This window comes from Rhinolophus ferrumequinum, chromosome 12 (assembly GCF_004115265.2).
Source record: "Rhinolophus ferrumequinum isolate MPI-CBG mRhiFer1 chromosome 12, mRhiFer1_v1.p, whole genome shotgun sequence".
NCBI classification, from domain to species: domain Eukaryota; kingdom Metazoa; phylum Chordata; class Mammalia; order Chiroptera; family Rhinolophidae; genus Rhinolophus; species Rhinolophus ferrumequinum.
In genome coordinates this window covers 38,299,164-38,443,342 of record NC_046295.1, presented here as the reverse complement: position 1 = coordinate 38,443,342, position 144,179 = coordinate 38,299,164, and the positions used below count along the sequence as shown (strand labels likewise).

The 144,179-nt window shown below is 39.3% G+C and overlaps 2 protein-coding genes and 1 pseudogene across 3 annotated transcripts in view; 1 reads left to right on the top strand and 2 right to left on the bottom strand.

The window, feature by feature from the left end:
• Positions 1-8,533, top strand: part of ZFAND5 (zinc finger AN1-type containing 5) — an 11,135-nt gene extending 2,602 nt beyond the window's left edge. The window contains exons 2-6 of one of the 2 annotated variants that reach the window (XM_033123060.1): positions 2,140-2,296; positions 2,718-2,829; positions 3,463-3,566; positions 6,023-6,148; positions 6,872-8,533. In XM_033123060.1, the coding sequence (XP_032978951.1) occupies positions 2,146-2,296; positions 2,718-2,829; positions 3,463-3,566; positions 6,023-6,148; positions 6,872-7,020 (642 nt within the window). In that variant the 5' untranslated portion in view covers positions 2,140-2,145 and the 3' untranslated portion in view covers positions 7,021-8,533. Of the gene's footprint in view, positions 1-2,136; positions 2,297-2,717; positions 2,830-3,462; positions 3,567-6,022; positions 6,149-6,871 lie in introns of both variants that reach the window. The other variant, XM_033123059.1, reaches the window with a different exon arrangement.
• A 65,212-nt stretch (positions 8,534-73,745) lies between these two features.
• GDA (guanine deaminase) lies at positions 73,746-142,168 on the bottom strand. Its single transcript, XM_033122880.1, has 14 exons — positions 141,867-142,168; positions 113,194-113,282; positions 107,938-108,109; positions 101,609-101,696; positions 99,158-99,263; positions 97,708-97,735; positions 96,453-96,560; positions 93,714-93,821; positions 91,999-92,096; positions 89,612-89,679; positions 83,052-83,198; positions 79,773-79,903; positions 78,581-78,608; positions 73,746-77,738 (listed from the first exon to the last, which is right to left on the bottom strand). Exons 1-14 carry the CDS (start codon positions 141,987-141,989, stop codon positions 77,668-77,670), a joined length of 1,365 nt encoding a protein of 454 aa, XP_032978771.1. The 5' UTR covers positions 141,990-142,168; the 3' UTR covers positions 73,746-77,667.
• Positions 129,209-132,883, bottom strand: LOC117032021 (THO complex subunit 5 homolog; annotated as a pseudogene).
• Positions 142,169-144,179: the final 2,011 nt, after the last annotated feature.

The window sequence follows — 144,179 nt, the reverse complement described above, 5'->3', positions numbered from 1 at the left end:
GCTGGCTTTCTAGGGTGGAAGGCACTCTGCAAGATGAGAAGCGATGTAAAAGAATAAAGTCCCGGGGTCTCAGTTGAAGGCTGTTGATAGTGATTTGAAGGTAGATGTGTTTTCTGAAGAAGGAAAGATGGAGTACTCTGCATGTCGAAGTGGGTGAAATCATTGGAAGAGAAAGAACTCGCCCATTTAATTTATATAAAACAAGATTTTAAGAATTAGATTAATGTTAATAATGTTTGTTGGCTCATTTGCTTTTAAAGTTACTGTCAGTTGACACCGGAAGTTGGTATAGAAAGTGTGAGCTAGCATAATTCTTAAGCTGGGTTCAATCAGGGAATGGCCCAACTTTTTGTTCAGGATAAAGATTTACACACTTTGCGTTGTGGGTATGCAAATAAATACATAATGTATTATTTGAAGCCCTTTTTGCACGTATGCTCAAATTTTTAAAAACCCAGCTGAAAGTATTTATTAATAAACTTCACAAGTGATTTTGAAATGTTTACACTACTCTGCTCTAAAATGAGTCAGCTAAATTCCACTTACTATTTAAAGAGACAGTGTCAGCTAAATGAGTACTGTTTGAGGTTGTGGATCTTGGTCACTCCATACAAGCTTGATAGGCTTGAAATATTTTCAAGCTTGAAAATGGTGCCTTTTTTGCTAACAAAAGTAAAGATTACTGTCATTTAACTGGGGAATAATTGTCAGGATGCTGGCCAGGTCAAAATTGATTAGTCTTCTTCCATCCTTTTTATAATTTTATTAATAAAAATTGCTAATACTTGCTACAACAGTGTTTTTAATAACTCACTAAAGAGTGTATTCTATGTGTGGTAGCTGGAAAAGGCTATATAAAATTCCAGAAGATGACAAGCTCTAGCTTGAAGTACTTTTCCTGCACTTACTTGAAATGTTAACTTAATAAATCGTAACTGACCTCCATTATCAAAATTAAGGTACATTTAAATGACAGTGACCACAAGTTAGAGCAAATGATATTTTGATAAAATACTCTCAAATATACTTCTGTACATTCATACATATTTTAAGATGACATGGAAACCCTCACATTTTTCTTAAATGTGTATTTTCTCTTAACTCAGAGGAAAATTTAGCAAACTATTACTATGTTTGTGCTACTTTTAACAAGGCTCTGGAAAAGGAAGAGTATTCTTGCTGTATGAAGTTCTTTCTGGTAGCCTAGCATTAAATATTAACCATTACTAAAGGTTGTGTATTTATATTGCTTTGCTTTCTTTTATTGAAATAGAGCTTAAAATGGTTTCATTTTCTGGTATGAGGAAGAGAAGCGCTTGTTAAAAGTTTAATAGATAGAGCCTTTGGCTGATAATTTGTGCTTTACAGGTTTCTAGACACTGACTTTAAAGTTGCCAGACCCAGATTTCACACCTCAAATGTAGAACATAAAAGCTTAAGCAGCTGACCCCTGAATTCTTAAAGAGCTTCACTTGTTGGTGCCAAGGTAACAGGAAAGGCTAGATGATCTATACCAGCCCTCTCTTCAGTGGGCTATAAAGGTGTTGCAACGTTTTAAAAGCACAGATGCTCTGCCCCATAGCAGAATTGTTGAATTACTAGTGGGGCCCAAGTATGTTCGGGTATTAGTTTTAAGAAAGTTTTAGGGCTGCATCAAATATACATCCAGTTAAAAGAACCACTAATAGAGCTCCAGAGTCAGTAATTATGATTATTGTAGGGTTTTTTTCCATTTGCAAGTTCCGTTTAATATATTTTTAACTAATGTGCAGGAGAGCAGAAAGTGACTTTAAAGATATCAATTGCCCAAATTTATTTAAACATAATTCTGATATCAGGCAGAGTGACCTGTTCAGAAATTAAAACAATAGTGACAGGTACAATAATACATTTTAGTGTTTAACGGTAGAACTTTTTGTCCTAAAGAATGTTTTGTCAAGCTAAAACACAATTCCTTTCATCGCCTTTGTTTTATAAAGGCAACGAAATATTCATAATGGGCCTTTGTTTAGAAACAGACTTGGTGTTTAAAATAACAAAGGTATGCTGGTGACCAATATACTAACTTAGTGATTTTATTTTGGTTGCATGTTAGTTTCTAAAATTTTGTTTCTGTTTTTTTTTTTTTCTTTCTAGCAGAAAAATATGGCTCAGGAGACTAACCAGACCCCAGGGCCCATGCTGTGTAGTACAGGATGTGGCTTTTATGGAAATCCTAGAACAAATGGAATGTGTTCTGTTTGCTATAAAGAACATCTTCAGAGGCAGCAGAATAGTGGCAGAATGAGCCCAATGGGTAAGTTGTTTCCAAGGAAAAACCGGTTTGAAGAACTGGTGAACAGAAAACATAGAGCCAAGAATTGGGGCCTAAGACTGAGAATCAATGCTGAAAGCCCAAGGAGAGAAGACCTGAGAAAAGCTTGAAATTAAAGCAACGGCCCAAGTACTTGGCATAACTACATCAGAAATGAATGACTATCTACAAACATCTTTTAGCTTTTTCATTTACTTTTTGAGGTTTTGTTTCATACTTGTATTCACTGGATATGACTTTTTAATGCATATTTTTGTTTGGATACTCGCTTAAGTATAGGATTCAGGAGCACAGCGAAAGTGCTTAGATCACTAACCTAGTTAAATGCAAGTATTTGTTACTTACTGGTCTTGATACTCAGTGTAGTATTGCTTTGTTTCTTACAAATCCTTTTTTTAAATAGGGACAACTAGTGGTTCCAACAGTCCTACCTCAGATTCTGCATCTGTACAAAGAGCAGACGCTAGTTTAAACAACTGTGAAGGTGCTGCTGGCAGCACATCTGAAAAATCAAGGTAAGATTGAGCATTTCAGGGTTTTTATGATAACACAAGAAGGAAATAAAAATATCTGTGCTATCTATACAATTATAATTATGAATGTTACTATATAATAAGGATGTTAATATATCAGATGCCCTTGGTTTTGTATGAGTTGCACAGTCAGGGATTTCAGTATCTTCATATATGATCTTGTAGGTCATTGAGTAAAGATACATAGTGTAATGTGCTCCATAACACCCCCAAAGATGCTGTGTTGAGAATGCTGTGCTTTTATTTACTTATAATTGAGGTTTAGGGACTGTAGAGAGAGCGGCTTCACAGACTGTACTGTAATGCCACACAGGCCTTTTGGCAAAACTGACCCCTTTTGCCCTTAAACAAATTACAGGCACAGCTCAAAAATCCTAGTTGGCTATTAAAAAAAGTGACTTATACAGATACGCAGCCTTGAATTGATGAGCCATTTATTAAGTTGCTTTCTTCATTCTCAACCATTTGTGCTGGGCATCCAATATCTTTTTAAAATTTTAGATTATTTAGCTCCATTTCATCATGTTGGAAATAATACATAAAGTTGAACTGACAACTTATCTCGCAAAGAAGTACCCTTAACATCTTTAAAAATGTTTGCTTGAACTCAAATAGAAATGTGCCTGTGGCTGCCTTGCCTGTAACTCAGCAAATGACAGAAATGAGCATTTCAAGAGAGGACAAAATAACTACCCCGAAAACAGAGGTGTCAGAGCCAGGTATGCTTTTTGTTTCATACTAGTTCAGTTCTGGACTTGGTAGTATGAGAAAGGGTTGGTGGGGGGATTCTTTCCTTCCCATTGAAGGACCAGAGAGAGAGAGAGAGCTATAAAATGCAGGCCAAGAAAGAACCACTATCTTTAAAGAGTGTAAAATAGTCACTCTTTACTCTCTCCTTTCTTCTCTCTCCCTCCCAGCCCCCCAATACGCCACACCTACAAATCAACAAAGTTTATAAGCTGGAGGCTGGAAGTGTTAAGAATTCAATGAACTTAAAAGGTTTGCCATCATATTTTAAAGGTGTCTAAATCATTAGAGAAGCTATCGTTCACAAACCTAGAAATTCTATAGATGAAATTTCAAAGCTATGAAGAACCATTTTATAATCAAAAGCAGTAACTATTCAGTTTTGATGTCAATATTGCAGAATATATTCAAGCAACAGAACATATTGAACATTAAAGTAAACTTTCAAGTTGAACTGTAGGAACCCATATTTTGTGGGAGCTTAAAACTCAATATGGGAAGATATTTTTGGTTTTCATTAGGTAGTGACTTTGAGTCTTTGCTTAACTTACGCAGTGCAACCAGAGGTGCTCTAATGTGCCAGAAAACTGACTTGTTTGAATGACCTGTGCTAGGCCTACAACAAGGAGCCATGTACTCTGTGGTGCATATTGTTTATTTTTGATCAATTCATTATTTCCTGAATGGAACACAATATGAAACTTTATTGTGAGGAAATAAGTGTCAGTGGATATATAATCTGCTTTGGAGGCTTGATTTTGCTAACATCATATAGCTAAGCATAGGTGAACTAGATCAATCTTGTGAAGTTTAGGTGAAAATTTTTAAGTTGGGCAGGTGAATCCATTTTTGGTATTTTGAAATGAGTTCATCCTTCTGAAAAACTGACCAAATTAGTATGTATGTATGTGAGGCTTTTGTTCTGTTCTTTGTTTTTTTACACAAAATTACTCTGACCTTGGAACAGTACCTTTTGGGTTAGATCTGTAGCCAGTCCTCACATTTATTATTTTTTGGTAGGCATTCTGTAGTTCACTGCTGCTTTGCCTTTTCTGTATCATTTTTCTTTTCTTAACCCCTTAAGAACCACTGTTGGGTTTTCAGGTGTGGCCAAGGAAATGGCTGTCACCCCTCCCCGCTCCTCAGCTATTCCCAAAGATTACTGTTTACCCTCATACCATCAGGAAAAAATTATACTGAGGTTGTCATAGTAGATTTTTACCATAAGTAATAGGTAGAATATTCTGTTAGTCTGGATATATTACTAATGCAAATGAGTTACAAATTTGGGGAGAATTTTAAGAGTAAGTTGGCTTGCTTTTTAAAGTTTGGGTTTATACGAATATTGCCGGCCTATTTAGGCAGTAATTTTAGCATTGCATACATTAGTTTTACATACATTGCTGTTCTTGGGGTGTGGATTAATATTAAAACTCAGTTTATAGTGCTTCTGGTATAGCTGAATTTTATAAAAATAGAATTAAATTTGGTGTTTTGTTTTTAAGTAACTAGTAGTAACATGGGCTTTAATCCAGTAGTCTGTAATTTTACTCTCATAGTGATACATTTTGATGTCATGTGTGAACTAAAACTTGAAGCCCTAAGGAGGTGAAACAGACTTCTTAATGTACATCATATCTCTGAATTCCAGACCCATTTCAGATCAGTATCACAAAGTAAATGAAGGCTGTGCTTCAAAAATTCTTGTTTTGCCTTTAGAATCCTTAGTGGTTTACAATCAAAACTTCCCAAGTACTTACATTGTCCTAAAGATATTTGCTAATCTTTCAAAAGAAACTGTTTAAAAAAATCTTTTAGATTTTCTACGTAAGACAATATAAAGTACTCTTTAAAATGGCAAAATAATTATTGTGAATTTTTTAGGATCTGAAACTAGTGATTAATGATCTGGGTTTTGCTTGTCAAAATCTGCCGGTTTTATCTAAACAGTCTTTTCTGTCAGTGTAAAACGAAAATGACTTCTTTTTTTATAGTCAAGTACCTTATAAGTTGGCAACTTTATTTGCTGAGTAGTAATGAATTTGAACAGCCCTCCTAATTAAGACGTTAACATTTAGGCACTTGCAATATGGAAAAACTGAGCATTTGAACATCTCTTTAAAAACTTAGAATTAGGATTTTGTTTCTCAGTACAATCTGTTAAGAATGAGTTCAAAGGAATTTGAGTACAGTGATCATTTTACAAAATTTAGAGGAGCTAATGGTATTAATTGTCAATAAATTCTCAGACGTTAAAGTGCTGATATTAAAGTATAAGGTTCCATTTAAAGTACATGTTTTTAAGAAAGGCTTCTTAAACATTTTCACTAAGAATCTTACTGTTTCTTCTAAAAAAATTTTTTTTACTTAGATAATTGTCAGCCAGTGAACTCTTGACAAATTTCTAATTTTTACCCTTGTTTTTCAGTTGTCACTCAGCCCAGTCCCTCAGTTTCTCAGCCCAGTACTTCTCAAAGTGAAGAAAAAGCTCCTGAGTTACCTAAACCAAAGAAGAACAGATGTTTCATGTGCAGAAAGAAAGTTGGCCTTACAGGTATTACAGAACACATTATACATGTATGTTTTATGGCTAGGGTTCAACAAGGATCTCCTTAGAGTTACTCCCTAAGGGGCTGGTGGGTCTTAAACATAAAACATGCCCGACTTTCAGGAAAAAAAAGTTTCTAGTGTGGACTAGAAAGGGGGATAGTGGGAAGAAGCTGAATTTGATATCCATTTGTCTCCCTAATTACATGAAACCCTTTATGAACTTCAGACCTTGTGAATTCCTTTCCTTTATTGGACTGATAAAAATTCATCCCTTTTGATTCTTTCCTTTGTTCTCCTGGGGAAAAGGTAGCTGAACCTGAACAGTAAGCACCTACTTTGAGCCAGGCACAAAATAATCTAGATACCTTTTGTTTCCTTTAAATCTCAAAACTTTATGGTTGTGTTTCCCTGGGTTTCACTTGAGGAAACATTACCCAGTTAACATGGTAGGAGTAGGATTTGAATCTAGATCAGTCTGATTCCAGAGCCTGGAATTTCTGCCCTGTATTATATCTGCAGCAGTTTATGGAAGGACAGTTATTTCAATTTCTCACATGTCAAAGGATGTTTAAAAGCTCTTTCACAATTTAAAGTGATAGACTCTTGTCTCTCATGTTGCAAAGAGCCATGAAAATCTGGTTCCTTTTCTATAGTGACTAAAGCTTTTTTTTTTCCGTTTTAACTACTGCAAGTTCCCAAGTGACTCTGCTTCCTCTCATGTGTGCAGGGTTTGACTGCCGATGTGGAAATTTGTTTTGTGGACTTCACCGTTACTCTGACAAGCACAACTGTCCATATGATTACAAAGCAGAAGCTGCAGCAAAAATCAGAAAAGAGAATCCAGTTGTTGTGGCTGAAAAAATCCAGAGAATATAAATTACTACTTGTGAAGAGACTGAAACTTTGTTTTTATTTTAATATATCGTAGGAAAACATTAAAGAGCAGATGCATGGCCATTTTCCTTTGATGTTCTCCAGAGTTTTACTTTATACTTGTCTGTCTTATAATTGATATTTTAGGATGTTTGGGTGTTTGTTACAGGCAGAATTGGATAGATACAGCCCTACAAATGTATATGCCCTCCCTTGAATAAAATTGGATGAAAATCTGCACAGGAAATTGAGTTATACAGATAAATGGGACAAAATTTAGTTCCCACGTGCCAAACAAAATACAAGAAATCTCTGCATGTTTGCAGCATATCTGCCTTTTGGGAATGTAATCAAGGTATAATCTTTGGCTAGTGTTATGTGCCTGTATTTTTTTAAAAAATGGTACACCAGAAAAGGACTGGCAGTCTACTTCTACCATAGTTAAACTTCACCCTGTTAATTTCCACAACATGTTCTTTGGAAGCAGGAAGAAGGCTATAAAGAGGATCAGACCTTTCCGTGAAACCAGTATTTGGTGCCATATGTAAGCCTGGCTCATTGCTCTTCTAAAAGCTGTCAAATAAGACATTCTATGAAAGGTAAACATCGCAACTGGTTATCATAAGAGTAAAACCATCAAGCAACAGGGTCTTGAGCTACCATTGAAGCTTATTGTGCTGGCCTGCACCAGAAGACGTCTGCATCACTCTCATTGCTAAAAATGTTGTGTAGCACAGAACTGCACTAGGATTAATTTGTTTACAAGAAGAAATTAAAACTCTACGTTTGGTTTTCACATACAGCGGCTCTATTGAATAACATGCATCTGAATTTTAAGTTGCAAAGGTATCTATCTGAACAGTTAATTTTTCATGTGCATCTTTTGTTGAATGTTTTGGTTCAAGAAAGAATGTTTAAAGCTTTTTTTTAAAAGACTTCAGTTCTTAATGTAACTACCCTTCTGCATGGAAAAATCATAATCAACATGGCTGCAGTAGACTTCTTAGTGGTATCCAGCACCACTTGCAGAGGGCTGCTTTATCATATTAATTGTACTTGGATGTAGGACTCTAGTGTTCTTGGGTGTATTGCATGGGCTGCATTATCTACAGCATTGTACAATAACAACTAGAAGAGGCAGTATACTTCACTGACGCTTGTCTGGTAATATCACTTCTGTGTTATAATGGAAGGTTTTCTGTGATGTATGAAACTTGTGTTTTTTATATATAAATGAGTATAGTTAGATTAGTGTTGTGGTAATGCCTGTTTTCATCTGTAAATAAGTATGTACACGAGGCACTACTTCTGATTTATTGCAGTGTTCAGTCCTAGTTTTTACTTTTATTCTTAAAGCATTCACAGTTTTGCTTTTCAATTTTATGTACCTTAGTTCGGAGTTAGATCTGCGGATGTGTACAGATAGTTCATATTTATGTATTGCACATAATCATGCTATCCAGCATTGATGCTATATTGTATTATGTAAATAATAAAAGCCATGTACAGAGGGAAACTTCCACTTGTTCATTGGGTTTTTAAGTCATAGTTAGAAATCCTGTAGGGGGATAATTAGAAAATGGATACAAAGAAAACTTTCTAGTTGCATATGTAGACTTTGCATGGCTATTTTGTAATATTTTTTTTCCATTGCCATCCCTGAAGTGTGTTCAAGTGAGAACCATGAGGTGAGTTTTGTGAAACATCTTCAAGTGCGGTACATACTAGGTAATTTGTTTTTGAATAAATGAATAGGCACTTTTAGGATCGAGACAATCTTAGCACTTAAGAGAAAGAAATGAAATTTGAACAATTATGGCTTATCTGCCTTTTTTTTGCTTTGCTTTCTAGATGATACTTTAGGCTTGATGATTTGTGTACAAAAACAGGCATACTTTTGTTTTTTTGTGTGTTGTGTAGAGATGGGTACACGTGCTTGGTCTTTGCAGGTGCCATGTGGAATAAATAGCAAGGAATAGCAGTGACGTTCTGACTTTGCCCATTGGGTAGCTGAAACCAAGAACACAACTATGGCTTCTCAGTGATAGAGTTTGAAATGGAAGTACTTACACTAGTTCACTGTCATATGTCCCAGGTCTTTGGATATTGCTGCCTTTGCTTCAAATGGGGAAAATATGTATGTGTAAAAGTCCATATGATGAGATACAGACAGTATCTCCTGAAATACGAAGGAAATTAAAGAATATCTTCACAATTGATAATTATAGTATTGAAAAAGTAAACAATTTTTACTCAAGGTTTAAGAATAAGACTTATTTCCCCGCTCAGGGTGCTGCTTCTGTCAAAACATTTGCTTGATAAATTTTAAATCTTAAGGTTTTGAAATCAGTGGTTTTGAAATCAAGTTAAGGTTTTGAAATTAAGGTTTTGAAATCAGTAAATGAAGTGTGGGGGATAAAGAAGACAGATGAGAAGATGATGGACCCTTGGACATCAATGGTCTGTAAATGTCTTTGAGAACATTGGCTTGTAATATCTCTGTAATCACTTATTATAAACATTGAGAACAGATTTGGAAACTTTAATTTGTCAGGAGCATCAATTGGGGAGAAAGGAAGCAGGAAGATTCAATTCTACCTAGACTTGCATTCAAACCTGAATGTGTCTGTGGCAAGACAAAATGGGTTTTAACTTTGGAATGTGGATTGAGATACACTGTGGAATGTGGAAGAATATACCATGTTTATCCTTATAGATATCTTTGCACACCCTCCAAAAATGTTTTGCCAGGACACAGTGATATGAATTCACTGTATGAATTTGGGCTACTCCTTTTATCTATTCTGCAATGGGCTTTAATCTGTAAAATGAGCCTCAGGTTTTAGCATGAGGTGGGCTTCCCACAGTGGAATTAACTTGTAAAGGAAAGAACTGTTGAGCAGTGTGTGGCATAGCGGTTAAGAGGATAATGGACCCTGGAACCGGGCTTCTGTAAAAGGATGTAACTGACTGGCTCATAGTAAGTATTCCCTATTAAATTTGTTACACTAGAACAGTTTTAGATCCACAGCAAAAATGAGAGGAAAGGACAGAGATTGCTCATGTGCCCTCTCTCCCCACAGAGATAGAGCCTCCCTTGCTAGCAACATCCCTCACGAGGGGGTACTTTTGTTAAAAACGATGAACCTACGTTGACTCATAATCATCTGCCAAAGTTCACTTTTTAGATTTCAGTGTTGGTGTTATACATTCTATAGGTTTGGACAAACGTATGACGGACCCATCATTAAGGTTCCATACAGTATTTTCACTGCCTTAAAAATCTGCTCTGTCTAAGCGTACACCACAACTTCACCCTGACTCCTGGCAACCACAGCTCTTTATTGTCACATAGTTGGAATCATACAATATGTAACCTTTTCAGGTTGGAGTCTTAGTACTTAATCACAGGTTTCTTGCATGTCTTTATGGTTTGTTAGCTCATTTCTCTTTTAGTGCTCAATGGTCCATTGGATGTGCCAGAGTTTCACTGTCCACCTACTGAAGGACATCTTGGTTGCTTCCAAGATTCGGCAGTTGTGAATAAAATTGCTATAAATATTAGTGTGTAGGTTTTGTGTGGACATAAATGTGCAGCTCTTTGGGTAAATAAATACCAAGGGTAATTGCTTGATTGGTAAGAATATGTTTAGTTTTTTAACACACTGCCAAACTTCCAAATGGCTGTACCATTTTGCACTAATAATTCTTATCAGCTATGTATGAGAGTTCCTGTTTCTCCTCATCTTCACCAGCATTTGTTGTCTGTGCTGGATTTGGGACATTCTAACGTGTGCAATGGTATCTTGTGTTAATTTATGTTCCCCTGATGACATAATGTAGAACATCTTTTCATACCCTATTTGCCATCTGTATATCTTTGGTGAAGTGTCTGGAAAGGTCTTTGGCCCATTTTTTAATTGGGTTTGTTATTTGAATTTTAAGAGTGCTTTCTATATCTTTGGACAATAATCTTTTATCAGATGTTTGTTTTGCAGATATTTTCTCCCAGTCTATGATGTCTCCTCATTCTATTGAGCTATTAATTTTAATGTCCTAGAGTAACGATTTCCAAAACTTGGAAAGAATTATTTGAGAATGAACAAGATTGGTTACATTAAGTTGTACAGTGAAAAGGTAAAAATCTATAACTCAAGATTTTTCAGTTTAAATTGATTAGAATCATTATTTTCAGTAAGACTTTCTTTGTACATGTCTGTTAAATGATCTTCTTAGCAAGTAATTGAAAATGAGCAAATGTCTAAGTAATGTAAAAGCAATATGTTAAGCATATCACTGTTGTAAATTTCTGAGTTGGTAATATATTCACAGGGCTCAAAAAATTGATATACATTGAGAAGCAAAGCCTCTCCCATCCTATCCCATAACCTCTGCTCCAAAAACATAAATTTTAGGTAAGCACCATAACTTGGAAAGGTTATTTTATCTCTCCACATCATGTAAATGTTTGAAATTTGACTCTAGTTGATGTAATTGTTTTACTACAAAGTTAATAGTGATTTTTGTCCATAAAAGCTCACAGTTTTGGAGAGAATGATGCGTGTGGTTGCTGGTTGATTAGCAATGAGGTTATGTCACCTTAAACTACATAGAAGGGTTTCCGTGGGTGAAGCAGCAGGTAGTTTATGAAAAGTAATTTGAAATTTGACAAAGTTTCTTGTACAATCTGCTTTAAAAACAGACAACTAATACAAAAGTGCCATTTAATACTTTAGCTATCTGCACACAGACACTGGTTTTTAATTTATATAGAAGCAAAGGGCGCTGTTTTTGTGTTTTCTCCTAGAGTGTGTTTCTGTTCTAGTCGTAGAAGTAAAAGGAGTACCATTTTGTGGCATAAATAAGACTTCCATTTTGTCTGTAACTAAGTACTACTTTCCTTTTTAGTATATAGGTACTGATGTTGCTAAGTCATATTTTACACGTGATACCTAAGTCAACAGCAAGTCGACAGATGTTACAGGTTTTTTTAGTTGATTAATACATTTTTGTATTTTGTTGGGTTTGAATTTTGATTGAAACTATCACCACAGAACCTTAGATTATATCTATCTGAAATGATTGATAACATAACCAAGGTTGTTCAGGAATTAGAATATTCTATTGCTCTATTCAGAAGTTAACAAAATCTTTTGACACATTCTTAAATTTTTGCTGAGTGCAGGAATTGTTCAGAAAATAGCCTTTACTTAAACACCTACCTTTAGAGCTCAAGAATTAGGCAGGAAAAAAATACATATAAACTATCCTATAGGAGCTCAACTTAAATACTAGTGTCAGTAAATTTTTCTGATCCTGTGTGTATAATCCATTGCAAATTAAAAGATGGTATCTGATCCTTGCTACGTAATGTGCTTATGCCCTCCCTTCCCCATCACTAAAAATGTATTCACAAGCATGCAAATTAGAATACCAAGCAGACAAATATTCGATTTTCTGTTGTGTGCCACTATATCTGCTCATTTATAGAACCTTAAGAATTGATACACTTTTTAAAAATCATCTCTTCAAAGAAAACTTAACATTTCTGGTGTTGATGTTATGTCCACCCTATGAGAAAAGTAGTACCTTACTAGGGTAATGCTTCTTTAGGAAACTTTCCCCTAGACATACCCCATGTGCTTAGAAATATCACCCACGTACTAAGAATATTTGGCTTCTAATGTCTTGCACTAATTGCTATTGTAAAAGTAATTCTGTATAAATTATAATACTTTAATATGAATGGTTAACCTGCAACCCCACCCACTAGCTTTTACCATCTCTGTTAAAAATGCCTGCTAAAATTACCTATGTTTAAACAAGTTGCATTTTTACCTATTCTGTTGCTTATTTGGGTGGTATGAAAATTAGATCGTTTTGCATATCTGGGACAGAATAACCAGTTTTTTCAGTGGCTACATTACATCAGATGGCAAATACAATGAGACTTTAAAGATTTAATAAAGTAATACCTGTTGGAAGAAAGTGCAATCTGTAGATACCAAAATAGCATGCATTCATCTTCAGACATGATCCTTTAACATTCAAGTAATAAGCATGCTTATTTGGATCTTCAATTAAAAGAAACACTCTTTTAAAGTGAATTAAGGGTAGCAGTTTTTACTTGGTAAATTGGGACCAAGAATTTTCTAGACTCTTAAGCATCTTTAAGGGCCCTAGACAATTATCCCAGCTAACTAGTGACAAATCTGCCCAATGATGTACAGCCCTTACAGAGAAGACCCAACTTGGACTGAATGTAATAGTACTGAATTACAGCATTTCGAACGTTCAGTGGCATGCATTAGTAAAACAGGATCAATCGTTGATTTTTAAAAGGAGCTAGGTGTATGATATGTAGTAGAAAACATGAAATGGACCTTTTAAAGTTACAGTTGGATTCTCATGGTTTGCATCTGAGAGGCTGTCATCCTCCACTGAGAACAGAGAGAAGCAAACACCCTTGCATGTGACACAGCTGCCTGGGGCCTAGGCATGCTGTGAGCAGGATAAGTAAGGCATACGTGGTTTCAGTTTGCAAGATCATGAGCTAGTACAATGCGTAAGAATGAATTAGTCAATTAGCCATGTTGATTCTAGAACAGAAATTTGAGTTGTATAAGGTTGGGTGGTCAGAATTAATGTGAGTATTATCAGATATGTATCATTACTTGAAGCCAGCCTCATCTCCCAAAAACAATACACCTTACACAATTTGTCACATGTAAGCAGTAAGGAAAATTTTCATTCCAGAGTGGGAAAGCAATGGAGTAGATGGCGGTTAGACACTAGCTTCAAAGTCAATTTGGGCTCCTGACTCAAAAACTCTGTGGAAAAGTTACTTAAAATCTTGAGTACCTGAGTGCCTTCACCTATGCAGACTTCAAAGATTAAAATGATGTTGCATGTAGCACAGTAGTGGCAAGCACATTGTGAGTGCTTGATACAGTTTAGGTGTTTAAACGTTACTAACATGGCTAATAACCCCTGGAAAAGGCTACCTTCCAAGATGTTTAAGAGGCCAGATTCTGATCTGTATAGTGTAAGAATTGGTCATTTTGCAGTCAACTAAAATTCATTTGCTGGAATGGAAATGAAATCCCATCACTAGTTTCTCTCTGCAAGCCTGATAGTTCTTAAAGCTGGGATCTATGAGTCCCCGAAATTGCATGCAACATTTGGTGTCTGTTTCTTGGTAGCATTTTCAAATTAATCCATGACTCAAGAGGCAAGATCTAAATGGCCTTCCTGGGGAGATACTTGAATATTTTAAGAGGGAGCTAGCTGTTGTATAAGCCAGGAATATGAATCTGCGTTATTCAGCTGCTGCCTCTGAGGCAATATTAGAAGAAAAGTAGTACCTTTCTCTTGTTAGAGGCGGCAGCAGTGGCTCCATGGACTGAAGGAGGAAATGAATCGATAGGTCACAAACGTAGTCCTGTCCTTTTAACAGTAATCTTGCCTTGCTATTTCAGTTTGCTTTTCCCTAGTACCTTCTCCTCCTCTCAAACCCAGATGAGAGTCCCAAGACATGGGTGCTTTGCGTGGTACATGTGCTTGCAAGCCAAGAAATGTGTTTCAAGAGTTTATTTATATAGTAGTTGTCTCAAACCTTGTTAAGTCCAGATGTCCTCTCATAGCCCTGCCAGAATTGTCAGGGTACTGTTCTGTGTGATAGAAACTAAACCACCTCTATACTGTAATTTCCAAGGCTAAATGGTAGAGAAGTTGACATGCACTCTGAGTCAATTCAGGACAACAGCTTAAATTACTGAGTGATCCCTCTTTGGTGTATACATTTTTTTTTTTCTGTATCCCAGCCTGCTATTGCTGGAGGGATGTCTTAGAATCAATCTTTGCAACTCTTCAAATGCTTATAATCCCTCCTGATCCAGACACTGAAAATGGATGAGATTTGCCTAAATCATTCCTAAGAGGAGCAAGGTAGCCTAAATCTTTCAGTAGGGTCAATCCCAAACCCGTGAATCACCAAAATCAACTGGAGAATTAAGACAAAACAGAAAACATACTTGGATCTTAATTCATTTCTACTGACTCAATATCAGAGAATCTGTATTTTTGACAGCTCTCCCTTAAGTGATTCTATTAACCAGATTTGGAAAACAATGTTTATAATATGTCTCCTTTCCCACAAACTACATACAGTATAAAGAAGCGATCATGCACAGTCCAATGCCTCTTTCTGTATCTATTCTTTCTGTGTAGCTTTCTGTGTCTATTATCCCCATTTAGAAGAGCTGGTATATGTGGTCTCTTGTTAGACCTCTTGTATTTATTTTCTATCCATGGTTTCTAATATTACATAAGAGTATTTTGCAAAATGCTGACATAGGAGAAAATCCATTTTAGTTATAATCCCATGGTTCCTCAGTCTGTAGCTCAGACATTTCACCTAGAAAGTATTCCCAAAAAGTAATCCCTTAATCACCTTGTTCTTTGGATTTCAGTGAAACTCAACAATAAATATTGTTACTTTAAACTTTGGAGCCTATCTACCAATCTCACGTTCACATTCTTTGATGGCATTTGCTACTCACTTTTCTGCAACTTCTCTACCTGGGTACCCCACCCATTTTACTTTGATACCCTTTTATTTATCAGCCTGGAAAGTAAGCTATTTAAAGCTGTAGTCTTACTTGCCCAGCTCTAGAGAAGGGTTAAGGAAAGGCAATACAAATAAAGGATCATTTTCCCTCTTTGTGTGAGTTGCCTAGAAAAGGTGAGCAAGAATCCAGGATGATGAAATCAAACAGCTCACAGTGTACCCACTGTCAGGGCTCCCTGGCACAACTTCAGGATCTTGTGCAAAAGTGTTTTCAGAACAGGAGGCACCCCTTTATTTAAATGTAAGTACAAAATCAGAAGGTAGGTATGAATATGTGGTTAACACCATAGTCATGCCCTCATTTCTCTAAATGCAATCCAGGGCCACATGAGTGTACTTTAAGGAATACATAATTATTGGGATGGCTTTTTGGTTCCAAGAGAGATGGGACAGAGTCATTCAGAGAAATGAGCTTCATGATCTTCCCAGGAACAGAGGAAGGGCTCCAAGGGCCAGAGTGAGGCAGAAGTGACCTTAGGTGAAGAGCTGGGCATCCTTGAGAAACTGTGTCTCAAAGAGAAATATAGTAGAAAAGATCAGAGACCTTGAAATTGGATAGACCTGGGCTCTAGTCTTTGCTTCAGTTCTTAGTAGAAATGTTTGGAGCAAGATGTTTAACCCCTCTGTTCCCTGAACTGGAAAGTGGGCCTAACAAGACAACTTTACAGGATTCTTGTTCCAGTTAAGTGAAAGAACCTCCAAAGAGGAGAGAGCCCAGTGTTTGGCACAGAGTTGATGCTGGTGCTTAAAACTATTTGCACACGTTTTTTGCCATTTCACCTTCTCTCTGCCCCCCATCTGTGACTGAAGCCATCTTGGTAGAGTTAAGAAAGACTTGAGCTGGAAAGGAGTGGAGGAGACATTAATGCCAAGCTCTCACTGATTATTGCATAAAGCAGGATGGTTCATCTCCCTGCTGTGGAAAGGAAAGGGCTGTAACCATTGAGATGAACTCTAGTAGTGAAGCCTCTCAGATTAATACTTATCTAAGCCGGATTACCTGTGTTGCAAGAACAGGTCATCAACTATAGCCCAAGATGGGTGGAGTTAGGGGGTCTAGGGAAAATGCAGATCTCAGCAAAGTATTTAGAAGGATCCATGAGGACCCTCCTGCAGAGAGCAGCCGACTTCGGGTAATAGTCCACATAGTGGCAAGTGCAGAGTAGGGTGAATGACCATATATGATAGGGCATCAGAGTTCTCTTTGAGATGAGAAGTGGAATGACATTAGGGACCTTCTGAGGGAAGGAAGGGATGCTCTATTGGGAAGCTGATGTGGCTGCCAGCAGAGAGTAACCTATTGGCTCAATGCAGTTTTGTCCTTTTGGTACCTTTTGACATGAGTATCGACTTTGGGCTGGGCCATCTTATAATTTGGGTTTACAGCACCTCCATGGTGACCTGAGTTACATGGACTACAAATGAACTTCAGTATAACCTCTTGTTATAAATTATCTGTAACTGTCTTACCACACTCCCACGATTCCATGAATGGAATTGACCTTATGTGCCAAACCAGGGCCAACTTGTTAAAAAATGTACCTTTTCTCTCTTAGGGAAATGCACCACAGTATATAAATATTTGAAGATGAAAAATGTGTGGCATTTTCTACCTGTACTACCAAAATTGAGCCAATGAGATGCATTAAGTTCATTTTATTTAGTCCATTATGAGAATCCTAAGATTTTAAACCAGCAGTAAATTATTTCTTTAGTAAAGTTGGGTTGATAATAAAACCTTACAAATCCATGGGTTATACAGTCATGGAGTCAGGACCCAATTATAATATAATTGTTCTTCTGTAATGAACTGACACTAATGTGGTCTCACATTTAGCAGATGGAACAAAAAGGATTATTCCAAAAGCAGTGAGATGATTATAAGTACTATTATTTTTTTTTTTTTATGACTATTTCCCGGAATATACACAGCACTTTGCTGACACTCGTGTTCCTCGTGAAATGGCTTCTAATTGCTAGTATTCCAAGTTAGACATTTCCTGTCAAACACAAAACAACTTTTTTTTTTTTTTTTTTTTTGCCGTGAAAAACCAACATCCATCATGAAGAATTGCTTTTTAACTGCCCTTATTTTCCTGATATGAAATGATTTCCATTTCTGGTCAAGATGGCAGAGTAGGTAAATGCTGTGCTTGCCTCTTCTCATGACCACATCACAATTTAGTTACAACTAAACTACAGAACAACCATCATTGAGAATCATCTGAAGTCTAGCTGAACCAAAGTCCTACAACTAAGGACATACAGAAGAAGCCACCTTGAGCCTGGGAGGAGGGGCAGAGACATGGAACAGGCTGGTCCTACACTCGTGTGTGACCATTAAAAATTGAAAGGGATATCTCAACTGTGGAGGTTCCTCCTTCCCAGAGGAGCAAGATGTCCGATGTCCCAGCCTCACACCATGCTCCCAGCCCAGGGTTCTAGTGCCTGGGAGATAAGTCCCCATAACTTCTGGCTGTGAAAACTAGTGGAGATTGTGACTGAGTGAGATGAGAGCAACTGCAGTTCCAGGCACTACTCTTAAAGGGCCCACACAGGACTTCTTCGCTGATAAACTCACTCATTCTGAGCTCCAGCACTGGAGCGGCAGCTAAAAAGGCACCAGGGACATACGGGGAGGAGCTAAGTTGTGTGGCTCCAGGGCAAGGGCTGGAGGGGAAGCTTTCTCCTAGACGGTCTGGCAGAATCCATTATTTCTTTGTTGAGATCTCTGGCTCCTGGCATGCAAACGCAAGTGGCCACCATATCTGAGTCTCCATAAACCTGGCTAACACTGGTCATCTGCCCAACCTTGATGACTCCCTAAGACCCCCACCCCAACCAACTTTTGGGCACACCCAAGCCTCATCCAGTGGCTTTTCCATACAAACGGTCTGTCTTGGCTAATGTTTCAGACTTTCCTAAAATCACTCAAAGGTTCACAAAACCCAAACAAGCAGCATCTTGCTTTGGCATGTCCTGTACCTATGGCTAAGCAGCCCTAATCTCAGCAAAAGTTGTTGCCAGCCTTTGTTTGCGGCTTGGCCTCTCAAGTCACCTGCAAGCCCAGTGTGGTGGTGGCCATCTGCAGATTGCTTTGCAGTTCATGCAAGGTGGCCCTGGGCAGGGCACAGACTGTGACTCAACTTGGCCTGTGGCAGGGACCCTCCCCTGAGGCCCCAGGGCTGGCACGCCCAGTGGCCAGCTTCAGAGGGAGCATTCCCCAGCCACCTCCAAGGAAGACACACCCAAAGGGCAAACAACAGGCATCAGAGCCCTGTTAAAGTGAATCCTGCTCCATAGGGTCAGCCCCTGCACACTCATCCACTGTAGTAATGCCCAGTCCTCACAACCAATCAGCCCACAGGTAAATCCCTCCTATTGATGTGCAAACAGCAACCAAGACTTAACTACAACAGGAGGGCACACAACCCACACAAGGAGCAGCCAGCTCAGGTGATTAGGGAGACTGTACCACTGGGCTCCACAGGACACCTACTATATAAGGCCACTACTCTACTAAGACTGGGAGGCATAACAGCCCTACCTAAAAAATAGAAACAAAGACAGGGAGGCAGTCAAAATGGGGAGACAAACATGTCCCAAGTGAACAGAACAAAGCTCCAGAAAAGGAATTAAACAAAATGGAGACAAGCAATCTATATAAGATGCAGAGTTTCAAACACTGGCTACAAGGATGCTCAGTGATCTCAGGTAGAACATCAACAAAAATAGAGGATACATAAAAATGGAGATATAAAGCATAAAACAACTAGTCAGAAATAAAGAATATAATAACTGAAATGAAGAATACATTAGAAAGAATTAAGAGTAGGTTAGATGAAGCAGAGAATAGAGTCAGCAATTTAGAAGATAAGGTATCAGAAAACACCCAAACTGAACAGGCAAAAAAAGAATCCAAACACAAATGAAAATAATTTAAGGGGTCTCTGGAACAACATCAAGCATACCAACATTGGCATCACAGGGGTATCAGAAGGAGAAGAGAGAGACCAATGACTTGAAGACCTATTTGAAGAAATAATATTGGAAAATTTCCCTAACCTGGTAAAGGAAATGGACATACAAGCCCAGGAAGTGCAGAGAGTCCCAAACAGGATGAACCCAAAGAGGCTCACACCAAGACACATCATAATTAAAATGCCAAAGGTTAAAGACAAAGAAAGAATCTTAAAAGCAGCAAGAGAAAAGCAGTTAGCTACCCACGAGGGAGGTTCCATAAAACTGTCAGCTGATTTCTCAATAGAAACTTGGCAGGCAAGAAGGGATTGGCAGGAAATATTCAAAGTGATGAAAAGCAAGGACCTACAACCAAGATCCCTCTACCCAGCAAAGCTGTCATTTAAAATTGAAAGAGAGATAAAGAGCTTCCCAGACAAGGAAACGCTAAAGGAGTTCATTACCACCAAAGCAGTGTTACAAGGAATATTAGAGGGACTTCTTTAGGAAGAAGAAAAAGAAAAATATCAAAATTATGAATAATAAAATGGCAATAACTACATATCTATCAACAATCGCTTTAAGTGTAAATGGATTAAAAGCTCCAATCAACACACAGGGTGGCTGAATGGATGAGAAAACAAGACCCTTTTATATGCTACCTACAAGAGACTCACTTCAAACCAAAAGACACACACAGATTGAAAATAAAGGGATGGAAAAATATATTGCATGGAAATGGAAACAAAAAATAAAAAAAGCTGGCATAGCAATACATATACCAGATAAAACAGACTTTAAAACAGAGGCTGTAGTGAGACAAAGAAGGACCCAATAATCCCACTCCTGGGTATTTATCTGAAGAAACCCAAAATGCTACTTTGAAGGGACATGTGCATCCGTATGCTCATTGCAGCATTGTTTACAAAGACCAAGATATGGAGGCAGCCTGAGTGTCCATCAACAGATAAATGGATAAAGAATAGGTGGTACTCTGGGGAACGTAATTTGGTGGTTACCAGAGCGTAAGGGGGTTGGGGGGTGGGGGATGAGGGTGAGGGGGATCAAATGTATGGTGATGGAAGGGGAGCTGACTCTGGGTGGTGAACACACAGTGTGATTTATGGATGATGTGATACAGAATTGCACACCTGAAATCTATGTAATTTTACTAACAATTGTCACCCCAATAAATTAAAAATAAATTAATAATAAAAAAAAAAAGAATAGGTGGTACATATATACAATGGAATATTGCTCAGCCATGGAAGGGAATGAGTTCTTGCATGTGCAGTGGCATGGATGGATCTGGAGGGTGTTGTGCTGAATAAAGTATGTCAGACATAGAAAGACAGAAGCAGTGTGATTTCATTTATATGTGGAATCTAAAGAACAAAATAAAACAGAAACAAACTCCTCGATACAGAGAACATTTTGATGGTTGCCAGATGCGAGGGGATGTGGGGGGAGGTAGGTGAAAAAGGGTAAGGAATTAAGAAGTACACATTGGTTGTTACAAAGTAGTCATAGGGATGTAGGGTACAGCATAAGGAATGTAGTCAATAATATTGTAATAACTATGCATGGAGTCAGGTGGTACTGGATTTATCAGGGTGATAGATGGGAGGGGGTTGGGGGGCAGGGTGAAAAAGGTGAAGGGATTAAGAAGTACAAATTGGTAGTTACAAAATAATCATGGGGATGTAAAGTAAAGCACAGGGAATATAGTCAATAGTATGGCAATAACTATGTATAGGGCCAGGTGGGTACTAGACTAGACAGGGGGAATCACTTCTTAAATTATCTAAATGTCTAACCACTATGCTGTACACCTGAAATTAATATAAAATAATATTGAATGTCAACTGTAATTGAAAAATTTAAAAAGTGGAGGTGAGGAGGTGAAGGGAATAAGAGGTTCAAATTTTCAAGTATAAAACAAATATGTCATGGGATGTAATATACAGCATAGGGAATACAGTCAATGATATTGTGATAGCATAGTACGGTGTCAGATGGTTGCTGGACTTATCATGGTGATCACTTCTTTAGGTATATAAATATCGAATAACTATGGTGTACACATGAAACTAATACAATATTGTATGTTAGCTACATTTTAATAAAAATATTTTTTAAATGATTTCCAAGAATTATGGACTGTTGTACACTTTTTTGCATATAGCAACATTATAAAATATAAAGGTCTTAACAAACACTAAAACATCAATGATCTTTTCTTTAAGACTTCAGGAAAAAAACAAATGGAACATTTCCTGTACTATAGCATTGTATAATATCAGTAATGTACTTAATGTCTTGAAAGACCACTATTAAGCCTCGGTACTTGTTGAAATGAACTGGATATTTTGACTAGTAGAGGAAGAATAAGAAGTCACAATGTAAAACATAATTTTTGACATGCATATGTTTGTTCTGTTTTTGAGTTTGAGATTCTAAAGGACAAAAATGTTTTCCCACAGTTGAATTCAAATATATCTATTTACATGACAGTCACCTCCACTAATTTGCAAGCTTCTTGTACCTTTGTATCACTAACAACGAATAATGCCTTGTACATAATAGGAGACTAAAGATGGTACCTCTCAAAGACCAGATTTCTTTTGTAAATCAAGTGTACAAATTTCCTAGGGCTTCCATAACAAATTAACCTCCAAGTCAGGGCCTTAAAACAACAGAAATGTATTCTCTTGTAGTTCTTAAGGCTAGATGTCTAAAATCAAACTGTCAGCAGGATTGGTTCCTTCTGGAAGCACTGAGGGGAACAGTCCATTCTAGGCCTCTCTCTTAGTTTCTGGTAATTACCAGAAATCCATGACTTCTCTTGGTTTGTAGCTGTATCAGTCTAATCTCTGCCTCTGACTTCACGTGCCCTTCATCCTGTGTGTCTGTGTGTTTCTGTATCCAAATTTCTCTCTCCTTTCTTTCATAAAGACAATAGTCATTAGATTTAGAGCCCATCCTAATCCAGTATGACTTAATCTTGACTTGACTGCATCTGCAAAGACCCTGTTTCCAAATAAGATCACATTCACAGGTACCAGGCATTAGGACTTGAATGTATCTTGGGGAGACACAATTCAACCCACCAAGTAAAAGATATAATGAAGACTGGAATATGTACCAGTCTTGCTTTAACTATTATAATATGATTCAGAGAGAACAAATATGTTGACTATGATCTAGACGTTTTTACATTAATATTAGTTAACAAGACTTTACTTACCATCTTGTCACAGATAAAAATTATATTGATGGCATACCATTTCCTTGACATGACAGATTCAATAAAGAAATCAATAGCTCTCTTTCAGAAATACTATGATGATTCTAAAAACATTTATTTCCTTGTGGTTGTGAGAAATATTGGCGTGTATTTTCAATGTTGATATGTATTTTGAAAGATTCAGAGGGAAATGATCTCTGGCTAAAATGATCTCTGGTGGCAAAAAAACCAAAACAAAACAAAAAAACCCCGCTACATGCTCACTACCCACTTCCTCTTTCCTGGCACACAAGAGGTCAGTTATTCCCCATGTTCCTTGCACTTAGCCGTGTGTCAGAGTCTGACCAATGAACTGTGGGTAGAACCACTTCTAAGTTTGGCCCTTAAAAACATTCTGCTTGAGCCTCCTTCCTCCCCTTTCCCTGCTCGGGTGACTTTGGGAACACACTTTCCAGTGGCATAGTTATCAGATGGAGGCGGGCTACCTGGCCATACCACAGTGTGAAGAGAATAATAAATGAAGTTGTACTGTGCTACTGCCTCATGCCCCAGCTCGCAAATGCAAGCTATGGATCATGCAAGTTTATAATGCCATCTCAATACACAGAGTTATGTGTAGTGAAAGCCCCTGGAATACAGTCTGACTGTGTCGTATTCATCTTTATATTTCCAGCATTTTTCACAGTGCCTGGTTTATCATATTTGCTTTTCTTTAGATTAGGAATCGATCTCCTTCAAAAATCAGTATACGTATTTTTTTTCTGCCGTCATACTACTTGTAATGAAAACTCATTATTTGACATGTAAGGTTTTTTTAACTACTTAAAAGAAAGAGAAAAATAAGCAACAACAACAACAAAAGCAAAAAACATGATTGCCTCCCGTGTGTCACACTCTGTTGTTAAATAGTAGAACACATTTATGTTAGAGGAAAGATAGCGACAATGCATTCTAGGCTTCGGAAATTAGTGAATAAAGTTAGCAAAGCATCCTGCACTGTCCACCAGTTGAGATATTTTATTCATGAAAGACTCACCAATATACAGAAAAAATCATCTAGAAGAAACCTCATCAATTCATAAAATATTCTTAAAAGAAGGGAAAGGCTTCAGCTGTCCCACTCTCACCTGACGGAGAGCCACAGCCATTTTATACTAGCCAGATCAGAATGCAGTAGGAGAATTTACAACTGGACATCTTAGCAAATCGAGTTGGGACAGGTGCGACAACTGGGGAAGGAGGTTTGGTGAGCTGTGCAGACAGAGGAATTTTAACCAAAATGGCTAAAGGAGTAAGAAGAACAATTATAACAGACAGATCTGAACAGCCTGCTGAGATAAGCTAAAAATGAGTCAGACCTTCAGTTTGATGACAACTTTGACAAGAATTTTTGAAAGTGACAACGAATTGAAAGCTTTCTGCATCTAGAGCAGCACAACTGTTAATTAGAGCCCCCAAGGGGTTGATGCATTTAGCAAATGATTGGTTTATGTATACTTTAACTTTCAAATGCTTCAATAAATTGCTGATAAAAATAAAACCTCATTTTCCTATTCTGGCCACAAAGTACTTCTTTAGAGTTCAGTAAATCATCCCAGTCTAAGTCCGGAGTTGGGGCAGGTGAGGATGGTTTGTGATTGCTAAGCATGACAACGTGGCAAAGTTTTCAAAGACTGCTCCATCTGCAATCAAATTTTTCAAATTTCTTTGGAAAAATACAAAATCACACCTACGCTACGTAAAGTTCCTCCTTCCCAGCCCCCTCATCGTCCTGGTTTTTTTAACCTAGTAAACTCATTTGTTACTATAAAGTCAACTTAATTTTTCAAAATATTTTATAATTCAGGTTTGTCTTTTTACTATTTAAATAAATTGATGAGTTTTTAATAATTTTGGTTTTAATTTTTTGCTAAATGTGTACAGAAATATAAAAAATTAATTTGCATGTCCCTCGCATTCGAAAGTAATGTTACCAGAGAATGGGGAATCTCAGAGGGCAACTGGGGGTGGCGGAGAGAATAATGTGGATCATGGGAGTGGGGGCAGGGTGGGCCCTCTGAAGGTTTATGTACCACGTCTGGCCCTCCTCTACAAATAAGAGAAGATTTTATTTAAAAGAAACCCGTCAGTCAATGAGATATATTTTTGTTAGAAATCTAAAATTCTTCATTTTTACTTAAGGATTTTAGTTCTCTTCCTCCTCTCTCCCTCCCCCCGCCCCGTAACTGTATGAACAGAGTGAAGAATCTTTATTTTCCCTCCATGATGATTAGAAAATAAATGCCTCTCCAGACAAGTATTAAAGATAAAATTATTCATGACACTTATTAAAGAATGTTAAGGGAGACTTTATTCAAAACCATCACGTTAGATATAGGGACCATTGCCATGGGCTTAACTTGAAATACAAGGAAAAGTGGGAATTTATAGCCAAGAAGCAGGGTGGGGTCAGTGGATAGAAAATGACTAAGAGGAAACATTAGAGGTAAGGGAGGATTCTGGCTACACCAACTTAACAAGATTCCTGCTGAAGTTAGGCCAGGGTGATCAGACTTCATCTGGAGGACGGTGGAGGGTGAGGAATTGATCAGGTATGGAGAGCGATCAGATACCAATAGTACAGGTTTCTGGCTAAACTGACTTAGCAGGATTTCTTGCTGAAATTGGGAAATGCAGAGGCGAACATGGAAACCCTAGAAAATAAATGCCTCTCCAGACAAGTGTTAAAGATAAAATTATTCATGACACTTATTAAAGAATGTTAAGGGAGACTTTATTCAAAACCATCACATTAGATATAGGGACCATTGCCATGGGCTTAACTTGAAATACAAGGAAAAGTGGGAATTTATAGCCAAGAAGCAGGGTGGGGTCAGTGGATAGAAAATGACTAAGAGGAAACATTAGAGGTAAGGGAGGATTCTGGCTACACCAACTTAACAAGATTCCTGCTGAAGTTAGGCCAGGGTGATCAGACTTCATCTGGAGGACGGTGGAGGGTGAGGAATTGATCAGGTATGGAGAGCGATCAGATACCAAGAGTACAGGTTTCTGGCTAAACTGACTTAGCAGGATTTCTTGCTGAAATTGGGAAATGCAGAGGCGAACATGGAAACCCTAAAGTCAAGGCATAGTTGAGAAAAGAGTTTAGAGGAGCCTGAGTACAGTTTGGTCAAGGAGAGAATCTTTGTTCCCAGTCAGAAGTGAACTGGGCCTCAGGAAAATCACAGGCTGCTTCTGGGTCTGTTGTGAAGCAGCTCTTTGACCACAGAAAAGTCACTTTATTTCTGGGATCCTCAGTTTTTCCTCACCTGTAAAATGTATGGTCTGCTTTAGATGGTATTCAGGTCCTTTCCTTCTGTAACATCTGGGGATTCCAGAAGAGGAGAAAGAAAGACTCTTTTTCAGAGACTCATTTCCTCTTAAATAGGAGCACAGAGTTAGAATTCAGAGGAAGATAGATAGAGACTCATGTCTCACTGACAGCGGATGGAAGATTAGTGATCATGGGTTGGAGATACAGTAGTACCTCGGTTTTCCAACATCTCCATTGATGAACATTTCGGTTTACAAATGCCGTAAATTTCATGGATCTAGGGTATCATTAGACAGTAAAATTCATGCTCAATTTGCAGTTTTAGGGGTTGATTTTAAAGGTCTGGATTGGATTAATCCATTTTGCATCACTTTCTATGGGGAAACCATGCCTCAGTTTTCGAACATTTCACAACTCGAACGGTCTTCCAGAACGGATTACGTTAGAAAGCCGAGGTACCACGGTACTTGGGAAAAGGAATGTGTTCTGCTGTGGGGACTGATGGGAAAATGAGGAGGAGAAGAACTCTATCTAGCGCCTGAAATGGAGACTCCGTAAACTAAAAGCCCAACAAGCCGCTGTGGGGGAAGAATAATGGAGTCCACCTCCTTGCGGAGGAGAAAGTCCAGCCAACCTCTCCTCCTGTTGTGTGAGCATTTACTGGTCTTGCGTCACCACAAGGCCTTTATCTTGGCCACAGACTGTTTAGACTTCCCTGCGCTGGCCACCAGCAAGGGGTCTTTCATTTTGCTTCATGCTTAACTATGAGCCAGTTCCAGTTCAACTATGCGATCTGACAGTGTCTGCACCTCTGTTTCTGTAATGAATCAGTCAACTTTGAATGAGGAGTGTGCGGAGGGGAGGGCGTGGTAAATGCATGTGAGCGGAATCGATAGCTTTATCGACCTTGTAAGTAAATAGTCCATGAACTGAAACAGCAGAAGTCTTCCTAGTCCCCATTTCTCCACTGAAATTCTGTAGGAGCGCCTGGATTCATCGAGTCTAGAAAAAACATACCCGCCAAGTGACCTGGGAAACAGAAACAGAGGAATCACTGTTTTGAATATGCTGTGTCTTCATAAGGGCTGTGACTTCCTCACACTGTTTCACTGACAAATGTTCTCTCTCCTCAGATAGCGCTGAGCCCCTACCACGTGAGAATCCTCTCACAAGTGACTGACTTGCTCAAGAACACTACTCGCCTACTACACATTTCTCTGAACAGAACCGCCTGTCTTTCCCTGGATGGATGCAGGATGCTCCCTCCACAAAGAGGTGGAATCCATTGTTCTCCCTCCACAGCAGCTTCTTGGGCTTTTAGCTTAATCAATCTCCATTTCAGGACCTAGAGTTCTCTCTCCTCCTCATTTTCCCATCAGTCCCCACAGCAGAACGTATTCCTTTTCCAAATCCTTGAAGGTTTCCAATCTCCAACCCTTGATCACGAATCTTCCATCAGCTGTCAGCGAGAGATCTATTAAATGTTCCGATCTTGATAGCCTTCTGATGAAGACAAATGAGAAATATACTTGTTGTGAAACAGCTCTTGGTACATTTATGTCTCTCAATTTCCTTTGTGTTCTCTCTGCTCTGAGGCTTGGATACAGAATAGAGACTGGGTTTCAGTGACAGATGGCAGAGGATAATCTTTTATTTTGTCATGAAGTTAATCCTCAGGGAGACTTGAAAGAGACTTTTCTCCTGTAAAATCGGTAGCTTCGTATTTCCTCGCATTCAACCAAGTAGAAAAAGCTTCTCCTTTCTGATCTTCAAGATGGAAAACATGCCTTTCCTTTAAAGCTAACCCACCTTGGAAAATACTAAGTTGAGGATGCCCTCTTCATTTTGTTTTATTTATGCTTCTGTGAGTGCCTTGCTGCTTGTATTTCATGATGACTTGACTTAGGGTGTTTGAGCCCTAGCAATAAATAAGAGAACGGGACTATTAAGGCTTATCCAGTAAACAAATCCAAAAAAGCTGTCCTTCAGGGCAATTTGTTGATATTTTTAGAGAAGAAAAAGACTAAATAAAATACAACACTGAAATTAATTTTTTAACATTGATAAACAGGAACTATACAAGTGACTAAAAAACTTTTTAAATCTTACACTGGCTAAGAAATCACAGGTTTATATCCAGATGAAGCATCTGTTTCATTCTTTGAACAAGTTCAGCCAAAGAGGGTTGTGATTTAATGAGTGAGAGTACTTGTACTAGGTGTTGGAGCAAAGCAGAGAGTAATAGCTTCCAGCCTTAATCAATAAATGACAAAGAAGCCAAAAGATAAATTATCCATGGGGCAAAACGCTGTTTTGTTTTTGTTTTTTCGTTTGTTGTTTATCATCATTTAAGGAGAATGAGAGTTAAGAGGTTTCCAAGTATGAACAGAGGCAGATTGTTAGTTCAGAGTGGTTAGTTCAGAGTGAAAGGAATGTTGAACGCAGAAAAACACTTAACCTGGGTTGATGTCTAGACTAAATCACAATGCACTAAGGTAAAAGCCCTCATATTTGAGTTTGGGGGCTGGGATGAGGTGGGGGAAGAGTTGTAAAAGACCAAATAAAGGAGAATGAGATTTTATGTGGCTTTGAATAATAGTGACACCGGTTCTCCTTCATGTGGCTTTGCATAATGGTAATGATGGAAAATATATACCAGGGGTGCCAAAAAATGTATACAAGTGGACACTTTGGTCAACGTTGCTCAAGCAGTAGTTTGCCATAATCAGAAGTGTCTGGACGCTGATGGTAACCACTTTGAGCACCTCCTATAATTGCAGAAGTCAAACATGACTTGTATTCATCTTTTGTTATCGGTATATATTGAGTATTACCATTTTAATAGAGGTTTTTCCTTTCTTAAAAGTGTATCCTTTTTAAAAAAATTTTATTGGGAATTTTGGGGAACAGTGTGTTTCTCCAGGGCACATCAGCTCCAAGTTGTTGTCCTTCAATCTAGTTGTGAAGGGTGCAGCTCAGCTCCAAGTCCAGTCGCCATTTCCAATCTTAGTTGCAGGGGGCAGAGCCCACCATCCCATGCGGGAATTGAACCGGCAACTTTGTTGAGAGCTCGTGCTCTAACCAACTGAGCCATCCAGCCGCCCCTGTATACACTTTTTTGGCACCCTCTGTATATTCCAATGGAATCCAGATTCCCTACATTGATATATATAGGGATTCCATTAGAATTCTGACCAGGGATAAGCCATTTCTGAGCATGTTAACAATCTCTCCCCAACTGCTCCCCTACATTGAAAGTCTGACTCTAGAGACATTGAAAAGCAAGAATAATCTCTTTGCAAGGAATGAAAGGGTAGAGAAGCCGGAAGGAGAGGAGACCAATGTCAAAACCTGGTCCTCTCATATCACCCCCCATTTCTATGACGGCATAATTACTTCTTCTGCTCTAAAGGAACAGACACTTTATCCGAGGCCTGGGGTACATTGGAATCATTGTTAAAGAGGACGACTGAGGTAGCAAAGAATAATAAGAAAGAATTGAGTGGGGGGAGTAGAAGGGGTTCTAACACCTCCAGCATGGGATTTTCTCCCATGGACTGAGCACATCCCTGAGGGCATTCGTATCCTCTCCTTTTCTGGGTAGTGCAGTGACCCAAGACTGGGGCTACTCAAATCTCCCACCTAAGCTTTCATTACCTGGTTCTCCATTAAGAAAAGAGCTTGTCCTTGGAACATGAGAAGAGGGGGGCTTTTTTTGTTTTGTTTTTTTGTGTTTTTGTCTCTAAGCAGAAATTCAATGAAGAAAGGACATCTTAACATGTAAGAATAAACTCTACATACTCATCCATACATTCCTCAAATCTTTGTAAATGAGTTTTCACAGGGAAGCTGTTTTAAGTGTGGCTGGGCTCTACAGTATTATGGATCGATTTTGTTATGAGTGAAATTATCTTTTGTGTGCAATTATAAGGACCTGGCTACCATTTCCCATATCCATTACCCACCCCCACCCCCCAAAAAAAATCTCCAAATAACTGATTTACAAATTTTGGGACCCACCAAACTGGGATCTAGCTGTTCTCAGATTTCACTACCTTTAGGTGCTGGTGAGAAAGGTGAAGCAGGCAGTAGCACAGACCAGCTCAAGAGCAGAACATGACACATCCCCATTACCTCAAAAAATAAATTAGAGAAAGGTGATGATTCTTGACACATAGAAAGGCTGAGCCTTGAGTTACTCATGTCAAGTGTTTAATATGATGTCTGTCCCACAGTAAGGGCTCAGTCAATCTTCAGTAACAAAAGAGTCAGAGGAAGCATGGTCACAGGGAATGTCAGGAGAGCCGAGGATGGCCAAATATTGGGAGAAAAGAGTTTTGAGCAGGTGGCCATGCTCAGTTGTCTCAGATGATACAGAATCAGTAAAGATGAGGACTGAGAAGGGGCCTCTAGATCTGACAAGGAGTTCATCAGTGACCTTGAAGATAATAACAGTCAGTAGAGTGGTGGAGGCTAGAATAAAATTCCAGTGGTCGAAGGGAAAGAATGAAGTCATGAAGGAAATTTTGGCAGGAAGGAGAAATCAGGGTAGACCTTTAGATAGATCTTTAGGATGGGGCATAATTAAGCAAACTACGGAAACAGAGTTACTATGGTAACTATGTAAAAACTAAACTATATGCATTAAAAACTCAAAACTCAAAACTAAACTATTACGCATCTCAAGAATGCGTAAACTTGCGACTTCTGAGAAATCAAATCTAGATTCTGGATTTATTGTTTGCAATGAATTCACTGTGCCAGCCTAGGCAATTAATTAACTCTCCTGGGTCTGAATCCTTTAACAAATAATACCAAATATAAAGAGTACATAACACTACATTCCATAACCACTACCATAAGAAATATATGTATATAGTAATTCATACATATATAATGTATATCAAGTAGATAGAAAATGCTTTCAAAGTAACAGTAAGAGAAGACAGTGGTAAGGAAGGGCTACGCATTATTGGCAGAATGACTGTTGCAATGATTGCTACTAAGTGCTACTTTCCACTGATGATATTACACATTCTGGTTTTTCAAATTTCAAATGTTGGGGCTCTGGGACCTGGTTAATAGAGGAGTAGGGAAAAATTAGTATTCTTACCAGTGTGTCATCTTTGAAGCAAAGGAGTGATTTCAGGAATGAAGAGGTCACAGTAGAAGTGGCAGAAAAATAATGCCTCAATCATCAGTGAAATTATCTTGAGATAATGAATGCTATTAGGAGGCAGCAGGGCTGGGGGATGAGAGGAATTAAGTGATGAAAATGGCCCTATCTAGATTTTCTTGTAATAGATTTATGAAATAATCTGAATTAGTTTAGAATACAAGGTAAAGATCTTAATTCAAGTTGTATAAAATCTCTCTTCTCTGAAAGCATCTTTTATTTTGTAATTATTTTTTAAAGGAGAGTTTGTGTGAGCTTTGGGCATTCTCTATTTTTGTTCTTTCCAACTCATTTTTGGCTTTCAGATAACTACTCAAAAGTTAATGAAGTGGCAAAGTCATACCTAGTAACAAAGAAATGGTTGAGAGAGAATGAGTGGTCGGGGCTGGTGAAAGGAAAGGCACTGAGTTAAGATATCCCTCGCTTGTTTCAAGGCTTTAATATAAACAATGTAAATGCTAACACTTTGATAATACTGAGTGCTTATATGTGCTACCATTTTACATGATTATTAGCTATGAAGTAGATGCTGTTATCATCCCCACTTTGCAAATAAAAAATAAATTAAGACTCAAGGAGGTTAATTTGCCCAGGTCACATAGCTAGTCAGTGCCAACAGCAGGATATGTAGTCAAGCCTAGACCCGACTGTACTCATGCTCTTGAACACTGTGCTAGCTGGCTCCCCTCGTGCACCCTAACTGTGGGTCCCTTTGCATTGCCAGCATTTGGCCCACAGAGCCTTTCCTGTGGAAGGGTCCCAAGAGCCGCTCGGCCCTGTACTCTCCATGACTCACCCAGCAACATGCTGACATTTGCATTGCTGACGTCTTCCCACTGCTGCCTGGAGCTGTGTTTCCTCTTATTTATTTTCTGTAGTGGAAATTAGAAGCTCAGATTGTTAAATGCATTTCCAGGGTGAGAGATTACTTTGGGAGGGAGATAGTAGTTGAACCAGGTGATGGGTAAAATATGGAAGTACATGATAGGGAAGGGAATAACAGTCCCAGTAGAAGAAATAGCAGGAGCAAGTGTGGAGAAGTGAGATAGCATGAGATATACATTGAAAATAGCAAGTGGTTTTTGATTTAGAACAAGGGTCAGAAAATTATGATCCATCCATCTTGCCATCTGATTTTGTATGGCCCCCAAACTAAAAATGTTTTTCATATGTTTAAATAGTTGGAAAAAACTTCAAAGGATGAAGAAAAATTTGTGATATGTTATATGACATTCAAATTTTAGAGTTTATAAATAAAGTTTTATTGAAACACCGCTACCCTTGTTCATTTACATACTGTCTATGGCTGCTTTTGTACTAAAATGGCAGTATGACAGAGACCAAATAACTGAAGAGCCTAAACTATTTACTCTCTGACCCTTCACAGAAAAAGCTTGCCGACTCCTGCTTTAGAGGAAACGTAAGAGGCATAAAAGCAAATAGCGGAAGACATGCTGGTCTGGTATACCCACTCAGCCCTTTGTAATAGCCCATGCTTTCGACTTTGCCTAGTCTTTTACTACCCATCTAAATACACTGCTCTGAATCTCACTCTGTCAAGGCCTTATTTGGTTATTTGCTAAATTACTTGATAGGTAATTTTGCAACCCTTTTTAAGCTGTGGTTGAATCATAATATGTTAATGTATAACTTACTACTTTTTTTAGATTACATATTTGGAATTTTAGGAGCATCCAAACCACAGACTTGCCCCCCTAGTAGACTGTAATGGCAGAGATATTTCCAGAAATAAGCCTTTCTTTGGCCTTCACGATGCACCATATAGGCAGCCAATACTTCTACGAACCCAAACCAAATTTAGTTGGTTGTTAGTTTTGCTATTTTGTTTTCAATTAGTTAATTGGAAAAAAGTTAATAGTGAGCCATTTGATACTAAATTGCCCCTTGGGGGAAGGAAAAATGGCAGGAATTACCTTGCTGCAATTGCCAACCATTGAGAGTTGAGTCTCTGCCCCCTTTAGTTAATAAGGCAGCCCTGGGCAGCGATTGTTAAATTGGTGATTTTTTTTTTTTCCATGAAGGAAAAAATAACTCCCTGATGAACTGGAGCTGAGATTAGAAATGCTGGCAGCAGTGTTCTCAAACTTTAGCATGGGGAAGAATTGCCAGGGAAGCCTGTTAAAAATGTAGATTCTCCCATCTCTCCCCCAGAGAATCTGTGGGTCTTCAAGTGGAACTCAAGACTCTGCAGTAAAGAGTTAAAGAGGAGGGAAAAAATAAAGGATCCAAACTGCGTCCCACAGACAAATCTGTATATTTTGTTCGTTACTTGCTCCCCGACTGGAGTAAATACGAATCAGTCCCTAGTCTAAGTATTTATAAGAAATAACCTGATTTGAGAGAGGAGCTGAGTCTTTGAAGGCAGTTATACATACAATGGAATATTATTCAGCCTTGAAGAAGAGGGGACTCTTGCCATATATGATAGGAGGGATGTAACTTGAGAACATTAGGCTAAGTGAAATAAATCAGTCACAGAAGGACAAAGTCTGCATCATTCCACCTACATGAGGTCCCTAAAGTACTCAAATTCAGAGAAGCAGAAAGTAGAATGAATAGTTGCTGTTCAATGAGTATAAAGTGTAAGTTATGTAAGATAAAAGAGTTCTAGAGCTCTGCTGTATACATTGTACTTATTTAACAATAATGTACCGTACACTTAAATTTTTGTTAAGAGGGTAGATCTTATGTTATATGTGTGTATTTAACCACAATTTTAAAAATATGAAGGCAGTACAGAATGCAAATTACGAAGATAACTGTGGAGAGAGTTTGCTTGGTGAAATAGTTTCATGCTCTTATACCCACAGTATTCTACTTTAGATTCAGATTCCACAGGCAGGGTCTGCCAGTTCTAACTTGGTCACGTGTTCTCCCCTAATGTAATCACCATGGCCAAGGTGGGGGTGGGGGAGTTGTATTCTCACTGTACTTGGAGAGAAACACTGAAGATTTACAAAATAGTGTTCATGTCTATTTCATCCTAGAATTCTCCACAGCAGTTGCCCTAGTTGCCTTGCATATAGCATACATGAAAATACTGGCTGAACAAATGACAGAATGAAACACCTACTCTTCGGATGTACCCTGACCTTTATCTGATCCCGAATTTTGTAAGTATTGTCACTTGTCACTTCTGTGGCAAATTTAACCTAAGCATTAGGTAGCAAAAACTTTCTTAAAAGGTAAAGTTCAGGTTCAGAAATAGGCAATCATTTTATTTCCAGACCTTTCCTTTTTATAGTAAAAATGGACAGAAATTGTTTAAAGGGAAACAGAGCATGAATTATCCTTATAAATACATAATTTATTAAAGAAATCAGTACAATTCATTGTTGACCAATCTTGGATCACTACACATTTTTCTGTTCACCCTAGTAAATGTATTTAACTTTTTTTGAATTATGGCAAACTACAGCCTGCAGATTATAAATAAAATTTTATTGAAACACAATCATGCTCTTAAAAATGTTTTGTCTGAGGCTGCTTTGGGGCTACAATGGCAGAATTGAGGAGTCACAACAGTGATCCTATGGCCCACAATGCTAAAATGTTTACTTTTTACAGAAATGTTTGCTGACTCCTGATTTAGACTCCACAAAGCTCTTTATTAGTGATGTACTCCAACCTCAAGAAAAAGCTCAAGATCCCAGCCTCACTCTCTTTTCCCACTCCAACAGAAAATTGTGATCTGAATCAAGGAAAGATGAAGGGCACATAGAGGTTATAGAGGAGCTTTTGTTGGGAGGGGGAAGGAAGCCAAACTCTTTTCTTAGTCATGATTTATTCTCTCCTTCTCATGCTGTGTGTGGAGACAGATTGGAGAAACAATGTGGGACCAGGGTGGGTACTGGAAAAGAGTGATGCAGTTGTTTAGAGCAGATTTAGATTTGAGTTTCCAAAGGAAAAGGTCGGCGGGGGGGTGGGGTGGGGTCTATGCAGTGTACATGTGGCCCAGCCCAGCTGACCAGGATGGGGATTGGGGCAGGGTTGGGAATAAAGAGTGAACCTATAACCGGAATAACCTTTGTGTTCATTCTCTAGCTCTGTTCCATTATGGGAAATGTTAAAATATTACAGTTTCCTTCTCACAGTGAACAGAAATTCTCTTCGTTGGTATTGATTCATTTCTCTAGAGTTTTGTTTTTCATGTGTTCTGGGCTGAATTCTCTCCTGCCAAAATCCATATGTTGAAGTTGTAATCTCCAGTATTGCAGCATGTGATATCTTCCTTGAAGATAGGGTCTTTAAAGAGGTAATTGAATTAAAATGAAGTCATTAGGGTGGGCCCTAATCCAATCTGTCTAATGTCCTTATAAAAGGGGAAATTAGGATACAGACATACACAGAGGAAAGGCCATGTGAAAACATGGGAAGAAGACTGTCTACAAGTCAAGGAGTGAGTGGTTGTCAGGAAGAACCAACACTGCTACCATCTTGATCTTGGACGTCCAACCTCTAGAGTTGTGAGAAAATAAATTTCTGTTGTTTAAGACACCCAACCTATGGTACTTTGTCATAGCAGCCCTAGAAAACTAATATACCATATACCAGCCTTCACATATGAATAGACAATTATCATGGTTTATGTTTACCAGGTTAAATATCCCCTTTCTCCTCATACATTTTATTTTGGCTTACTCACTGTGTATCATCTCTGTTATTTTTTAATATATATATCTTCCAAACGTTTCTATCCATTGGTTCAGCAATTCTATCGCCAGGAATTTTCTACACTAAGGAAATCATCCTACAGAAACACAAAGCTTTGTGTACAAAGATTTCCATCCCATGGTGTACATCATTTTCTCCAATTTTAAAAATAGTATATTATATGCACTTTATTTATTTTGAAAAACATTTTAACCCAAAATACATGTCTGGTGAAATTTTCAAATAATACAAAAATTTATAAGTAAAAAGTGAAAATCTCCCTTTACATTTACTCACAAACGCACTCCCCTGAGATAACTGTGGAAGTGTATCATCTGCACATATGATAATAAATATATACTCATATATTTTTAAACAGAAATGGCAAAACTATTATACATAATATTAGATTTTTTTCCTCATGATATCTTGGGTATCTTTCTATGTTAATTCAACTCCTCATTCTTCCTTTCTTCACGGTCTTCATGACTCCTGCCCAGCTTTAAAGAGTCAAGTGGTCATCTTCCTGATACTGCCTCTCCTTCCCTAATGCTCTGCTAAGTATGCTTTCTCTGGGCTCTCACAGCACCCTGGGCATAGTTCATTACCTCACCCCACATATATGATGGTATTTAAGAATGATGGTTCTAGAGTCAAACTTCCTGAGTTTAAATCCTGTTGTATTAGTTTCCTATGGCTGATGTAACACAGCACCCATAATCACAAACCCATTATCACAAACTTAATGGCTTAAAACAACTTATACAGCTCTGGAGGTCAAAAGTCCTGAAATCAAAATATCAGTATGCCTATGTTCCTTCTGGAGGTTCCAGAGGAGAATCTGTTTCCTTGCTTTTTCCAGCTTCTAGCGGCCATCTTATATTCCTTGGTTCATGGCCCTTTCCTCAATCTTCAAGACCAGCAGTGTAGCATATTCAAGTCTCTCTCTCTCTCTCTCTCTCTCTCTCTCTCTCTCTCTCTCTCTCTCTCACGCACACACACTGCTCTGATTTCATTGTCATCTCCTCTGACCTTGACATTGCTGTTTCCCTCTTATATAGACCTTTTTGATGACATTGGACCCACCAGATAATCCAGAATAATCTTCCCGTCTCAAAATCCTTAACTTAATCACATTAGCAAAATCCCTTTTCCATGTAAGGCAATATTCCAATTTACCATTTTACCTTATAGGTAATTTCCATGTAGAATAATATTCACAAATTCTGGGGATTCGGAGGTAGACATCTTTGGGGAGCTATTATTCTACCTACCACATCTGGAAACATCATCTTGTTAGCAAGATGTGCCTCAGCCTTGACCTCTATTAAAAGACTACAGAGATCATCTCTACTCATAAGGTTGCTGTGAGAACTCATTGATTCATTTATGTGAATGGTGCCTGGAACATAGTATATGTTCAGTAGTGTTGGCTATTATTGTAACTATATAGTTATCCATTTATCTTCTTTGCCCCACACGAGGCTGCTAGTTTCTTGAAGAAAAGAACTATTCCTGGGGTCTGGCATAAGATTTGGGACATATTTTTCACTTAATAAATGTTTGTTCGTTAAACTGAATTGCTCCACCTAAGAGATTTTCAGCCAGTAAAAATGATAGAGAATGTGAAATGTTAGGAAAAACATCATCATATTTTGTTATCCCTACAACCAAGATTACTCTACCAAGCAAAACTATCATTTAGAATCAAAGGACAGATAAAGAAGTTCTCAGACAAGAAAAAGTTAAAGGAGTTCATCACCACCAAACCAGTATTACAAGGAATGGTAGAGGCACTTCTTTAAGTTGAAAAAAAAAAAGATCAAAATTATGAATAATAAAGTGGCAATAGCTACATATGTATCAACAATTACTTTCAATGGAAATGGATTAAATGCTCCACTCAAAAGACATAGGAGGGTGAATGGATAAGAAAACAAAACCCTTACCTATGCTGCCCCAAGAGAGTCACTTCAGACTGAAAGACACACATAGACAGAAAGTAAAGGGACAGGGAAAAGATATTTCATGAAAATGGAACCAAACAAAAAGCTGGGGTAGCTATACTTACACCAGACAAAATATTTGATTTTAAAACAAAGGCTACAACAAGAGACAAAGAAGGATCCAGTAATCCCACTTCTGGGTATTTATCTGAAGAAACCAAAATGCTACTTCGAGGGAATGTGTGCATCCATATGTTCACTGCAGTATTGTTCACAATGGCCAAGATGTGTAGGGAGCCTGGGTGGTCTGTCAATGGATGAATGGATAAAGAGGAGGTGGTACATACACGTGTATACAGTAGATTATTGCTCAGCCATGAAAGGTAATGGGTTCTTGCCATCTGCAGTGGCCTGGATGGACCTGGAGGGTATTGTGCTGAGTGAAACATGTCAGACAGAGAAAGGTAGATGCACTGTGATTTCGCTTAGATGTGAAAATAAAAACAAAACAGAAACAAACTCATTGATACAGAGAACACATTGATGGGAGGGGGTTTGGAGGTGAGTGAAAAAGGGGAAGGGATTAAGAAGTACAAATTGGTTGTTACTCAGTAATCATGGGGACGATGTAGGATATAGCATAAGGAATATAGCAAATAATACTGTAATAACTGTATGGTGTCAGATGGGTACTGGATTTGTTGGGGTGATAGATGGAAGGGAATTGGGGAGCAGGGTGAAAAAGGTGAAAGGATTAAGAAGAACAAATTGGTAGTTACAAAACAGACATGGGCATGTAAAGTATGGCAAATATAGTCAATAATATGGTAATAACTCTGTATGGTGCCAGGTGAGTACTAGACTAGTCAAGGGGATCATTTCTTAAATTATACAAAGGTCTAACCACTACACTGTACACCTGAAATTAATATAAAATAATATTGAATATCAACTGTAATTGAAAAATTTTAAACAAGTCATAGGGATGTAATGTACAGCATAGGGACTATAGTCAGTAATATTGTGATAGCGTGGTATGGTGTCAGATGGTTGCTGGACGTATCATGGTGATCATTTCTTAGGTATATAAATGCTGAATAACTATGGTATACCCCTGAAACTAATAAAATGATGTATTTTAGCTATATTTTTAATAAAAATCTTTAAAAAATAAAATAAATTGAAAAAAAAAACCCTAAAAATTATGCCTAAAAATAGACTGGGAGGAAACATGCCCAAACATTAACTGTTGGTGGTCTTAAAATGGTGGAATGATGGGTGATTTTTTTTTTCTTCCTATTTTTACTTTCAGACTTTCTCTATTGAATATATTTATTTTTAAGATGCAAAAATAGTTTACGTTGACTTACACACACACACACACACACACACACACACACACACACACCTCTTGCTCATTAAACAGTAGAGGAGACATTATACTCTGAGTCATAACTCAGGCTCTGAGTCACTAGCTGGATTACAGTTCTGTTCCATCATTTTCAAGCACTGGGTGCACTGAGGTAAGCTACTGTTGTGGGTGTTGTTGTTGTTGGTTGTAGTTGTTGTGTTTCTGCTTCACTGTCTTCACCTGAGAGCTAAGGAAAATGGTCGTCCACCCAAAGGGCTGCAGTGGGTCCAGTGAGATAATGCACTTGAACACCCAGCATGTCACGTGACGCACATCAGGCCCTGAATAAATGTTAACTAGTCTTCTCATGGTTATTATTACAGAGAGGATGATACTGACTCAAACACACATATAAAGAGTTATAAGGAGGCATTTGTTCAGAGAAGGGGAGCAGAGAAAACTGAGAATAAAACCAGCTTGCTGGATCTCAGGAGCCATAAGATTTATTTCATTTAAGCCCCTCTCAGGTAAGGATGTGCCAAATCTGATTAAAAGAGTTCTGTTTTTAGCAACAGAACTCTCCTCCCCATCCCCCCAAAAATCTTATGTGGAACCCCCAGATGTAAACCAGATCAAAACAGCTGCTTTGGTACAACGGGGGTTAGGCCGTGGGTTCTGAGCTACACATCATCCCATGGATCTGAAGCTTCTCAGAGAATAATTTGGGAAAAACTCTTCCAACACAAACCTCACTGGTTCACAAATTGTAACTCTGCAAACTTCTTCTGTTCTAGGGAGCCTGGTGTCACAGGCACTCCACTGTGGTTTGAGAGGGCAGCAGTGGGCAAAGGGTGCATTGAGAACAGCTGTACCCAGGCTCCTGAACTACTTGGCACAGCATCTGTGCATGTCTCAAGGCTGTTTCTTAGGAGCTGTGCTCCTATTTGAGCCAGAACTACACAAAGGCGTTGTCCTCAAACACTAGTCCTTCTCTCCTGACTGGCCCTTGTTTACCCCTTCAGCAGCAGGTGGCAGCTGAAGGTTCCCTTTTGATTTTGTGGCTCAGGAGCAGCAGGCTAAGACCTGAGCTGAAAAACACCATATCATTTGGCACTGGCAGGATTCCTGGTAGCCCGGGTCAGGCGAGGTTTAAGGAGGATTAGGTTTAGATTAGAAAAGGGGTTGAGTTATTTTTTTCCCCTGTGGTCTCTCTTGAGTGCCTTAGGGTTTTGTAAGAGGAAAGTGGGCTGACAGCCTGGGTTCAGTTGCTCCAGAAATAAAAGTGGTGAGCTGGGTGTTCTTTTCTGGAAGATCAGAGTATGTGCTTCTCCTGAATGTGGTTTCTCCAGTAAAGGTTTTGGGCTCTTGGGAATTTGCTGAAAGACCTTTCCTCTAGAAAACTCTTATGTGTGTGTGTGTGTGTGTGTGTGTGTGTGTGTGTGTGTGTGTGTGTTTGTGTACACACACGTGCATGCATTCACACACAATTACTTATTTCTAGGGGTTGCTGGAATATGCAGGCTGGAGGATTTTAAAGCCTTACACACTCAGGAATGAGGGTGCACTCTTCCCCTAGGGTTCCCTCACCTGGCCATCCTCCCCAGAGTCGCTTCTCAGTGATCACTAGCCATGCTGAATGGACCTGCTGTCACCACACCAGGTTTCCTTGGCAGTCTGGCTGGGGCTCTGGCAGTTGCTCTTGTTTGTTACACAAGTCTTGCTCCATTCCTGGCAACAGCTTGCAAACCAAAACTATTTCATTTCCCAGTGACAAAGGTTAGCAGGCGGGGCGGAGGGGGAACAAGGCTTACACCTTTTGAAAGCACAACTTCTCCTTAGATTCCCTGAAAGACTCTTTTCACCCTAGGGCCCGCCTACTTTTGGCTTTGCTTCTGGGGCAATTATGGTTGTTTCTGCCCTCCAAGGAAAGAAATTGCTGGCTGAATTTTTTTCTCCTTTTCTCCTTCTGTGGGTTTATTTCCACCTCCCCACCACCATTTAAAAGAAAGAGTGAGGTTAACATGTTTTTATCTCAAATAAATGGATGTTCCCATTTATGGTTAGACATGGAAGTGCCTAGTCTACTGCTTTCTCATTCATTGTGTGACAGTGAGAAAAGACTAAAACAGTACCTGCTGCATAGGGTGGTCATGAGAAATCAATGTGGGGTGAGTTGTTGACAATTCTCTCACTCCCAGTGAACATTTGATACAGTTTACCATGAATATTATAAGCAGATTCTTATCCCCCAGTAGAACAACACAATTTTCCCTCTAGGAAGCCCTCCTGAGACCTTAAACACAAACACGGGCTCTCTTCAATTCTGTGCAAGGAAGTTCCACTTGCAACCAATAGGATGAGCAACTATTTAGGTGGCATCATTTTAGGGCCTGGTTGAAGGTTCTAATCCCAAATAAAACTCGAAGCATGAAGTTAAGGGAATTTGGGGTGTCCAGCATAAGCTACAGTTTAATAAGTACATTTCAAAACATTCAGACTCTGCTCTTCATTTTAGAACCACTGTCATATAAGTGGAGAAGACCATCCAGGTTTCTATAAAAGTTGAGCATTTCCCATGTGCTAGTAGATGTCCTATAAGCAATTTACCTAGTTTAGTCTTTTCAGTAACCCTCCGAAAAGGTACTGATTATCACTGCCATTTTATAAATAAAAACAGAGGGCTCAGAGAGGTAAAACAAATGGCCCAAGGGCACAGAGTTTGTATATCAGAGCTGCCTCCTGTATTATGCTGCTTTGATCTCTCCAAATATTTATTACACTCCTGAAAACAATAATTTTCTGTTGAGACGTTTATCCTTGCTTATTTTGATAGGTCTGACAGTCTCCCCGTAGCAAATATCTCAGACGGCTTAACGCTGTCCAGAGCAAACTCAGCTTCACATTTATTTAAAGCAGTCTTCACATTGTTTGTGAAGCTGCTAATAATTTATTTTTTAACCTCCATGCAGAAGAAAATTATGTAAGTACACACATTTTTACATGCTCATCAGTAAGGGAGGAAGAAGTAATAGTGTTTATTTACATTACCCAGAATATTTGTTACTAAACATAAGACATAGTTCTTAAAGCCATACAGACTCCTACGGTGGTGCTTATAGAACTTACACCACCATCTCTCGTCTGTCCTTGCATTTCTATTGGCCCTGAGTCAGTTTTGGATCTGAACTGGACTTCTTTATGTGATTTCTTTTTCTGATTATGAAAGCAATATATGTCCATTGTAGGAAATTCAGAAAATACAGGAGAGTATAAAGAAGCCAACAAAATTTGGGTCAAATTTCTTAGTGTTTGATCTGGGCCAAGATTCAAAGCTCATTTGGGTTTGAATAATACCCGTGCAGATTGTGATTGTGTGTGTATGTGTGTGTGTGTGTGTGTGTGTGTGTTTGTGTAAAAAACTACAGAGAAAACCCCTTTGATTCTAGGGCAATTTTAAGGCATTTTACCATAAGTCATTTTGAAACAGTCAAGTGAGAAAAAAGAATATTTTCCCTGCTCCTAATTGTTACAGATGAATCTCTAGGGAATTGTTGACTGGTGTGTGTGTGGGGGAGGGACAGGGGAAGGAGGCGAAAGCTTATGATATTCCCAAATGCTTTGTGTGTTGTATGGCAAATGATTCTTGCCTTAATCTTTAAACTTCCAAAATGACCTGGAATCTTGAGTTTCCAAAGCTGTGGTTTAAAAATAGTTACCTAGAAATATGATTTCCTGCTCCCCGTTTCTACCTATTTTTCTTCCTATTTATTGAACTATTAAAACTCTAAAAAAAATCCAGAAATTAAGTTTTCCATAATCACATTTGGATAGTTGCAGTACATAATAATTACATCTTGTCTGCATGTGAGCTTAAGAATGAGTTATGCCCATATATATTTCTTTCTCGCTATACTGGTCACTAAAAATTTTAAATTCATTTAAAACTCATTTTCACGCACTCACTGCATATGAACATGTAATAGAAAAGATCATACCTTTTATTAGTCCATGTCCTCAAGGCAAGCATAGTGAACTGACACTGAGTGTTCAGAATGTATCCAATGGCATGTAAAAAAATATAAGTAGAGTAGAACCTTAGATTCTTCTTTCTGTTTCATTTGGCCTCAAAGTCAGATCGGAGAATTGATTTCATTCTAAACAGCATCCCTTCCCATGTTGTCTGTAATCTAGGTCCTTTACAGCAATTGGTTTTTTTCAAGTTTACAATCCACAATTTGAGAGACATTAATTGCTTGTATAATTACTTATTTATGTAATATTTATTTACTTGCTTATCACTTCACTTCATCTGAGACCCTCAATGTGATTCATAAATATTAATGTATTGTAATTATGTTTCATCACAAGAAAAATATGAACAGTCATTAGTAGTTTTACACCATTATTAGCTTTGTAGTTGACCAAGAAAGCTGACTTAGATTTGTGGTTGTGGCTAATCTCTAACTTAGAGTAAATCATTCTTCTTTTTGTCAGTGATTTGCTATCATATATTGAAAGAAGTCTAGAGGATATTTTGGCATTGCCAAATGATACCAAAAGAACACAATGTAAGTGTACTCTTGCTTACTTAAATATTTTCAGAATTTTGCCTCTAATATATTAAGAGCATCTTTAATTGAACACATGAGATTTTATTCTTAGTGTCCTCTAAACAACTGATATCATACTTCCTAGACTGACCTTCAGGAACAAACCAAAACAAAAAAAAAAGGCTAGTAATTATAATTATAGCACTTACTGGGATGAAAAACAAAAAGCAAACAAACATTACTATGATACCTAGTCAGTCTGTCTAGGCTGTGACCTTTGACCTTTGCCTTTTCCTCTGAACCCTCTGATTATTTTGGCCTTTTTCTTCTAAACCTCCGATTCCTGACCTATGTGATTTGTTGTCGTCGTCTTCACTGTTGTTGCTTTTCAGTTAATTTTTTTTTAGGATGCTGGAGCCCCATGCTCTGAGTTATGATTTATAATCTCTAGTCTTGTGTTTATGACATTCTGCTTCTTTCCAACATGATTTATTGCTGACCCTGTTTTTAACATTTGGACATAATGCTTTTATATTTCAAAGCTGACCTCTGATCTTTGTGTGTTGTATATCATTAAACTTGAGTAATGGATCTGGGGAGTCACAGGTGAAAGAGCCTAAAAAAGGTCTCAGAAATTTAGTGGTAGCTGCTATGATTCAACAGCAGAGACATGAAAGCTGATGCTCACAGCCGCTCAGAATAGGAACTTGTTTGGATTGTAAATCTAAGTTACTCCCTGACCTACTAATGCTCCACTGGGGCCTCCACGTCTAGGAAAAGGATCGTCTCTGACTTCATAATGAATAACAATATCTGCTTTTCCAAAAGAATGAAGAAAGAGGGAAGGCCCTCTTACCTACTCTTAATTATACATTTTTCCTCGCAATATACTGATTTAATAAATAAGTACCCCTGTATATCTGAACTTGTCAAAAATGTTAGTCACGTTCATGTTAGCAAGTTTAAATGTCGGTAATTGTGTCATGCTAGCCTTTGGGTTTGCAAACTTGTAAAACAGTTGTGCCCCCATGAGCACATAGTTAGGTGGTCTTCTCAAAGTTTTTAATTTGACTGCATTTAAATTAATATTAAACTAAGTAATTAAATTATAAAATTATAGTTTCCCAAAAGGCTTTTGAGTTCAGTTCCCTAATGTCCTAGAAGTTGACAATTATTGATTTTGGGTAGTCCTTAGACTCTGTAATTTTCATTAAGGCTAATTTTATTAATTGCTTGGTGGTCTAACCCAATGTTGAATAACCCACTTTTTCGTGATGTCGTTTAGTATAAATAATAGACCTTCCTATGGAAGCAATGTAAGGCTGGTATTTTTAAAAGCATAATTTTTCTTGAGCAGTCCTCAATACAAGCAAAAAAAAGTGATAATTTTTGTTCCCTTGCTTTTCCCTTCCTGCTTTTCACTCTAGTTAAAAGGCAATATATGAATCTTGGACATAAGCCATGTGACAAACAAGTCAGGATTCCATTACCAAAGCTTATATCTTATCTTTACCTGCTTGGAGATCCACCAAACTCTACCAGATGAGGGCCACTAGAGAACATCTTTTGGAAAAAGCACAGGTTTTGGGGTGGCCAGATGGCTCAGTTGGTTGGAGGGCGGGCTCTCAACCATAAGCCTGCCGGTTTGATTCCTCGACTCCCGCAAGGGTTGGTGGGCAGCGCCCCCTGCAACTAACAATGGCAACGACCTGGAGCTAAGCTTCGCCCTCCACAACTAAGATTGAAAGGACAACAACTTGACTTGGAAAAGTGCTGGAAGTACACACTGTTCCCCAATAAAGTCCTTTCCCCTTCCCCAATAAAATCTTAAGAAAAAAAAAAAGCACAGGTTTTGTATTTAGCTGCATCTCTTAGGCAAATATATCTCTTCCATGTAACCTACCATATGACCGAGGACAAGCTAACGTCAGTTTCAACACGTGTAAAAGGGAGAAAACAATAGCTAACTTGTAGAATGGTGATGAGGATTAAAGTAAAAGAGGAATGTAAGTGAAGTACCTAAAACAACGCCTTCTACCTAGCATATGCTCTATGCACGCTATATACCAATACTCTATCCATAAACTTAAGGTAATTAGGTAATCTCTCAAATTTTCTTACAAGTCTCATTAAATCACCTCTCTCATCATTCTTTCAAGTAGCTTATGAAAAACAATAAGCTTTCCTTATATAAGAATAATCCCACCTTTCAAAAGGAAAGTTGTACTTTCTCTGTACCCTCAACAATTATTCCTTATTCATCTTACTTGTACAGTCAAAGAGGTCGACAATAATTGAAACAAATGAAGAGAAATCAAGAAACTGTCCTTGCTCGGGTTAGCCACAGTCGATAATGAGATTTCAAAGAACGATAACACTGTAAGCAGAGTGTAAGAGAAGGTTGATCTGCAACAGATCCAGAAAGACAAGAAGAAGCTATACAATCAGTATGTGAAGAATGTAAGTAGAATTGAGGGAACGTGTTCTAATGTACAGGCAAAATGGAAGGGGCTGCTGGACCAACTCCTGGGAGTTACTTAATCTTGGAGGTAATTACGAAGAGAAAAATCTATTCAGTAGAGTGCCTGAGAAGATAAGTTCAAAATAAGCACTGGAAAGAAGAAAAGAAAAAAAAAATGTGATTAATCTAATCCAAAGCAGAGGGCAGTGGGGACCAGAATAATAATGAAACTTTAACATTTCACCAAGACCTTTTGTGCATGTCATCTCTGTTTCTCAGGGCAGCCCCGAAAGAGAAGAACCTCATTTATTATCATCATTTTATTTTATGGATGTGGAACATAGATAAGTGACTTTCCCGACGTCACACAGCTAGTAAAGGATGAGGTAGGACTTGAACATGCATCTTCCAACTCTAAATTCATTATAATCTGCACTAAAAAAAAAAAAAAATCAGATGTGGTTATTTCACTGAGAACTAATGCCTGACTAGCTCTATTTATGATAGAAGTCAAACTGTCTTTCTGCCTTGAATAGATTCACCTGAAAATTTAGGGAAATGTTTAGAAGCCTAAATAATAAACATTGTCTTTCAGGTTATCCTCGGTCTTTAAATGTTTCTTATGTGTATGTCAATATACTGAGTTTCTGAGGGATGTATGTCCCAGAAGGGACTTCAGGCAAACAAACCCATTTTAATACGAACTAGGACTTGATCCCCAAATGCACATTGGCTTTTCTTACCCTGGGGACCTCAGCTAGGCTGTCTTCACCTCTGGGTGAATAAGACTTAATACAAAGCCAGATGGAAAATAACAGGCTTGACTATTGCACTCAAAATCACACAGACATTTGCGGGCCATCTTGCAGGAAATTAAAATTAACTAAAGTATAATAACATTTATACAGTAAAATAGACACTCCTTAAGTGTACAGCTTGATGATTTTTTTACATATGTATACACCCATGTAATCACTACCATCAAGATATAGAACATTTCTGGCACCTGCAGACTATGCAGAGTATCTATAAAAATGAACCTTCCCACTCTAAACTGTCAGTGGGTAGGCGGATGGCTTTTGTCCACAGATTTAAATGGGCAGGCATGAACATGCGATCATTTTAAAATTTCAGGGAGTCCTTATAGATATTCAAAGGGAGGCCCTAAGCTGATTGTGGGTGAGTGGGTCATGCATGGACCAGATATTGCTGTTTTGAGTAGTTGCTCTGGGATATGCCATCTTTCTGTGGCCCTCTTAGCTGGTTTTCCTCAGAGGAGCCACGTACTCCTTCCACATGGTTTGAGTCAACCTAACCCCACCCTCAGAGCTCCAGAGTTGGATGATGGGAACTAGACCTAAGCCAGTGAGCATGCTGCATTTCCCTGCTCACTATGATCGGCCAAGGGATAGACATGTGACTCACTCACAGCCAATCAAATGAGACTGCTGAGATTTCTGGGACAGAGGTCGGCCCACTCTTTCAGTTGGTGCTAAGTGTTAGATGATGTGAATAATTTGTTCAATTATTTTGCAACAATGAACACATCTGAGAGGCAGCCGGTATCAGGGAGAAGGAGCCAACAGACAGAGAGAAGGAAAGCTGATCTGCTAACATGGCAGAGCGCCCATATCCACCCATGTCCAAAATAAAATCTAGCCCTCGGCTTTTAAGTTTTAAGACTTAATCTCATCTCTTGCGTCAACCAGTTTGAATTGCGTATTTTGTCACTTGCAGTCAAAATGACCTAATATGTTTCTGATATCGTTAAATTATTATCTATAAGGTATTGAGGGGAATTTTTTTATTCTCTTAAAAGAGAGTAGGCACACAAGGAAGGAGAAAATGAAGAGAGGGAGGCTAGCATGCAAATTGTTGCACAAAAAGACAAAAGACTTGTTTTTTTAAAGACAAGGATGATGAATATTGTATTCACGTTTTTACATTCTATGTAAAATAATTTTGACTTTCTCAAAACTCTAGAAAAGTTGGCTACATATATAAAATGCCTTGTGTGAATGGTGTGTGTGGGGAAGTGGGGGAAAGGCCGGCAGGGTGGGTTCCACATTATATTAACATGGTATAGAATAAGGAAAACAAGAGGTGATGGAGAGATCATCCCTAAACTCAACATTAATTCAGCAGAATAGGAGCTTGGATTCAGAGTTCATCTGGAAATTCACTGAATTTTTCAGGAGTACCTTGGGCTTTCCACAAATCATGGGATGAAGGATTGAGTCTATCTCCTCTAGATCTTAAAGGACAGGGCGACCCCAACTAATTATAGCTTATTATTCCTAGGTGTATTTATTTGACAATAACATTATTTGCTAGTAAGAGTTTTCTCAACCAATTCTAACTTCAGATCCACTAAACAGGAACCAAAAAGACCAATAAATAAAAATCTACATGCAGAATAAAAAACAGATAATAGCAAGACATTTTCCAAAAATGTCTTGAAATAAGAAACTTGAAAATCAACAAACTACTCCATGTTACTGCTTTGCAAGAAGTCTGTTTGCCAATCCCCTAACATACCCAAGAGAACAAAATACATGCACTTTCCAGTGTTTTTTTCCCCCCAGTGTTTAACATAGCTGACTGTGTATACTGCTATGGCCAAATGGACTTAACTCACTTGCAGTCCTCTGAAATTACTAGTTTCTAGTTACTATGAGTAGTAATACTCACCACCCCATGATACCTTGGCAGGCTCTATACCCTCAGAAATTCCATGTGGAAAAACATACGTGTATATGTTCAATAAATTCTCCACTGACTAATTCTAATTGCAGAAAGCAATAGTATGTATAGACTAATGAAAAGGGGAAGCCAGATATTGCAGTATGGGTTCCCCAGGAAATGAATTCTGAGATGGGAGATTAATGTGCAAATAATTTATCAGGGAGTATTCTCAAGATCAAAACCTGCACAAGGGAAAGGTAGGGCAGGGGAAGAAGGAGGTCTCGGAAGGGAAAGAAGATGTGCTGCCATGCAGTCTAAACTAAGGCCTGAGGTGACCCCACATGGAGTGCTGAAGCTGGGAGGGCCTTTCAGAGTTTTTCTGAGTTGGGAGGAGGGAGCACCATTGGATGCTAGCTGCCTCAGGAAGGGATGTAACATTGGATGGAACAGCTGTGAGGACTGTCAGCTGACATCCTTCCCAGAAACAGCTGGAGAAATAAATCCTGCAGTCGTGAAAGGGGGAGCTGTGGCATGGCACACAGCATTCGTACCTCCAGATATCATTTAAGGTTTTGAAATTCAATAAATCTAGTGATATTCTAGACAAATTAATTTTTGGAGCAAAAATTAATATAAGGCCCAGTCTTATTTTACTATAAGACTGGGCCTTATATAACATAATATAATATAATGTAATGTAGTGTAGTATAATGTAGTGTAATGTAATGTAATATAATATAATATAATACCAGGTATAACATATAATATAGTATAGTATAGTACAGTATAGTATAGTACAATACCGGGTATAACATATAATATAATATAGTATAGTATAGTATAGTATAGTATAGTATAATATAATACCCAGTCTTATATAATTTTTGCTCCAAAAGACACATCAGAGCTGATTGTCCATCTAGGTCTTATTTTCAGGGAAACATGGTAGATAAATAATATTTAAGGAAAAACAAGATATTATAGCTATCACACTAATAATTGTAATATACCAAGGTAGAGTGAAAAACATTCCCTTTTTCCTGCAACACTTTATCAAAATCTGAATAGAGTTCTCAGGAATTTTTGCATTTTATTATAATAAAGGGTACTAAAGTGTTGGTTTTAGAGTAGCACCTAAAAACTTTAAGGACATTTTACTTTGTTTTGCCCTGTTCATAACTTAGTTGGCCACTTTTCTTGAGTGGGATGGGGAGGAGGGAGCTTTTGCATTATTTTCTTTTTTAGCAGATAATTTTTTAATACACTTAATTTTTAGAGCAGTTTTAGGTTCGTAGCAAAGCTGAGAGGGAGGCAAAGAGATTTCCCATATACCCTCTGCCCCACACATGCATAACCTCTCCATTAGCAACATCGCTCACCAGTGGTACATTTGATGAACCTACATTGACACATCATTAGCACCTAAAGTTCACGGTTTACCTCTGGCTTCACTCTTCGTGTTGTGCATTCTCCAGGTTTGAACAAATGTAGAATGACATGTGTCCACCATTATGGTATCATACAGAATAGTTTCACTGTGCTAAAAACCTGTTTGATACTTATTTTTAGCATGATTAAAACAACAGACAAGCTCTGAAGACAGCTCTAAAAATCATCAGCCTGAAAAAATTATATCTGGCTCATAAGATTTGGATGACTTCTGCTTGTATTCACTATTATTGTACTCTGTCGTCTGAGCTATCTGCACTTCTAATTGTAGTTTACCATATACAGGCCAAGTATATCCACCTGAAATAAATACGTTCTGAGCTCACCTGAGGCAGTGGGGTGAAGCTGATTTCTATGATGATTACAAAGGGTGACAAGGAGACACCTTTCCATTAATACTATTTAAGTATCCAGGCAAAAACCCTTTTTTTGCCCTGCTTTGGCCTATGGCTTAATTCTTTAGTACACCCTTTACTTCCTCTTAAGTTCCATTGTATCTGATTAAGCGAAAGGGAAAGTAAATTAGGAAAAGCCCAAAATACTTTGACAAATTTAGGTCACTGAATAGGCTTAAGGATTTTTTCCTCCTCATTAGAGGACTGAATTCATTCATTGTTTGTTCATTTGTTCAATCAGGTAACAAATATACATAAAAACCCCATGTATTCGAAGCCCTAGGGGACGTAACAATGAGGAGGAGATAGTCTTTGACTGTGAGAAGAGAAATCCCTACCTCCTCGCCTGCCCCATTATTTCCCCTGCTTTCCCAAAACACACATTCTCAGAAATAAACCTATATATCTATTTAATTCCTTCAGCTCCACTTTATAATACTGGGTATAACATATAATTATATTTTTAATGTCATTTTATGAGAATATGTCATTTTAATGAGATAATTTTACGGCATTGAACAACAGTTAGTAGTTTAAAAATGTTTTTGAGAGATCAAATCTTCCTTTACTAGCACTTCTTCCTGGATTTTGTCACCACACCGTCAGTTATAGTGAGTTCATAAATGAAGAATCAATTTTCTTTGTATCAGCAGGGCAATATGAGATGTGCCAGTCCTGTTAATCACTAATCACTACTGATAAGGATGTGGCTGAAATATGTCACCGTTGATAGTATGGGAGAAAACAGGCAATGTCACATAGGGTATGAATTGGGATATTACCAAGACTTGAATTTGAATCCAGGCTCTATCACATAGAAGCTGTGTGATCTCGGGCAAGCTATTTACCTTCTCTGAACCTTGGTTTCTATTCTGTAAAACAAACAATGCTACCTGCCTCAAACGCGTAAGGTAAGAGTTAAAATGTGGGTCAACCCCAAGTTGTCCCAGGCCTCGCCAGCCTTGGGGCATGAAACAGATCTTCTTAAGGACAGAGATTAGGTTGCTAGGGCTGCCATAACAAAATACCACAGGTTGAGTAGCTCCAACAATAGAAATTTATTTTCTTGGAGTTTTGGGGGCTGGAAGTCCAAGATCAAGGTGCTGGCAGGGTTGGTTTCCTCAGAGGCCTCTCTGCTTGGTTTGCAGATGGCTGTGCTCCCTCCTTGTTCCTGTGGCTGTCCCTCTACGCACGTGTACCACTTGAGTCTCTTCCTCTTCTTGCAAGGCCACCAGTCATGTTAGATTAGGACCCAACCTAACCGCCTTGTTTTAACTTAATCACCTCTTTCAAGGTCTTATCTCCAAAATCTAGGGTACACTGGGAGTTGGTCTTCAACATATGAGTTCGGGGGATACAATGCAGCCCAAAAGATGTAGTAACCCTGCATGCACTGTCTTGTATTCATTTTTATAATGCAGGACCTCAGCTCAGTATGAATCCCAGAAGGTATCCTGTGGGTACTCAGGGCTTTCAAGTTCTTCTATTCTTGCTCTGCCCAGGAAGCCACTGTGGGGGCTTCTCCACCCTGCTCCTGCCTGAGCTCTCAGTGAGGACACGAACATCTGCACCCAACGTGTCTTGCCTAGTGCTGAGGATGCCCAGGTGGTGCCATCCCCTTTGCAGCCTGCACTGCCACACAGACAGGCCCATGCAGTGGGGAGACCACCACTCTCCCTGCTCTGTATCACAGCCTGTCACTAGGCCTCCAGCCAGGCTACTTATACCTCTGTGTCTCAGCGTTCCTCATGAAACAGCTGCTTCATCATCTGTCTGCAGCCTCTTGCCCTAGAGGGTTTGGACAGTATAGAATCAAATGCCATGCTCTGTTCCCTACCCTCATCACGCCACATCAGCCACCAAGGCACCCCTCCCACTGCAGGTTCAGCCCAAAACCTCATTGACATTGACTTCTGGTGACCTCACTACTGGGTCATTCCCTTGCTCAGGCAAATCTGAATCTCAATGCCAGTTTAGAGCAGGACTCCCTTATTCATAAACCTTTGTACTTTTCCAACACATTTCTTCAACAGATGACCTGAAGGAGACACTGCCATTAGATCCTGATATTGCTATCTTTGCCACTTGGCACGCTGTCGTGGGTAAGAAGGTGGAGTCTGCAGTCAGATCGCCTGGGCTTAAATCCTTGGGCTGGATATTTATCTTCCTTAAGCCTTGGATTACCTATCTATAAAATAAGTATAATGATAACTCTTACTTTGTAGGATGATAATAAGAGTTAAAATAGTAATACATGTACTGAATTTATCCCTACCTGGGATATTACTGCTATCATTATCATCTAACATTTTCTGTTTGCTAACTAGTCTAGTTATTTCTTTCAGGTATTATCGCATTTAGTTCTCAAACAGTTCGATGAGGGAGGTGCCATTTTGATCTTGATATTACAGATGAGGAAACAGGTAAGTCAGCAGATGGCATGGTTAACAAGCTAAACCTCCAGGACTCAATCCGGTTAAGTCTGACTGCGCACAGACTGTGCTCTAAGCACTGTGCTTAGTAAGTGATATTTATTATTTATATTACAATAGTCATGATCCATTAGTCAACAGAGCTTATATAGATGATAAAAGAACTTCAGTAAGTGAAGTGAAAAATACAAGGCTTTATAAGAAGTAGTGTTTCTTTCAAGGATCTATAATCTCATTGGAAAAACTTGTCTACGTATGTGAAAACAGAACTGAAATGACAAGGTGTTGTTTGCCAATGAAAAGTGGGAATGAAATACACTACGAGTTCTGAAGACAGAGAGGGACAGCACCATGGCCAAACAGCACAGGCAAGGAAAACTTCATAGCAAAGGTGAGCATGATGCCTGGAACATAGAAGCTTTTAATGATCGAATACGTGAGGCAGTCATTGAAGGATAAGTAGAAGCAGGAGAAATTAAAGGGAGGAGGAAGGAAAGCATTTCAGAAGATTGAGGTGAACAAACAAACTGCTAAATTGGAGGAAATGCCAATATTGTTTAGATTAGTAATTTAAAGTAAATTAATAAATACATCTATTCTCAGATACATGCAAAGCAAAACTACTTTCGCAAAGCTCCCTAACCTCTTTAACTTCAGGGCATACAGTATTTAGAAAGTGGTGAGATTTTACACTGGGGTAAATGAAAGAGGCTTCTAAAAAATAGAGCCTCAGAAATCCAACCCAGGCCTCATCAGCCACCCAAGGGCTGACAGGAAAGAGTATCTTGGTTCTAACCCTATTCTAAACAGCTAAAAAATAATTGAGGAGCATAGAAATGAACCGAGGTTTCTCAGTGTGTTTTTATGTCATTATAACCTGAAGGTGTCTAAAACAATAAGCTACACATTACCAAAGTAAACAGAGAAACTGTACAATTAATTTTACATTAACTCGATGATGAAACCAGTCCAAAGGTTTAAGTGAGACAGAAGAAAAGACGCCAGCCATGATGGATGAAAACAAATTAGATTTTGTGATTTCTGCATTTAAACACTCAACCAGCAAAAGTCAAACAATAACGACAATAAAAAGTACAGTTTTATTAGGTGATGTCTGGCCACACAGAATGCTAGAAACTAGGTTTTATTTATGAAATGTTGTATTAGCACAGTCCACCCGAAACAGCAGGATAGCACATGCATGACTACACATTTTGGGTGGCAGCACGTCATCTCCTGCCTCCAAAGCTGTTTGAAAGAGAACATTCCATGTATTTTGCATGATTAGTACAATGGAGTGGACACCAGGACACAGCAGTATCACTTTTAGACACAGGCGTTAGGGGCCCTGTCTCCTGGGACACATAATTTAGAGTGTTCTGCTCTGGCTTTCCACAGACAACACCCCTTCTTATGGGGCAAGGAATTCATGGGACCAAAGGGATGTGCCCACCTGGAATCCAGCTGTCTCCTCCCCACCTTGACCAAATGTCTTCAGGCCACTTTTGAGGACGTCTTCAGATCTCATCCCCAAGTCAGTCCTTTGGAGAGTAGACTGTACTACTGGTGTGGAAATCTCTAGCTGGAGGGTAACCAAGAACCTGCTGCCTGTGCGGTGTGGACAGAGAGGAGTCTGGGGTGTCCATTCCACTTGCATAAAGACACTCATGGTTGAGGGTAGAGCTGGGGTATAAGGGTTGAACAAGTGTTGGGGCCCAGCTCCCCCCCCGCCGCATGTTCCAATGTGGAACTTTGGGAAGTCTGACCATTCTAAATTCAAACCTAGCCCTCTAGATCATTATAAAGGTACACTTGCTAAGCTATACTATTTATCGGGTGGTCCGCTTGATTGATCATTTTAAAAATTTAGACATAAGATATGTAGATCATCTTTGTATCCTCACCCTATGCCCCACAAATGGTGTGCTGGGCCCAGGAGACACAAAAGTCGGACAGAAAGTAGGAAAGGACAAGGACCTAGAAATTCTGACTCCCATCTCCTCTTAACACAGGGCTAGGAAGTCCATGGCATAAACAAGGGACTATGAGTGCTGTATTTACCAACTGCATGTCTTTCTGTTCTTTTTTCTTTCTGTCCTTTTACTTCTCCCCCCCGCCCTCACACACACAGTCTGATTCCTCCCTCGCACAGACCGGAAGACCAGCCAATGTCTAACTTGGGCATTGATTAGGTAGCCTCCAATGAAGATAAAACACAGTTACTGTTACTCTGAGTTACAAAAATCTGACCTACCTACCCAAAGGCACATCCCGCCATGGTCAGGGAATCCCTACCTCTGTCTCACATTCTAAACCAACTCAGGGGACTGTCCTAGTTCTCTTTTCTGAAACTTGGTCATTCTTAGCCTTTTAGAGTAGAGTTTGCTCAATTTTTTATTTTAATGGATGATCAGTGTTCTTCCTTGCTTTCAGAGCATAGCTGCTATCTCAGTTAGCATTAATATTTCCTACCCTAAATAGAGATTAAGCCAGAATCAGTGTTAAAAGTTCTTATACCAAACACAGGTTTTGTTGTAGAGTGGAAGCAATTCTCCCTCCTATTCATTCCATATGATGCGTAGCTTAGGTTAGAAATGAAGATAAGTCAGAAAGTAGACTTTGAATGTAGTTTGTATCAGTGGTATTAATTATTGATTTCATTAAACTTTAGACTCTAGGATTCAGCAGGAATTTACACAAACTTAAAGGGAAAAAAAATTCTGAAGTCTGCCTATATCTGCTTAATAACTATAATAAATTTCTTGACAGGATGACTCTGGCTACGCTTAAGAAGGAGCTAAAATATACCAGTCAGGTGATATTTTCATTTTCTGAAGAGAAGGGAAAGAGGTGGCTTTGAGAGATCTGAATACAGAAAATACGAGATTGAATCCCAGTGGTGCCTCGAATTAGCTGTACAACTTTGAGTAGGTTACTTATTATCACTTAGTCTCAGTTTTCTCAGTTGCAAACTGGAAATAGCATCTCTAGATGGGATTGCTGGTTGTTTCAAAAAAAGTTATGTATGATAAAAATTTCGTCAACTAAAAACCACCGTAAAAAATTATTTATTAAATGCCCATTACAAAGCCATCTGCTCTCAAGTCTCTGTAAAAAGGGAATAGGAAGAACTTGCAAGAGATAGAGAAAAATAAAGAAGGAAATGAAGTTACAGACTAAACCAGAAACCCCTTTAAGTATTTAATATCCACCTGTTAGGCTGTTTGCAATGGGTACTAAATAAATAGTATGGACCACAGGTGAAACTGAATTCTTAATAAAACTTCCCCCAAAAGTGAGAAAAAAAATCAGTATTTTAATTTAAGGATCCAGAAATTTGCTCATCATTTCTATGTAAATATGTTAGCAGAGAAAATGCAAACTTCCCTAAAGCATTTCCATCTCCTATTATGAGACTGATGTGCTACCTACTGCGCTAATGAGGCACCTTTCCATATCCTATTAAAGGAGCAAACAAATAAAAACCCCCAGTAACTATTGCCCCCCTACTCCCCACAAAAGTGGAAGCTCCAACAGAGCAGAGGTTTTGTCTGTTTTATTCAGTGAAGTATCTCCTGTGTCTAAACCAGTGCCTGGCACAGAGCAAGTGCTCAATATATGTGCATTGGATAAAATGAATAAATACGTATATCTAGATCACTGCTGTAATTTTGGGGGCTAGTTTCCACAGATAATATACCTTTAAGAGAATCACTAACAAGGCCCATGCTTGTGGCTCCAATGAGAAAAAGTCTTCTGTTAGTACGTATAAGACCCCGTGCCTCAATGATTATGGTTTCTACATGAAAGTTTTGAATGAAACTGGCCTCCCTTCAAAGAAGGTAAGGCTATGCAACTCACACAGACTTTTGGCCTTTGAGTATATGGTCTCCTACCGGCAGAAGGAGGCTAGACCAAGTGTTTCTTGTTTAAAAATTAACTTACATGCATGCAGCTTATTTATTTTAAAAGGCTCTTTCTATGAGTTATCTCTCTTGATTGGCTCAACAAGACAGTGAAGTAGGCGAATGATACAACCTCCATTTTGTGCAAAATGAGACCTAGAGAAGGCAAGTGATTAAAGCCTAGTAGTGGGGGGAGATAAAAATACAAGTTGTGTCCCTTGAGTCCTCGTCTAATGACATACTTATTCTGCCATGATGTAAACATGTCGTCATAATAGATTGCTCATTTGTTTTTTATCTATGGAAATACGTTTGCATACAAAAAAGTTAAGCAATTAATGGACTAAGTCAAAGCACTGTCATCTAAGCATAAATTTACCAAAAGTGCTTTCAAAAGGCATTGTTTGCCTGACCACTGTGCTGTACACCTGAAGCTGAAGCTGAATGATATTGTATGTCAACTATAATTTAATATATACCAGTATATAGTCACAGGATATGGAGTACAGCATAGGGAATAGAGTCAGTGGAATTGTAACAGCTGGATATGATGTCAGAGGGGTAATAGATTGGGGGAGAGGGGTTATCACTTTGTGAGGGGAATAAACGTCTATTACATTGTTTTGTACACCTGAAACTAATAAAAGGAAAAAACTGTAAAAAAAAAAAAAAAGGCATTGTTTTTGTCTTGGCTTTCTGGTTACTTGCCTCGTCTACACTTTACCCTGTGTTCCTGAACTCTGCTTTGTGGCTGGTTTCTGGTTTCGTAAAGCTAAGTGCTCATTACCACCTACTTTCACTCTGTTGGGAACAGTGTTTTCTGACGTCTTGTTTCTGATTTAAGGATTAACTTTATTTTAAATATTTCCTATTTCCTGTATCCTAAGCAAATTATGGTAGTGATAAATGCACAAAAACTTAAGTCTTTAAACCAAAAGTAAAAAGGATGTGGGATCTTCTTTGTGACGGAATTTCATTTAAAATGCATGCCCTCTGCCGGAGTAGGAGTGACATGACATCTGGAGAGAAATAAAATTAGGAAGAACTGTGAAGTTTTGTTGAAGGCCCAATCTGACACCCAGAAGGTTTTATTATCATTTAAAGCCCCCCCCCCCCAAATCATAGGTCTTGCTGCCTGTTTAGATTAACTTCAATCATGTAGCCAGGCCAGAACATTCAGAGTTCAAGAATAAATAAGAACACACTATTGAGTTCTCTGTATACATAAAATTCCATCTTAAACCAAAGGATTTTATTTCACAAATTATTTATAAGAATGCTTTAGAAGCAAATAGAAATTAGTCTTGAAAAATTTAAAACAAAAACTTGGAAACAGAAAATGTAGTAATGGAAATCTAGAAATATATCCTCTCCCTACCCTACCTTCTGTAGCTACTGGCAAACTCCTATTCATCTCGCAAGCTCAAATGTAATTTTTTTCTTTAAGTTTAATTATACTCCTTTAAAGAGAATTAGCTGTTTTCTTTTCTGGGCAGTTATACAAGAAAAAGAAATAGAAGGCATCCAGGTTGGAAGAAGAAGCAACATTATCTTGTTTTGTACATGACATGATCTTGTACATAAAAAAATCCTAAGAAACAGAAACACACACACACACACACACACACACACACACACTCACACACACTATTAGAACTAATCAACAAGTTCATCAAGGTTGCAACATACAAGATCAATGTGCAAAATGCAGTTGCATTTCTACTTATTAGCAATGAACAATCTGAAAAATAAATTATGAATATAATTCCATTTATAATAGTACTAAAAGAATAAAATACAAAGGGATAAATTTAAAATGTTCATAGATTGGAAGACTTAATATTGTCAAGATGTCAATATTTTCCAATTTGACTTGTAGATTTAATGTAACCCTCATCACAATCCTAGCTGCTTTTCTGCAGAAATTGACAAACTGATCCTAAAATTCATATGGAAATTCAAGGGATTCAGAATAGCCAACACACTTTTGCAAAAAAAAAAAAAAAAAAAAGAAGGAAAGAAAAAAAAAAGCGCAATAACTCAGACTTTGTGGTTTTAAAACTTACTACAAAACTATAATAATGAAGACAGTATGGTCCTAGCATAAAAGTAGACAGAAAGATCAATGGAATGGGATTGAGAATCCAGTAATAAACCCTCACACTTCTCGTCAATTGATTTTTGACAAAGGTGCCAAGACTATTCAATGGAGAAAGGATAGTCTCTTCAACAAATGGTACTGGGATAATTGGATAATCACATGCAAAGAATAAAAGTGGACCACCTACCTTACACCACATACAAAAATCAACTCAAAATGAATCCTGAACTGAGATGAAAACACTCAAATTACAAAACATTTAAAAAAAAAATAGAAGTAAATTTTTGTGACCTTGTGTTAGGCAATGGTTTCTTAGATATAACACCAAAAGCATAAATGATAAAAGAAAAAATTGTACTTCATCAAAATTAAAATTTTTATGTTTCAAAGGACACTATTAAAAGAGTGAATAGACAGATTTTTAACAAGCTGGTAGAGTAGATAAACACTGTGCCTGTGTCATTCTGTGAACACATAAAATTACAACTAAATTACAGAACAATCAACCTGGAGAACCATCTAAAGTCTAGGTGAACAGAAGTCTTATAACTACAAATATAAAGAAGAAGCCACGTCACGACTAGTAGGAGGTGCAGAGACGCAAAACAGGCCCCAAACCTGTGAGTGGCGATTGAGAATCAGGAGGGATATCTCGGCCATCGAGTTTCCTCCTGGAGGAGTGAGGGACCCCAGCCCCCACACCAGGTTGCCCAGCCCAGAGTACCGGTGCCAGGAAGAGAAGCCACCACAACATGTGGCTGTGAAAAACAGTGGGGATTCCAACCATTTGGGTGGGACGGAAGGCTGCAGGAAACCCACGTGTACTCTTAAACAGCCCGTGCACAGACTCACTCTCTCGCAGGCACTCACCTTGGGCTCCGGCGGGGGGATGGTGACTCGGGTGGCCTTGGAGACAAGCAGGGGTGCACACTGAGGTGTGTGACTTCAGGGGGTGGGGTGGCTGGAGGACAGTCAGCATTTTCCTGGTGAGGGGTTCCTCCTTCTGTGTGGCCAGCAGATGGGCGCCACCTTGCTTGCGTTAAGCCTGCCCCCACAGGCCAAATCTGAATCTGATTGGCTGGGTGAGTCCACTGCTCTGCCCTACTAAATCACCTGGGACCCTGCCCCATCCAACTTGCCTACCACTGGAGGCACTCGTGAGCAGCCAGGCCCACACACATTGCACTCTTTCTTGGAAAACTATCGCATGCCAACAGGCCCCAGGTGTGCTCTGAGAGTTTTGCTGAGTCACTCCAGGATCAAAACTGATAGCAAACCCGAATTGACATTAACCTTGTGACCAAAATTCTTCCCACTTTAGTGACTGCCCGAGACCATGCCTTCCCCAAATTGCATACTGCACAAGACTTTATCAGTGGCTGAACCTTAAGGGAGCCAGTAGGTGGCAGCAGGCCTCCAGGTGTTCTGGTTTTTTGCAGTTACCCCAGGCCGGGTGCTGGTGGCCACTGACCTAGGTTCACAGTGAGGCCTCTGCCACGTGCCTCCAGGTTTAGCACAGGCAGAGAATAACCACGGATCATTTTATAGCTCCTACCAGATAGTCCCCCGCCAGTCACAGGCAGTGGGTGACTTGGGCCTTCACCACAGCCCCTCCCAAGAGGCCCCAGAAATAACTTACTTGGAGGTTAGCTTCAGACCTTAGCAGAGCACGATCCAATTAGTCCCACAAACAGCACACACAAAGGGTGATCTCGACAGGCACCAGAGCCTGCTGGGGCGAATTCCATTCAGTGGGGTAAGCCCCTCACACAGCAGCCCATACGCTGTGGATGTGGCCAAACCCCACAGCAAAACAGCCTGAGAGTCCATCCCACCCATTGACCTACCAATAACAATCAAGGCTCAGCTTTAACAGGACGGCACACACAACCCACACAAGGGACACTCCTAGAGCACCTGGTACAGGTGACCAGGGAGACTGTGTCACTGGGTCCCACAGCACCCCTGCTACATAAGGCCACCTAGCTAAGACTGGGAGACATAGCAGATCTATCGAATACATAAAAACAAAGACAGAGAGGCAGCCAAAGTGAGGAAACAAACAAATACATCCCAAGTGAAAGAATAGGAGACAACTCCAGAAAAAGAACTAAACGAAATGGAGGCAAACAACCTACCAGAGACAAAGTTGAAAACATTGGTACAAGGATGCTCAAGGGACTTAGTGAGAACTTTAACAAAGATAACAGGTATAAAGAAGGACATAGAAACCATAAAAAAGAACCAGTCAGAAGTGAAGAATACAATACATGAAATGAAGAATGCACTAGAAGGAATCACCAGAAGACTAGATGAAGCAGAGGATCAAATCAGCAATTTGGCTATATCCCAGCTGAATAAAACATCAGCTGTAGTCTAATTTGCATTTCTATGCACAGCATACTTTCTGATTCTGCCTCATTCACGTCATTATTTAGTATTGTGATTGTCAGTTGTTTCTTAGACAGGAGGCTATTAGTCACGTTCATTATCAGCTGAATGATTTAACTCAAAGGGCAGTAATAAATCACGCTCAAGTTGGACAACTGAATATCAAACTTTTAAGCTGTGCCCTACTTAGGTTGGGCAAAAGGCCCTTGGTCCTAGCTACCCTAACTGTTCCTCCTTTCCAGGGAAACATAGTGTCAAAAACGTGAACTGTCACTCTACATTCTCTCTACTGTTCAATTAGTATAGTTGGAGGATTGTGTTCATATTTGATGGACTAGTAGGATATGGATGATTTGTGTGTGATCTCTAATGAACGGCTTATATATGGTCGTAAAAACAAAAATCTACAGAAATGTGTGTCAAACCAAAGAGAGGCTTTGAAATTCTGGATCAGCGTGAGGCCCAAATCACTGGGTATCTATCCGTTGCTGACAATCAGCAATTCAAACAATAAAAGACATACAAAGTTAAATTCAGTAACTTCCTTGCCTACCCTCCTTCATTGAAGTAAGCAAATGTTTATGTATATATAGTATTTATATGTATAATATTTATATACCCTGTTTCCCCGAAAATAAGACCTAGCCAAACAATCAGCTCTAATGTGTCTTTTGGAGCAAAAATTAATATAAGACCTGGTATTATATTATATTATATTATATTATATTATATTATATTATATTATATTATACTATATGACCCGGTCTTATGTTATAGCAAGATAAGACCAGGTCCTATATTAATTTTTGCTCCAAAAGATGAATTAGAGCTGATTGTCCGGCTAGGTCTTATTTTTGGGGAAACACGGTATGTCTATATAATATGTGTGTGTGTGTGTGTGTGTGTGTGTGTGTGTGTGTGTGTGTGTACTATATTAGCTATATCAACTGTGAGGCTGATGGAAGCACGTGGAGAGAAGCAAGCCAGGCGGAGCAGAGGTCTGCACCATCTTGGATTCATAGCCACACCACCCCTGCCTGAGTCAAGAGCTGGAGAAAACACATGGTGTCCAAATGTGGAGAAAGTTGTGTCTCACAGGTATCTAGCAATGGGCCAAACAGTGGAAAGAAGTCGCTCTTCCAGAACCCAGTGAAGAGCCCCTGGAACCCTTCCTCTTGGAATGTCTCTCCTGTGCCCTCTACTGATGAAGCTTAACATTGTGCCAGACAAAGCAAGAACACGTATTTAAAGGGCCCAGTTACATTTTCACAGATCAAGCAACAAAGCATGAATTCAAAGTTGAGTGGCAATAAAGCTATCACTGCCATAACACTGAATATATTGCTCTGTTTGAGTTATCTATTGGACTGGAAAAAAAATCCCAAAACAGAGTGGATTAAAACAACCACTATGTTATTTTCTCTGAGTCTGGGGGTTAATGGGCCTCAGCTGGGCTGACATCCATGTGAGGTTATTTGGGGCTGTGGTCACCTGGAGGCTCAACGTCCAAGGTAATTTTCTTACATATATGGCATCTTGCAGAGCTGACTGGGAGGCTGGGCTCAGTTAAGATGCTGGAAAAGCTGAAACTCTCTCTCTCTCTTTTTCTGCAATCTTAGAACTTCTTCATCTCCCTGTGCCCTCTCTATGTGCTCATTCCACATGGTCTCTTTAATAGGTCTCTTTAGCCTGACTTCTTAAATTGTGGCTTAGGGCTCCCAAGAGCACAAAAGCAAATGTTTCCAGGCTTCCTTAAGGCCTAGGTCCAGAACCAGCACAGCCTTACTTCTACTGCATTCTATTGGGTAAGATGAGTCACCAGTGCAGCCCAGATTGAATGGGTAAGAAGATTACACCAAGGCAGGAGTACTGGGAGGCATAGTTCATTGAAGTCCATCTTTGGAGACTAGTTTGGCCACCTGATTTTTTCCCCTCTATAAATGGCATTAGTTAATATTGCCTTAATCTCAATCACCATCATTTTCAAGGTATGATGGCCTGATAACAAGGTTGTAAAGATGAAATAAGACATGGGAAAATCTTTGGTGACTTTTAAAGCTGGTGGGTATAGTAAATTCTGGATACTAAAACTTAACATGTTGCAAGGATAGACTGACTCTCAGACCATGCAATTCAATAGGGGTAGAGGAAAAGTCCAACTTTAGGGTCTAAAACTCGTAATGGAAACAAAAATAATGATGACAAGAAAGATGCATAACTTAAATGCATCTAAGAAACATAAATTTGGGACACTGAAATTTGAATTTCATATCCTTTTCATGTGTTAAATAGTTCTCAACTATTTTAAAACATCCCTACCTAGCAAATACAACAGAAAGAGATGGTGGGCATGATTTGGCCCTTTGGTCAAACATAGTTCACCAACCCCTGGGGATGAGATAACAGTATTGGTTAAAATAATGAAATGTCAAAAGAGCAGTGTCCAAAATAATGAAAAGTGAGGTGGATAATAAAGCTCAACAGGAGTCTATAGTGTCATGTGGTCAAATACCAAAAAGTGATCATAGCCTCCTTCAATATGGGTTGAAGTACTAGATCTAAAAAAGAATTTCTGAAAGTCCTCCGATATTAGTGGAATATTAATAGGTATCTTGTGGAGGAAAATGACTGGAAGGGGGTTCTGTGGTCTAATAATTGGGAAAATAATGAACAATGCTAGAAAAAAATTTTTAGGCCATAGAATCACCGTTTGGCCATGTTGAAGAACTTCTCAGTATTAATAATATGCTACTATGAATAGCAAATCTTCAGGGAAAGGGGGATATGAATAACGGATCTAATGTTTTGCAAATTTATTTGGCTACTAAAACTTTTTTTTTCATAAAACATCTCGCAGAATCTGTGTCCTGGGGAACATACGTTAAGAAACGTTGGTCCAGAATTAAGGCATTGATATTTGCCTTTTATCTGCATTGGGCACCGAAGTCTAAAAACCTACCTTTAATTCATGACATTATATTTAAAGGGGGTAATAAACTAACTGGATATTATTCAGGGGGAAGAGATTTCAGTGATGAAAAGATGAAAAAGAGTGTGACATGAAGACGTGGGGAGGCTTTACTTGGAGTATACAATGCTTCAGTGGAACATAGTCACTATCTTCAAGTATGTGAGGATTGTCACATGCAGTCGGGATCCACTTGTGCTTATGAGGGTTACCAGTGGGGTGGGGTGGGAGGTTGAAAGGAGAACAATTTTGTCTGTTCAAGAGACAATTTTCCAACTTGGCAGCCCAAGAATGGAAAGAGCTTTGGGACGTAGCCTTGAGCATCCATCCCTCCCAGGGCTTAAACAAAGTTTAATATTCACTGTTGAAAATGTTGAAGAAGGGATTCAAGTGTCAGCCAGCTGCTCAGACAAGATGATCTTTAGGGCCCTGCCAATCTTAAGATCCCATGTGTCTAAAACTTGACTCTTATTGTTCTTTGTGGGACCATTACAGCATCTTTCCAATTTCCTTGCTAATGACTTCATTTGACTATCTAATCCTGGCATAGAGAGTAATGCCTGTTAATTGGTAGTCGGGTTGCATAAGTTAGAGCAAGCTTTATGGTTTGAATCATTTATATATCCATAGGAATTTAAAATAATTGACCAACCTATAAGCAGCACTGTTGAATTTAATATTTGGTTGAATATGTAAAACACTTTGTATTATGCTCTTACTTCTTAGGCTAAATTTAATACATCCCTGGCAATTCATCATTTTGCAGTATCGACATAAGCAAGATTCCTTTCTGATGGACAAATCTCCGCTTTTCTTCTCGTTTCTTCTAAGAACTTCTAAGAACTCAAGCAAGCCTTTTGAGATTTCATACCTTTGTTTAATTTTTTTCTTTTGAAATTATCTTCACTAAGGACAGTAAGTAAATGACATTTATTTGATTTAAGAATATAATTTTGTTTAACATGGTCTGTTATAGAGTCTGGGTTCAGCCTAACGAATTATTTATTAGTTTCCTTGCATAGGAAAAAAAAAATATGTCCAGCTTCCTGCTAGAAAAATAGCATTCCAAAATTTTTTGTATAGTTGTAAACTTTTATTAAAATCATAAATTTCTATTCTGTTGGGTGTCAAAATAAAATTAATTTAACCTCCTTTTCTTCTTCAACTTGGCCCTTTGGGAGGGAGAACTTTTGTTGTCACAGAGCCGTCTGTTTAAGCTTTGGCCGCTAGGTGGTGCACTGGTTAAATATTTTCTCCACTTCCTGCATTGTTTACAATCTAACCTTGTACTCCAAAAATAACAATGCTATATTTTGTACCAAAAGGCCAGTTTTATTCACTTTGAAATAATTGTTTTCATCCTAGCATTTGACTCACATGAAATTATTTTTTCTTTCAATCTAGTAAATAATGTTCTAATGACCTATGTTGATTTCCTCATCAATGAAGGTAGGAAAGTGGAGGCTGGACAATTACTTGGCAGAAACAAGCTGGAAACAGTTTGACACTTTATCTCTAAACACTTTCACGTATATTTTCCGAACACATGGATATTTTCTTACATAACTAGAGTACAATGACCAATACTGTTATCTCACCCAGGGGTTGGTGAACTATTTATGACGAGAGGGTCAAATCATGCCCACCATCTCTTTTCTGTAGGGTCTGCTAGGTAGGGATGTTTTTAAATAGTTGAAAACTATTTAACACGTGAAAAGTATATGAAATTCAAATTTCAGTGTCCCAAAATTATGTTTTTGAGAGCATACATAGCATGCTTATTTGTTTCCACACTGTCTGTGGCTGGCTGCTCTTGTGCTGCAAAGACAGAGTTGAGTAGAGAAAGAGACTTCTAAGGTGCTCTCATTGCTGGTCCACAAAGCCTCAAAGAGTTAGTCTCTGGCCCTATACAAAGAAAGTTTACAGACCCCTGATCTACTCTACAGACTTCATCCAAATCTTACTAATTGTCCCACATAGGCAGACGTTACTTAAATATAATGGCATAAACAGGAACTATAAATTTGAACCAGTGTGGTTCAGATTATGGCTTCCAATCTTTTTGCATAAGAGAGCTGGGGAAACCCACAACCAGGAAATGTTAGAGGAGATGTCTCCACAAGAACCTAGGTGCCCTGACTCCTTGCTCCTAAGGCAAAGTCTCTTAGATTCTGCAGAATACACTGTGTCCTTTCTGGCCTATTCTCATCAGGATGCAGAGCCTAGGTTAAAATCCTCTCTATTGCTTTGAGAGCTGTTGCTCACTCCTTAAGCTTAGGTATAAGAATCCACAGGACTGAAAATAATAACAACAATAATAAATAATAATAAATAAATGTCTTGGAACAATGTTTGGCATGTAATAAACACACACTAAGTGTTGGCTATTGCTATTACTGGGTTTCCCTGAAAATAAGACCGAGCCGGACAATCAGCTCTAATGAATCTTTTGGAGCAAAAATTAACATAAGACCCGGTATTATATTATATTATATTATATTATATTATATTATATTATATTATATTATATTATATTATATTATATTATATTATTATATTAATTATATTAAAGACCCAATCTTATATTATAGTAAAATAAGGCTGGGTCTTATATTAATTTTTGCTCCAAAAGTTGCATTAGAGCTGATTGTCTGATTAGGTCTTATTTTCGGGGAAACAGGATACTTTCGGTTTTACTTTTTACTTTTTTCAAAACAAAGTAGGAGAGGAAGTCATAAAATTCTGCTCCTCCTCAGAGTGGTTGAGTGTCATATCTCTGGGAACTGGTGCTACCCTTTCAAGATCACTTGTTCCTTTTCATAAACTGTTAAGAGACATTCAGTTACTAGTGGTTTGCAGATGATAAGAAGTCAGGAGGTGGCAGCTATTTAAATACAAAGGGTTTTTTCCTAGGTCGTAAGTGGGGACACAAAGGATACTAATCAGGTAGTCAGACCAATTGATCGTCTGTAGTAACAGGGTCTTACTTCGCTTCACCCATGAAAAATTTTAACTTTAACTCGAGTTGTCAAAATGGTAGAAGATGACCCTCTCCCCGCCCTGCCTTAAGAAATCAGTTGTCCATGTGCCAGGGTAACAGCTGCCTGAGAAGGAATAACAACATTCATTTTAATGGCAGGTAGGTCTTTATTCAAGAGTTGTATGATTACCAAAATAAATAAATGAATAAATAAATAAATAAGCTGAAGAAGGTTTAAAACAATAAATCTTATGGGACGCACAACAAGGAAGTAGAGACAGGCGTCATGAGAACTTTAACTGAGGAGAAATCAGTTATCAAGGGGCCAACACAGCTTCTCTATTTCTCTGGGGCCACGTGGTCTCTTGGCTTCTCAGCATAAGTCTGCCCTCTCCTTCTTTATGCAGGTTCAATCTGCTTACTCATCTGGCCCATTGATGGCTCCAAACAGTCAGCCTCTGAATATAAATGTCATTATGGATCCAGTGCCTGCAGCAAACCTACTTGATTTATTTGGATCCTGAATCCTAACTCTAGGAAGAGATCATCGGATTGGTCTAGCTTGGATCAAGTGCAAATACTTGTCCAATCATCTGTGATGGTGACGGATGGGATGTCATAGCATAGCATCCTGTGTGGAGAAAATGACTGTCGTCACCCTTTGTAAGGGTCAGTTTAGCAATGACTGCCTGCTGACAGGAGAGCACATGCAATTTTCTTTCTCTATAAATGAAAACATTTTGACTGCGTAAAAATTAGAAATGTTTAAATAGCAAAGAATAACCTGAACAGAATAATTAAGGCTAAGAAAAATACAAAAGAAACAAATGGTTACAAAATGTCAATTCCCCTAGTCCTGACCTGGCACTGCAGGAAGCCCTAGAGATCAAAGCAGTGCCACGCCATTATTCATTCTCTGCCCACAAGCAGGTCAGGGCACAGTGGTGGGAGCATGCTGCCACAGAGGACTCCTGTGCCTAAATTCAAGTTTCCTTCAGCAGCAGGGAGCCTGATGCTGCCCACAAAGGTCACAGGGATCTCCCTCCCCTGGATGCTCTCCCTACCCCTTCCCACGACATTTGTGTTTGTTCAATCCAGGTGGGCAGGGGCAGAGCATTGAAGGGCTTCAACAAAGGTATTAACTAACAGCCCTGATTTCAGTATCAGAAGGGCAATGTCTTAACAGTTCATGGATTTTCTGTGAGGACAGTTTGTCTCCTTTCAATCCATGTATTCCTGGATCGGGGAGACTGTCCTCCACTGGTGACTTTGTGACGCAGGCTCCTTCCCTCATGTGAACCTGCCATCTTCAGCTTATGGCTCCCCAGGTTGTCCTGAACCTGGTCTCCAGTACACAGCATCATAAAAAGAGCCGGTCTTTCTTTTGGCCTTCCCACCATTTACTTGATTAAATAACACCTCACTCTCCTAGCATATCCTGGGGCTCTGCCATGAGCAATTTGTCCCCAGTACCTTTACCAAAGGGAAACAAGAGAACCGTAAGCGGGAGGCTGGTCTGGGGTCCTGGAAGGTGGCAGGTTCTGGCCACAGTCGCCCCTATGGATGTGCAGGATAGGGCCCCTGAGAAAGCTTGAGATGAGGAAGCAGTCAAATGCCTGATGAAGTGCTAGTTGTTTCTTTATCATTCATTCATTTATTTAAGAAAAAAAACAGCTTGTAACCTGTTTCTAAAGAATTCTGCCATCATGGGAGAAAAAAAAGGCTAGAGAGGATTTTAACCTAGGCTCTTTGATTTGCAAGTGACAGAAACGAAGGAGCCAACAACTTAAGCCAACATAGGATACTGAGGTAGCCCACAAAATGACAGCGGTAGGAGCCACGGCAGCCTTGGGATTTCCAATCATCAGGGAGTCACCCTACCCAGAAGCTCCTCTGTCTGTCTTCAGTCCCAGAGTCAGAAAAAGGTCTCTGGTTGTTTATGGGCAGAGTTCACCCTCTCAGCTTTCTTCTTGTGGCAGGAAATGGTTGCCGGTATTTCATTCCCCACCAGTTGGAGGGAAGCCGTGCAATGTTTGCTAATGAGGTATCTGTCCCATGGACAGGTAGGTGACCCACGTAGCGCAGGAGGCTCAGTTTCTGGATTCAGCCAGTGTCGTATCTTCTCTCTTCAGCAGCTCACACCTGTGATCACACCTGGTCCTTGTCATTTGTCCTCACCAGGATGGCCCTCTTCACTACACTCTATACCTACGGTATTTGTTCCTAATACAGATTCATGGCCACAACTGCAGACGTATTGAATCGGTCTTTAGGAAGAAAGACCAGGAAACCTTCATTTTATATCAATACCCCCAGTGATTTTTATGGTCACTGGATTAATCCACCTCATCCTTATTTTACTTTTTGCAGAGGTCCAGTTCTTTATGCACTTGACTGAGGTTGCTCATGCTGAATACATTTAGAAGACCCTTTAGAGAGTCCTCACATGGGAAATACATTCCTGTTCTTCTCAGCTCAGGTGTCACTTCCTCTGTGAAATATTCACCACTGTCCTTTGCCTCTGTTCTTCCCACCCACAATCTACCCAACACAACCCAACTTTCCCCTCTAAGCACCCTTAGCTCTCTATACATTTATCATGAACTTAATATATTGACCTGTCTATGTATTTCCCTCACCTATCATCCCAGATTGAGTTCCTCAAAGAGCTGAATGTTTTTAACACTTAAAACTGGCCTGTGCCTAATATCTAGTGTAGTCTTAATAAAATTTCTCTTAAATGAATAGGTTTAAAACTTAGCAACCTCATGATTAGTAAATTAAAATTACTTAATAGGTTGTTATTTATGCTTCCTGCATGTATGGATTCCTATCTTTCAAAAAAAAAGCAACTAATGAATTTCAAGTATTCAATTTTACCAACACATGAAAAACATAAGAGAACAGCTATGTACATGTCACAGCAATCTGTGAATCAATTGTGTTAAGTGGTTTAAAGTACCACAAGTGACATTAAATGAAGACTTTATATGTGTTTATGTTACTTCTTATTTTATTTGTGTGGTAATTTTATAGAGGACATGATTTTATACATGTTTCTACATGATGGGTTTTTTTTTTCCCTCCAGTAAGTTACAATAAATAATCCACTTGCAAGAGATTGCACAATTGTCCTGGACATCAAAAAATCTATCACTGAGCTTAAAACAAAAACAACCACAAACAACCTAAACTCCATAGCTTCTCTTTTACACCCATGCTACCGAATCTTTACTCAGTAAATACGAGACTTACTGGATGCATAGCGTGCATTGCATCATGCCAGGACATGTGTATGATGGGGGAAGGATTTGTTGTAGTTATAGAAATTAATCCAGAATACTTAATTTGCCAAGCCTGATTCATCTTCATATTCTACCAGGAGGAAAGTGTTCATGAATTGAAAGAAGTGTGTTCACTGCTTTTTCTGAGCCTCTTTATTCATCCTTTGAAATAACAAAAGCCTCTCACGTCTTTATCTGTTTACATGCTTCAGTCAAGGTTTGCAAAGTGCTTTCCAACCACAAAGCCATCCCTGTTATTTGTTCCCAAACTCAGGTGTGGATGGAATCAACTTATGCAGAAAGAAAACAATAAAACAAAACACCAAAGCTGTTTAACGTCTCAGGTGCTCCAGGAGGCAAATTTAGAAATTAAAATGAATGAGTAAAACTCTTCCTTGGGTTACTCACTTTTCGGTTGTGGCTGTATTGGACAGCAGTGAAACAAAAATCTGATTTGGAGAGACTGCCCAAGATTAAACGAACAGAAATCAATTTCACACTGAAGCTACAAGTTTCAGTTTTCAAGCATTGTGTATGAGCATCTCTTGTCATCTAATTAAATAATCTTGAGGGCCTTTATTTCCCTTATGTTAGATTTTACTACTATGACTTTGAGCTCTCTTTCTACAGATGGGGGAACGAATGTTTGCTTAATTTCCTATAGGGATATGCAGAGTCTACACAATTGAGGAGGGCAGATGTGACCTAAGAAAAACTCCATGTCATCTGTTTATATTTTCTTGATCACATTTTATGTTGGGGCAGAAACATGTTTCTTTTTTTCTGAGTTACCACTGAAAAAATTTTAGTGACCTATCTATTTCTCTTCCTGCCCAGAAAAACGAACTCAACTAATATATTAATAAGAGTTTGAAAAACTCAGGAAGTATGGCAAATTGAATGTACATTTACAATGACGCTGTAGGAAGGCTTGCTGGTAAAAGGGGATGCATGTGAATTAGTGAAAAAAATTAATTACACATTAAAATAATGTCCTATCACTTTAAAGAACAGAGAATACTTCTCTTATCCCATTTGAAAACAAGATTGAAAAAAACAAAAAAAACGAAAAACAAAACCCTGCTCCTGTTGGTGACAACCACTTGTAGGTCCCATTCATTGACCTGAGTGGTTTCCTCATGGAGTCGCGAAACACCCTACCACAGGCCCTGTTCTGCTACTGGCAGGTATTTATTTTATGTCTAAACCTTATTTTACTTAAACCCTGAATTTAATACCATGCAATGATTTGCATGTGTCTGTTACAGAACTCATAGTGCCCACGTGTTCAAATTAGGCACAAATTATGGCGAGATTATGCACATCCAAGTTCTCTTCTGGGTATTTTGACTAAGTTGTTCTTTAGGAGAAAAAAAAACGGTGCTTATTAAGTTGCTCAGAACATTGAGGGTGAATTTATAGACTAAATCAATTATTCTCTTATGCTTCATGCTGTAAATAAAAAATAATGAACATAACAGCACCGAAAAAAATCAGATTTAATCCTTACAGAATATTTTTATGTACAGAGAGATCCCTAATACCACTTGATTTAGATTCTAAAAAATAAACTGATAAAAATACATTTAAAATTATTTGTTTCTGTTCAGTCTGTATTCATTTTAAAAATAATAACTATCATATAGTGCGTACTCACTTTGTCCCAGAGGCTATGTTAAGTGCTGGCTATGTATTATTTTATTTAATCCTCAAGGACTCTCAGGCAAGCACTCAAGTCATGCCCAAATCACAGAATGGAGTCATGGAAACGTAAAGCATACAGTTCAAAAGCCCCTGGGAACTCCTTCCACACGCAGGCAATGACCCATTAGATGTTCAAGAAACCAATTTGGGAAATCACTACCAGCATAAAAAAATTAAACAGAATAAAATAGTACAGAAAATAGCCCCGGGCATTACAGACAGGGAAAGTTATTATTTTGTGAGACTTTTGTTTTAAATATACATGTATGTGTGATATGTATGTGTGAACTAATTCTTTTTTTTTTTTAAGATTTTATTGGGGAAGGGGAACAGGACTTTATTGGGGAACAGTGTGTACTTCCAGGCCTGTTTTCCAAGTCAAGTTGTTGTCCTTTCAATCTTAGTTGTGGAGAGTGCTGTTCAGCTTCAAGTTGTTTTCCTTTCAGTCTTAGTTGCCGAGGGCGCAGCTCAGCTCCAGGTCCAGTTGCCGTTGCTAGTTGCAGGGGGCGCAGCCCACCATCCCTTGCGGGAGTCGAACTGGCAACCTTGCGGTTGAGAGGAGGCGCTCCAGCCAACTGAGCCATTGGGGAGCTCAGTGGCAGCTCAGCTCAAGGTGCCATGTTCAATCTTAGTTGCGGGGGGCGCTGCCCACCATTCCTTGCGGGACTCGAGGAGTTGAACCGGCAACCTTGTGGTTGAGAGCTCACTGGCCCATGTGGAAATCGAACCGGCTGCCTTCGGAGTTAGGAGCATGGAGCTCTAACCGCCTGAGCCACCGGGCTGGCCCCCGTGTGAACTAATTCTTGATGGTAAAGTACACTTCTCACTCTGGTTTGTGGCTGAGAGTATATATATATATATATATATATATATATATATATATATATATATAATATTAGCTATGCTAACATCAAAATTGATAGCAATCTGATTGTAAAGGGCTGAACACTATAGCTTAATTTTTAAAAGCTATATATAGTGACTATCATACGATGGAAGATACATGTTGGTCCACAGCTAAATATTCTCTTCTATTTTTTTTAAATTCATGTTAAAAGAACAGCATTGTAAGACTAATCCCCCTTCTATCAAACTGATAGAATTCACAACAACAAAAATGATGTAAACACAAAATCTCATTTATTTTTGTCTAAAGCACAAAGGAGCTCACTTGGCACTTGAACAATAAGCAAATCATACAAATATTGAGAAAAAAATGTCCCCATGAATACACACACACACACACACACACACACACATTCTTCAGAGCAGCGATCAGGATTTTAACCACAATGTAAGGTGGTTTTTAATAAGAATGCTTTCTGACAGGCTTTCGAGTGGGAAAAGAACAGGACGATTACTGCCACATAACATCTGGTACTCAGTCACTTGAACCTCAGTCACTTCCCCGAGAAAAGCCATCATGGCATCTATATTTAGTGTCGTCATTGGCTTGTTCAACTTTTACATTTCACTAAATTTCGACCAGAGTTACAAACGAACTCCTCAACACTTGATCGCTCCCATTCAGGGCTGTGAGAGAAAAAGGCAGGAAAGGCTGGGCACGAAAACATGCATGGGGACCAATGCTAGGGTTTCCTAATAGTGTCCGTTCATTTGTGCACTTCTTTCCATGCTTTTCTTTTACAGACATCAAAATGTGTCAGGGTGCAAAGTCATACCTAAACTGGCTAGAGAGATCGAAATTGCAAACGTCTCCTTTAAGCCTTCAGAAAAAAACAAATCTTCAAAGTTCACAATAATCCACACTATTTAAAAATTATCTCAAGACATTGCCCATAACACATTTCTTAGTCCACCTTTTAATCATTCAGAACACACTTTTTAAACATGTGAATGTTTCTGGCATCATCATCAACTGTGAAAAATGGACAACAATGAAAAGACATTCAGTAGGCTACAGAAGCATCCGATTCTGGGTATCTTCCATGTATATAGCACAAGGTAGAACTGATCCAAAGTGCCTTCCAGCTTGCCTTTTAGGCTTTCCATATGTCTGGTTCTGAGATGAAAAAATTAAAAATAGGAAGAGTCTGGACGGCAGTGAAGACTCAAAATATATTGTTGGATCTCATACCCATTGTTTCCTCTCTGACATCTCAGCTGGAGCTGCCAACAGGGATATTCAAGGGCATACTTCAAAGTCAGCTAAACATGAGTGTTTTCCCACCGCTTTCCTTTCTTTACCACACAGCATTCTCATGGAAATACAAAAGAGAGTCAATGAGGTTCAATGCTAACAATATTAACTTAGTAAGGCCTCCACCTGGCATGAAGAAAGCTTGTTCCAAGATATTCTTTTGGACTCTAAAACCTTCGACAATTAAATCAGAGAAAAGGCTGGGAGAATAAATAAGGGAGCAGGGTCTCCTTGGTCTCAGTTTAGGATAACTAGGACAACGTCTCATGCCCTAATGCCACGTTTCACTCTCTTTTGAAAACTAAATTCACCTTAGCTGATTAGCCTGCTTTTGTGTTCCAATTGCAAAAATATTTTTTCAATGTACAAGAGTCAATCCTACTGAATACGTTGTTACCTGCTAAAGTGTATTTCATTAAAAATGCCATGAAACCCGAGGCAAAGAGTACAAGGTGGGGTGAGGGAGCTGATAAAAAGTTTTCATTCCTTCTTTCCTGTCAGAGAGCAAAATGCTCAAACACAAGATGACAAATTGGGTTAGCTTGGAATACTGCCTCTCCACAATCAAAAAGACAACCAGCATTAGGCAACATCTCAAAGTGCAGAACATCCAGTTACATGTATGGCTAATGCCTGCAGTACTGCAGAAAGCATATGCAACATTCAGGAACACAGCACTTGGAGAGATACAGCACTTCAGTTCTAAGTGATGCAGGGAGATCAAAGCACATGGAAACATTTCAACACATTTTATTTTTACTAGAAAAGATATTCAGGTCTTAACATACCATCAGGGCTAAATGTAATGTTTGATAGAGTGGTTGTATATGGCCATTCTTCCTGCTTCTGATGCCACACTTATTTATATTTACTGCCTATGAGTCCTAAGTCTAAGTGGAAACTGATGTTCGACATCAAAGTGTACACCCTTAAGGTAAAATGCAGGCTCTTGCAAGGGCTGGAACAGCTATTGCCTGTCAGTGGATCTTGTACATCTCATCCAAACTCTTAAGCCCACTCATGTGGGCTAGATACCAGGTAACCAAGTTTCTTTGGCACGGATTGGGAGATAGGGCAGAAACCACTTGCCAACACTATAGAAAAATGGGGAGAAATTTGGCGGGGTATCTTTGACATGGATCAAGAATTAAGAATTCTGCAAAAACAGCTACTGAGACTAGAAATTGGATTTATTGAGTTACTTAACATCCTAAAAAACTCTTGTCATTTTTTAAAAAAATAAGACCAAAAATGTGTTCTATCTTTAGGTCTAGGGTATACACAATCAAACCCAATCTAAAAGTGTTTCCGCCAGGGGACAAAAAAAAAAAAAAACCTGGACAAATTACTGCTGCATTAGTATGACTATGTGAGAGTAAAATTTATAGTACAAGAAGTTTGTTCTTAGTTCTGTAAATATGAGTTAGCCATATAACATAAAGTTCTCTACTATAAGGTAATAATGAGCCCCACCTAAGCCCTAAATATGAGTGTTTATATTAAGAAAATCTATTCCTTTTCCTTGTTAGATTATAGTATTTGAATTAAATAAGAAAAATATAGTATTGAAATAACATTTGCATCAATACTGCTTAAGGATTTACCATAGGTATAATTTGTTTTTTATTCTAGGTTTTGGGAAATAATACTAATTAGTTAGGAAGCATAAAAATATTCTGCTTTAATATTCCTAGATGTCTAGTATAGATTAAGTTTTATTAATATAAACAGTAAGTGGGATATCTATATATTTTTCATTATAGCAAAATTCTAATATCCTGAAATCATTAGGAATTAATAGGACAATAGGATAAAATTGAAAAATAGAGTGCTTTCAATATACAGGGTTTAAAAATTTTTAATATTTCTCTTAATAGGGTTTGTCCTTCAACTTTAAAGTTCTAACAGATTGATATTGGAGTGTGAAATTTCCAGCGACTATGGGTTCTTGGGGAGAACAGGTCACTGCAATGAAACCCTTCCTTTATTATTGACAGCTCCTGAATGCCCAGCATTTGCCCCAACTTTATGAAGACTTCAGTCTACACAACAGTGGAGTATGGAATTTGTTTCTCTTCTAATAAAACTGAAGCAATAATAGCATCACACGGTTATACACTAAGGTGATTTAAAATACACAAAAATGCAACTATTTATGCCATGTAGTTATGCGAACAATATTCCTAAGAGAATTTAATTCTTTAATACCCAACTTCTGTCAAACACTTTGAAGCAGAGAGCGATAGCAAGAAAGAATGTGGCATTCAATTTCTGACAACTCATCCCCAAAGACAGCAAAGCACAACAATAACACATCTCTGAAATGCAAATTCCATTAATTGCAAATTTCCAGAACACAAAGTCAATCTAGAAACATGTTTTAAAACTCAACAAGTTCTCTTTCTAAATTAATATGCTCAGTATATAGTTTTCAAGCACAAACTGAAGTGATTTTCAGTGTTTGTTCATAGTCTAACTTTTTCTCCCTCATAAAAAGATATTCACTGGTTCATTTTCCATTTCCACTTTGCACATTTATTAGCTCAAAAATATCTGACCTCATAGGAGTATCTTTTCTCTCTACATTTCCAAATATGAAATAGATTTTATTTAAATCTCAATGAGAACACCACTAGAAATAATATTCCCTTATGTTTGAGCTTAGAGTAAATCTGAACAGCTCAAAAGGGAAAAATTTTGAATCCTCCTAACCAGATAGTTGCGAATTATTGTAACTTCCTTCGGTTTGTCAAGTGAATACTGTAACTAGACAGAAAAAGAGTCATCCCAAGAACAAAGTACTATTTTGACTTTCTAACTCCACCTGGACACAAGGGAGACGCAGAACCACGTTATCCCAGGAGAACTCGTAGATGCTGAAGGCCTTAGACTGAGCTTGAAAAGGGAACCACTTGCTTTCCGCCCACATACACCTCCTCAATATTTCGGTCATCTCCTGAAATCAAAATCAGAGAATCATTTATAAAATGCTGTGTGTCAGTAAGTATTTCAATTGCCACTGGGAGAGATTTAAAAGCAAAACACACTTCTAAGTGTGCCTTTGTTCTCTCAGATTGTTAATCATCTGGACAGGGAGATATGGTAAATAGAAGATCCTGCATCAAGTTTGAGGATTGGGGTGTGAATTCTGTACTTAAGGCAGAAGTCACATAAAGTTGAGTCAATCCTCCATTACTGGCCTTTCAGCTGAAGTGAGTGGTTTGCATTTCCAATTCCAATGGTAAAGGAGATGCTTATCGTTACACCCAAGAAACACAGTCAGCAAGGTGTGATGAAGGGCCAGAAAGAACTGAGCTCCACAAGAAATACCACGCGTGTCTCTCCCATCTCAAGGTCACTCAGGACTCAGAGCTCACTTAACGGAGTGGGAGGCAGAGTAGAACCTTCTGCATTATTTACTTCTCTCGCTCAGTGAATACATGAAAAAGCAGGTATAGCAAGACTTCACCACATACTTATCACAAGTACAACATGGTAGTGCAGGCTGGTGGGTAGAGAATGAGTGTTGGAGGAAGAGACAAGATGATCTCTTCCCCTTGGCCTGCCATTCCTCAGTTTAGGATTCATGACTGATGTTCTAGAGAAGCATGCACGCTTCAAATAGTGCCTTTAAGTATTGTGCCACAAATGTGCTCCATGCTGAGGAATGTTAAAAAGAAAATCAAGGCAAATGAGCATACACGGGGTTTAATATATGGTATCATACATGCAGAGAGCCATACCCAAGAAAGAGACAACGAAGATTTTATTTAGCACAGGAAATATATTTCTACCTACCTAGATAGAAGAACTTCTGGATAATAGTCTAAAATGAAAAATAAAGGTAATAATAAGAAAGAATATTTTATGCATTAAGGAAAGTAAATTCACAGCCAATAGTGGTTGGCAAACCCAGAAATATAAATTCATTTCTCAATGGCAAAATCTACTTTTATTAATGAAAAAGAAATGGTCTTTTGCTTTAAAAAATACTGGCTATTAACAAATATGTATCTATTGCCTTAAAGTTCTTGGTACACAACCTTGAAATCTTTAGAAATAAAGTGTCATATAAATTAAATTAATTAATTTAATAAAATAATTCAAAAATTTTATGAGGTGTATAATATAAGAAAAATGACTGGATGAATGGGAATGAGCTCTATTCCCAGAAATTCACCCTAATAAAGGAGGAAAAGAATAAATAATATGAAAATAAATGGTATCAACTTCAAATAATCCAGCATCTTTCTTCTAGAAAACTTCAATATGTTATACTTAGTATCACATTTACTTTCATAAGTGGATCAATTTATAAATGGTAATTAATTTCTTTAGAAAAGCTCAACATCTTATAAAGAATTGTTATTAAAGTAAGAAGAACCAATTTATTTTATACGTAGGACAACATTTTATAATAAGAGGAACAAAGTATTAAAACTCATTTTCCTATAGTTAAGAAAATCAGTGTAACATTGTGGTCAAGAGCCCTGACTCTGGAAGTCAGAAAGTCCTGGGCTGAAATCCCAACTCTGTCTACTAATTAGTAATCACTAGCCATGAGTCCTTAGGTGAATCATTTAACCTCCCTTAAGCTCCACTGACCGATAAATTACATGGCAATATCAACAGCACCCACCTCTCATAAGAATAGTTTTGATGATTAAACAAAAATGATGCGTATGAAAGTGCTTAATGCCAGGCCACCTAACACATAGCAAGTGTATTCAGTAAGTGCTAGCTCTATTATGGCTTCTTATAAGCAAATACATTCAAATATACAAATATAGTCAAAATACAAGTATTTTGTTAGTACCATTATTGCGAACATTAGTGTCATGAAATTATAATAACTTGAAGAACCTAGTTTTCCTTTTAATATTCTCCTTCGTTCCATTAAAACGTTTCAATTTCTATTTTTTTTCTACAGGGAAGCTATTATGACTACTTCATGAAATAAATCTCTTTTGATTAACTTTCTTTTACTTACCTCAGAAATATCACCAACTAAATCCCCATAAAACAGGTCAATGGGAGAGTCAGATGCTTTGGGGTTGATCAAGAGGGCATCAAATTCCTTGCCCACTTCAAAGTTTCCAATCTCTTTATCCAGCCCCAGGGCTACAGGGTGGAATAAATTAATAAACAGTCAGTATTTCAAGCCATCAGACCACGCATATGTCCCAGTTTGCAAGGACAGAATCGGTCAACACGTCACTAGAAAAAAATTAGTATTTTAATAGTGAAGCAGAAAAGCTCTCTCATTCCAACAGGTTATAAGACTTCAACTTACAGAAAGTGAGTAAGTACAGGGAAAGCAAAATCTGAGAATAAAAACAGTTCCCTTCATCACTGTGACCATAATTCTGATGGTGTCTCTATTTCAGTTCTGTCAGTGTATACTTCACAGTCCAGCTGGTCTATGGTTTTCGTTCATCCTTCTGAGAAACATGAAAATTGACATATCTTTCTTCTTTTCGCCTCCTATTCTGCCCTCAACACTCTAAGGCCTTTTCTTGCCCTTTTTGTCCTTCTTGTTCTATGAAATAGCTGACAAGATTTATTTTCATGGCAGAGAAATAAACTTTGAATAAATAAAATAATTAACCTTTTGCATATTTGCCAATGCAGGTATATCCATCATACGTTCCTTAGATTAAATCCTTTGAATAGAAAAAAAATTACTTTGGAAAATAAATAGATCCTCATAACTAGTCCCAATCCTTTTGAAAGCAGACCTATTTCTTTGTAACCTCAAAGATTTTCTGGTAGTCAGAGAAGAATGGTTTTCTAAAATAGGGCATAGGTCAACAACGTCCATTGACTCGATCCATCTCACAGATAGAATTGATGTTCCATGAATATTGGATGCCCAGAAAGAACATCTCTCATTTTGATGGTTGAGTTTCAAAAGAAGGGGGTGGTTGGCTTCCCTGGTCAATGAGGGTATTAAATGTAAAGCTCCTTAAAGCCTGTAATTTGAGTAAAGTGTATACAACCAAGGTACTAAATGGAAGCAGGCATAAAAGGAGAGTAAACTGGAATGCAGCATTATTTATTTGAATTGTTACATGTGTTTGTTTTGTTCTATCGCTGCCAGGATATAGTCCAATGTGAAAATATTGGATTGCATATCCCTGTTAGACAATATCTGGTATATTATATTTTTATGTATGGATATCCAGAGCTCTTTTGACAATGCTCTAAGCCCTGACTTAGAAATCCCGCTTATTCTTAGAAGGTTATTTAAAGGGTAACTCTTTTATTCTCAGAAAAGAAAGCCTTTCCAGCGAAATAATTCTTACAGGAAGACGGATGCAAAAATAATTAGAAGTGTTAAAAGCAGTTGGGTGACTTCTACTAATTGTGTGGGGAAGGACTGAATGTAATAGAAAATCACTGGAAATTTTCTCCTCCTTCACCGATTACATTCTACTTCTTTTTGCCCTCGACAAAAAAGCATGACAAATATGAGTTTTTAATTACTGTATTCAACATAAAATTGTGTGTTTAATAGGCCAGATAACCAGGTTCATTTGCCAGAGTTTGATAATATATATAAACTAACGGAGCAATTTTTTATAATAGAACCTGGAGAGTTCAGGCATAAATTCACCAAAAAAGACACAATTACTTTTAGTGAATTTGTAAATTGATCTAAATTCAGATTATTTCAGAGAGGCCCAGCTGAGCTGGTAAGCAACTCCAATGCATTTCAGGGAATACAGTTTTGCTGCCTTTGGAGCAAATGTTGGCTCTGTGAAGGTGGTTTATGCACATGTCGAACATGAAGTGTGGCAAGCCGGGAAGATGCCACACTTCAAACAGGGATCCATCCATCTCATTGCACTCAGACTCTTGTAGAGACACAAGTGAAGGAGAAGAAATTCCATAACAGTAAGCCCAGAGGCCCAGAAAATAGATATGAAAGCTATACAGCAAGGTAGAAATGATTTGGTAAGCACCCCCTGCCAGCTTGATCAGCCACAGGATGAAGCAACTCAGAGAGAGTCTAGAATAAAAAACAACAACAATAAAAAAACACTATTTAAATACAACTCATTTGCACCTTGAAAATAAGATGGTTGGCCAAATGTTTGGACTCAGATGCACAAACTCAGTGGGGATGGGGATGGGGAATGTCACATTTGTTAAAAGAATGAGTGATTTAAAATGAAGAACTTTAAATGAAATCCTAAGACTTAGGGAAATGCAAAGAGCATGATCTCTACTTGTTTTTCTTACAAGGTTCTGTATGGTATTCATCATGGCCCAAAATATTCAAAGAAGAGCCAGGAAGTTTCTCTTCCCAGGTTACTCTTGGTCTCCATCATCCTCCATTTCTAAGACTCAGGGTATCTATCATAAATCTAGGTATATATCTATATCTGTCTCTGTATCTATATTTTTATTTCTCACTGGCTACCTAAGGGTTCATGCTATGTTCACTATCATCCATCCAGATTATACCACAATACTAAAGTGACTGAAAGCAATACAATTATCAATTTCTATTTTTTCCATAAAAATACAGTTACATGTGAGAACTAGGGAAAGCTCGTGAACAATATTTGCATATCAACCAACTATGTTTTTATCTCTTTCTCCATTTAAAGAGACTTGGATAATTAGTGTACTTAAATATATAAACAAAATGCATAGTCTCAGCTGGGATTCAGACAGGAAGGTATCACAGTGGAAGGGGAAGAACTTGTATGCTGGCAACAGATTTTCTGATTTCATGGCACTCTATAGCTTGACAGCTATGTAAGCCTCCCTTGGGTACCATATTGGTAAAAAGGAATTAATAACAGTGGTTGTGAATAACAACATACGTAAAGCACGTTGCATAGTGCCTATCACATGGTAAGAACTCAGAAAGTCTTGGATATTACTTTTACTATCATCATCATCATCATCATCATGACTCAGACCAATAGAGCGTGTGTTACTTGACTCAATGGAAAACTGATGAGTTTTAAAAACTTTTCATGTGTGTGACCAATGCAAATTCCCATTAAAACAATTAATATGATAATTCTATATTGAACATCTCTTGTGCTAAAGACAGAGAGCTTGCTGAAAGAATGATGCCTCCACTACATGCATGAACACGTACTTGACTTGCTAAGTTTGGGGTACGCTATGTGAGATGCAACAGAATCTTGGATGCCTGCTGATGCCACTAACATATACCTTTATACTGCACCCAAAGACACAGATTGGTATGGTTGTACATTGTTAGAGAGAGAAGTAAAATGGTTATTACCTTGGCTGCCTCCAAGAGTAGCTAGTCTGAAGACCTCTTTGAGGGTGAGGCTTTTTGTATTTACATTATTCATTGAAAGGATATTGGAAACTATCACTGTTTTTCTGATTGCATCAAACATGGAAGATGAATAACCACCAGCCACATCTATGGTAGATAAAACAAAGTCAAACAGTAACCTTATGAGATAAATGGAATATTAAGTATATAAGGTTGGCATTTTCTTGTTTGTGTATGTTTGCGTTTTTTTTTAGCGACAAATATTTAGTCTTTAATATACTTCAGAGAAAAGATCTTATCTATAAACACAGAACAGACACAGACTAACATTTAAAGAAATTCAAAACCTGCAGTTAGTATCAAATGTACACCTGTACTAGTTTCCTAGTGCTGCTGCAAGAAATTACCAAAAAATTTTTGGCTTAAAACAGCAGAAATTTAATCTCTCTCAGCTTTAGAGGCAGAAGTCTTCAAGTGTTGGCAGAGCCACGATCCCTATAAAGGCTCTAGGGAAAGCCTCTTTTCTCACTTCTTCTATTTTCTGGTGGCTCCTGGCGTTCCTCGGCTTGTGGAGTAGAACTCAAACATCTGCCTCCATCTTCAAATGGCCTTCTTCACTCTGGGTCTTTATGTGTCTCTCATTGTATGTCTCTTATCAGAAATTCATCATCGGATTTAGGACCCACACTAATTGAGAATGATTTCATCTTGAGATCCTTACCTTAATTATATCTGCAAAGACCTTTATTCAAAATAAGGTCATATTTACATGTTATAGGTAGACATCTTTTGGGGGTGAGAGGGAGGTGCACAGTTCAACTCAGTACAGTATGCACAAATGGTTAATAAAGTTATAAGAGAAGAAACTATTATCTCTGAATATTCCCTAAACTTTCACGGAAATTGGTCAAATAAGCCTGCCTAGTTCTAAAGATAATTTAGATAACATAATATGAAATTTAAAATAAGCTCACAGTTCTATGCTCTAAAAATCTGTCCTACCTCTATTTTAATTCAGATGAGAACTTTGGGAAGTAAAAAGGCACTTCTTTATGACAATTTTAGAGAAAGATGTTTTAGAATGAACTGATACATTCTGGAAAATAATTACAATAAATGAGCAATGCTGATGTAGACAGTTTTATATGTATGTTAGCATCATCAGATGAGGAATGAGATTTTTAATCATTTAAAAAATGATGTCCCTCATAATCCTTAAATTGACATATTACCGTTGACGAGAACAAATATAGGAGTTATTAAATGAGTTTGTATAAATAAACGTCAAGTAAGTTACCATGTTTTATTAGAGGAAAAGTATAGCCAAAAAAAATACACTTTATACTTCAAGGATTCTTTCTGTCATTTCTAAGTAGATATATAATTCTAAGTGCCTACATGTATTGCAAAAGTAATAATAATAGTCTATTAAGTAATAATCCTAGATTGCAGTTCAATTTTATGTTCAACTATCTTGCACGTCCTTAGATAAACTTGCATGAATTTTTTTTCAGAAAATGCTTTTCTTTAACCAGAACAGTATTGTCTAAGTATCATCCACTTCCTTAACCAGTTTTATTACATCTACTTAAGTTACTAGTCCATTTTAGTAATCATCTAGTAAACCTTCTTTTTACCATAGCATCAAACTAAGAAAACAAATAAGATTTGGGAATAACACACATTAAGCTTTGAAATACTTTGTCCACTGCCGTTTCTTTATTGCCTGAACAAAGAAAATGTGAAATATAAAGGCAAAATGAAAATGTTATCACTATATGGTATGGAAACACGTAAAAAATGAATATATATTTAAAAGTATGTGGATAAACACTGGAAAGAAACAGAAAAACAAAAGCAATGCCATTAGGATCGTGTGAATATGGAAGATTTAAATACTCGAGTTATAATAACAGGTTTTGTAAAATATGACAGAAAGTAGTATTTTTCTCAATATCTCATCAAAACTATCCATGTAGAAAGAATAAGAATAGATTAGGAAGCAAGGCTATGCAACTTGTTGAGAAAATTTTGAGCTGTCTTATTATACTGATGCCTTAAATGAGGATTTAATCATCCTATATTCTCCCAGTTGTCATGTTAATAAAGTAACTGCCAACAAAGGAACAATATCCTGCAGATCAAAGAATGACCCCTGGACCACACATCCTGTTAGTCAAACTTTTCTTCCAGGGATTTCCATTGTGATAGTAACTTCCTGATCCCTGCCCTGCCTCAGTGGCTTCTCTTGCCTCTGCAACACATTTAAAGCAGGTAGAATCCCAACTTTAGCATATAACAAGAGGCATTGTGATGGAGTTAAAAGAGAAATAATGAACGTCACGTTTTACTGACCTAGTTTTAAACTGTGGATCTGGAACTTTTTTGCTTTGTTGACATTTGGTCAGTTACTTAGTACTTGCAAACCTCAATTTTCATCATCTATCTTAACAGTTGCTGAAAAAATCCAATTAAGTAACATAAATGCTGGGGAAATGAGGACCAAAGGGTAGAAGCTGCATGGAGGAATGGTGGAGAAAAATGGATCCATTTTCCCAGAAAATCTATCCCCAACTCTGTGCCCCTCTGCCAGCATGATAAAGAATGGCACTACCATTTGCTTACCAGAGTCAACATAAGGACAAACAAACCAGACAGGAGTAAAAACTTGAGCCAGAGGGTGATGAAAAGATAAAAGGAAATTATTTTATATGTGTGTTCATTTCTTATGCATTCATTCATCAACCGTCATTTACTGAGCCTTCTCTGTGCCTGATTCATTTAAGCACTCATAAATAGAACTTATGGGCTCCATAGGAGCTAAGTACATAGTGGAGGAGAAAGAAAAGAGACATAAAAAACCAGTATTAACTCTAAACTGTGTTCGGTTAGCGACAGAGTAGATGGAGGTGGGAAGCCTCTTTAGACGGGATGGTCAGAAAAGACCTCTTTAAGACAATGACATTTAACCTAACACAGGAATGAGAAGAACTCAGCAATGCACAGACAGGCATAAAGGGTATTCCAGGCAGAGGGACAGGATACACAAAGGTCCTTTGGTAGAAGGGAAGGTGATTCAGAGGGCATTTAAAGATAGCCAGTGTGGGGAGGAGAAAGTGGTGGGACATGAAGGTGGGAGGTGGATGACATCACACCTTGTAGGGCTTTGTTGTCCTTGCAAGGAGGTTTGCATACTCAAAATCCCGCTGAAGGGTGGTGAGCAGGAGGAGTTAAAATGGTTGGATTTTCACTGTGATTTTTTTGAAGAGAGAAGCCAGGATTAGAAGGGCCCAGAATGAATATGAGACCAATTAGGAAGCTAGTGTAAGACTTTAGGCAAGAAACAATGGCAGCTTCCATCAGGTCGTAGTGGCTGACGTAGAAAAAGAGGCTATATTCAGGAAATAGTAAGAAGTCATGAGATTGGGCATTGTACTCACTCAGACATGGGGGAGAGGTAAGGCGACAGAGGGCCCCAAAGATAATGACCAAATTTCTACTTTGAGAAACTGAATTCTCTTGAAAAGGGGAGCCATTTAAGAGAACCAGGCTTCAATGTGTTTAGGGGTATAATGAACTTCGGCGTTTCTATGAGGAGGGAACAAAGAGGAGGGAGAAACGAAGCAATTGAAAATGCAGGTTTGGAATTCAAAGAGGAGTCTGAGCGGGATATCTGAGTCATCTGCAACATGTAATCATGTGAAGCCAAGGCTGAGGACGAAGTCTCCTAAGAACAGGATAAAGTAAAAAGAGGAGAGAGCCTAGGACTGAGCCCTGAGGAGAGCTTTTGAACGGCCAAGGAGAGGAGAAAGGGCCTTCAGAGAAGAGAAAGAAGGGCTGGCAACAGGAAGAAGGGAAATGAGAACAGTGCGGTTTCACTGAATCCAAGATAAGACTGTTTGGACAAAGGAGAGAGTAGTCAACCATGGCAAATACTGCTCAGAAGTCCAATATAATAAGATCAGATTGGTGTCCTTTGGAGTTGGCAGCAGACAAGATCACAGTGGGAAAAGCCCAGGGGAAAAAGGACAAGGATAGTTACCATGGAGGGTGAGGCAAGAAGCCAACCTGAAGTGGGTGGAGGAATGGAAAGGTGCCTAGAAAGTGGTAGCAGTGGGGGTACCCATTCTTCGAAGCAGTTTTGCTATGTAGGGACGTAGAGAGGTGGGGCAGGAACCAGAGCAAGTGTGTGGTTAAGAGAGACATGTTTTTTCATTCCTTTGCTTAAGAGATCCGAAGATACTAGAGAATATTTATTTATATGCTGACAGGAATAATCCAGTAGGGAGGAGATAACAATGAATGGTGAAGGGGAGTCAGTGGCCCAACTAATTAATTTATTAAGATACTGGAAGAGGGAGAGAATACAGAACACACCTCAGGGTATTTTGGGGTTTGCCTTAAATTGGAGGAGAGACTTTGAGGGCGGGGACTATTATAAGTAAAGCTGGTAAAAACTTTCCTGCACAACTCTTGTTGCAAACAAACATAAGTGTTCATGTCTCTAGGGTACATACCCCAAAATGGAATTTCTGGTTCATGTGTACATGTGTATTTAACTTTAGAAGAAACTGCCAAACAGGTCTCCAAAGTGGTTATAGCATTTACCCTCCCTCCAGTTGTGAATGAGAGTCTACATGCTGCTTCCTGTTTGTTTGTTTGTTCTTTTCTCAGTCCTCCTTTCATTTAAAAAATTTCCTTTTCCATCACAACTTGTGGTCTTTTCAAAGTGCCATGTCTGCTTGTACTCCAAGGGTGATGGTCATTTTCTGAACTTTTCTTCTGGATCCTGAAGAAGATCGCTTGCAGAAATGTGCTCATCATTTTATTCTTTTTGATACCACTTTCTCTTGTTTTGCAATATTTGTGTTAAGCTTTGTGTGGGTTTCCCCTATCTAACACTTGAGCAAGTCCAGATCTGCCTACACTCATTATAGATATGACAAATGACCCACTCTTGGACGTACTCTCTGTCCATAGCATCAGGTTAAATAATTTTCTAAAGTCTATAAGTAAAGGACAAGTTGATACACAAAGGTCATGTTTAAGAAATAGTGGAGCATAGGGTAGCTAGCTACTGCGACAGAGACTATGTAAAGTTCAACAGCATCGTCCAACTTAATAAGCAAATACACCACATTTAATCAAACTTTTAGTCAATAAACCAACATTGCTCTTTCTCTGTTAAGCCAATTTTTATTGACTAATACAATGTACCAAGTATGTGCTAACCACTTCATATGGATTTTTTTTATTTGAGCCTCAAAATAAGCTTGTAAGATAGACATTGTCATAATTGTTGTTGTTACCAAAATTAGGAAATGAAGCCTTAGAAAATTAATCTGTTCAACGTCTTACAGCTAGTTAAGTGACAGAGCTTTAAGTAATTGTTTTTGGTCATGGCTATACAACCCAAAGTCAAGAACTGGAAGTCATGTGATGCATTTAAATCACAGAGACCAAACTAGAAAATTTGGAAAGAATACCTATCTGATTTTTGCATGTCTGCTAATTTTTTCATTAATTGACTAACGCATGTAATAAAAACTCTTGGCCATTTTTTCTTTTCCAATAATGCTTTTCTGGGAAGGTGAAATAACTGGTTTGCAGCCTTAATACCTGTGTCCATATACAGGTATTACACCTATTTTAAAGACATTAATAAATCTCTTTGTATTATTGTGTATCTTATCAATGAATTGCTCGGTATAAAAGTAACTGTGACTTGCAGAAAATGATGAAAACCATCAGTCAATATGCAAACATCCTGATGCTCTTAAATATCAGGAAGACAAATGCATCAAGAACCGAAAACGAGTCCTTTGGACTCACAACCATTTTTTGTTTTTTTAGTTCATTCACACAGGCTCACAACGGATATGCCCAGACATTTGGGCCTGACGCACACTTTCCAAGTGAGTAGCATGGCACACACTCAGGAAAAACCATTAAAATGTACTGTGAAAAAAGAGACATCACTAATTCATCAGCCACAAAGAACGTCCTTCAGCCTAGCAAATATCAGACTGCCCATGGGAATGGAATCTCATTTTGTTAAACGCTGCTTAAAAGCAGAGCAAGTTCTCCACATAACTCAGAGTTCGCAATGCTGGCAGAGATGAAATTTGTGATCACTACAGCAAAGTCAGATCATTCTCTTTTGAGACAGTATTCGTGATCACACAGTTATCGAGAGCTACAAAAATACAAATCCCAACTATTAAAGCCTAGCCAGGATAAAACAAAAGAGGGGAAAAAATCAAGGACTTTTTAAAAAGAATCTCTAAAACACTTCAGAAGGGCTTATCCGTTATAGTCTAGTCTGAACGGTAAACGTGAGTAAAAGTTTTCAGGAGGTTAGTGACATCAAAATGTCTTCCTTTGCATACATCTTCCTATGGCTTCCAAACCCACCATTTTATTAGCTCAAGATATTACTACCAGATAATAAAACCAAACTTTTTTTTTTAACACAGAACTGGAATCTGAAAATTAGTCACATTAAAAGTTATGCACTTAATCAATCACTTTGCTATGGCTCCAAATGGCAAACGACTAACCTGTACCCAGCCCTATTTTCACTTCGTGTTTCAGGACTTCCAGCACATTGAGAAAGCCGCTCGTGAGCCTGTTGAGAGAGAAAATGGTCAGAACAAGGAGACCGAGTGGTTCCAACAAGAGAAGGACCCTAACAGTAATGATGGTGATGTCACTGACATGGTGTTTCCCTTCATGTCGGCTCTTATGCTGCCACAAACACATCCGCCCAATCAGACCATCTGAGTCGTGCAGTAAAAAGGGATCATAAAGGAGCCTGAGTCCTTGGGCTAAGGTTAATCTTAGCAGGATACAAAGAAGCACAAGCAAGAAGAAGAAGCAGCGGGTCGTGTGTAAGGAAAAATTAATGAAGAAATTAAATCTGGTAAAAGTCTTCCCAGTTTTTAATATATTTTTAACCAACCCAACCTTCTATGTTAGGAAGTAGAAATTATTAAGTATTGCCTTTCCACTCAATTTGGAACAATCTGTTACCTTGAATGACTAGCAACGTACAAGATCCAAAAAGGGGGGGTATAACAGGAAAAGAGGGTGCAGACTGGTGAGTGAGGGCCTGAGTTCAAACGCTGCCACCGAGGACAGCTGCCGCTGGGAGAGATGGTTCCTGAGCTGAATTCTAGACCTCGTGACCCCGAGCTTAACAGATTTGCCCCCTTTCTGAAGAAACAAAACTAAAGCAATCTTCAAAAGATGCAAAGCTCAAAGAGGTCTGCTCAAAGATGCACAAAACTATAATTTTCAAAGCCCCAACATACATGCAGTAAAGCTCTCCAAGTTGTTAAAGAAAGAGTAGCAATGACCATTTAAACAGAAATGTATCCATAAATAAATTTAACTTCAACCCTCAATTTGCAAAACTGGATCATGTTTTAAGTTAGATGTTACAGAACTAATCGAAGGGATGTTACATCCTTCCCCTACCTGGCCATTAGACCATAATAAGGTCACTAAGCTGTACATAGGCAAGATCCCTGGTCATGTGTGACCAAGCTGTCTGAAAAACTAGAAGCCTCTGGAACCTCTTAAAACACTCCAGAAACAAGTCGCCGAGACTCTTGTGCCTTTCCCATACTGCCACTGACACATCACTTTCTCATTCACAAAGTCCCTGTACTCTAACTTCCAGGACTTCCACTTCTTTGCCTGGGGCTCTCTTCAGCGGCTACAGCCTGCTCTGCCCTTGTTTGGGGAAGGTCGGGAGCTCCAGGGAATCGATGCCTCTTCACCCCCACCCAGCAATCCTCCAATAACTGATGGGTGTTTGGATGTAACTACCCCAGCTCCCCACCCCTTGGGCAGGATGACGTTGAGGTCTGCTTCATACACTGGCTCCCTGAATTTTCCAAAAGGATTAAATTCCAGGAGTCCACAGTGGTTCCTCAGCTAATGAAGCATTCTTGACTTCCTTCCCTTCTCTGTCTCACCCTGTTTAAGGTGTTTCCTGATATCACCTCCCAAATAAACTACTTGTATGTCAATCCTTGTCTTATGATCTGTTTGTGCAAGAACTCAAAACAAGAGAACACAAAGTAACCCTCAAAAAACCCCTAAAATCTAGCAAGCTAAATAAATCTGTTAGATGAATATGTGAACGATCCATCCCAACCTACTTCTAAGAGGTAGGAGCTCTACTCTGGGTTGACCAGCACCAGAAATGAAAGCTCCTTTCTGTATCTAATCCTGGAGCATGGCTCCTTAACCTAGCATCATGGGACCTATGGATTCCCTGAAATTAGATGCAGCATTTTTATATTTTGCGGTTTATTTCTGAAGATACAAGCCATGACTTTCACCTGATTTACTTATAGATATATAACCATTCAAAATGTTATGAACCAGTCATAAATAAAGCTTTGGCTTTCTGGTGAGCTACCAGAGGACAAGGTCCCTCCCACGTGAGCTGACTTCCTGTCAGATCCAGCAGTGTGACATATACCGTAGGGTGTTTTCTTCAAGTAGCACTGCGCCATTTCTACTATTTTGCATGTTTCCAGTGTGTGTACAACACAGAGTAATGGGAAGTCAGCAGCCTCTCCTTGGAACACCTGGCTGACATACGTGCCCTTTCAGTCCTTAGCTGTAAATTCTGAATGCTCTTGGTTTTGAACTCTTTCTATTGTATTTCCAATTCCCTGTTTTGTGCAAACTCAGAAAGTTTAAGAGATGTGGTTCTCTTCAAACGCATGCTCTGCAAGAAATGTCCTGTTAAGTGCTCTCTTTCCCCCCACTACAGCACAGGTGCACCTCTGTCTATATAGTTCCCATCCCAATCAAGCATAACTATAGAAGAGAGATACTGGAGGAATGACTGAGAAAACAAAGGTATTTGTTTTCTGCTAATTTGCAACCCAGACGGTCATAATCTATCAACCAATTATTGCTGACTTACGATAAGTTAGAATTGGGACAATGTGCGATCGATGCTCCTCGGTCCCTGAATATATCCAGTTCTTCTGCGGAAAGGTAGCAGCCATGTGCCATCACTGTCTGAAGAGAAGAGAGTCCTATATGGAGTTTACCACTTAAAAAAGCTTACATTAGTCTTCACTCACGAGACATTATAGGTACAGATAGAAGCTGTGACTTGTCTGTTAGCATCTTCACAAGAACATTTATGATTACATGTCTGTATAAATCACTCTGTACATGTCACATCTCAAAAAGTCCTATAAAAACAATGGATCACAAAAGTCTCAGCAAATTTGTGCATCTTACCTCTTTCTTGTTTTCATCTATAAAGTAAGGAGGGTTCCTACAGGTGATCTACAACACAGGATATCCATCCAGTTTGAACACAGTGTGATTCCTGCATCTCCACTTTAGAAAATAACCAAGTTACTTTCTTTTCCAAGTCTAGTGAGCAACTGGTGGGGCTGTACTTGTTCCTATTCTAATCAGAACTTTCTAGAAGTCAGCTTTCCTTTCTCAGGACACGGAAACTATGGAAATGATCCTGGAAAGAGCTGTTCTTTATTTCTGCTCCTAGTTAGATATAGGAACCAATGCTCTTGGTACATATAACCAAACACACTTTAGTTATTTCATCACCTATATTTACATTTTCATAAAAATTAGGAAATGTAGTATCTTATAAGCATACATTCAAAAGGTAAAACTGATCCAAGAAGGCAGGCAACTGCACACAACAGAGACTTCTCTTACTTTTCAGTCTTGGTAATATTTGTGGGTTTTCCTGAATAAGACTTTTTCAGAACTGTTTGTCCCTCCTTGCTCTCTTGGGGGGCATGGTTCAGCAGCCACAGAATTATTATTAAAATATAATTTTCCTTACTTCTGTGCAAATGAAATTAACATGCAAACTGAAGGTTAATTTATTAATCATATGGAAAATACATGTAATAGAGGAGGAATATGAAGGTTCACAAGATTTTTGCAGAATATTAACCTTTCAAATTAATCATATTCACATATCCATTCACATTGTCCCTAAGAATTTATTGGCTGCAGTCATTCAATTCTCCATGCAGTTTGTACATTTCATTGAAGGCCAAGGAGTATATTTTTCTAATGAGGTCTCTCCTTACTCACATTAATTTTAATTAACTGAAAATTATTTAATTATAAAAATAACACATACTCAATTTTTTACAAAGCAATCTTAGAGTGTTTAAAAATGAAAAGTGAAAAACCCTGCTGCTTTTTCCCTCAGGAAGAATCGCTCCTTCTCTGTAAATGTTGGATAAAATTCTGATTATGGATGTTCTATAATCTAAAAATCCCTCACGATAGCCATGTTTTAACTTTTGTATATCTTTAACATTCCTATTCACATTCCTTACAGAATGGATCCTTAGAAATGATCTGCTAACTCAAAGAAAAGCATATTTACATTTTGATAGACACTTCAAAATGTCCGGGACCAAATGACTTTCGCACTCCCAATGAAGCTTTCAGATGTGTTTACTGGGATGAAACTTCAGGCGCATTTTTTTTTACTATGTACACACACTCACCTGCACACTTGGAGCTTTACTCTAGTTTGGGGAATGTACCTGTCATAGAGGTCTGAAGATTCCTACTGAGATTTTCACATTTAGATATATGCCCTACTTCACACAGGTTAGGTCACGATAGGCAATTTACCTTATTTGTGATAAGATCGTTTTTATCATACACATCTGTATAGTGTTTATAACCAGGGAATAACTTTTTCACAGCTTCAATTTCATCAGGATTTTCACTTATATGACTCTGCAAGAAAAGAAATAATATTTTCAAGTTTTTAATGTAAAATACCATTAGAAATTATGCTTCCTACCCCCAAATGATATGGATAATTTCTACTTGTCTGTGTGAGTCACCACATAGAAAGACAATGAACATTGTACATGTGTCTTATTTAAAACAATTCTGTATCATGTATATAACATATATATGACAAAAAAACTATGAGTAGGTAATTACACAAACATGTAATATTTTACCCATGTAATGTTCTTCCAAAAAAAGTCTTTTCAAATTCCAAACTATAGCAAGAAGAACAAAAATAAACAGTGTTCCTTGAAGAGTTAAGAGTCTAGCTATTTATGGCCACCTACCTCCTTTGGTGTTGGTTGTTTAAGAAAAGAGTTCCTTGGCCATCAAAAGAACAAATAGCATGGGTCACTCATAAGCAAATTGGAATTTGAACAAAGAGAGCTGAATTTTAGCTCAAGTTCTGACCCTACTTAGGTATCTTAGGGCCAGTTAGTGCTTTCCTTTGGGGCTCCATTTGCTTCTCTCTCAAATAAAAAGGTTGGACTAGATGAGTGATTTTCCAAATTATTTTAACTTTGGAAATGTTATTCTGATAAAAATTCATAGAAATCCAGTAGGCAAAAGGCATAAATAAACAAGCTGCCTCTCAGAAGGAAGTAGAGTTGGGACTCTGGGACCTTGTCCTCATTCTGTCCCCCTTTTTGGATTCCAGAATGAGTTCTTCTGCAGAAAACAGTTGGAAAATAACTGAGCAAGACAATCCTGCAGTCACCAAGAAAGAGCCAATAGGAATCCACATTCAAGCAAAACAAGTGAGGTCTGGCCCCCATAACCAATCTTTCTCGAGAGCATCACGAAAGGTGAGAGGGCATAAAGTGTTTCTGAGACACAACACTTTAAGTGTAACCACACCAATCCCTCGCCTAAAATAAAAATCATTTCAGACCAACTGGTGGTGAATATATTTTATGGGAAGTAACTCATGAGCAAGTTACCACTTCCAAAAATGGCAACGCTGGTTCCCTCTGCCTATGAGGTAGAGTATGCATAAATAAAAGAAAAAATAGCAATGTTCTAAAAACAGAGTGTTCCACCTACAGGATGAGCTCTATCCCTGGCCTTGAGGAAATCCTAGACCACTGAAGAAATGCACGGGCATCAGAAGAGAAGAAAGAAAAACCAGATGATTATGTCATTTTGATAAATTTGGGTAAATACACACATACAACATCCACAGCAAGGATTATGCTTGATTTTGTTGTATGTTGATGAGGTTCAGGACACACTATCCCAAAATATGGCATTTTGGCATATTAAATATATGTCATGTTAAGCTGAAGGAGTTTGAGAAAATGACAGAACCAGGAAGGTCACTCTAACATTACCCCTTCCTTCTCCCCTGAAACAGATCATAAAACCCACATGTGAGAGGTGCCTGCCCTAAGTCAGTTTAGTTTTCAGACCCAGACAGGGACCCTAAAAAGGCTGAAGAAAACTTTTTCCTCCCCTACAATTGTGTGGGATTGAATCAAAAATTTAAATATCAGAGACCGTAAAGAAAGAAAGAAAGTAAACAAAATGGGGAAAGGTGAGAACAGTTAATGAGCCCTAAAAGATAAATCTTAAAAACAAAAACAGCCTCCACCTTACAAATGATAAAGAATCAATGTGTTATCCTTCCCCGGACTTACCATTTGTTATAAGATAAGTCAACACTTAAGAAGGAAGATCTTAGTGCAGTATGTAATGAAGCTTGGATAGGGGAAGGGGAGCCTCCAACTCCCAATTTTAATGCAGCTGGAAGCTTTAAAAAGTGTTTCATCCCTAAATTGCAACTGCATGATGACAAAGTAAGATATACCTTTTTTGTTCCTGATTTTAAATTTAAAAACTCGGAACAAAAGGGCTTTTAAATGCAGTTTTTAAAGTGGAAATTAGGTTCTTATTGCTTTTCAAATAATAGGTGGTTCCTTCAAAAATGAAGGACTAAGGGGTCGGGGGGAGGGTGAGGGGATTGGAGGGCAGTCGGTGACCACAGGATGGCCACGGGGTTTGAAAATTAATCTGGGGAACGTAATTTAGTGGTTACCAGAGGGTAAGGGGGGTGGGGGGTGGGAGATGAGGGTGAGGGGGATCAAATATATGGTGATGGAAGGGGAACTGACTCTGGGTGGTGAACACACAGTGTAATTTATGGATGATGTGATACAGAATTGCACACCTGAAATCTATGTAATTTTACTAATAATTGTCACCCCAATAAATTTAAAAAAAAAAAATGAAGGACTAGAAAGCTGAGCAAATATCAAATAAAAGAGAAGAAGGAAAGAAACGCATTAGATACATCCTATGGAGAAGAGGTAAACCAGTCTGTCATTGATCTTGCTTGGTTACTTATGCTGTCCTGATCTCTCCAAGCCTGATCAGAGACAATTGAGAGTAAAAAGAACTTTAGGTTTCTTACTGAAAAAAAACACATGAACTGGATTTAGATGACGTCTGTAAGAGCGCTCCGCGTCCCATGATGCTATACCACTAGGAGATCTCAATAGAAGAATTGGAGATTAGGGTACTGTGAAGTCTTGCAGGTCTGGACAGTGGCAGAAACAGGAGAAAAGCACCCACCTGAATGTGCAAATCATTGGTCTTCGCGATCTTTCCAAGTTCGCCCATCAAAGTCTCAGAGCAGGAAAGGGCAAAACGTGGTGTCACTATGGGCTTCACTCTAGAATACTGGAAATAATAAAAAACAGTTGAGAAGGAAACTATGGGTATCGTGAACGTACAGCACACCCCAAAATGCCTTTCATACAAGATGATTTTATGTCTTCATTCTTGGGGACAGTCCCCCTTTCCAAGACTGGGTAGAAGTGCTGGGTCTCTTGGAAACGGCTCATGGCTGAGGATAAAGGACAGTATGTTCTGTAGCACCACGTTCAGTGGAGGAAGATCTCATCCCACTCCCTGCTGCACAACCACATGAAGGCTCAGACGAGTGACCTTTATGAAGAGAATTGAGAGGCAGAACAAGAAACTTTAAAGGAGAATGCTGGGGAGACTACAATTGTGGGGGTGGCCTATTCCACTTTCTAGATCTTGGGGAAGTATGCCGGCCATGAGACTGTTTAGTTGAAGAATTTGCCCTGACATCATCCGAGGTGAAGGGCCAAGCAGGAAAGAAGAATTCATAAATGGATGGTGAAAATAAGGATCTAGAAAGTTCCACCTAGGTCTCCCAGGTTAGATGGTAAGAAATTCTGAGGTTTCCTATGGTTTCCGATCAGATCTCAAAAGATGGCAAGGGAAGGGTTTGGCTTGCCAATCTAAGAGATTGTACCATGGAGCCACCAAGCAGCCTGCTGGGGATGGGGACAGGAAACAGCACCGCCTCCACAGGCTCACCGACCCCAGGGCTGGCTGAGTGCCTGCAGGCCATGTGACATGCACACATTTATGGACCAAAGCAGCCTATGGCAGGGGCATCAGGGCTGGACAGCACCTGTGTGTCATACCAGATCAGGGAGTACAAGAGGTGGGAGCCAATATTAACGTAGCCAACAAACTGTGTCTCACTTTCCAATTGCCACCAATTGTCACAGCCATGAAGCCCTCCCCCAACTCCCCAGAAACCAGTCCTGTGAAATTAGAAGGTCCCAGAGGAGAGGAAGAGAAAACCACTGCAAAAGCAAAAAATGCCTGACCTCATTGAGCAGAGGTGATGGGTCCACTGCGAAAACAATTTAAGGGTCTAGGAAAATACTTCTGCGTGCATGGAATAAACCAAATGTACACAGATTAATCTCTGCCAAACACCTGAATACCAAACCCTACAACTAAGACAAAGGCAATCCAAAAACAAGTGGGTGATAAGTTTACTTACGTTCTTTTTGAGTATTTCTGACACAAATCTGAAATAAAGCAAACAAATGGGAAGTTAGAAAATTTAGGTATTTTCAAATAAAAATTTTGAAAGGGTGAAAACATGATCCTTCCATGTCCTATTTTCCATGCAAACATTGCTAACACTGCACATGTTTCACCACCACTAATTCAAGATTAACAAGTAGTAATTAATTTGCTTTCTCATTTGCAGCCAGAGAGATGGAGTGCAAAATCACAGGGCAGTGCAATGTTGTCATCTAACATCAGCTGGGCTATTCACGAGTGTTCCCACAGCACTCAAGCTTAAGCTCCGTTTGGGGGAATATTGCACTATGTTATGCTCCTGAGTCCTGGTCTGTGCACCTGGAGGGGTTTAGAAGCCATGGGGCTCTCTGCTCCTAATTTCTCTAAAGTGGAAGCTACTTGCTCACACAAGCCCATCACTTATTTCCAAAGGCAGAGTCCCACTAGGTCTGCATGTTGGAGTGAGGCAGAAGGAAGAGACCAGTGGTGGCTGTGAAAGTGTTGATGATCTTACCAATTCTACCTGTAAGGTTGGTGCTGCCTCTATGGCCTAGGAAATGGCTAATTCTGCCCTGGCTGGAAGTAGGTGCTAGCTATGGCTTCCTGCCTTCTGGTATTTCTTTGTTTCAGAATCAAATGTAAATTAAGGTTTACTCTGACCACACACACAAATTTGTAGATAAGTTGAGCAGACGGTCACTGCTGAGGGGAAGGTGCATGATTCCTTCTGTCTGGGAGCACACAGCAGCCCCTAAGCCACCCTTTTCAGAGGACACACTTAAGGTGAAGGAGACCTGGGGACTAAAGAAAAGACGGACTTCTAAAATTTGCATCAGCATATGTTTGGTCTTGAGGAAGATTTAAATCTAAAGAAATTTCTTCTACATATATCTTTTGGATGTTGAGTTACATACAACACAATTCCTTGTCAAATCCTTAAGGCACCATGGAAAAGCCATTAAAGAAACGTAGGAAAAAATACTTATAGGATCAGTAGAATACCCCAACGTAAGATAAAACGCTCCAACCCAGGTTGTGCAAGAGTTAACTGTAATTTAATGAGCAGGCCACATATACTTAAAGCAAGTGCAATCTATAGATCTGGAGAAGCTCAGATTTATAATAAAGGAGAGGGTTACGGTAAATCGTTTACTTCAAGAAAGAACCCACCATTTTACAAAGGGGTTTACCCTAGGACTCCTATTACAAGTTCCCAGAAGCTTTAAAAACATAATTTGATATACAAAAATAATATTGACGCGCATTTTTTTTTTTTAGGACCAGATAAATTTCACAAAGTTGGGCACACCCACAAAGTGCCATATGTGTTCATCTCACCTAGTTTAGAGATGAACCTCTCTCCATCTCCAAGTCCATCAGTGCAGCAGAGGGACCGCCCACAAGACAAATCAAGACAAACATACCTCTCTGTTTCCTTGAGTGATTCCTCAGTGGTTTCCTTGTATTCTGGAACAGTGTTATTCATATCCATGCACACTTTGCCCACAAATGCCCGCTGCCCAAATTTATCTGTGAGGCAGACACAAAAAGAATCTAAAGTCATATTTCTTTCTCACACAGTACCTCTTCTGAGCCTTTTCAAAACATGTTTAAATAAAATCATTATGAAAACATAAATGAGAATGTGAAAGATCATCCATCATCACACCACTTAAGAACAGTCACAATGAAACGCCGCTAAGTTCTCTAAGTACCGTGTTTCCCCGAAAATAAGACCGGGTCTTATATTAAGTTTTGCTCCAAAAGACGCATTAGGGTTTATGTTCAGGGAATGTCATCCTGAAAAATCATGCTAGGGCTTATTTTCTGGTTATGTCTTATTTTCAGGGAAACATGGTAGTAAATATTCTTCCATCCATCATTTCAACCACTACCTCCCCCACCCTAACTCCTAGGCTGGCCAGGTAATATTTAGGTGTTTTTTACTTATTATTCAGATTTTCCCTTTGCTTATACAATTTTTCTATATTTTTACTCAAGTCATAACTATCTTTTTTAATCACATGGAAAGAGAGAGGACAGCCTGAGCCCCAGGGAAACACTCTATTAGACCTCCACATATCTATGCCTTGTTTCTTCTCTTTCTTTCTTCTCATCTTTTCCACAACTCATAATCTCCCTGCTGTCTCCTACGCTACCACTGTCCCATGGATTGAGTCCGTCTTGATATTCTTCCTCTGTTCTACAGAAGAAGTAGCATGGTCTAATGATAAGAAAATGGGCCCTGGAGTTCGACAAACTCGGTTGGATTGGACTCCTTATTTCTCTGATTACTTCTAGGATGGTGGATACTATTTGTTTAAGGTCAAAACCTGTATGTTCCCAGTGTTCTCTGCTACGTATGTGCAGGGTTACGAGAAATATATCCAGTAATCTATGTAAAGTGTCTGGCACATAAAGCTTAGAACAGATACTTATTCTTAACTGAAGTAATATCAATATTATTATTAACTGTAGCAATACCAATATTATTATCTGTGAAGAATTTTATTTAGTCCTATTATCAACTCAGCACTAAAGAAACCTAGTCTTCCTTAAAGGTGCTACAGGAATGCTATTACAGCTAGAAAGTTGAATCTACACTGGGCAACGTTAATTCTTTTTTTCCAATGTCTCTACCTGTGTCATAAGAATCTTTCAGGAGTCTTTCTACCTCTCTCTTTCCCTGTAATTCATTTTAGTAATGTGCCATCAGATTACTCTTCTTTAAAACACCACCTTCATCACGTACCTCATACGGCTCAACGCGTTTTTTGAGTTTGGGATGCATATTCAAATCTCTCCACAGTCTGAACCATCCCTTCTGCCTACCCTCCTCTCTCAACCCACCATGCAATGCGTCCTGTTCTCCAGCTTCAGCTACTCGCTTCCCTGCTTCCTGTGTCTGCCGTGGACATTCCTAGTTCCACTCTCTGTCCACGACATTTCCCCTGTCTGAAGGACATTTTCCTCTCTCTCCATTTTTTATCTTCCCTTCCAAGCCCAGTTTAAAGATCCCTTCCATGAAGTCTTCCCAGATGATCCAGCTCTGTGTCCTCACTGTCTCCTCCAAAAACGGCAACAGTTGTTGTCAGCGTCACCCTTCAGGCCTATTGGCATAAACTACCTGTGTCAGTAAGTGTAGCGTCAGCACATCAGCCAACAGCATTTACTGAGCACCTGCTCTGTGCTCGGCACTCTGTTGGGTACAAATTTTAGAATCATCAACCTCAATCGAGACCCAGTGCTGCTTACCAGCTGTGTGACTGAGGCGTGTTATATAACCTCTCTGAGCATCTCTTTATCCATCTGTAACACAAGGACGTTAATAACTCCCTCAGAAGGCTGTTTGCAGCTGAGCTGAGCTAATCCATGTAGAGTGCTCTGCACAACATCAGACATCTTAGAAAAAGCACTACAGCTGTTCCTAATGTTAGTAATCAATGTGTGTAATTATCAATCAATTAGTCCTGTCTGGATCCTCACGGGTAGAGGTATGTTCTGTTTCATTGTGTTCCCAGCATATAGCTCCGTGCCCTAAGTCTAATCAACAGCTAAGATATGTCTGTTGATTATCATAAACTGTTGCCATCACTAGAATTAATAAATCTGCTCCCCAAAGCCCTAAATTAATACACAAAATTCAAACTCATACATTCTAGAACCAAAAACCGTAAGTAAATAATCAAATTACTTAAACAATAAAAAACATTCAGGGCCACAGTAAAGCACAGACATCTAATTACTTGCAAGAAATGCAATGCTCAAATTCTAACAATTAAAAAGCAGGACCACCCACAAGCATAAGTCACTGCCAGACACGGTCTGGCTGGCTTTGCTTGATGTGCCCACAAATCATGCTTTCATCTCCTCACCTGTAATTTCCGCAAGGAGCAGAGCTGAATCAGTGTGAATTGTTCCAAAGTAACAAGCTGTGGTTGTTCCATTCTTTAGTGTTCTCCTCTAAAAATAAATCACAAAAACCACGGATTACATGTGCCCAGATTATCACGTGGCATAGAAAGATGAAAATAGAATTCTAGTTTTCAATTTTAAAATGTTTTTATTTAAAGGTACGCCATGTTGATATGAAATACAGTTAAGGTAAATGGCAAAAGTATTGATATCCCAAAAATGTGAGCCAGAGAAATTGATATTTTTGATATCCTAGATTCATACAGTTCTCTGTTACAGAATTCATAAAATGTGGTACTAATTAATTTCTTATGTTTTAAGTTTGTTTAAGAATATGCAAACTTTATTGCATCTGGGAGTGAATAAATGAGATTTTTCTATCCATAACAGGGTAAATTTATTCAACCAGATTACTAGTTCAACCTGGCAGACTGGTCACACATATATCTATCTCCTTAGCAAATTTCCACTAAAATAACAGTAAAGGAGTACAAAATTTATTAACCAACAAGAAGACCATGAGAAGAGACATGAATAGCAGAAACATTTCAACATCTCTTTGGAAGACAGAGAATATGGATGAGAACCTGAAAGCAACTTAGAGAGAGAGAGAGAAGCAAGTGGTTGTTAACTGGGAATTGTCTCAACCAACCACCCCTAACCTGTTCCTTGCAGGAGGGATTTACTCTTTGTAGAAACTGGAGAGTAGTTAGAGGACACAAGCCCCAAATGACAAGGTGAGGTATAGGCTGAAAATAAGTGATTTAAAAAAAAAATTAAGCTCACCTCCAGGGCCCTCCCCTGTAATCTTGCCCAGAATGCCACATGTACTATTCCCACCACTCCTGGCAGGACCGAATGACTCTTTGCTAGAGAAGAGGATTGGCTCTAGAAGAAAGATAATCTCACAATGACATGTGGGAAACTGAAAAGGCTATTCACTGCATTGCTGTTCATCCTGTGATGAAGTGGTGAACTTGTTGACTGGTGAGTCAACAAGTGCTATCCTAACCCAGATCTTCCAAATGGCAACTCAGAGCATCACTCTTACGTATGAATGTATGTTCAAGGTTCGACAGACACTAGAGGACTGCTGGTATGAAAAGGAGAACGGGGAAGAAAAAGCCTGGGGAAAAAAAATCTTAGAAGAAACAGGCAATCTGTAGGGTCAGAAGGAAACACAAGTAAAAACTAAAAACTATCATGAACATTCTCAAAGAAATAAAAGAAGATATCACATCCACAAAACAAGAACAGAATGCTATGAAAATTGAGAACAAGAGTTCTTCAACAGTAAAAATTTTACATGTGAAATTTGGAAGTCAATAGAAAGGTTGTAGGATAAATTAAAAGAGAAACCTTCAGGGGGAAAAATTACTTTAAATGTTAATAATGGGGAAGAACATGCCCTGTCTCAGACAGCAGCCTCTACTCTGCTTCATCCAATCGTCGAAAAAAGCAAATGACAGCCCAGTGGTGTCAGTCTCAGATGTCCAGATACTTTGAAAATCTGGACTTTTATGTCAATCTTTTCCAATTTTAAGACACTTTGCACATGAAATAACATATACCTGGTTGATGAAAGCAGATGATCAGAGCCAGTCAGCTCTGGACAAGGATTAGCTCACTCTCAGAATCACAAGTCTGGGGAAAAACTAATACCATGACAGACACCTTGAATTCAACCTCTGGCGACTACAGAAATGCCCAGACCCTAATGTGTGCTTAGTAAATATTTGTTGAATGAACACCTGAGGAAGCAGAATTACTAAGCAACAAATGACATAAAATGAACTAAAATTTGTATCCTTGGATGAATAGGATAAAGCATTATATCCTTGAAAGAGGAAGAGGCTATTATAACAGTAAGAGTGAATTAATGACTTGCAAAATGGACCATGGCATTCTTTAAGAATATAATACAAAAGTATATATAGAAGTTTCAACATTTTTCTAATAGAAGTTGCCAAAAGAAAAAGTAGATTGGAGAGAAGAATATACTCAAAGGAAAGAGAAAAATAAATTTCCCACAATGGAAGAAAGACAGGAGTTCTCATATTGAATGAACTACATATTAAAGAGAATGAACTGGAAAAACAGATCTCTAAAGGAAATTTCAGACCATCAAGAATGAAGAGAAAATCTTAAAGACCAGCAAATTGCCAGAATGGGAATCAGAGTGACATCAGCACATCCGATGCTTATAGGCAAATCATTCCAAATAGAATTCTCTCTACAGAGAAAGTGCATCATTCAAGAGTCAGAACAAAGTAAAACCACTTTTGGTAATTCAAGGATGTGGAATGTTTATCACTTGCTTTACTGAAAAGGATTATCAGAGGCTATATTCCAAGAAAATGAAAAATGAATCCAAAAGGAAGGCAGGGAACCCAAACAGCAAAAGAAAAAGTAAAGTTCATCATTAAATTAAGTGCAGATGTTGAAAAATAACAAAATGAAATTCAATTAGTTTTAAAATATTAAATTTAAAAGTTAAAACTTATATTAAGCGTAGATGGTGAAAAAAATAAATTGGAACTAAACCCTCAAATAATATAACATAAACCATGGAGGCAGGGTTATATCATAAAGAAAAGAAGAGCATCTAGGTTTCTTGTCTTGTCATATGGGAGAACATAGAGGAAAATGATAGAAGACTTGTTTAACACTTTTATCAACTTAATCTAATAAAGATATAAAAAACGTCACACTGACAGAGAAAACACAATCTTTTTAAAAATGTGCAGAAACATTAACCTTTTTTTAGGTTATAAAGTAACAGACTGAACTAATTCCCAAGAAAAATAATCACAGAAGTTACATCTACTAACTGGAATAAAATGAAACCGAAAATGAAAACAAAAGCGTAATTGAACATCTTCTAAATTCTCAAACTTTTAAAACCCGTTTCTAAAATCTGGGCTTGAAGATGAAATCAAAATGGAAAATTCTGGTTATTTAGCAACGAGGACACGGAGGTGCTACACAGACACTGACAGGAGGTCCGTCCTCTGAGTCATGTGAGAAAAGCTTCTCATTCAGAAAAATTTCTTCTGATGAGAAACTGCAGTTTCAAACTGGACTGCAATGAACTAGGAAGACTAGAAATTTCAAGAATCTGCCTAAATTATATTTATAGGGGGAGCCCACAAAGGAAAAAAGCAAAACAAAAAAAAAAGAAAGGAGGAAAAAAAGCAAGGAAAGGACCCCCGAAGCTGCTCCTGTTTGTTTCCACTGAGTTTAGCCCATTTAACAAGCCAGCTAGCTACGTGTCTGTGACGTATGTAATTGAAACAAAAATAAGAGTGATGCTTAAAAATCTTACTACATGGGCCATCTAAAATGCAACTACTTTCCTTCTTCATATGTTCTGTTTGGGCTTTCTAGGCCCCTATTCCACCCTAGTTTCTCATAAGCTTTCCCAAAGGGCTGTTCCACTTATGATAATTTTGTATTTTTCCCATTTATAACAAAATCAATCAGGAATAACATCAAACTGTTGGCTGGATTTCCCAACCTTTTCTCAGCCTTCAACTCTTGACAAAAAAGATTTTTAGGCCAAACTTTCTGAGCTCAATATTCGATTCCAAACTTAAGGTGACAATGAGCTTCAAGACCAGTAAGCCAACAGTCTCTTCAAAGATTAGAAAATTTCCATGAACTAAAGTAGGGGGAAAGAGTGGCCTTACTCTCTGTCTTTCCACCTTGTCCTTTAAGGACTTTGGAATTAGAGTCATGTGCTGAATCTCTGACAACCCCATAGAGTAAGCATATTCATTCAATTACGCAAGAGAATATTTACAGTTAGTTTGTCGTGGCACACTTACCAAGAATCTCACTCTCCAGTCACCTTGACTATAATCTGTACAATATATACAGATGACGTATGCCAGAATTACTTGAAACCTATATAATTTTATTAACCAATATCACCCCAATACATTTAATTAAAAAAATTAAAACTAAAAAAAACATATATATATATATATATATATATATATAGAGAGAGAGAGAGAGAGAGAGAGAGAGAGAGAGAGAGAGAGAGAGAGATTCCTGAACTTTCTACTCTTCTTAGTTCATTCGAGTCCTATTTAAAACTGCAACCTCTCACCCAGTTTGCAATGTTTAAAGGGAGATAATTCAGGATTGATTTACTGGGATTTTTTTGCTTTAATAATCTCAGGAGATGTTTGCTAATATAAACTTTAAATCATTTGCAGGTTGACTTAGCACTGTCAAAATCTGTGGTGCAAAACTCAGGGGTCTTGATTGCCCATATGTTGAAATACAGATGGAGGACTGTTTTCTGAGGGCGAAAATCAAAAACAAAAATGTCTTGGTTCTATTCATGGATACTGCCTTAGTACCCCTTTGTATCGCCCTGGGCAGTCTTCAGCCTAGAGACAGGCTCTAGTTAACAAATCTCAACTTTCTGAAATAGCTGTCAACCATACCCACGGCTCACGCAGTTCTTAAAGTGTGTGGGCCTGCCCATAATCAAAGACATGGGATGTGTGCACTGCAAATACTTGTCGAGGATAACACCTATTTTGTATTCACTGGCATCAAATACTTAACTAAATCTCTGATTTGAAATGCTATTTATGAAATATGGCCTGAAGGATGCATAGTTCTAGGTACTCTTTCAAAACATAAAAGACACATCTGGACTTTTTGTGATAGCACCTTGACAATATATATTTTGACAACATAGCATGTAACTATATCAAAATACTGGGATTAATTTTCTTAAATTTCAGTAGGAGGAACAGATATGCTTTACCTTAACAAATGTTTTATTTTTTTATCATAGACACAGTGTACATTTCAAAGTTGATTTCCCTCTCTGGGTCAGCTGCTAGATAATTAAAGCCACACTTGTGACAAATCTAACAAGTGTGTGGACCCCCATGGCATACATTTACCTCTTGGTTTTATTTTATGTTTCCTCTTCCCCTTTTTTCCTTTGCTGTGATTTTGTGACTCATTTTCTTCTGTTGGATACTATGCAGTTTTAAGATATCTCAAACCCTTTTTAGAACAATGCAAGGTATAAATAAATTTTGAAGATAAAAAGATTTGGTGTGGTTAACACGGTTCATGAACAAAATGCACCAGCAACTTCATACACAGTTTTAGTCCTTCTCAGTTTTCTGGTGTTATGTGGATGCATGCTAAATGTGTAAGGTCCACAATTACACTGAATTTATAATTAAGTGAGGCAAGTGTATAAATGATAGCACTTGCTTTTATTCTTCAAGGCTTGAATGATGCAAGACCAGGGAACCTGGCAGGGTGACTGGTCACTATATAAGGCTTATAATATTGTCATCATCACGTAGTCTTCATTTTAGGAGAAAAACCAACAATGGGTCCAACAAAAATGCAGGCATGTTCAGATAAAGTGTGTTGAATGCTACAGAGTAGTCATCAGATACTAAGAAGGTATTTGCAGCTTTCATTCTCAACTGCAGAAGCTGTGTCTGGTTACTGAGTGGACTGGGCATAGGGTTGGGGTAGAAAGAAGGGAACTGATTTCTTGACATAGTGGAAGGAAGGACATTTTCAGAGCCTTGAAACATATAGTTGGCACACACTACAGCCAGGTCCAAAGACTGAACTAGCCCCACAGTGCCCTCTAGTGGTGCTCATGCTCATCACATTCCCAAGGGCTTTGAAAGAGGGGCCCATCCTATTTGCCCTCCCTGCAAAGCTACCAAAATAACGTGACATCCTTCTAACTGTAATCTGTCATGTTAAATTGCCGTGGGTATTTTTGTAGAGCAAACACATGGGGCACTTACCATGTGCCAGGCACTATTCTAAGAACCTCACACATATTAACTTGCTTAATTATCATAACAATCCTATGGAACAGATACTATCATTCTCTCTATTTTTTTACAGATGGGGACGATGAGTCGCAGAACGTTCCAAAGGTTACACAGCGATTCCATATGGTCTCCAGAACAGTATTGTGGATTGGCAGGAGTAAGGGAACACACATATGCATTAAACCCAAATTTAGTAAAGGAAAACACAAAAAGTAAAAGAGAGTCATGAGAGCCCACCAGACTGGGGATTTGGGAATTTGGACTCAAGTTCTCTCTTTGTTAGTGACTAGCTGTGTTGGTGAGATGGACACAAACTCACTCGAAAGAACTAAAGAAATCTCTATAGTCCACCTAGCCTTGACTGTCTGTTTTATACTTAAAATTTGCCCCAAGAAGTGGACGTTTCTCCAGGTGACCAAACATAATACACCGACACTCACACACAGCATACTTACGACAACTTTGGTGTACACTTCTTCGGCAAAGTCGATGCTCTGGAATCTGAGTTCTGTAGGATAGGTGTACGTGGTCAGCCACTCCAGCAGGGGCAGGTCTAAATTACTCCCAGCAAAGTAATACTGAGGGGCATGGATGTGTGTATCCACCAGCCCGGGCATGAAGAACTCACTAAGATGAGAGGAAAAGCATTTAATGGCATTCGTAGTCATTCCCCATATCTTTTAAATCATGTTTTCTCTCAACAACGATTTAATTGTTCACCCCATATAGGTTTAGAGCGGATGCAATCAGACGACTCAATTCTGCTATGATTTAGAGATCAAGAAATGAAAATGAAGCTCTGCTAAGAGAGCTACAGCTCCTAGGTTGGAATGGCTGGTGGGAGGTTAACCACAGATGATGAAGAGAGGAAAAAGCACAGCATTGGGCAGAGGCAAGGGCAGTCACAGCACGAGAAAGGAGTGAAGTTATGTTTTCGTTTCATGACTTTTGTTCTCACAATTGGGGATTGCAAGACAGAGAAAAAAGATGAGAGGGGAGGTCTTCCGGTCTTCTCGAGCTGTGCTGAGGAATTACACAGCAGAGAAGAAGGATGCAATATGGATTCCTCTCAGCCATTAGTCACTGACCTCTCAGAATACGTCAGTCCTTGGGTCTTTTATTGTCTCCACCATAAAATAGAATGGCAGTGTGACTTCTTCATGTAGTTAAACGGTCCAATCAAATAATATTTCCCAAATAGCTAATATGTTTAAGAAACTCAGCTAAGCCTTACAGGGACTCCAAAGAGAAATAAGACATGTTCTTGTCCTCAAAGAGATTATAATCTAATTGAGGAGGTTAGGGGTGAATTAGGGCATCTGTGTGTGCGTGTGTGTGCGCGTGTGTGTGTGTGCATGTGTGTGTAGGTAGGGGAGGTAGATCTGGTCAAAACATAAAAGGTTTTAGTGAGCAATTTCACACCTAGTAATTTACCCAAGTAAAACAAAACACATGTTTACAAAAAGGATTGTACAAGAATGTTTATAGCAGCTTTATTCATACCAGCCTCAAATTGGAAACAATCCAAACACCACAGGGACATTGATAAATAAACTGTGGTATACTGATACAATGAAATATTATTCAGAAATGAAAAAAGATGAATCACTGCTATACACAACGATATGGATGCATCTCAAAGACATTATGATGAATGGAAAAGTCCAGACACAAGAGAGAACATATTGAGTTATCCATTTAGGTAACATTCAAAAGTAGGCAAAAGTAATCTATGTAATACAAGTCAAACAGTGACTACCTGTGGGCGGCTGGAGACTGACTGGAAGGGATACGGGGAACTTCCTAGGATGCTAGGAATGTTTTGAATTTTGGTTGGTCTGTTGGTTACATGGGCACATATTCGTCAAAATTTATCAAATTTTCGTATAGACCTCAGATCAATGCATTTCACTATATTAAAATGTTTCCTAAAACAACAACAAAAAAGGGTTTTTTGAAAGGGTTTTGAATGTTCAATTTAGTGAATTAACAAGTATTTGTTATTCTGCAGCTAAGAAGGGAATCATGAGGACATTTGTTTCTGTGTTTTTTATTTTCTTTGGCAGAACTGTGACATACTAAACCTTGGGTTTAGAAGATCTGGTGGCGGTCGGCATGTGTGGGAAGACTCCTTCAATCTTTCAAGCATGAAATTTTTGAATAAAGATTATGGTGATAGGAACAGAAAGGCTAAGTAAGAATACGAGAGAAAGCACTTGGTCTTTCATTAGCTCTAGGAAGCAAAGGAGAAGAATGAGTCAAAGAGAGTAAGTTTTTGAGCCTGTGAGGCTGAACATATGACATAAAATCAGAGAATTTGGAAGGAAAGTCCATGTGAAGGGAAGAGTGATGTCATATTAAACCTAGAGTCAAAGTGTGACCTCCAAGTCTCTAAAAAGCAATCAGAAATGTGGGATAAGAGGTCACAGAAGAGTTAAAGATGAGATTCAGATTTGAGAGTCTTTGTGTAGGTAACCCTAGGACTTGGTGGTGCCAGGGATTTCTGTAGAAGAAAGAACAAAACTAAACCTTGAGCAGTCCCCTCCGTTTAATGAGTAAGACCGAGGAAGAGAAAGTCACGCCCGATCTAGGCCATTACTGTCAGGAGGTCAGAGAGGTGTCGAGGACAGCAATGAAGGGAGGGAATACAGGACAGTGACTTGTGTCAAAAACTGTAAGAGTCAAGGATGTGTGGCCTCAGGAAAGACCCTGAGAGCTCTCAGTTCTAAACAATGATGGGGCAGACACCAATTTCACATGATTCAGTCCTTCATCATATACTTGCTGAGTCTCTAGTATCGTTTAATTACTAGCCTAAGTGTTGAGGAGAGAGCCATGAATGTGAAAGATGAGCGCTAGAGAAAGTACTAGAAAGACGGAGAGCTCCCTTTGAAAATATTTGAAAGTTGGAACAGTAATGTCGGCGGGGAGTGAAAGTCATGCTTTGTTTACCACGTAGGAGAAACCCAAGCATGTTCTGAAGGTAGCAGAGGTAAAAGAAGGAAAGGAGAAAATTCAGGGTATAAAGCCTTCAGAAGCAACAGCACACTGGGGGTTTATTGCATCCGAAATGTGACTTTCATCGAGGGAAGCTAATAGTCCTTTCTAGGAAACAGGAAGCATTGTAAAAGGCTTAGTAATAGAAACATTCACACAGAAACATATCGGTACGTGCTAGAGTGTGGACTGTCAGAACTGCACAGAAGAGGAGAAGTCACTGAGTCCAACTACTCATTTTAGAGAGAGAGCAAAAGGAAACTCGTGGATTGGCAAGCTCATTTTCAGATGTGCCGTTTGTTAGTGATCCAGCCACGATTAGAACTCAGTTCTCCGTTGAAGACCTCACTTACAGCTAAATTGTAGCCATCAGAAACTAAGCTGTAGGCAAAGCAGAGATGGGGCTTAGAAGCTGAAGCAGAAAAGGTAAAAACAGGCTCTCCTTCTGCTTTCTTTCCCCCTTCTCTTTTCACTTTACTTAGTCATAATTCCATCAGAAAATCTCCACTGTCCCCAGATGAAAACCATCAACTTCATTCCAAACCTGCAGTGATGGCCAGGCTGTATGGGAACCAGAAGAAAAGAGCAATATGTGCCCCTATATACACTTATCAAAACATCCACCCATCTTCTAACCAAGTGGAAAACATTAATACAACCCATACAATCAATACATATGACTGTCTATAGAGGCCTGAGTTACCCAATCTACTCACACACCAATGTCAACCCTCATTAACTTGCCCTGCAGGGTTTGCGATGGTCCCATGGGCCTGGGAGACCTGAGCTGCTTGAAAACAACTGTTTTGCTGCGCAAAAAAGCAAGGGTGTGAAACCAACGACATCCTGTGTTTATTTAAAATGTTGGCATATTGTTCGTTGTGGATTTTTACATTAATTTTGATTTTTTAAAATGCTGCATTAAACTATTATTTACCTTGATTACTGAGTTTTTTGCCCTCCTACCACCCCTAAATTCTGTGCCCAAGGTGAATGCCTCAGGCGTCTCACCCTAATCCAGGCCCTGCCAACCTCGCTATGGTCCACGGCTACAGACTGACCCACTCCTATCAAAGCACTGCTCAGAGTTGTTATTTTAATTGTTTTTTAAAAACTCCACATTGTGCTGAGATACGCCTGAACGCATAGATCCACTGAATCTATTAAATGGACAGTCAGAGACATTATCTCCGGTGGTATTTTAATCCTGACTTAAAGAACTTCACCTGCCTATATGTATCTTAGGTGTTTGATATATGAATCACTTTGCATTTTAAATATGATTTTTCTTCAAAGACTTCAGTCTTCCACCAAAGTGCAAGTTTTTTTCTTACCTTACCACTTTTCTGTGTGTAGTGCTCGCAGGACCCTTGGCACCTGCATTTGTTTGATGGATTTAACTCCAAAAGCAGCCTCATAAAGAGGGACAAAAGGATGTGAAGACCCACAGATGTGTTTGTCCCTCTTCCCATCCTCCAACCACTTCACCATCCTCCCCCTCCCTTCCAACCTCCCACACCTTCTTTTAATCCCTTATCCCCAAGGCACACAAGCAGGTGACTATAAATCTCAGTTGTTCCTCAACATATATCCTCATGAAAATCTAGCGGCAGGAAGCAGAGAGTAACAGCACAAATCACTTGATTCATCTCTGCGTCCACCGTTGGCATACTTCCAAGCCCACAGAGAAGAAGTAGGGAGAAGCAAGGGAGTAGGAGATGTGAGAATAAATGCAAGTGAAAAAAATACTTTATGGCCAGTCACCCCGTCTCTCTGGACGGTGGCCAGCCCCTCTGCCTCAAGGTCAGGGGTAATCCCATTTACGGATCTACTGCAGGGCACTAGGTGTCCACACCACCAAAGACGATCCTTTTGCTGACAGCGAGGAGACAAGTCAAAGAAGGGAAGTGGCTTGCTTTACAGCTAATAGCCACAAAGCTGTAGCCTGAGGATTCATACCAGGGGTTCTAATCCCTAGTTCAGTGTTCTTCTCACTACATTTCTTTCAAGTCACTTCCCAGGTTATAAAGATGTTTTTAGAATGAAACTTATTTCGATTGACCTTAGAAGTTGCATTGACTTTGGAAACATACTTGGCCTGAAACAAGATAAAATCTGAACTTAAAAAATGTATTCCCATTTCCATAAAAATCGAGTAGGCTATGAAGAGAGTGGGCCAATCACAGGAAACACATTTTGAGCAAATATTAAAAACTACTGAATGAACATAAAATCGCAGCTCAAATGCACGTCTGGAGGTAGGTCTTCCCTAAACATGCTGTCAGTTATAGCTCTCCAAATCTCCCTCCTCTCCTCCCAACAGTTTATCTCTATCATGCTCCCTCTCTACTTCCTTTATAGAAGGTATCATAAACTATCACCGTCATGCTTTTGTGTCTATGTACTTGTTTCCGCTCTGTGTTCCCCAGCGGCTGTAAACACTGTAAGATTTTGGTAGACTATTTTCACCTCCAGATCCCACTTCTTGCACATCGTAAATTCAACAAATATTTGCAAAAGAAAGAAATGAATGATGGCAGCCTCTAGTGCTCCAAGTTTCCGTCCTTCAGCTCCCTGTTCTCTATGTACCGCTTCCTTCCCACCTCACAACTTAAAAATTTTAAAAAGGCTCTTTGTCTCTCAAGGCAGGTTTCTGATCATTTGGGATTAGTTAATGGCATCCAGCAAAAGGGGACAACTTGGCTATGACTTACTGATGGCTCAGTTCTCTTATTTCACATGGTTTGAAGCAAAATTCTTTGGCCAGCCTTTCTTCTTGAGATGATTCTTCTAAAAACATTATCTTTAAAAGAAAAGGGGGGAAAAAGAATCACAAGTTAATGAGTCATAGTCATTTGTTGTTATTGAATATATAAATCTTTTTTTAAAGAGACTATACTGTAACTGAGTTAATTTTAAAAGGTACTTTACAACAAATGGATCAAATTGAAAGGAAAAAAGGCAGAGATTTGCGTTTAGTTGCTGAAAAAAGTAAGCTGCATATTCCACCTTTTCTGCCATTCTAGAAATATAAGCAAGACTTCAAAAATTCTAATTTGAAGATACAGGGTAGTATTAAAAATGGTGAATTGATATTTTTTTCTTCCCCACTCCTGAAAATATGGGAAACTCAAGTCCAGAGTACGGTAGTAGTGTATCATGGCACAATTTATTAACACTGAATATAAATGTCCCTAATTGGTTGACAATTGAGTCTTAGCATGAACTACCGTGTTTACCCAAAAATAAGGCCTAGCCAGACAATCAGCTGTAATGAGTCTTTTAGAGCAAAAATTAATATAAGACCCAGTATTATATTATATTATATTATATTATATTATATTATATTATATTATATTATATATTATAAAGACCCAGGGTTATGTTATATCATATTATATTACATTACATTATATTGTATTATATTATATAAGACCCCGTCTTATTTTACTCCAAAGACGCATTAGAGCTGATTGTCCAGCTAGGTCTTATTTTCGGGGAAACACGGTATGTCAATGGTCTGATGCTAGAAATCTGCTATATTCTTCTAGTACTGTGTATGAGACATAAACAGAGCGATCTCGCGCATTAGACTTGTGAGGTCTGAAGCCCCTCGGTCAAAGCTGGGAAACCTCAGATGGGTCTCTTAATCTCTCTTGGTCTGGTTCCCCATCTGCAAACAGGAGAGAACACCAGTACACACTTCACAAGACTATTATTTTGAGGTCTAAATATGATCATTTGAGTAAAGAAGTTAGCACACCCTTAGATAACATATTAAATGCTAGGTCTTTTAGTCAACATACATCTGTTAAGTTCAGTCCTAACTGCAACTAACTGTCCCTTTCTCTGGGCTGCACACGGGAAGTGGTATAGCCTATCATTAAGCTCAGATGTGTTCCGATCAACGTCTGTACTTGGCACCCTAAGACATTTCTTTAGCGCTATGGTCTCTACATTCAATAAAACTTACAGGAGACCAAACTGATTTTCACTGATAGATTATTAAAAATCTTTTTAGTGATAAACATATAATTTTTATCAAATAGAAGAATTCAAAGAATTTAGAGCTATTGCTATAACAAAACTCCTCCCACCCTCATCTGCTAGATTTATGTCAAAATGATTCTCAGAACTTACATCTACAAAAAAAAAAAAATAAGACAAAGATTGATGGTGCTCCTATTTCATTCTACCGATAAGTAACACTGAATAACACTCACCCATAGGTATATTATCTAGTTGGAAGAAAAACAGCCTTTTAATTTTACATTTAACAAATCATCTTTCAAAATGTGTAATACATGTTTTTAAATTTCCTATGGTCCCAGGAAATTTTAAGTTTAAATTTATGCACACAAATTTTATTGCAATGGTTGATCAATAAAAGACTTTCACGTGTAAAACTATACTGCATTAGCACAATTCTATAAGGAAAGCGGAATAGAATTAGTAATTCAAGAAGAAAAGGGGACTATATAGCATTTCAGATCATTAAAGAGGAACTAGTTTACAATTTTAAAAAAATAGATTAAGGTAGATATCATCACTATATTTTTATTCCATCAGATACATTTATTTTTTTAAGTTGTTTTTTTTTTTAAAGAGTGAAGTTTTAAAAAAAATTTATTTTTCAGTTATAGTGGACATTCAATATTATTTCATATTAGTTGCAGGTGTATAGCACAGAATTTAGAGATTTATATAATTTAAGAAGTGATCCCCCGATTAGTCTAGTATTCACCTGGCACTATACATAGTTATTACAATATGCTTGACTTGTAAAATGAGCTTGGGAGTCTTTCCTCCTCTTGAATTTTTTGGAATAGTTTGAGAAGAACAGGTGTTAATTCTTTTTTGAATGTTTTGATAAAATTTACCTGTAAAGCCATCTGTTCCAGGATTTTTATTTGTGGAGAGTTTTTTGATTACTGACTCGATTTTATTAGTAGTAATTGGTCAGTTAAAATGTTCTTTTTCTTCTTATTCAGCCTTGGAAGATTGTATGTTTCTAAGAATTTATCCACTTCTTCCAGATTGTCCAATTTGTTGGCATAAAATTGCTGATAGTATTTTCTTACAATCTTTTGTATTCCTGTGGTATCAGCTGTCACTTCTTTCATTTCTTATTTTCTTTATTTGGGGCCTCTCTCTTTTTTCGTTGATGAGTCTTGTTAAAGGTTTATCAATTTTGTTTATCTTTTCAAAGAACCAGCTCTTGGCTTCACTGATCTTTTGTATTTTGTTTTTTTAGACTCTATTCCTTTATTTCTGCTCTGATCATTATTATTTCCTTTCTTCTACTCACTTTGGGTTCCGTTCCTTTAAGTGTAAGTTTAGATTGTTTATTTTATATTTTTCTTGTTTCTTGAGGTAGGCCTGTACTGCAATGAATTTGCCTTGTAGGAATGCTTTCACCATGTCCCACAGATTTTATGTATCGTGTTTCCCCGAAAATAAGACCTAGCCAGACAATCAGCTCTAATGCGTCTTTTGGAGCAAAAATTAATATAGGACTCAGTCTTATATTATATTATGTTAGATAAAACCCGTTATATGATAGTAAAATAAGACCGGGTCTTATGTTAATTTTTGCTCCAAAAGATGCATTAGAGCTGATTGTCTGATGAGGTCTTATTTTCGGGGAAACACGGTAGTTGTGTTTTCATTTTCATTTGTCTCAAGGTACCTTTTGCTTTCTTCCCTGATCTCATTGGTAACCCATTCATTGTTTAGTAGCATGTTACTTAGGCTTCACATACTTATTCAATCATTCACCATCAAGAGGGCCCATTATGACCCACGGTCTTCCTCTTCACAGACCACAGTCTAGGTGGGCTGTCAAGGCACATATAGCAGTCATTAAAAACCAAATTTTATAAAATCATACAATCATAGATGGTGCCAGCTGGCAGGAACCTTTTCATCTGACCCCCTTGTTTTCCAAATGAGGAAACTGAATCCCTTCTGTTAAGCAAATGACTCCCAAGTGCTCTCTTACTTGAAACTGGGGCTATTTAGGATGAACAATAATGAGAATGTCAGGAATACTAAAGCCAAAAGCAGATGAGTAATGACTGTCTGCTAATGAAAAAAAATCTCTGCTAGATAGAGGCTTCAAACACCAGATGGCAAATTTGGGCAAGAGACTTGTTGCTATGGAACAGAGTAAACTGCTCTTTGGGCCATTGTGAAATAGCTTGGCCATCCAACAAAATAAGGTAACAAATCGCAACCCATAAACAAAATCCACTCTTAGGCATTGCAATGGGAGATAAAAATCAGATACAAATGTGAGGTCTCAAGCCTTTCTGAAGCTTTTGGTCAGAGATGAAAATTGCCATATTATCTGTTGGAGTTCAATTCACCTCCAACAGATTAATGAAAAAGAAAGATGAAGTGAGACTGCCTTTAAAAAACAAAGAAAGTCAGCCTATAAAGGTAGACTTGAGAAAATTCATGTTACAAAGGCATCAAAGTATAGTATGAGGGACTTAGATCTTCAAGTCCAATATTCTCATTTTACAGATGAGGAAACAGACCAGGTAATGAATATATTTTGTCCAAGGTCACAGGGCAAGCCAGGAGTATCTGCTAGACTTGAACCCATCTTCCCAGAGATTCTTCCAGACTTCTATGACTGCTTCTTTAATGGTATATACCAAGGGTCAGCAAACTTTGACAAAGGGCCAGATAGTACATATTTTAGGTTCTGCAGACCATATTGTCTTTGTTGTATTCCTCAGCTCTGGCATTGTAAAACAAAAGCAGTCATAGACAAAATATACACAAATGGGCGCAGCTATGTTCCAGGAAAACTTTGTTTATAGAAAACAATTTACATTTTACATAATTGTCATTTGTTAAGACATATTCTTCTTTTTATTCAACCATTTATAGATGTAAATACCATATTAGTTCCCTGGCCATATAAAATCAGGCAGTGGGCTGGACTTGACTTGTGGGCCACAGTTGGCCAAAATCTAATGCAGGCTCCTAAAAAGATGCATGTAAATTAAAATTGAATAATTTGAAAACCACACCAGTGGCTCATACTAGCATTTCTAGGAAGAATTATCTTATGATTGTTTTTCAATTTGTAATAACTTCTAACAATTTTTCCTTTAACTTCAGTGTCTGATAAAGTACTCTTGGATAAAATACTCAAGTGTTTAAATAAACAAATAAAACACGTTAATTCTCAATGTTTCTAATGTTTTAAATTACGCTATACTAAATAAACACTAGTTTCACTATTTTTTCTTCATTTCACCATGCATTTAGATCTGAAAGTTTCAAATGTTTTAACAGAAGTTTTTAAAGGTTTCAGAATAATAAAAAAATTTCCCCATTGATTCTTAAGATTATAAGTATACCTCATTTTATTGCACTTCACTTTGTTAGGCTTCACAGATGGTGTATTTTTACACATTGAAGGCAAGCCCCTTCCACCAACAAAAAGATTTCAATTCCCTTTATTGGGATACTCACTTTATTGAGGTAGTCTGAAACCAAACCTGCAGTTTCTCTGAGGTATGCCTGTACTTTGCATGATTTCAGTTTTCAGGGTCCTTTTTTTTCCAGTCCTACGCTATTGTGCAGAGTACTGCTTTGTCATATCCCTTTTGATTTAGCTTGGGGTACAGAACAAGTTGTTGATTTTTAGTTGTGGAGGGATGAACTAAACTGAAATGTTTTACAGGAAAGAATGCAGAAAAACCGTGAAATCAAAACTTGAGAGGAAATTTTGAACGGAACTGACAGGAGTTTGTCTAAAGAAGAAAGAAGTCAAGATTACTTTGTTGCAAATAATGAAAAAGCCACCACGTAAAAGTGCCATTCTAGAGCAGCAGAACTAGCTTCAATAACAGAATATTCGGCAATAGAGTTTTCAATTTCATGAATAAAAGAAGCTTTGAACAATTGATATAAATGGAACTCAGGGACTCACAACGTAGTGAACTCCTCATAGTTGGAAGTGCCAAGCAGAGGCTGGCTGACCATCTGTCAGGGATGTTGTAACAGAAATTAATTCCTACACAGGGTGAGAGGGGAGGCTATATCCACAGCTCAGATTCCAAACATCCATGTGGTGGCTTTAAAATATGTCCACAAATTCTTCAACTCGTCTGTATTCAAAAGGTGGAATCTAGCTCCCTCCCCCAACCTTTAGGTGGGCCAACGTAGTGATGTGCTTGTAACGAAGTGTTCTCAATGCTATGTGACTTCTAAGGCTAGCTCATAGAAGGGTAACTTCCACTTGGCTCTTTCACTCTTGGTTGTTATTCTGGGGGAAGCCTCCAGTCACGCCATGAGGATGCTCAAGCAGCCCTAGGAGAAGTTCTCATGGGGAGAAACAAAGGATTGCTACCAACAACCGTAAGCACTAGCTTACAGTCGTGTGAATGAATGTTCTAAGTGGATCCTTTAGATCCAGTCAAGCCTTCAGATGACTGCAGTCCTAGCAAATATCTTAATGAGATGGTCTCATCTCATGAAATATAGTAAGCCTGAGCCACTCAGCTAAATTGTTCCTGAATCCCTGATGCAAAGGAACTGTAAGGGCAACAAATTAATTTCAGCCCCTGAGTTTTGGAGTAATTTGTTATGCAGCAATAGCTAACCAATACAATCCATTTTGATCTGAACATTGAGGATACATTGCAATCTTAAGAAGCCTGCTCACACAGCTTTTTTTTTTCTTTTTGCTAGTTTCCTTTTTATAGACTCAAACCACAATTCCAAAAAAATAGTTCCTATCATTGAAGAATAAATGATTACCTAATGGTACTCTGCTATAAAAAAGTAGAAAGTAGAGATGGAATCTAAAATTAATTCCTCCCACTCTGGCTGATTATCACCCCGCATTCAAATCTGCTGCAAAAGAGTAATGCAGATCTCACACAGAGGTCTTAAAGATCTCTTTAGCAGGAAAAAATTCCGTGAAAAAGTTCATCACTCAGTTGCAAACGGTCAGTGAAACAAGAGCTGAGTCCTCCCACCCTTTATATACAAAGGAACCATTTCCTTCAGTATGACACAATTTGCTCACCCAAACTTAGAAGTCCAGCCCTCACTTCTATGCACTCCAGATGCATATATTTGACATTTCCCTGCTATCTCATTTGTATTTCTCAGAAGACACTTCAAAATCCAAAACGGGAGTCCATGATATTATTCCCAAAGATAGTCCCTATCCAGGGTTCCTAGTTTACAGAATGAGACCACATTAATTCAGGGTGCAATCCAGAAAACTTTGTCCCATCACTTTCTTACCCACTGCTTAAAACCTCAATGGCTTCCCACTGCATTTAGGGTCAAGAAAAAAGTTTGTAACATGGTCTGCAGGATCCTCATCCCTTCTTGGCCTAACCCCATGCCTTGTTCCTCCCTCGCCCATGCTCTGTTACATCACACTGGTCCCATTTTAGACCCCGCAAGCACCTTACTCTCCCCACGATTGGGCCTTTACACGCGACTTTCTCTCAGCATGGAACACCTTTCCTTTCCTTTTACCCAATCAGCCTCACCTCATCTCCCCTATTGCAGGTTAGCTGTCCTTGCTTAGGAAGCCTTTCCCGACTAGCTCAAATTCCCTACCCCTAGCCTCATTCAAACCCCTACCCCCAATTAACGGTTGTCAAAGCACCAGACACTTCTTCTGTATGGAAATACAACATTGTGTTAAATGCACAAAATCTGAAACCAGGCTGCCTGGCTTAAATTGTTTCCAGTTGGGTGAATTTGGGCAAGTTACTTAAACTCTCTGTGTCTGTTTTATGTAAATTGGGGATAATAGTTATGATCACATTGTGAGGATCAAGTAACCTAATATGTGTAAAAAGCTCAGAACGGTTCCAGACACATCACAGGAATTACACAAATCTGAGCTATTGTTTTATTACAGTTGCAATTTCACATGTATTCATAATTATTATTTTATTAATATCTGTCTCTACTATTAGATGGCAAATTCTACAGGGTGGAGATGTCTAATTTTACTTACTATCATACTTCCACTGCCTGGCACATGAGAAATGCCTAATGAATATTGGATGAATGAACAAATGAATGTAATGTAGGTCCTGAACTCTAGAGAACCTTCAAACGTCACACTAAGGAATTTAGAATTTATTCTCTAAAAGCTTTTAAACAAGAGTCAGATATGAAAAATTAATGGAGCAATGACTGTAAGGTATGTTGGGAGGAGAGTTTAGAGACAGAACCCTTAGTGAACCATCTGAATAGTTCGTCTGGGGGGAGGCAGTGGCGAGTGCAGAAAGGAGCAGAGAGAAGGGGCATGCAGGCAGAATGTTAAGGACGCACCCACACAACGTGGTGTATACTGCATCTGCAGGGAACAGTTAGGTTATATATAAGTAGATAAGCATCTCCATGAGAGAATGGGACAACAAAACAGAACGATGGACGCCGAAGGAGATGCTGGTGTGGAGGAGGGATGATGGGGACGGGGGGAGGACTTGCAGATACAGCTGCCCAAGCAGGTGTGGACAAAGGAGTAACACTCTGGGGTGGCCAGGTCTGGAGATGGACACTGGAGCCATCCGTGCAGAGGTGAATGTCCACCCCATGGGAGAGGCTGACATATAATATAAGGGGAAGAGAAGATGGGGTGAGAAGGGCCAACGAGGGAAGCCTGGGATTTGCGGCTGATTTAAAGTTTCTAGAAGCGGGAGAAGAGCCAGGAAAGGAGTTGTAGCAAAGCAAAGTCAGAGAGACAGGACTGGGAAGTAATGACATGGACACAAACTCTCACCTACTATTTAAGAATTCAGCGAGTCAGTCCCTTCCTCTGGTGACGGGCCCTCTCAGGCTACATAAGATGCTCCTTTGCGATGTTTGCATGTATTTGCCAACAGCAACGTGGTAGGCTGAATAACAACCACCAAAAACATCCAGTATCTAGCCCTTGGAACCTGTGAATGTTACCTCCTATGGCAAAAGAGATTTTGCACATGTGGCTACATTAAGACTCTTGATATGGGGAGATTATTCTAGATTACCAGGGTGAGCCCTAATGCAATCACAAGTGTCCTTAGTAGCAACAGGCAGAGGGAGATTTGACAAAGAAGCAAAAGGCAACATGACCACTGAAGCAAGACACTGCGCTGCTGGCTTCGCAGATGGAGCGAACTATGGGTGCGAGGAATGTAGCGCTAGAAATTGGAAAAAAGGCAAAGAAACAGATATTCCCTTAGCACTTCCACAGGGAGCAGGGCCCTGCTGAGGCCTTATTTTTCCCAGTGAAACTGATTCGGACTTCTGACCTTCAGAAATTTAAAAGAACCGGTGGATGTTGTTTTAACCCATCGAGTTTGCGGAAATTTGTGACAGCAGCCATACAAAATTCATACAAGCACTTAACTCACTGCATTATAATTTTGAGTTAGGGCATCTGTCTCCTCACTAAAGTATAATTTCAAAAGGCAGTAGTGCTCTTGGACCTTGGGATTTCTGGCACCAAACAGAGTGCTAGACCCACAAAAGCACTCAAATAAATGTTTGCAGAAAGGTTGGAAAGAAGGAAGTATCAGAAGAAGAAGAAAAGAGAGAGAGGGAGTTTCAAACTGGAGTGATTGACAGAAACTGCTCCTTGAACAAATGAACATGATAACATGAATGCAGAGAACCTGGGTAGGGCTGAGCTTTGCGGCCTCATTTAACCCTCAGGAGCCAGCAACCTTACAACAGACTGGGGCAGGCCACATCCAGGCAAGGGAGGAGGGATAGAGGGGCGATTATAAGAAGAACCCTAAGTCCAGCCTTAACTCTAACCTCACCACAACTGGGGGCTAAGGGTGTCCATCTCTCTAAAAACCCAAAGGTAGCATCATCTGAGGGCTGAGAGTACAGGCTCAGGAATCCTAAAGACCTGACTTTGCATCTGAGCTCTGCTTCTTACTGTCTGAAAATCCTTGGACAAGTTACTTAATTTTCTAAGGCTCAGTTTCTCACCTGTAAAATAAAACTAATCCTCTTCAGAAGATTAAATGAGGTAATGAGAGTCCATGCCAGGCATGGACTAAGGATTCAAGAAATAGTATATATATATAGCAAAGCATTAAACAGTGCATTTAGTGTACTACCATTTGTGGGAGGAAAATTAATATATATATATATACACACACCGTGTTTCCCCGAAAATAAGACCTAGCCGGACCATCAGCTCTAATGTGTCTTTTGGAGCAAAAATTAACATAAGACCAGTCTTATATTATATTGTATTATATTATATTATATAAGACCTGTTCTTATATTAAAATAAGACGAAGCCTTATGTTAATTTTTGCTCCAAAAGACGCATTAGAGCTGATGGTCCGGCTAGGTCTTATTTTCGGGGAAACACGGTATATACACACACACACACCCCCATGTATTAGCTTGTATATTTTGTATGCTATCTCTAGGAAAATACTGGTAACTATGGTTCCCTATTGGGAGGGGCAATGCCATGTCTAGGGGACACCAAAAGGAAAGGGACTTACTAGCCACTACATATCATTTTGTGCACTTGGAATTTCCCATCGTATGCATGGATTCTTTTTTGTTTTGTTTTGTTTTGTTTCTGAAATCCCAGTTCCAACATTTAGGAGCTATGTAACATTGGCAACTCATTACTTAATCTCACTGGACCTCTGTTTCCTCACTCATAAAATGAGAATTAAAATACTACCTTCCTCCTAAAGCTGTGGTGCACATTAAATGAGATAACATAAGTAAAACACTCAAGAATGCCTGGCATTGTGTCAGCATTAAAGAACGTCAGCAATTTCTGCTTCCATAAATACAGTGAGCGAGACACGCTAAAGGCCCCTCCAGTTACAAAACAACTATCTGCTGCATAAGACTTTTTTGGTAGCCTTGCAGAACATAAGGGAAGGTTGTTTTGGTTTTTGTTTTTAAAAGGGAAGACTAGAAAGAAGCTCTAGGCTGAAGTAGGAGCCGTGAGCACTAAGCTCAGCTGAAACCCATGGTGACCCTGTGGTCCCTAGCACCCAACAGAAGAAAATAAAAATCCTCTCTGGAGGACTACATCCCCACACCCATTTCACAAATGAGCGAGGAAGAACCACACACAAAGGATCCTGACTAGCCCACAATCTCACAGTCCTTTGAGTATAGAATCCCTTTTCTAGTGTAGGTATCCTGACTTCTGGCCTAATATAGTTTTTCACAATATTTAATTTATAAAAATCTCCTGTACATCCAGCTCCACAGAAATCCAATCATTAAGTCTAAGAAAGATCTGCAATGGATGAAGACAGCAAAAAGCTTTTTGTTTTCTTTTGGTCTTTATGTATACACCTTGCTTCTTGCTGTATCTTTTATGCAGCACCAGGGGAATCATTTTTGCCAACCAGGATTCTACCTTTAAAATTAATATAAGCAAATGTCCCCCAAAGCTACTGTAATTGGTTCATTCCAAGAGCTCAGGGATAATCACGTGTTTTCATGAGCACAGCATTCACAAGTCAAATCTGGGGGTCTAAATCCGACTTTCCTGTTGTATTTTCATGGCAACCAGAGAATGATGTAGGAGGTTATAGTCCCTAATTTTAAAGGGAAAAAATATTTATGCTTCCCTCTGTTTGTCTGATTTACAGTTCATCTATCTTCGTCCCACTGGGTCCCTGGGACACACAGCTGCAAAAAGATACTTTGGTAGCAGCGCATCTTCACTTTTCCAAGAACACTATACCATTTTATAAAAATGCTAAAAAATTGCTGAGGTGCCAGTGCTGACAGGAGGCTGAGCCTGCTGGCTGGCTACATGATACTGACCAGCAGGACACGTGCAGCTTTCAGGATGCAAACATACGCCTCCACAGAACTGCAAAAGGCTTCCAGGGTCATCGGTGAAAGTTACACCAGTGCTTGCCAAGGGCATGTGACAGGATGCATGGCAATCAGATCATTGCATACAGAGTCCGGAGAGAAAAGCCAAGATTTGGCAGAAGTTGCTTAATATAAGTTTCTTGGAACACATACAGCCAAAAAAGCAGGGACTCCTAAATTTAGAAAGACAAAAGAAGCATAACAACAAATTCATGAATCTTGATTGAATCGCGTTTGTTGGCCTTTTTTTTTAAGCTAAAAAGACATGTTAGGGACAATTGGGAAAATCTGAACATGGATCATTAGAGGATATGGGGACATTCCCGTTAACTTTCTAACGTGTGACAATGGCCTAGTGGTTATGTAGGAACTTGTCTTTAGCCTAGCTGACGCAAGCTGAAGAAACTCATGATGTCTGCACCTATTTTCAACTGTCTCAATAAAAACAGAGAGAATTAGTAAATGTGAAAAAAAATATGCTCTTGGCCTACTTTTTGTCATGTTCAATAATGCGTTTTAACTGATAATTCAAGGGAATACATATTGTTTAAATGTACATCGTATGCCACCAAACCGCTAAAGATTTGGATAAATGTATAAGAAATAATCCTTGCCTTTCAAGAGTGTATTCTCTGGCTGAGGAAAGAAAATTTCTGTGCATACAGGAAACTGAGGACAATGCACAGGGGCATGTTTCTCGAGGCCAAATCAGCATTCCAGACTGAACTGGGATAACCCAGAGAAGGCAGAACATTTCTAGTGAGGACTAGAAAAGTCAGGTTGTTTTTTGGAGGAGCTGATGAATAAAGAATATGTTGGGGAGAATGAGGAGGAAGGGCATTCAGAGTGTGAACAAAAAGATGGGGAAGCCCAAAGACATGAAAAAATGTAAACTGATGTGTATTTACAGTGTAATAATTATCACATCGTTTCCTTTTACTGTCTTCTCATTCTATCTTCCCAGTGATTTGGCATTTTTGAAGCATCCAATCCTGTCTAGATTACATGGCAGTTTTTGGTTGTTTTGTTTTTTTTAATTCTAAATCCAATGGCATACCGAGGGTAAGTCTTCTTGGTTTTCTCCTTCCTACTTGATTGTCTAGACAAAGAAAGAAAAAAAGAATGGTACAGCCCTCCATTCATACACATAAGGGTTATAGTTTTCCTTCTTAATGTGAGTCATTTATATGCTGCTTTTCTCAGCTGGATTAAAGCTTTACAGTCACCCACACAGCAAGGCGGGGTGGGGGTGAGGTTTTCTCAAATCCCTTGGAGAAGGCAGAAGTCCAAAAACAACTTCCTGAAGTCAAATTGCATTTCTGAATACAGAAAACACTTGGTTCTACTGTCTTACCGGTTTTACTTGTTTTAATTTCAAAACAATCTTAGATTTACAGAAAAGTTCTGTCTTCCCTTTATGGTCTTCATAAAACGAGAAGAGCTTCATTCTGACTAAATACCAAGATTTACAGTGACACTGAGATGCTAAATTGTATTTCTGAGATAAGACAGTAAAATTATTACTAAGAAGGCGGCAACTAATTCTAATTCTAGAACCTATATGTTGCCAAAGCTTTGACTTCCACTCAAATATTTGCAAATGGGCAATATCAGCAAGCTTACATAAATTTTACAAGTGTAAATGTTTGTATAGAAATCCTCAAAACACTGAAGAATTGGGGGAATAAAACATATGTAACATATTTGAATTTTATTTCTATTGAAGGCACTTAATTATTTTTCTCATATGATAAATAAATATATTACACATTATCTGAAGAGAGTTGCCTATGATCACTTTCTGCATGTCCGTATCTTCCACCCATTCCAAGATCCAAACCAAGCTGACTGCCACCCCCTCTCTCCACCAAAATAAGTCTTCCAATACTCTCAGATTAGCTGAACCCACTGGGCATTTTTCCAGTATTATTTCTCTTACTTCTCCTTCTCAGTAACATGTGACATCTGTTCTATTCCCTCCGTCTGGATGTACCCCCATCCTTTGCTTTCTATGACACCACCTGCCTGTGGTTTTCCTCTGGCCTTCGGGTTGCCCTTCTTATCCTACTTATCCTCTTTTATTCCAAACTCAACCACTGGAGTGAATCTAGTTCTTGTTCTCTTCTTAACCCTTACTCCACATTTTATATCCTCCACTCAGATATCTCTTCTGAACTCCAGACCTACAAGCCAACACCTACTTGACATCTCCAGCTAGATGGCACAAGGCTACTTCAACGCAGCATGACCAAAACAGACCTCTGGGTCTGTCCTACCTGGGCGGACCTCTTCTTCTGTTCTCTAACTCAGTGATGGCCACCACATCCATCCAATTGTATCAGCCCAAAACCCAGGAGAAGCCTGTCCCTCTCCCTCCATATCCAACCAGTCTCCAAATTTCATTGATTTTTGCCTTCCTATTGTCTCACAGATACACCCACTTCTCTCCAACTCCACCACCACCTATCTAGCTCTTCCATGGTCCACCACAACTACCTGCTAACTCATCTTCTCCAGCAACTACACTTGCCCTTCACCAGTCTGTTCTCTACTCTTCAATTATTGCTTATGTATTTTTTAAATGCAAATCTGATCTATCCAACAGCCTTCATTGGCTTCCCATTGCCCTGGGAATACACGGAAAAGCCCACCAAGATGCTGAGTTAGCTATTGCTTATCTCTGTGGCTTCATCTGTTTCTGACCCGACCCCTTCTCCATCCTTCTCTGCACCCCACGAGTTCCTTGTTCCTCCTTTTTGCTGTGTCTTTGCACAATCATCTCCTCTTTTTCTGCTTAACCTTCAGACTCAGCTCAAATAGCACTTAGCTCATCAAGATAAGCCAAGTCTTCTGGTTTCCTACTTCCATAGCACTCTGCATTTTTCCTTTTTAGAAATTACACACTTACCAATGCTTATTTGATCATTGACTCTGAGGGTAAATAAGGCAAGGCCTGCATCTCTTTTGTCCACCCTTTATCTCGTACCCCTGGGAGTTTGTGCTCATCAGCTATTACAGGTTCTTATGAGCTTCAAGCACAGGAACTCCACAGGGCTACTATGGCCACACCACCTGGCCCCCACTGGGCTAGTGACCTGGAGTGGCTTCTCTCCAAAAAAAGGGTTAGGGCACACATAAGACCACCCCACAAACAGCAGGAGGAAAACAACTTCTAGGTTAAATAGTACACAGGAAAAAATCTGCCCGGCCTGTGGAAGGCATTATGTTGCTCGGTCTTCTTATGTTGCACGTTCACACATATTGGCTACAACCAGCTGAGAATGCTGATTAACTATTTCATATCTACTCTAGCAGAACTACTTGTGTCCCTAAGGAATAGTGTACAAAGCATTAGAAGTCCATTCTATTCATTCTTCCATTCGGAAGCATTTACTGCATGCCAATTTTGTGCTAAAACACTAAGCACTGCAAGGGATAGGAGATGGACAGGAAGAGCTATTGTTTACGGAGGGTCTATTGTTTACCATGTTCCAGGACTGCAAATTATAAGGAGCCATTTACAAAAAACATTTCAAGTAAATTTCCATTTTATGAAGTGAACACTTAACCAACCATAATATAAAACCAAAGGGAGAAAACAGGCCTTTACAATCTACATTATTCCACATCTTTCTCATAGTCAAAGATAAAGGCATTTGAGAACTTTATGAGGTCTCAGAGCTCCAATTAAAATCTACTCTTCTAGGGTTCCTGATTATTCACTGGGACATGAAACTAACAACAGCTCCCAGTAGCCAAATATATTGTATTATGCTCCAGACTTAACAAAACAAACAAACAAACAAAAAACCAGAATTCTTATTCTAATTATTGGTTATTTGGAAGATATTTTTAGCTGTCTGTACATTTTGCTGACTCCTAAAGCTAACTTTTCCAGCCTGGTTATCTTGTGCACCATTTATCCAACAAGTAGTCACTTCAGTGTCTACCATGGACTAGGAGTTGTGGATATGAAAGTGATAAAGTCAAAGCGCCTGCCTCCAAAGTTAGGTTATGGGAGAAACTCATGAGATACAAAAGAGCAATAAAGAGGTGCCAAGCAGAAAGTGGGACACAAAGGAGCTCTGCCTGTCAACAGCAATGCCAGTAGTCATTGAGAAAATGACACTTATATCCTGAAAGATATTAATCCAGCAGATGAAAGGTGAAGGAGGGCAGAGACAAAGACGCAAAGCCATAAGCAACACAGAAAGCTGGACAGTCAGCAAGTTCAGGCCTAGACTTATCCTGGAGTTAAACAATAAAGAGTCATAAAAAAATTTTAAAGAATCAGCTTTAAAAACTTGTACATGGATGTTCACAGCAGCACCGCTGATAACAGGCAAAGGTAGAAACAATTTAAACATCCATCCACGAATGAATAGATAAGCAAAATGCAGTCTATCTGTACAATGGATCATGATTCAGCCACAACGAGGAATGGAGTTCTGATACATGCCACAAATATGGAGAAACCCTGAAAACATTAGGCTGAAGGAAAAAAGATAGGTACAAAAGATGACATATTGCTTGTGTCTGTTTATATGAAACATTCAGAATAGGACAGTTTATAGAGACGGAAAACAAACAAGTCGTTGCTGAAGGGTGGGGTTAGCAGAAAAACAGAAAATGATTGCTTTGTGGTTAAAGGATTTCCCTTTGGATTTACAAACATGCTCTGGAACATGAAATTGTACACTTGCATTTTATTATTTATTTTTTTGTCAGGTGACACTTTAATAGGCTAGAAATAAAAAATGAAAAAAAAAAAAACCCTGTCTTTGGAGACTATCAAGAGCTGCGTGTGAACCAGAGGAGAAAGCAGAGGAGGAGTACTACGGCCTAAGGCGAAACACCAGGCTGAGTGGCAGATCAGCGGTGGCTGAGGAATCCTTGAGGATGGAACACTTGAGGATGGTTATATTTAAACAGCTTCCTCCTGCTGGGACCCCTGGGGGAATTCCTCGGGCTCCTCCATGCTGCCACGTGGCTCTTGGTCTCCAGTTGGACGTCTCGCAGCAGTCACAGGCTCTGCAGCTGGTGGTCCAGAGCTGTTCGCTGGGACGGGGGCCACACAGCTCCTTTTAGCACACAATGACCTTGCTGTCCATGGCCCGAACACTGTCATCTTCACTGCTGGTTTTCTCCCTTTCTAGTTCAGACAGAGCTGGGACAGAGGAGTAGCTGGGATTCAGCACCATGGCAGCCTGGAGTTTGGCTAAGACCCTTTCCACGAGTGCCATGTAGTAGAGATGGGTGACCCCGGCCAGTTCTTCCTCCAATGTCTTTGGTGAAATGAAGCTCCCCACAATCCTCATGGGCAATCGTCACCCACTTCACCAGGCAAGAGACAACCTTTGCAGGGAAGAGGGACTGGCAATCACTGGCAGCTGAAACAATGCCACGTTCCAGGGATACAAACTGTTTGTGGCGCGCCAGAGGGGACTGCACCCCAGACTTCAGCAGTTTCGTGGGGGCTCTCTGTGCTGGCACTCAGTGAGCGGGCAGCAATCACCGTGTGCTGGGGCTGCTCTCTGGGAAAGTAGAGGCCACTCAGCTTCTATACCCACAAATAAGGGTGACCTAGGTCAAGTGCGCAGTCTCTCAAAGTCAGGATGCCAACTTTATCAAACGAGTACTGACTGGTTGGATTCAGTCTTCTTTCCATGATCCCTAGGATATAAACAGCTCAGGACTGAGCTGAGACAGCAAGTCACCTGCACGATGTGCGTGACCAGCTCTGTAGCACTTGTCACTATGACTTTTACCGTCATGATACTGAGGTTCATGAGACAGTAGAAAGTCAGGTGAAGCACACTGTCATCTTTGCACTTCAGGTGTGGCACGACGGACAGTGGGTGCCTCTTCAGCATCTCCTTGCACCTGTCACCCACTAAACTCCCAGCGTGAGTCACCAGCATCTTGTTGTCTGTTCCTCCTGGGCTTCTAAGTCTCTCTCATCATTTTGGGGGTCCTTGGGAGGCTTAACCAGAGCCTTGGCTATGTCCACAGTGCCTTCGATTGCCACAGACAGCGTCTTATCGCAGGCCTGCCCAGAGGCAGTGGCCTGGACATAGAGGGAAGGTGCAGGTGTCTGCTGTCTCAGACTGCTCGTGGTCCTGGTCGAACGGCATGAACAGGTACTCTTGCAGCAGGAGGGAAGCCTGTATGACGCTGTTGAAGTGAGGCTGGAGGCTGATTCAGGTCCTCCTTCTGCACCTCGGTCTCCTTAAGGATCTTTCCCTTATTGGTCAGGCATTCACAGTAGTTCTCTGCCAGCCTTTTCCGCTGCTTCAGCTCCCAAGGGTTTGCTGGTGAGGGTCTCCCATGGTGACCTCAGCCTTGCTGATCTCTGGAGGAGCCTCCTTATAAAACTTCTCTAAACTCACCGGATCGGTTTCTTCGTGCTTCGACTTAAACTCCAGACATTTAGTGATCTCCTGCAGGTGTACATCTCATACAAAGGTTCTGGAGCTGCAGGTGACAGCTCTCTTTCTGCTTGTCCTCGTGGGTCTGATCTCTTCCTTTCTTCAACATCATGTGAGCTAATTGGTTAAGCTTCCTTAGAGTCATGAAATGCACACAGTTTTGAATCCTCAGGTCTTCAGTCCCAGTTGCCACATCCTTGCCTCCCCTGCTCTTCAGGAAGAAACCGATCTGGTCAGTTTAGAGGAGTTCCATAGGGATGGACCAGGATGAAACAGTCCAATTTAGGTGCAAGATTAGATGATCTGAGGTTTTTGACATTTAGAAGGCACTTACTCTTTTGCGATTTGATGAAAGCTACGAACCCCCTTAAAGAAAAACCCACAAACAGATATTGCAACAATCACAGGAGAAAGTAGGGATGGATGACTAATTAAAGAAAAAAACAGGAATAAGAGAAAGCTGAAGTCCCTATTGAATTTATCTCTATCAGTCTGTGAAAACCATCTCTTACTAACTCTTTTGTAAAGTACACACGTATCCTGTCTTAATCAGTTTTGTAAATTCAGATACACACATATTGATTAAATTAGTTTAAGAGCCATCACTGTTGCATTATTTGGGGTTGTAGGAAGGCTGTGGATTGGGAGGACTTCCAGACTTGGAGTTTTATGGGTGCTGAGAACCGAGATGTAAAAATAGCTTTATTGATGAGAGTATATCGAACGGGACTGAAGGACAAGATCACGAAAGAGATGGCACAGTTTCAAGGGGGAAGGAACCAGGAGGTGACTAACAGGACCCAGCAGAAAATCTCCGACTTGGCTGCAGCATGAAGATGGCTTTGTAGTCTAGGATCAAAGGCACAGCAAGGAAGGAGACAGGGCTGAGAGAGTTAAGTGCTCAGGTGGCTGAAAGGGTAATGAGACTTTAAATCCAACCTCGAGAGATAAGAAATGCTGGAGAGGAAATAACCTGGATTCAAATCCCACCTCCATGCCTTCCTAGCTGTACAGCACTGGGCTAGCCACTAACGATTTCTCTGAGCTTTGTGTTCCTTATAATCATACCCACTGGTGGGGTACAACCCTTCACTCTGTGACTGAGCATTTGGCTTTAACTGGTAAATCTGTAATTCACTGTGGATGGAAAGTAGTGCTTGTGACTTCATCGCTGGCCACAGAACCTATTTCTTTAGTTTATCAAAGAGAGAGTATATGGTTGGTAGTCATTATTTGCAGAATGAATCATTAAAGGCATTGTACAGGTAGCAGAATACAAAAAACGAAAGTAATCTCCAATTCCTGTGTTTTGACATAAAACAAAAACCTCTCAAAAGTAACATCATTTTCAAACCATAGTAGATTTAATCAACATAACTCACCACTTCTAAATATCTGTATTTTGTGTAATAAAAGCCCCTTTGAGGCAAGATTAAATTACATACAACATTTTGCTTTCTAAAGAACACACAAATTGGTTTTAAAAATATTCTCAGCAAAGATTAAGACAAATTGTGCAACAGTTTCTATAATTTTTCAGAACATTATTTCATTTAATATTTATTGAGTACCTAATACTACTTGCAACATCCTGGGCTTTCTAAGAAGTAGTAACTATTTTCTACTTTTCTTCTTATGTCATGTGAATAGGAACTTATAATCAATTTGAATGAAAATATATACAAATATGCTACATGGTAAGCAAATGTATGTAAGTAGTCTCTAAGAAGAACGGACAATAAAAGAGATTTATAGGAGGGAGAGGTCACTTTGGGGTAGGGAGGTAGTAAAGAGATTTTGGAGATCGTCTTTGACGTGAGCCTCAAAGAATGAGCTTGAGCACAAGCGAAACGGAAGACAAGATATGCAGGTTTAAAACTGGCAAATCTTCTAAGAGGAGAGTCCTTCTCATCAGTGTAAATGGATTGAAAAGCACTGAATAGTTTTCTGTCCGGGTCCTCCACATCCACAAAGCTTGGTTATCAGTAAAGGCACGTGCTTCTGCATTTTACTGGCAATACAAAACCGTGGCACCGCAGGCTTTTGCCAAGGAGGACGCAGGCTCCTGTCTTTTGGTGTTCATCAAAACTCCATCCAAAGGCCCATTCTTCGGAGGCATGCCTGGAGGACATGTGGTCCTGTCACCCCTCTGACACCCTAAAGTCTATCTCCAGGTCACTTCAGATCAGCCAAGACCTGAGAACTTAGACCACCTCCCCTGGCCCCTCCCCACGGCCTCAGCCCTACACTGTAGATATATGGACTCCTTTTTTGTCAAGTCTCCAGCTCAAGTAAAGGTGCTCAAGAGAGGCAACGCTACACAACTCTACGCTGTGAAGGGAAGTTGTTAAGTGCATTTTTTAGACAATGTCCGCCTAGGAGAAATTCCGCTCTGAACTCAGCATCAAAAACAGACATGCTTCTCTTGAGCAGCGGCTTTTAGTACAGATATTGCCGAACAAGTTAACACATATCCCTTTACCGGCTGGCACCTAGGAAAGTCAGAGGCCAGTGAGAGTGTAGGTCGTTTCATGATGCATTTTAAATCTAATTCTTAGCTTCGTTTTATGTCAACAACTGACTCTTTCCTCTCCCTCTAAATGTATAGAAGTATTATTACTTGTCCGTGCCCTCTGGAGCTACTTTCTGTCCTTTCTATAGAAAGGTGGGTTGTAAATACATGACCAGTCAGATTTTTCCTCTTGCAGGTGAGGGAAGTCCACCTGGTCTTTATCCCTAAATCATAAGATCGTGAGTGGACATGCCATGGGCCTCCAAGACATACTGCCTATCTGTGATCAGTCAGGCAGCCAGACTTGTGTCACGTACTGACTCGTACACCAGCACCGAGGTCACCCCACAGCCGCAGCACCAAATCAGTCAGGAATGCCAACAAATTCCAGGAATTAATAGACCGCGTTACACAAACGGAAGGCCAGCAAACTCCTCCAGTCATGTCCAGCAATGTTGCTTCAAAGCCTCAGTAAATAAGTCTAATCATGCTTTTAAAAAAATCTTCCTGGAGTTTAAAAGGTCTTTATTTTTCGCATCACAAATGAATGTCTTTGTATCATACATTACATTCAACATAATTTCCTGACTACCTGCTTTGTGTTAAAATAATAAGACAATGTGGAGAGGCCATAAGGATGAGAGAATTTCGGCCTTCGTGACAGGAGACCTTGGAAATCAGAGAGGCACGGGTATGAATCTTGGCTTTGCCAGTTACTCGCTGGGACTACAGCCAAGTCAGATAACTCTCTGAGTCTCCATTTCCTCATTTATAAAGCAGGGATGATGATGAAGAAGATGTCTCATCTCAGCGTTGTTGGTATACAAAAAATCTGGCTGACACATAGTGTGACAACTGTCACCTTCTCTCTAGTTGTCCTCCCATTTGTCAAAGAATTTTAAATCAATTCAGTGAATGAGAACATCTATAAAGCCACGTATAATCAAAGGCAAAAATGAAATCATTACTTCAGCAAAAGAAAAATGATAACAATGGCCAATACTTATTGAGCAATTACTATGTGCCAAGTGCTTTACACACACTATCTCATCTGCCTCCAACTCCTTCAGTGTGCTATTAATGCCCAAATTTTATAAAAGAAACTGCCGAGGCTCAGATATGTTAGGAAAGTTGTCCAAGTATGTGTCTGAGTTGGGATTTGAATACACACACTCTGACTCCAGAAGCCATGCTCTTATCCACCAGGAAAACTCCAGTTTGATTATAGTATGTGCAACATTTTATGGGAGAACAAAGGGTAATTGTTCTCACTGGGGGATGATGGGCAGGGATGCCTTTGGGGAAAAGGGGACATCAGACCTAGGCCTTGAAGGAAGAGAAAGAGTTCATTTTGAGCAAGGCAGAGTAGAAAAGGGGATATAAAAGGAGGACTATCCCAGGCTGAGAGATTGGCACCAACAAAGTGGAGGCATAAAAAGTCATGATGGTCTGGGAAACAGTGAAAAATTGGCACGGATAGACAGCCCTCGGCTCATGGGTACCTCATGGTGATAAACCAGTCATGCTAATCTTACTTCCATTTGCCAGAGAGGAGGATGGAGCAGGAGGATGTATTAGAAAAGGAGACTGGGGCCAATGTCAAGACTAGAATGTCTTCCCAGGGCATTTGGACCTTAGAGGCAACAGAGAGCCATAGGTGGTTGCAAAAGAGGAGATACATGATAGCACCCCTGCTCCAAAAAAGTAACTTTCTGTAACGTGGAGGAGATATTAGGATGGGGGAGAGCAGTTAGGAGGCTCCTGAAATGTTTTAGGCAAAAGATAATGAACAAGAACAAATAGTAACAAGTGTTGGAGGGGCCGTGGAGCAAAAGGAACCCTCATACACTGTTGGTGGGAATGCAGATTGGTGCAGCCGCTATGGAAGGCAGCGTGGAGGTTCCTCAAAAAATTACGCATAGAATTACCATATGACTCAGCAATCCCTCTCCTGGGTATATACCCCAAAAAGATGAAAATATTTATATGTAAAGATATATGTACTCTGATGTTCATTGAAGCTTTATTTATGGTGGCCCCGACATGGATATAACCACTGTCCTTCAATAGATGATTGGATAAAGAAGATGTGGTATGCTCATATATACACAATGAAATACTGCTCTTACATAAGAAAAGATGAAATAGTACCACTTGCGACAACATGGATGGATCTTGAGATTATTATGCTAAGTGAAATAAATCAGACAGAAAAAGTCGAGAACCATATGACTTCACTGATATGTGGTATACAAAACTGAAAGCAACAAAGGAACAAGACAAGCAAATAAAGAAACAAAAACTCATAGGCACAGACAATAGGTTAGAGGTTACCAGAGGGTAAATGGGGAGGGAGGTGGTAGATGAGAGTCAACACGGTCAAATATATGGTGATAGAAGGAGAACTGACTCTGGGTGGTGAAAACATAACATGATATACAGATGATGTATTACAGAATTGTACACTTGAAACCTATGTAATTTTGCTACCGATTGTCACCCCAATATATTCTAATTTTAAAAAAAAAAGAAGATAATGAACAGCTGCACAGAGCCAACGGCAATGGAAAGGGGTGGGCACGAAGACATCCCAGAGGAAAACTGGCCGGGTCTGACTACAGATATGGTGTCTGAAAAGACACTGACATTTTTGCCAATAAGGAGTAGACAGAAATGGAAAAAGGAGAAGGCAGCTGGCAGTCCTTTGAAAAACAACAAAATCCTTTGCAAAAGCAATGTAATAGTTAGAGATACCCTGGGCTGCAAATAACAGAGGTGTAGACAATACAGATACTATTACATTATCTCTCAAAAGAAGTCTGAAGGGAGTTGGCAGTTCCAGGGATAGTTACTGTAAGTTTTCAATGATGTTATTCAGTATGTATTCAGTGACGCTCAAAGAGGGACTAGGTTGGTGTCCCTGAAATCCTCTTAATTTTTTTCCTCATAGTCTCAAACAGTGGCAGCAGCAGCTCCACTCCTCACAGGAGAGCATCCAAAAGAGAAAGGACTTCTCTTCCCATATCTGTCTACAGATTAGGGAGGAAAACATTTCCAAGAAGCCTCCAAACCGACTTCTTGCATGCCAGAATGTCAGCACTGGCCACCGTTCGATAAAATGAAGGGAAAAGTTGTAGATGGCAAATGGGATTCCGATCACCACGTCAGGCTTACACCATGCTGTATCCACGAGCAAGTATATTACAGGCTGATCAAATTCAGATGTGTGAATAAGGAGGGCGGGGTTATAGCTATTGAGTGTGTAAACAACACTGTTGGCCATGAGCATTTTGAACAAAGCAGTTAGCCTTCCAGAAAACAGGAATTTACAAGATAAAAACGTGACACTAACATATGCTTCTAGTGAAAGCAAAGTTCTGATTCTGCAGCCTCAAGAGGGATGGCTTAGCCCAAAGTCCCTCTTCAAGGTCACAGGATATTCTGAGGTCTTGAGCTTGGCAGGAAGATGGGTTTCACCTGCCCAAGCAGAAGGAAAGGACGATCCAGAACCACTCAGATTTGTGATTTAGACTGTGAGAAATCCTGGCAAAGCAAGAGGATGACGCAGTCTCGGGTGAAATATAACTCTTGCTCCTCCCAGCAGTTGGGGAATTAAAGAACATAGACTAATTCCCTTCTCCAGAGCTATTTAACCCTTTTCCGCATGTCCAAGTCCTATGTGTTCTTTAATGGCCAGCTCAATTTTGGCTTCCTTCATTAAGCTGTTCCTATCACCACCAATCTGTATTCCATCATACTATTTAATCCATTCACAAACATCTCTCTAATCCTGTCATCAAATCCAGTTGACTTGACCTAAATAGCTACTGATTTCTGTCTACCTCTCTCCATCTCCATTGCAGATAATAACTGCTGACGTTGATCAGACATGTGCTACATGCAAGGCATTAATCTATGCACTTTACAATTATTAACTCATTTAATCCTTTTAACAACCCTATGAGGTAGACTCTAGTAATTATTTCACACATGAGGAAATCTGGAAATAGAATTGTTAAGTAAGTTGATCAAATTCCATAGGTTGTAAGTGATACAGGCACTTTTAAGAGTTCACATCTGTGGGGACAGAGCCAGGAGTGCAATTTCCAGGCTCTCGGCTTCACATGGAAAGGTGCTGGCTCAGGTAGTAAATGGCCATCAACTGTGATTGGATGGCCATCCGCTGTGGCTAGTTGGCCGTCAGCTGTAACCAGTGAGCCATTGGGCTAGTGCCCAGTGTAACTGCTGTGGCTACGCTAGTAGCAAATGGGGGCTAGCAAGAAGATAGTGGCTGAGCTAGAAAGAGCCGATTGCAGTTAGCATGGCGGATTGCAGCTAGCAAATCAGTTGGTTGGCAGGCAGAGAAGCGGACAGCAGGTTGCAGGTCGTGTGGATCCAGCCTTTAGTAGACTAGTGGTATGACTCCCCTACCTATGGCTCCGTGGGTGTTCCTTTTTGGCCTTGCCATATCCTGCGTTCTTATGTGGGGAGCGGGACCAGAGACCCCTGCGTGACTCCCTGCACGACAACATCTTAATTGATACACTACTTCTCTCTTCTAAACCATAACCCAGTTCACCTCAACTATTGCAATAGGCTTCTATTGCATCTCCTTGCCTGATGCACTCAGCTCCTTTCCAACACACTGTTTGGACTGAATCTAGAATGATCCTTTAAAAATGCAAAATTTTGTCATGGCACATTTCCTCCCCCCACTCCCTATGCCCTCCTCCAAGATCTTGCCCTGCCTACTTCCCCAGTCATACCTGGTATTATCCTTCTTCTAGAACTTTGGACTCTAATGACCTTGATGCTTTCATTCCTTCTTACCCCAGGCCTTTGCACAGACTGTTCCCTCTACCTAGAAGACTCTTCCCCACCTCCAATCCTACCTGCCTTACCTATTTCACTTCTATTCATCCTTCAGATTACAATTTAAATATCACTTCACATTCAGGAGAGCATTCTCCCCACCTCCAGATTAGTTCAAGTTCTAATCAGTTACAGCAGATTCTGTAAATGTACAACCTCCCAAGGACAGGGCAGAATTTGCATGTTTTGTTCATCAGTGTATCTCCAACAATGAGCCCAGGCTTTGGCTCAGGATCAATCTACTTTTATTACAGTTGCAAGTCTAAACTCCCTTGCTAACCGTGCAAGTTCTCTGAGGTCAGGAGCTGCGCCTCAGGGAGTAGCCTGTTATAGTGAAAAGAACATGGGCTTGGTCCATGTAAGTTCAAAATCCAGCTACACCACCGTGTCTGGATGCATGATTTCTCAAGTCTCAACTTCTCCAACTGTAAGTGGGAATAATGAAGACTAAAAGAGATATTGAAAATAATGTGCTAGCCAACCTGGCAGCAAATGTTCTTTCGATCTTTCTTCCCAGATGCCTCTTTGTGACCCAGTGGGTCAATGACAAGAGCAATGAGGCTGCACAGCAGAGGTCCCCCTTCCCACACAGTTCGTCCAGGCCATGCCTTCCTTCTCTTCCAGCTGGCCTACATGGCTGTCAGCATGTGGAAATGTACAAAAAACGCTGCAGTGAGCAACAGGTAAAGCATTTGCTAGGGGCAGAGGGGAAAAAAGACAGAAGAAACACGCATGTGTTAAGTATCTACTAAGTGCCAGGCATTTGCATACGTTATCTCATTTAATACTTAGAAAAGGAAATCTGATTCTACAGATGAGGAAATTGAGGCTCAGAAAGATTAAGTGTCTTGTCCATGGTCTCGGAGCTGGTCAATGGTGGAGACCACACTTGAACCCAGGTCTCTGTTTCTCCATAGGACTTTCTCCTGCCACTCCAGGGCACTAAAATGATTCTCTTCCTCACTCTTGCTTCTATGTAACTGTGCAGTAAGAGATGCAGGGCATCTTTATGTACCTCTAAAGTCAACCTGACTCTGTTGCATATGGGAAGAATCAGGTAATTGGGTAATATTTGAGCACACACTGTCTCAACATGAATTAAATATCTGCAGGTGAATTATACAGGCTGGCATCTTTCTTTTGAAAAGCTCCATGCTCCTTGAGCAGAAAAACTAACTCTGAATTCAAAATGCCCAATGCTAAAAGGTTGACTAGAGAATTTTTTTTAATTAACCTAATTTTGAATGAGCTTAAATTAATGAATCAAAAGTGGTCAGTTATTACCATTCTCTGGGCCTAAATGAAGTTGTATAAAATGAGGGATGAGGTCTAGGAGGGAGAGGGAAAAGGACAGAGGAGGTCATGACCCCTCTCGGAGATGCTACCCCAGACCTGGGCTTGTAATGGAGAACCGAGCACCCCAGATCCCCCCACAACTGGTTCCATCAAACAGCCTATATGCTGTGGTTACCCAACATGTAATGCACTCACTACCTACATTAGGATCTCCTGGGACCTTTGTTGGAACCCATAGGCTGGGCCCACTCCAGGCCTATGGATTCAGATTCTCTGAGGATGATGCCCAGGAATTGACATTTTAACAAGCACCCCGAGATGTTTATGATTCATCCCAACGTTTGAGAACCGCTTTAGAAGCTCAGTAAAAATGTAAAGATCATGATGATTCTTCATATTTATTTCATGGGGATATAATTTTCTGTTTAGAGTTCTGAAAAATTTTAAATATTTATCCCAGTAACTTTAAAGGAGAGGCATTCCCACTTTCAAATGAGGGAAATCAAGTCTTGATATATACAGAGGGTGCCAAAAAAATGTACACACATTTTAAGAAAGGAAAAAACTGTATGAAAATTGTAATACAGATAGTCACGTTTGACTTCTGCAATTACAAGAGGTGCTCAAAGTGGTTACCGTCAGCGTCCAGACACTTCTGATTATGGCGAACTACTGCTATATACATAACATCTCTTAAAATGTGTATACATTTTTTGGCACCCTCTGTATATGACGTGCCCTCCCTTTACACACAGGCAGAAATCAACTGCCTTGCACCTAGGAAGAGAGCAGGAGGCAGTTACCAACTCACTGATTAGAGCATTTTTATACCATAAATCTAAGCCACTTGATTAACTCACCTTTGTATTCAATTCCTAGTTAATGTTCTCTTGTGGGGAAATGACATTTTTCTAAATTTATAACTTCAATATGTTCCTTCCTTACGAATAGACTTCCTGACTCAACTACTAATTACATGTTTGGGACACTCTTATTCTTCTTCTGTACAACACCCAGAAAAGGTAATTTTCTCGATAAATTACTTCCTTTTCTTATTCATCTTCACTGGTTAAAGCCAGTCCTCAAACCCACTCCCTTGTCTGCTAGCTTACCAATTAAAATTCTGGATATGGGAAATTGATTTTTAAAAAGAATCCTAAGAGTTTAACAGCTCCTTGTGATTAGGCAAACACCTCTAATCTTTCCTGTTAACAGTCTCTGTTCCTTTGCCTCTTGAGACATGCTCTGAGTGATAAGCGTTCCCTGAAACTTGAGGGTCAGGTACATAAGGCAACAATTCATCAGTCTCAGGGTTTATGCGAGTCTTCCCATTTGGGGGAGCTCTGAGAGTTCCATCACCTTGGAAACATAACAGCAGGCTCCCTGAGTGTGCACAGAGAGAATATTTTTTTTTAAGTACCATAAAAAAACAGGGGTTTAGTTATTCCCAAATGTAAGAGTCCTGATTCAAAACCGTCACTGACTCGGAAGAATCTTTAGTCAGGAATAGTATCTCCAAGCTGACAAGTCACAACACTTGTACTTTTGCTAACCAAACTGCTGGGGAAAAGCTCAAAAACATCCTATACCCAGCTTTACTTTTTCTTCTAAAAATGAGATGGCTTTTACTTGTCAAACTGGCCAGGACACTGCTGATAAAGTTACTATCGGTGTGTTATGGAATAGTAAATATTAGACATCAAGTTACCCATGTCGTTTATAGAAGTCTTGATTTTGGAAAAAAGGAAGTATAGAAGATACACTCATAGAAGACACGTTGAACCACAAAACGGAACTGCTTGTTTTGATGCAGAGGGCTATGGGTGTGTGGTGGGGCAGGGGATGGATAATATCTCTCTATTATCCTTTCTAGTATTACAAGTAGTCTGAATCATAAGTATATTGTCTGTTAAATTATCAGGTGAATGAATTCAGTTCTTTCCTTATTCCATGCACTGACAGGGCTAAAAAATATTGATCAAATGACCTCTCTTCCGTTATTTCTTTCACAATAAATGTACGTAGCGCCTAGCCTGGGTCAGGCACTCTGCCAGGGTCCGGAGATACGAAGATGAATGAAGTCATGTTCTGGTTTATTAATGATCTCTTTAAGATTCGCTAGGGTATAGCTTTGCTCCCCCTTCCACTGCAGCCTGAACGGCTGTCCAACCCATGGGACTCCAAGGCTCCCAGCTTCTGGGAACACGTTACTTCCTGGCCAGCTCACGAACCTAGCGCCAGAATTTTTCTGACATTCCCCAAAAGCCAAACACTCAAGTTCAACTCCGGAGCCGCGGCGCTCGCTGCCGCGCACGGAGCGAACTCCTGGCCCCGCAGCGCAGCTCAAGGGATGCCTGCCACCGGGATGCCTGCCACCTGTCTGCCCGCCGCTCGGGGTGCGCCCCGCCGCCCGACCGCTTACTTTGCCGCTCTCGCTCACGCCGAGGAGGTGATCCCGGAGCACCTCCATGGGGCAGGTCCAGGTGGAGTGGATGAACGTCCCTCGGAAGATGTGCGCCAGGGGCGGCATCGGGGCGGCACACATGTCAGCGGGCCGAGCCAGGCGCACTGGGAGGAGACGCGGAGAGGGTCACCGGGAAGCCGGAGACTGCAGAACTGCCACCGGCTCCAGCCTGGTCTTGTTTCCGCTTCCCTCAACGACCGCCTGCCCCCTGCAAGCCGCGCCCAGGGGCTGGCTCCCTGCTTCTCGACGCCAATAGAATTTCTCTCTCGGGAGTTGGCTCCGCGCTCCTGTGGGGTGTGGTGTTTCTCTCCTCCCCTGCGTTAGTTTTGATTGTGTGTTAACTCTTTGAGTTGCCAGTCACCGCTCACGTTGCGGTTCTTTTAACCCGTGGCGGCTGTCACCCACCCAGGGGGCGGGAGATGAAGGAAGAAACGGGAGGATTCAGGATCCCAGTCCTGTACCTTGAATAAGGCACTACATTTTCTTTTGCTCTCTACCCCCCAACCTCCTCCACCTTCCTTTAGTTGTCATACCTAGAATCACATCTGCCTGCTTTCTCTGCCCTTTAAACTCTTACGGCTATTTGTGGCCAAACCCTGGACTCTTCAACCTGTAGCACCCACAAGGCCTGAACTGACACAAGGTAAAGTGAAAGGTAACTTAGGGCTGCCAAACTTACTCACCAGTTTCATATTCAGCTTCTGGCGAGCTGCAGAATTTGTCCTCACCTGATGTTCTGGGAATGTGTCTTACAGAATTACTGGGGTGTATAGAGCATTAATAATGAACACAAAATGGACTCTAATAATTTTGATAGTTATGTCAGTCACAAAATGACAGTCATGCCAGAGCATTACCTGAAAGGTATATCCAGTGAACGTCTTAACCAGATAATTCCAGACTCGGGGTGAAGGGTGACCACCTGGACGGCTTTATCAGACTGCAGATGGGTGCACCACACCCAGTCTTGAGCCTAAACTCGAAGCTCTCTGACCGCTCATTGCTCAGGCCTCAACTGAGGAGCTGCCAGCCTCATCTGCACTCATTCCAGATGGAGGCCTGAAGCCCTGCCTCCTGACCGTCTCAGCAGCTGGGCTTCAAGCCTGCTGCTGCACACCGCAGGGCGGTAAGGACTTCTGCTGAACACCGGACTCTCTCTCATCCTTCTTTCAAACGACCCTGTTCACCTTACCTAACCCTATTGCTTGCAAACCTGTATGACCCTCTTACATGAAACCGCTCTACCTTGACTATTGGAGACTATCTTTTGGCGGGAGCCTTGGTTGATGCCTGTGGTAAACTGAGCCAATGGGACTAGATCCATGGTTTTATTTTAATGAAGCCTGACATTATGGAAAGACACAAACGTGTGTGAGACTGCTACTTTGTTAGCCATGTCCTGCCTGCTCACGACATGGGGACCCCACCATTGGAGGTTAATCTGGACCCCAAAGTTACTCTCTTTACATTGAGGCCAATATTTTGGCCTTTGTGTCCATCCACAAACAATTCCAACTTCAATTTTTCTCATACCTAAAATGAATGAATCTCTTTGATTTACTTCAGTGTACAAAGCAATTAAATACTCAAGCCAAGGAGGTGGGAATGGCAGTGTGGCGTGGCTTAGTGGAAAGGGTGCTGGATTAGGAACCAAGAGACCGTGGTCAATGCACATGGACCTCAGCAGTCTTATCATCCTCCTTTGTGAAAATGGAAGCTGGACTGGTTGCCAAGGAAACTGGTGGTTGCTAAGACTGCTTCTAGGTCAGCATTCATCCCTACCTGACATCCACAAAGTCCTTTACTGAGTTCCTCCGAGAAGACCAACTGGTTTCCAGTCAGGGCCTTTGCACATGCTGCTCCCCCTAATGCTCCCGTGGATCCTCATACGACCAGCTCTTCTTCCTACTGGTTTGCTTCAAATGTCAGCTCTTCAGAGTAACCTTCCCCCACCAACAAGCTAGTAGCACTCCCTCCCGAGGTTTCCATTCCATTAATCCGATTTCTGCCATTGCATTTATCATAGTCCATCCTCATGTATTTCATGTGTTTTTCATATATTTCTGCTTCCCTTCCCCAATACACACACACACACACACACACACACACACACCAAAGTACCACAAAAACAGAGGTCTTATGCCTTGAACAGTGCCTGATGTTTCATACATGTTTATTGAATAAATGAAGAAATGGTTTCAGGGGGAGCAGAGCAATAACCTGAGATAAATATCCATTTTTGGCTCCTACATAAAAAAATAAATGTTTCAT

What these genes read in the sequence shown, in the direction of transcription:
- GDA (XM_033122880.1), bottom strand. Translation starts at nt 141,989, where the DNA reads ATGTGTGCCGCCCCGATGCCGCCCCTGGCGCACATCTTCCGAGGGACG. An exon ending in CAGAAATACTCAAAAAGAAC is followed by an intron (nt 96,561 to 97,707) that starts GTAAGTAAACTT and finishes TATTATTTCCAG; the next exon opens with TATTCTAGAGTGAAGCCCAT. An exon ending in TAGTTGGTGATATTTCTGAG is followed by an intron (nt 78,609 to 79,772) that starts GTAAGTAAAAGA and finishes TTTTCATTTTAG; the next exon opens with ACTATTATCCAGAAGTTCTT.